This window comes from Camelus bactrianus, chromosome 3, assembly GCF_048773025.1.
Source record: "Camelus bactrianus isolate YW-2024 breed Bactrian camel chromosome 3, ASM4877302v1, whole genome shotgun sequence".
Lineage (NCBI taxonomy): Eukaryota > Metazoa > Chordata > Mammalia > Artiodactyla > Camelidae > Camelus > Camelus bactrianus.
Genome location: NC_133541.1, coordinates 71224569 through 71368747, shown reverse-complemented (window position 1 = coordinate 71368747; position 144179 = coordinate 71224569). Strand labels below are relative to the sequence as shown.

Sequence of the window (144179 nt, the reverse complement as noted above, 5' to 3'; positions counted from 1 at the left end):
CCAAAAAAAGAGATCAGAAATGTACTTAAAGATCTACTATTGCAAAATCAGCAGGCCTCTGTGCTTATAAGGCTGAGTTCTGTTTATAGTGAAAAATGACCCTGCTGACAGCTAGTTTGTGAGGGTGGAACTGGGAACTGAAACAGAAACCATAACTTTTCAAAGGATACTGGACCATGCCTTGCAAAACAGGTGGGTTGTACTGAACCAAACCATGACATCCATCACAGACTTAGACTAGCAGTTTTTTCAACCCACACATTTCAAGCACGATCACAGACAAACTGACTGAATATTAACTCCTCAGGAATTCTCTAAAGAGGAGATCACTGACTGCTCCAGCAATTCCATACTGTACAACCTGTGGCCAGTCCTGCCAGGACCATCCTACTTCTGACTCCAGGCTCCCAAACTCTATGAGTCTTTCCTAACTCCCTCTTTTTGAATGCCTGTTTGTCCACGGCGTGCATATAGAGAGGCAATACAAAGCTATGTGAAATGTATAGTTCCTGCAACAGGGTTTAGCAGAGGGGTTCTCCACCCTGACTGCATGTTAGAAATATCTGGGAAGTTTTTAAAATTCCTGATGCTTGGATCACACCCGACACCAATTAAATCAGAATCTCTGAGGATGCAACTCAGGCATCAGTATTTTTCAAAGCTCTCGAGATGATTATAGTGCGTGGTCATAACCTAGAACCACTACTTCAGAAATAAACTGAGTTACCTACATTAGTGTGTCACTTAGGGAAACAATATAGTATTCCAGACTGGGTAAAACAAACAAACCAAAAACCCCAAAGAAACAGTTAAAATAGTACCTCTTAGATTTATTTGTTAAAGGGGCTATTTCTGTGTGGTGGTGCTGAATGTTACACTAACACATTTGAAACCATCCTAGTACTCAATATTATATTTAATGCCCCACTAGTTCTATATTTGCTCTTGTTTTTCTGCCAGAAATACTTGGTTAATGTTGAGCTTAAAATTTTGTGATATTTCTAATACATGAAACATCTATATTGATTAAGCATATTGAATAATCAGTGTTTATTAAAGAATAGAATTTCTGATTAATTTGACAAGATTTTCAGCTTATATTATTAGAATGCCCTTCTGATTATCACTGCGTTATTTTTCATTAGAACTTGTGTTGTCTTTAACCAATTGATAATTTAGTGATATTTATCAGTATCCATTTGGTTAAGCTTGGGCTTTTGTGTTAGATTTGTTTGAATTACGGCTAGTTATGTGTTCTTAGTAAATTAAGTACTTCTCTTGCCAATGTAAAAAATTAATAAACAGAAACCTCAATTAAATAGAATCAGGAGACCAGAAGAGGGATCTCATGCCCTGTGATGATAGCAGAACCCAACAGCAAGAAGCCAGATTCCTCTTCTCTCCTGGCAAGGACTCAGCCGATGGAAAGCCATGGATTTTTTGTTTACTATGGCCTTCCCAACTCTCTTTTCCTCTCTATGAAAGGCTTTTCCTTCCTTTGTGCACGCAGGGATTTGCATGTAGCTCGCCACAGTTGCAAGATGGATTTATTATCAGCAGATAATAAATCCATCTTTGCTGGAGAAATATTTGGCAGCCTTTTTGTTTCAGATCAATCCCTTCTTTCCTTTATGTCTTTGAAGTTGGGATAATATGTGTGCCTAATTCACAGAGTATAGGATTAAATGATAAAGTACATGAAACGTGCTTTGCCCAGTACCTGACAAAGCACTAAGTAATAACTATTATTTAATTTTAATATTATGTACATTGGTATGATTAGGAGTAAGCTCTTGATATGAATGAATATTTTTTACATATTTTGAATAACTAGAATGTATCCAACTTTGGGCCATAAGGCATATGTAGATTTCTTATTTCTTCCTCTTTGTGTGAAGCAGATCTTATTATCCCAGCTTTATAAATGAAACTCTGATGACAAGGGAGATTAACTATGCATATTATTTTATTCCAGTGAGCACATTTATTGATACTTAGTAACAACCACCTTAATAATGAGTCCCCACAAACCCTTGCCTCTCATATTAATTTAAATAGTAGAAAATAGTCGTGTATTGCACTGTGTGGAATATTTTGTGTGTGTGTGTAGTTCTTTTTGTGATTATTTAATCTTGGCACTTGGGACAATAAAAGTCCAGCAAGTGTGAGACTCTCTACGAGTACTGTTAAAGGTTTTCTTATCCCTTTGGAAAACAGAAAGGGATGTGGGGATGTTCAGAATTCAGAAAACGGGCACCTTGTACACAATAGACTGAGGTAACCCTATAATGGCCAGAATGACCTAATCAGAGAAATACTTTGATTTCTAATCTTAGCATCCTTTTTTCCGAAGGAAAGTAATCCAAATCGACCAATAATAATTAGACCTGCTTGCTCCTTTAACTGAATCATAAATGAAAAAAGAGAAATAACAGTCCCTTTGTACTCCGGCTCCTCTCTCTCTTTCTACTTTGTCTGCCTTAGAGGAGAATAACCCTCACAGGCAGGCCTGTGTTAATTAACAGGAGCTATGAGACAGGGTGTGCAAGGAAGCACTACAGGGGTCTAGAGGTGGGTAGCTATGGAGAATATTTTACTTGCTCTAATGATGCTTTGAGGCCCTACTTGTATGCCAGTAGCTTGTTCTCTGTAAAAACAAGATAAATCATTAGTACGGAAGCCCAACATACACCTGTTTTTGCTTAAAAGGTTCATAAACATAGTATTCATCACTATCCCTTCTACCCTGAGGAAGAATATCCAGATGGTGAAATTCATTCTCCGGTAACCAGAGTTGTGACTACTTTCTGCCATTTTTCTTTTTTGTTTTATCCACAATACCACAAATAATAAGTCTCTTTCCTTTATTGGTGCTTAGTACTTGACATTAAGAGTTCTTAATCTGGTTGGAACTTGATCTTGTATAATTCTTCAGTTAGTCCATGCCTTAATCTGAGATCTTCTTAAAAACAGAGCCTGAATAAAAGGGTGCGTGTGCCAGTGGTTATTTGGGGGGCTGACCCGACAGCACCCGTGAGGGAAGGTCAAACAGGGAGGCGGGAGAAGCCAAGACAAAGGTAAGTTACTGAGATGGTCACTGCTGTAGGTAACAGGGCTCCACCCTTCTGAGGTGGGTGTGGAACACTCAGAACATCCTCCCTGAGGGTGCACCGGAGGACGCATTTGCCGTTAGTTCTCATCCCCCACTGAGTGAGGCTTACCCAGTGTTATTACTCCCGAATTGGCCTTGTGTGTGTGGAATGGAATCCTGCACTTGCTCTGTGAGTCATTTTGAATCAGTCACATTTCACTTTACGTATTCTAAAAGGGAAAAAGTATGTGCTTCATAGCAAGGATCTGAGTGTTAGCACTACTGTCAGAAAAACATTTGGTACAAATTCCCTGGAAGGTATTAAGTCATATGGAAGAGGTGTTTTGCAATCACATCACATAACTTTAAAAACAATGATCAAAATTATTTCTGGTGAACCATACAGCAATCTTTTTGTTAAACAAGGCAAGCATTATATATATTTTATGAGTAAGGACTTTGAGACAGAGACTATATGATTTAACTAAAATCTCTTACCTGGTAGGGGGCAATACTAGTTTTCTGCCTCTTCTTCTAAGTATTTAATTTCTTTCCTTAATTTTTAACAAATATTAAAACAGCTAAGTCGGTCTTCAATTTGCAAATTATAACTTACCTACAAATACAACTTGTGGATCATAGCTCAGTTACAGTGGACTAATTAACATGTTTGCTCACTGAGCTTGTTGAGTAGCTCATTCTCTATCATTGACTTTACTGCTAGAAACTGGACAAGGCCCTGCCAAGTCATTTTCCCATGTCAGAGTTCACTGTGAAAGGACCAGTTTAATTATCTCCACTGCCTTCTAGCCCTTAATTAAATTAGTGATTCCTGCAGTCTTCCTTAAATAAAGTTCTTAGGAAGCAGTTTGGGACAAATGATTCAGATTAAGTATTCACATCTGGATGTTAATTTTTTAAATGCCTAAGTAACTGAAAAAAAGTATACAAAAATAGCTTATAATTCAAAGAGTCAGAGACAGAGTTCTATAAACTTCATTAATCCAGAATTCACCATATAACAGGAATGCTGTTCGTGACCACAATAAATTTATAAAGATTATTCTTTGCATTTGTTTATTTAATGGAAAGTGTACTGCAGCTCTACATACCAGCTTAAAAAGTAGCAGCACGTTCCCTTTCAGATGTTCGTCGTGCTCAGCATGTGCCCAGCACTGCTCTAAGTTTCTTACGTATACTAACACACTTAATTTTCATAATAAACTTAAGAGATAGGAACAGTTATTAGACCCATTTTATAGAAGAAGAAACTGAAGCACAAACTGGTTAGGTGGCTTGCTCAAAGTCATACAGCTGGTAAGTGGCAGAACCTTGTTGTAAACCCTTATGGCCAGGCTCTAAGGTCTGTCCTTTAATTGCCTTGCTTGTTTCCTGACATGATTCCTCAAAGAAAAAATTAGAATTTGAGTTTACTAAGCACAGGCAATGCTAATTAGGGATAAGGATTTTTGCTTGTTGATTCTTCCAAGACCCGATTAAGTAAACATATATAGTAGAATGTTTCATTGAAATGTTCAAGAGATATGAAATGAACTACCACAGATAAAATGTGCAAAGATGCCTGTGTTTATTCTATTTTGTCTCTTCAGTTGTCAGAATTTTCATATTCCAGATCACCTGTATTCTGTTTTGGTGGCTAGAGTCAGAAGTTCAATTAAATTCATTTAAGAAGAAAATGAAATGTGCTGACACATATAGCTGATAGTCCTAATGGGTAGTGCTGGTTTAGGACTGACTATCCAGGACATCTTTTTCTTTCTCCATCTCTTGGCTCTGCTTTCCTCTATATTGGGTTCAGTCAGGCTTTCTATATGTGGCATCAGTTCTGACCCTGGAAACACCAGAGTTACATCATCTTTAGAGCTTCAATCTTAGAGGGAGAGATCCTTTCATCCACAGTTTATATTAATTGTCAGAAAGGAACTGATTGGCTCTGCTTGGGTCAAGAGTCTGCTCTTGGACTAATTGTTAATTCCAGAGACATGTGGTGCTTGGTTGGGCAACCTGGGCTGCTTGTGATTGATATATTTTTAGAATCACATCAAATAGGTGAAAAGCAATTCCCAAAGAAAAAGGCATTCAGTTACCAAAAAAGAAAAAGCAATCTGTGTCACTGGTAAGTCATGATTGCTTGAGATTACAATATCTTCAGGTCCCTTCAAGATACTTCATGGCAATGGCAATCATAATAAACTTTGCTGGACCCGGGTTTCTTATTTCCCCAGAGAGCAAGATACTGAAGATGAATTGTAGAGACTTGGTTCAGTATTTACCATCTCCATTCAAAGGTCAACATAACATGTTTTTATTACTTATGATGGGTCCTAAATTGCTTCTGGTGATCTATGAAAGTAAGCCATTTAACTTAAAATTAAAATATTATAATTTATTGCAGCACATGAAACATGCCAAGTGACATGTGTGAGCTCACCCCTCTTCTTTTCTTGTCTCATTTGTCACTATTGGTTTAGACTCACTTATATTCCAGTCATGGAAAAGTATTGGAAATTGTCCCCAGATGTGCTCTCCTTTTATACACTGACATGCTTCTGTATGTGTTGCTCTCTTTCCTGCCTGTTACTTTTGATTCTGAGGGAATCTACCCAGTCCATAGCCCTTACAGCCTTGCCTTGCTCTAACTCCTATTCCTGTTCTGTCCTCCAACGCTCCAGCAATAGCTTTTTAGGCCAGGAAGGATGCATGTCTCAGTACAGAAACCTCTGTATGGGAGAGGTATCAATGTTATCCTTAAATTACATTTGAGGAAAAAGGCATTGAAACGTTACATGGAGCTGGTGTATGATGGAATTAAGATTCAGGTTGATTAATGTCCAAAACCTAGTTTTTAAATCACTCAATTGTATTAACTCTTATTCCAGGATGCTTATTAAATGAATGGATTAATGATTATTGAGAATCAGCCCTAATATTATGCCATGACTGAATGAAAAAATGAGTTAAAATTTAAAAGAAACAAAAAACAAAATGATTTTGCTCAAAAAGGAGGCAGAGAAGGCAGCCCTTTCACATTTCATTAGTGTAATGTCTTGGTCAAAGGCTTTAGAGTAACATGAGGATGCTTTTGTAGAGCAAGATGTATGTTTCTGGGAAAATTTTTTGATCTATCTGAATCATAGCATTTGATTGAAACACACACACGTCACCTTTCCAGTATGTCCTGTTAATTCAATATATATATTTAATATTTAATTTTTTCCTTGAGGCGAGAGTCAAATGTATGTTAACCTACATGCATTTATTTTTTTCTTTCACAAAATGTCACTTATGTTTGTCTTTTGACATTTTAAGAGTAAAGTCTTCTCACAGTGCTACTGAATCGGTGTCTGCTTTGGTTAGAAATTCAGCTGTGCTTAGTGAGGTATGACACACAGCTGAAAACTGGCAGTATGTGGTTACTTTTGCCTCAGTAGCACCAACTTTCCAATCAAACACTTGAAATGGGTTGGATAATAATTAAAATTCTAATGAGCAAAAGTAAAGAAGTGATGATGGTTCATGCAAAAAGCAAAATAAAACAAAATCCATGTAACCCTTAAAAGCAATCATATAGTCTCTGCAGGAGCAGAATTTTTGTCCAAAAGTTAATAACCTTTGTACTCCAAATAGCAGAACTGTCACCATATACAATATCCAGGAAAACCTCTTCCCATGCTCATTTAACAGTTATCTTTATGAAATTCCAGATTTAATTTCCTCATTTAAAAGATCATTATTCATCCCAGTTTGTTGACTTCTCCCTAGATAATGCTGGATGTTCCTGTTTTTGTCTGAACTTTGCAGATTACCTGATGAATCTTTCACTGTCATTTCAAATATATTATTCACTACTAAGAGCTTCATTACCTTTCCTTTATTCTTTAAATAAGTCACTCTCTATTTTTGCCTCTTCACATTATATTGATATGTGAGATAAATTGCAAATAAGTAGTCACAGAAGAATAATTTTATTTAGGTACTTTTTTCATCATTTTCATTAAATACTTACTATCTGGTTTTGAGATTCATGCTTCTAAACTCTTAGTTTGTTAAAACACCTCAACATTTAAGTTCTCTTCAATCTGTTCACTTCACATAAGATAAGAAGATGTGAGAGAGACCCATGGAAAATTGTCTCCCAATATTCAGAGCTCTTTTTCCACTAAGTTCTCCCATGAACCCCCATCTGGCTAATCTACCCCACTGCAAGTATGTGCTAGTACTGGCTGTCTGCACTATACTCACACGTGTATTTCTGCTTCAGTGCACTCACACTCCTCTCCCCGTAGCACCACAGGTTTGTCCAGGGAACCATAGCAGCAGGTGATAACTCCAAGAATTGTATTTAAGGTTGAATTTTATTCTCCCCACCACCAAATTCATATGTTGAGGTCCTAACCCCCAGTACTTCAGAATATTACCTTATTGGAAATAGAGCTGTTGCAGGGGTAATTAATTAAGATGAGGTCCTACTGCAGTAGGGTTGGCCTCTAATCCAGTGACTGGAGCCCTTGTATATAAACATGGGAAATTTGGACACAAACATACACAAATGGAGAACACATGTGAAAATGAACACAGATTGGGTGAGGCTTGTGATTATGAACAAACAACTTCTCCTACAGCCTCAGAGGGAACCCACTCTGCTGACATCTTGATCTCAGAGTTCGAGTCTCCAGAACTGTGAGACAATATGTTTCTGTTGCCTAAGTCACCCAGCTTGTTACAGTGGCCCTTGAAAACGAATAGAGAGACCCACACACACTTTTGGAAGACTTGATCCTAATGCACACTGACACTTGATGGGACTCTTAAAGCCATTCTGCAACCTGAGCTCATATCAACCCCCCTGACTTACAGTGTTACCATTTGTCAAATCCCCCAAACTCAGCAGAGCCTGTACCTACAACCTAACAGAAAGAAAGAAATATCACTAATCTCAGATGGCATTTTAATGCTAGAATTTTCATGCTAAAGCAATTCCTCAGATGTGAACTATTAATTTTACTGATATGTCTCTCCTGAACTCCTGACCAAGTTTCCTTTGCTCTCAGCTCTTGTAAAACTCAATCTGTGACAGTTCTGCCCATGGTCTTCCTTCCCTGCCTTTGGTCTGGTGGACTGTTTCTAAACCTTGCCTTAGTCATAACGTCATCCCTGTTTATAGGGAGAGAGATAGCCCCTAGTGATCCGCACATGAAGAAAACTATGCACAGCAGGGAACTGACAAGGTGGTTTTCTCTTCACAACAGAACAGTGATTACTAGTACCTGGGTTCACGTGTGCCATACCCTGTGTGTCCAACTTAAATAACTTGAACGAGAAGTTCCTTGCCATTAGAATATCAATGACAGAATCTTACATATACTGAGTTCCAACTTTTTGTGTTATGTACTGCATGAGGCACTTTGCCTGTAGATTTCTAGTTGATCCTAATAATGACCACCATTGTCACCATTTACTGAGTACCTACAGTGTGTTTGCACTGAAGTAGGTTTTAATACATTTAATTTTTTTTTATGGAAGTATAGTCAGTTACAATGTATCAATTTCTGGTGTACAGCACAATGTCCCAGTCATGCATATATATATATACATATATTCATTTTCGTGTTCTTTTTCATTAAAGGTTATTACAAGATATTGAATATAGTTCCCTGTGCTATACAGAACAAATTTGTTTTTTATATATTTTTTATATAGTGGTTAACATTTGCAAATCTCAAATTCCCAAATTTAGACCTTCCCACCCGTTTTCCCCCAGTAACCGTAAGATTGTTTACTATGTCTGAGAGTCTGTTTCTGTTTTGTAGATGAGTTCATAGTGTCCTCTTTTTCCTTTCTTTTTTTTTTTTTTTTTAACATTCCACATATGAGTGATATCATATGATATTTTTCTTTTTCTTTCTGGCTTGTTTCACTTAGATTGACGATCTCCAGGTCTGTCCATGTTACTGCATATGGCATTATTTTATTTTTTTTAAATCATGGAGTAGTATTCCATTGTATAAATATACCACAACTATTTAGGTTGCTTCTGTGTCTAGGATTGTAAATAGTGCTGCTATGAGCATTGGGGTGCATGTATCTTTTCGAATTAGAGTTCCCTCCTGATATATGCCCAGAAGTGGGATTGCTGGATCATATAGTTAGTCTATTTTTAGTCTTTTGAGGAATCTCCATACTGTTTTCCATAATGGTTGCACCAAACTACATTCCCACCAGCAGTGTAAGTGGGTTCCCTTTTCTCCACATCCCCTCCAGAATTTATCATTTGTGGACTTCTGAATGATGGCCATTCTGACTGGTATGAGGTGATACCTCATTGTAATTCTGATTTGCATTTCTCTCATAATTAGTGATATTGAGCATTTTTTCATGTGCCTATTGGCCGTTTATATGTCTTCATTGGAGAATTGCTTGTTCAGGTCTTCCGCCCATTTTTTGATTGGGTTGTTTGTTATTAAGTTGTATAAGCTGTTTATATATTCTGGAAATTAAACCTTTGTTAGTCGCATCATTTGCAAATATTTTCTCCCATTCCGTAGGTTGTTTTGTTTTGCTTATGGTTTCCTTTGCTGTGCTAAAGCTTGTAAGTTTAATTCGGTCCCATGTGTTTATTTTTGCTTTTACTTCTATTGCCTGGGTAGGCTGCCCTAGGAGAACATTGCTGAGATTTATGTCAGAGAATGTTTTGCTTATGTTTTCTTCTAGGAGATTTATAGTGTCTTGTCTTATATTTATGTCTTTGATCCATTTTGAGTTTATTTTTGTGTACAGTGGGAGGGAGTGTTCTAACTTTTTGATTTACATGCTACTGTCCAGTTTTCCCAACACCACTTGTTGAAGGGACTGTCTTTTCTCCATTGTATATTCTTGCCTCCTTTGTTGAAGATTAATTGACCAAAAGTCTGTGGCCTTATTTCTGGGCTCTCTATTCTGTTCCATTGATCCATATGTCTGTTTTTATGCCAGTACCATGCTGTTTTGATTACTGTAGCTCTGTAGTATTGTCTGAAGTCTGGGAGGATTATTCCTCCAGCTTTGTTCTTTTTCTTCAATATTGCTTTGGCAATTCTGGGTCTTTTGTTATTCCAAATAAATTTTAAGATTATTTGTTCTAGTTCTGTGAAAAATGTCATGGGAATTAGATAGGGATTGCATTAAATCTGTAGATTGTCTTGGGCATTTTGGCCATTTAAAAAATACTGACTCTTCCAATCCAAGAGCATAGGATATCTTTCTATTTATTTAAGTCATCTTTAATTTCCTTAATCAATATATAAGTCTTTCACCAACTTGATCAGATTTATTTAAAAGGGATTGTTTCTTTACTTTCTTTTTCTGATATTTTACTGTTAGTATAAAGAAATGCAACTGATTTCTGTATGTTAATCTTGTATCCTGCTACCTTGCCAAATTCTTTTATCAGCTCTAGTAGTTTTTGTATGGAGCTTTTAGGGTTTTCTATATGTAGTATCATGTCACCCACATTTAGTGACAATTTTACCTCTTCTCTTCCAATTTGGATCCCTTATATTTCTTTTTCTTGCCTGATTGCTGTGGCTACGACTTCCAAAACTATGTTGAATAGAAGTGGTGAGAGTGGACAACCTTGTCTTGTCCCAGATTTTAATGGGAAGGCTTTCAGTTTTTTACTGTTGAATATTATACTGGCTGTCGGTTTGTCATAAATAGCTTTTATTATGTTGAGATATGTTCCTTCTATACCCACTTTGGTAAGAGTTTTTATCAAAAATGGGTGTTGAATTTTATCAGATGCTTTTTCTGCATCTATTAGATGATCATGTGATTTTTGTCCTTTTGTTGATGTGGTGTATTACATTGATTGATTTGTGTATGTTGAACCATCCTTGTTAATACACTTAATTCTAATTCATTTCCAGTGCAAGTCAGTCAGTCATATTTTAGATAAGGAAACAGGTTCAGAGATGTTAAATATTTACAGTGGCAAAGCGGGAATTTTGACTGACAAGATTAATATTCTGACAATTTAGAACAAAGTAATAAACATGAAAACATGACCCTCTCCCCTCAAAAAAAGAAATTTAATGGGCAATAGAAGTCTCTACTTAATTGTCTATGGTTAAAGAGATTTATTGCCCTATTGGACACGCTAGTGACCAATAGTATCTCAAATCTGAAAGTAACAGAATAATGAGCATGATTCTCTCTATGTATAATGTGCTGAGCTAATAATGAGCCTGTTTCCCCTCTTCAGTTTCAAAATGTCTTATTTGTTCCCTCACTCTCTCCCCAAGATGGGCATGGTCATGGTCTGTCAGGAAGAGACAATGTTTAGGAAGTACTTCTCAATATGTGGCTCATACCATTATTGTACTTTTTTATTTTTCATTATCTTTGACAATTGAGTCTTTACTGGAACTCTGAGAGCTGATTTCTACCAAAAAAAATTTGCAATAGCCTGTAGAATTACTATTGAAATGCAACAGACTATGGCTAAAGCTACTGACTTTGAGACTGTGGAAAATGGAGTTTCCCAAAGCTCATAAGGCTGATATTACTTGCGGTAAGATGATTTCCCCAGGGATGCTGTTTTGCTGTGGAATACCCTAGATTTATGGCACAGTTCCAGGCAAGGTTCTTGGATTCTTCCTACAGACACCCTCTTATAAATTCATGAATCAACGCAGATTCAGAAATTAATGGAAGCACAAACCTGAAGATGACAGTTGACAGTCAGCTTGTCTTTTACTGTCATGCAGAAAAAAATAAATTACTCTCAGTGGGAACTTTGTTTCATTTACTGCTCAAATATTCAATTCTAAGGGTTCATGACACTTTAAATGGATTCTTTCTGAAGTAGTCCATAAAAAATGTATTGGGAGATTGTTAAGAAAAATCAATAAATAAGAGCAAATATAAATATAAGTAAAATGATCATTTCTCATTTGAAAAAAAAAATGACAAGAAGCCAATCTACTCCTTTTCTTGTAAGCAAAAGAGAAAAAAAAACTTGCAAGATTTACAATAACATTGATTCAGGGATTCATATCTCCCAAAGACACTAAATGCACCTTTTCTTATTTTTGCTCTTGAGATAATGGAACAAATGTGATTTAAAAACAAGAACTAGAAAAGAGAAATGCTGATTTGTGTCCATGTTTTTCTTTCTGACAGCTTCTTCCTTTATCAGCAGAGAGGAAGAGTGAAAGAGAGATTTTAGCAAGTAGAAAAACTGTAAGTTCTAAAAATTATTATCAAAAAGTAATACTAGAAAACAGATACAATTAAACCAAATGACATAATACTCCTTCTGGTATAAGTTTCTGTGAATTAAATAAATATTAAATGAAATACATAATATTAGACATTTAGAACAAATAATCTTTGAGATCATTAGAAATTTCCTTTATTTTCACTTAACATTAACTTTTCCTTCCTAATTTTTTTTCTGGTATGTAGCTTTAAAGCAAAATTTTGTATGTATGTATTTATTTGTATTTACTGTATGTATAAGAGGTATAAAAGATAGTGTCTAAAAAATGTGGGTTTTAGAGACAACTTCAGTGTGAATCCTGGTTTGCCAGTTAGTAAGTTTGTGACCTTGATCGAATGATGCTACATCTTTTTGTCCAAATATTTTCATGTATAAAATGATTCGTAATAGCAGCTGCTTCATGATGTTGTTCTAAGTATAAAATGAGCTGATATGGCAACCTAAACCTGGTCCGTGAACACTTCAAAGAGTGTGGACAGTTTTAAAGGAACCACTTTCCAGATCCTGAATTCAGCAATACTTTGCCCAAGAACTTGTGGCTGGAGAAGGTGTCATGTTAGAACTGTCATGCCTGTTTTCTGTTCTCTTTTCACAACTCTTCCTTAACACATTCCAAAATAAGTATACCTCTTACCCATCCAGAATATTACTTTGCTGCTTTCACTTAGTGTATAAATCCTCCAGTACCAAATAAAGTGACTATATGAAAGTGTTGTTAGTGTTCAGACAGTGAGTGACACTAAGGAGTGAAATTATGTTTTTTTGAAAGTCTGGTGATTTCTAGTTCTTTGCTTTCAGCAAAATTGAAGAAAGACCTAGTTGAGTTTTCAACTGATAGATCATTAGAAATAATTAAGGATGATAAGAACAGAGGGTTCTTCCTTCTGCCTCTGTGAACAAGCTTCTTAGCTTGTTATGTGTCCCTGGTCACAATTTTTAAAAATATTTTAAATCAATAGACATTATTTGCATATATATATTTGTGTGTGTGTGTGTGTGTGTGTGTGTGTGTGTGTGTGTGTGTGTCATTTTTCAGAATATAAAGATTCCAAGGGGTTTTTTGGAAAACACAAATGTATATCTATTGAGTTGGGGGTAGTAGATATCAAACTGCTTTATGACCTAGCCTCAGAAGGCAGAAGGCATCACTCTGTCATAGCCACAGCACATTCATATTCAAGGGGAAGATACATACATCCCAATTCTTGATGGAGAGCTGTAAATATCACATTGTGATAGAGCTTGTTGGGTAGTGTATATTTTTGCAATCATCATTTTGCAAAATACAAAATACCTCATATTATGAAGGGGAAAATTCTACAATTTTAAAGTTGCAAACAGGTTTTTTGTTGTTGTTGTTGTTCTTTAAAAAGAGAAACTTGAATTTACCTTTGAGGTCAGCTACCTCGTTTGTTTTAGGGAAGAAACCTGAACAGTTTAATAGGGTTTTTCCTATGGTGAGCCAATATCTCATTTTGAAGTGAAGGAATATGATATAGTGAGGAGTGAAAATACTCTGCATTATAAATAAGTTTTTCCTACTTAGAAATGGAACCACGTCTTTGAAGTTTGTTTCCTTTCAGAATGAAAACCTCCCCATTTTCTCCTTTGCTGGAGTCCTTGGGAAGTCCTGGTTAAACTCTGGGCAGGACCGTCACGCTGAAGGACACTCATGTCAGGAGCTGAATCTAATGTGGCAGGAGGCTGGGGAGAGGTGTCCACCAGCGGTTGCATTGGGATGGATTGAACAGGGGATTCTAAGTAGTGGTTATACATATGTCCAGTTTTGAAAGTTCTTCTTTGAAAATTCTGTCTTCTGATATCCAAAGACATCAGTAAAATTTTGGTTTATGTTACATTACATTGGGTTTCTTTTTTTTTTTCCTTTGTGGAATTAAGGAATGGGTTTGTGTTAGGATGAACAACTTGTCCCAATTTGCTCAGGTTTCCTGATTTAATACTGAAGTCCTGTGTCCTAGGAAACCCCTCAGATCCAGGCAAATAGGGTGGTTGGTCCCTCCAGTTGGAGTCTACACTTGAAATTACTTGTTGAGAGTGAAAGGTAACAGCTTGGAGAAAGCTAGTTTCAGGCTGGTTAGTGACAACAGTCTGAAGAGGTGTGCCATGTTTTCTTTATTTGAATCAGGTAGCAATTCAGGTATCTAGCAAATGTTAAGAAAAACTATCCAAATCTTACAACTAGGTACAAGAGGTTACAAGGTATCTTTTCACTGTCACGCTAAGTATTGTCTAGCTGGTCCACAGAGGTGTTATATGATTCTCTAGAAGTGACTATCTTTGTTTGACTAGCTATTTAATAATGGTTAGGATATTTCATATCGCTATAGAAATTGTTACTAACTTGTAGAAGCTGATGCACATGATTATTTTCTGATAGCAATACAAATGAATTTTGTTCAAGAGATGAAATGATTTCTGTCCTGTAAAAAAGATGAACCCCAGAAGTTGCAGTTTTCTTGCCCTGCAAGATATTGACTAGTTTTGTATGTATGTATGTATTTATTTATTTATTTATTTATTTGTATTGAAGTATAGTTGATTTATAATGTGTTAGTTGCTGGTGTGATTCAGTTATACATATATATATATATTCTTTTTCATATTCTTTTCTATTATAGGTTATTACAAATATCAAATATAGTTTCTTGTGCTATGCAGTTGGACCTTGTTGTTTATCTATTTTGTATATAGTAGTTTGTATCTGCTAATCCCAAACTCCTAATTTATATCCTCCTCCCCCTTTGGTAGCCATAAGTTTGTTTTCTATGTCTGTGAATCTGTTTCTGTTTTGGTTTATTTGTATCATTTTTTTAGATTCCACATGTAAGTGATATCATATGATGTTTGTCTTTCTCTGACTTCACTTAGTATGATCATCTCCAGGTTCATCCAACTAGTTTTGTGTTTAAATTAGCATTCTTAATTTAGTATCTTTTCTTTAAGCCCCTATAAATCCTCTGATTTTTTCCAATTCTTTTTGAACTGGTCTCACCATCTTGCTGGTTCCCTCATTAACAAGGTAAATAAATATTTGACATTGCTGACTTTATTTGGGTAAGTGATCATTTTACCTTTTTGAAATCATACTTTGACATTAGAAATTTGTAGGGTGTATTAATATTCCTTAGAAACATCCTAGAAATTCATGGAGGGAGTGAAGTCTGAGTTTTCTACATTCTCTCTCTGCATTATAATACTCATGAACTATGAATATGATGAAGAGACTGGGTGTTCCTACAGTGAAGAAGTCTTTCTGTTCCTCCTTCAGCTTCCCTGCTGATGCAGGAAAAACAGGTGTGAGGAGGGCCCTGTCCCAGGCTTTGGTTGAGCCCCTGGGATGTGCTCCGCCAAGTGTGGGTCCTTGGCTTCGTGCAGAAAAGAATTCAAGTGTAAAGGTATATTTATTGAGAGAGATACATTGAAAGGCAAGAGAAAGGCCATGAGGTGTGGGGTTGAGTGTTCAGACTAAAGGTAGGTACACACTCCATAGACAGAATGCGGGCCGTCTCAGAAGAGGGAGAGAGAGGGGGCAGCAGCAGCTGTGAGGCACCCTGTTGCCAGTTTTTATGGGCTCAGTGGCTTCATATGCTAATGAGAGGAAGGACCAGTCTAAGTAGCCTGGGGAAGGGGCTGGGATTCCCAGGAACTTGGTCATTTCCCACTCAGACCTTTTGTGGCCAGCCTTGGGACGGCCATGGTGCCTGTGGGCATGTTATTCACCATGTTAATGTATTACAATGGGCGTATAATGAAGCTCAAGATCTGCTGGAAGTCAAATCTCCCACCATCTTGAGCCTCAAGGCCTACTGGGGGTTGAATCTTCCACCATTTTGATGTTAATTGCTGTAGCATTCCTTGAATGGCTGTGCCCTGCCCCCTTGCTGTCTCATTGCCAGTCCCCTGGGCCTTCTTCCTTCTCCCCTGTCTGCAGAGTCCTCTTAGCCAATGGATTCTATGAATGTGGTTCTTCAGAGCGTTCAAACTATAACTTCTACAAGTCAAATCTTTCTCTTCCCAAGGTGGACCACTTCTTAATGCTTAATGATACCACATTGTGATCCCCTAAGAGTCTCTGTTGCTTTCCCCAGTCTCACTGAAGATGCCTTTTTAGGAGAAAGTTGGAGATGGAATCAGAATCAGAATCAGAATCAAACTATACATACACACATACATGTATATGTGCATATGGTATAATATACGCTGTCAGGGCTCTCAGAGGAAAACAGAAACCAGAGACCACTCTACAACTTTTGTAAGAAGTTAATACCATGAATCGGTTAAATAGGTGTTGGAAAGACGGAAAACAAACAGGGGACACTGAGGCACTCCAGAGATTAGCAACAGCAGGGAGCTGCTCCAGCCTGGAGGGAGACAAGGAGAATGTGTGTTTGAAGCTCAGGGGTGGTGTTAAATGGAAGAAATGGAATCCATGGGGAAGAAGCAGCTGTTGGCAGAGAAACTGCTAAGGCAGAGAGAGGAGAGAAATATCATGGTTTCTTCCTTCTTCCCACCTTCCTACTGGCCACATCAAAAGAGAGCAGTGGATTGCAAAGCCTGGGAAGAGCAGCCTGCAGGACCAGCCCTCTGGGGAGGGGGAGAGTGAGAGGAAATGCATTGTTTAATGGGAAAGGTCAGTAAATGTTAAATTTCTGTTCCTTCCAGTTTTCAGTTTCATCAGCCTTCAGGTTCTTTATCTGACTACTAGGAGATGTAATGAAAAGTGCTTTTATAATATATTCTAAGACCTTGAATCAGGTCAAAAACTTACTAAGAATACAAAGATCTGTCCTGATCTGAATTTCTTGAAAATAACCTGTATTTGAGGACAGTCAACTTGGTCAAACTAATTAAACACTCACACTCTCTCAGATCCTGCATTTAGTTCAGTGCTTTTTTTTTTTTTAGTAACTCTGTATTTGCTTGGCCTCCCAAAGATCTTCTTCCTCTTTTTATGACTCATCCCTGAATCCCGCAGAAAAAGAGGCCTTTTACCATTGGGTCCACACCCTCTAATTCAATTATTGTCCTGTTTCATACATACACATGCAAAGTACTGGGTTTTGTGGTGGTAATAATCACACCCTCTTTTTGCCTTTGAGTTCTGAATACATTAAAAAAGATACAAAAGTGCAGTAAGGAGCAAAATATCAGCTGTACTGCTGGAAAAGCTACACTGCAGAGCACAGATGGAACTTGAAAGTGAACTGTACTTCTCATTTCTTCCCGCTGAACCGAGCTACCATGTGGTCATAGGTAGAGAGAACAGGTAGCTGCAGCCCAGGGTCCCGCGTGCTCCGTGTCATTTCTCTGCTTTCACCAGTTTGACAAGTCAGCCGTTCTTCTTGGGGGATAGTCAAGTAATGAGGTGAAGGGAATGAACAAAAGTAATCCTCAGTGTTTCTTTCTGAGGAATACAGGAGAAGGCCTTTCTTTTGCAGAAATGAGAAGAATGGTAATAGATGTTTTCCCCAGTCGAATTACTACCTGCATAAAATGTCAATCAATCCACTAAAATCTAATTTTGGGTCAGTTTAGCCCCATTGGTTACCAATTAGTATGTAGTCAATTTCTGCCTTAAAATTGTATGCATCAGGTATTCCTGATTAAAAGAATTTTAAAATCCTAATGAAAAGAGTTAAAATTTTTTCTTTAAATTTTTTTTGCTTTAAAACTCAAGTTTTGCAAATATTTGTGCCATGTTATTAAAGTTAGCATGGTATAAACAAAAGTATACTGGCATACACTGAATATAATCAGTAGCTCCAACTCTCATGGAAAGCATGATTAGGAACATTAAATCATTTTGTAGTTGAAAGTAATTGAAAACATTTCCCTGAAAGAAAGGTAAGTAAAAAAAATATAACAAGCGTGTCAAGTCTATTTTAAATGTCAAAATCCATTTTTTAAATTGAATATAAAGTGAAAGTATATGCCCACTAGATGGCAGCAAATTAAATCTTTTAAAGCTATATTTGCTAAACTAGAAGGGAAAGGAAGTCCCTGCTGACAGGTGTGTAGTGAGGGGCGAAGTAGGAATTTAGGCAGAAACCATGATGTGTAAAATGCACTGGCAAATCAGATAAATTCTGTCAACCAAATTCTATAGTCTGTGATTACAGATTATCTATACTGGTCTCCTAAAATCACATTATTTTAACACCAGTTCCTTTGGACCCATATTTTCTAAGAAAATGTCAGACTTTTTTTTTTTTTATTTGATTGAAGTACAGTCAGTTGCAGTGTGTCCATTTCTGGTGTACAGCCCAATGTCCCAGTCATGCATAGACACAATATCACAGACTTCTCATCACAGTCCTCTGAGTTCTAAAAATACAATCATTGACTGTGACACAGATTGGCCCAATTTACAAATTTTGCCCAATGTTTGCCAAGACCAACCATGACTAACTCTAGCACTCCAAACCCTTTCAGTATCTTTCCTACCTCCCTCCTTTTGGTATTCAAGCTCTCTTGCTGCAATTAGAATTATACAGGTGTTTCTAGTGGTACTGGCTGATGAGGTTTATTATATTAATGAGACATGCTATTGTCATTGTCACATTTACTAAGGAATTATTTTCAAAGTTGTCATAATATTGAAATAGATTTATTTCAGTAGTTTAAATCAAATGTTGTCAACAGTGAAGAAGCAAACCGTTAAATACTCAAATACACTCTCATCCAAACTTCACACAAGCTCCTCTGAGGACTCTTTTCAACTAGTCTAAGCCAGTCTTGGTAGAAAATGCTGCTAAGTCATCATCCCCCACCCTTGATATCTGATCTCATCAAGTTCCTTTTCCCCACCATTGTTATGTAAGTCCTTGGTCTGCTTTTAGCAAGAATCCTGTTAGCAAGATACCCTTGATGTCTCCTTGGTAATTTTCTATCCACCGACACCCTTAATCTACTATTTGGCTAGAAATTCCCACTTGCCTTTGTTGTATTTGGAGTTGAGCGCGATTTCTCACCTCTACTGCAATAGTCTTGAATAAAGCTTTCCTTATTATTTTAACAATTGTGGGAATAATTTGATAATTCATGTTTATTTCTTCATGTTTTACTTATTTTCAAAACTTTAACATATGATCTAACAATTCTTTTGAATGGGTTTAAACCTACATTATTTTTAAAGCACATTATTTCTAACAGGCATACTTTTTAATTTAATTTTTTATTGAGTTATAGTCAGTTTACAACATTGTGTCAATTTCTGGTGTACAGCACTCTAACAGGCATACATTTTTAAAGATCTTCTTCACCATCTATCTTCTCATTCAGCTGTGTGTTACTTCATTTATCAGCCTCCTAGTATCTTTAGTATCTTCAACCCCAATCCACTCAATCATCTTGAATTCCTAGGCTTTACTAGCGAATGAAATAAAATAACTAATAAAAATAACTTCCTGTTTATTTTACCATCACACATTTTGAATTAAAGTTCTAACTTATAGAGGGCTACACATGGTAGGCACTTTTTAATATAAAGGTTCATGATTCTAATATGTTGATAAGTAATTATCTTTGAGTATCTATAATATGCCAAGAACTGTGTTAGACAGTATTACTACATTACTTTTAATATTCACAATAATCTCTTAAATAGGATATTATCCTTATTTCACAAATGAGGAACTAAGGATCAGAATGTTTAAAAGACTTCCCCCAAATCACATATCTAAGCAGAACTAGCTCAAAAGTCTGTTTTATTCACTATACGTAATGCTTCCTACATGCCACTCACTTTTATTTTTTTCTGGGTTTAAAAATTTATTCAGCATTTCATTTATCTGGCAATTAGATTTCTAATCTCAATAAACTAAGGAGACTCATAGGAAGCCAAAAAATAAAGTAAAATAAAAAACCTGTAACCACTGAGTGTTTATAGCACCCACAATTTTAATATATTTAGCAGTACTTTTGGTGTAGAATCTGCAGATCTTGTATTTTGTGTAGAATGTGTAATAAGTTTGATTACATAATTATGAGGGGTAGCATATTAGAAACTGTAACAGAAAGTCACTACTCTCAACCAGAGAGGAAGCAAGAATCATTCACCAAGGCAGCTAAACAAACAAAGGCAATTTACTAAGGGAGCAAACAGTTCCGCATCCCTTAATAGTTGAGGTCATCCCTGTATAAAACTACGCTACAGTAATTTGTATCATCATGTTTACCTGCTGTTGACTCATTTGGCAAAGAGTTACATGAGTCACTCTTAACAGATTACTTTAGAGAGCAGTTCTTCCTATATACATGTTTAGAGGTTTTAGCTGAAATAAATATTATATGGAGGATATTTAACAGCACCTCATAAACATTCATGGTTTAATTCAATCTGGTCTCTTAGAATATCCTAAGCTCTTAGATTGCTAAATTTATCAGAGACTACTTTAGTTGGTATATCTCAATGCCTATATTGGAATTTTATGCAATAGTCACTTGTTAACTTCTAGAAAACATGCAAATGGGTTTTACTATCCATTCTTTTATAGATTCACAAATAGTTTTTTCACATTTAGTATTTCCAAAATTGGGGTATGTTTTATAACTCTTATATAAATTTTCTATGAGTTGCTGTTTTAAATCAGTGATCTGTCTTTCCAGAAAATATTCTACATATGAAGATGCTCATTTCAGTATTGGAGCAAAAATTGGAAACAGGCCAATTTCATCCTTGTGGGAGTGGCTAAATAAGTTATATTAAATTCATACAATGGAATTCTATGTTAATATTGTACCACCATATGAAGAGAATCAACATGGATTGTTGAGTGTGGTGTTCACTAAGGTTAAACGTGCAAGGCAAGAAACAAAGAGCCACTATTTTTCCTTAAATAGTGAGGATACAATTCTTGTAACTGGACAGTAGTACCCTCTATTAGGTAATAAAAACCTTGTGTTTAGACATTTCTCCACTTGAATAAGTGCTGAGATTTAAAAAGACACAACCAAGTAATTTAGCTTGGCTTTTAAAAACAAATTTATTGTAAAAATGGAAAAAAACTGATTTTATAGTAAATTACAAATGATACAGGACAGAAAAGCAACAGTTACATAGTTAATAGTTAAAATAAATAATAATTAAAATAATAATTAAAATTAAAAAATAATTGTTAGTTCTGTGATCTAAATAAATTTTGGCCCCAAAATAACTTACAGGCATAACTGTTTAGAACTGAAAAGGAACCTTGGTAATTGCACTCTTCATTACAGTAGCCGCCAGCCACATGTGCCTATTGAGCACTTGAAATGTGGCTAGTTCAAACTGAGATGTGCTGTAAGTGTAATATACACACTAAATACTGAACACTTAGTAGGGATAAAAGATGTAAAATACCTCATTAATAGTTAATGATTTTAAAATATTGCATATTTCATACATATTTGGTTAAAGAAAATATATTATTCAAATTAATTCTGCCTGTTTCTTTTTGTTTTTTTATGGTGGGTACTAGAAGAATTTTGCTTACATATGTGCTGACATTTTATTTCTATTGGACAGCACTGCTCTATAACTTGTTCCTTAGAGACTTAAAAACTTCAAAGGTCTCATTTCTGGCTAAAACTAAAAATAAGTTAGTGAAGAATCATTTATTACTTCTTTTTGACACTCCTTCGGAGTTAAAACAATTTTTGTGATCAGAACAGCAACCACAAAAAGCCATGGGCAGAACTTCCCCTAGGACCTCATCTTTCCCTCAGGATTCAATTATGCTAATGCTAGATGTGGTTGCCCTGACCATCTGCACATGCTGTCTCACACAGGGAAGAGGACATACCATTTTATGACTATCACCTACTGCTTCCAGTAGTGATTTCCAGAGTTAGATTCTTAAGAAGCTACATCATTTTACTTTCTCCATGCCTATTTTAAACATCACTGGGTATTTAAAATATGACTACATGATCATACAGTTGTTTCCTTGCAAGAAGGATTACTTAAATGACCCAGGAAGCAAGTCAAAGGTCAATAAATCAGAATGAAAGGGAGGGAGACCATATCTGTCAATTCCCTTGATAAGGCACTAATGCTACCCAAGTAAGCAGTACAGATGAAAATCTAGAAATATGCAGATATTAAACAGTAAAATGTTATTTGTAGAATCGTAGTTGGAAGTCTAATATTTCTAGCTACAAATAGTTCTTATAAAATCTTCTGTTCATGAAATCTTCTTTGTTTTCTGCAGTTTTCCAAGGGTAAATCAATTCAATGATAGTATTTCTCTGACTTTATCTTCACCCCAATAATATGCTCAACTATGCTCCTTTAAAGATTTCCCTATTACCATTAATTTCCATAGGTTGTAGTCATTGGCTTCACAGAGCAATCTGCCTTTTAATTAGTGAATGAGTTAATTAATTAATAATCAAATATTAATTCAATTCTTCATAGTGCTAAGCACTGTAAGATGCTTTCATTCTGCAGGAGAAATATATATACAGATACAATGAGATGCTTGTTTTAATGGAGATTTGTATGGTCAAAGTGAAAATGTAGGATGAAGTCTTTGGGAATCACAATGAACTGAGCAGAGTGGGAACATGAAGATCAAAGTTATGGTGAAGTCAGTCAGAAGACAGTAGCCAGAGCATGACGAGTCTTGCACATTTTATCCTGAAAATCGTGGGTTTCAAAATAGTTTTGAACTGTAGAATCCTTTATTCCAGTAAAATATTGCATAGAGTCTCAGCGGGTTAAAAAAAAGTAAATGGATTGCAATACTGGAAACCCTCTTCTATCACTGGGTCTGAAGTGTCCCCAGAAGTAAGAAAGAGGAAGAAATTAAGGATGACTACCACGACTTTAATTGAGTGGATGTTGGTGCCATTTACAGAGTCAAGGAATACAAAAACATTGGCCTTATATTCTTCTTTTCTCCATCTCTAGAGTTATTGTTGGCTGCCAAAGCTCCATAAAAGTATTTTGAAGCTACAAATTCTTGAACACTATTATGCTCCAGTGTGATCTGATTCCAAATATGAAGTCTGTCTGGCTCAAACTTAGGTTGGGGCATAATATTGCTCTTATTCTTGTATCCACATCATATTCCAAGAGGCAACTCCAAAAAGGAGTAGTAGTCTTTCCTCTCTTTGGTGTTATACTATTATAGAGCTTCCCCGTGCCTTAGAATTACATGAAAAACCCCTTTAGTTTTGCTTGCATTCCTCTCTCACTAGGACACAATGCTATTTGGTGGGGGTGAGGGAGAAGAGGCCAGGGCATGATCTGAGTAACAGACCTACAGCCTGTCTCAAAATCCTCCCTGCTCTCTGACCTTGAGTCATTTTCCTTAGATTGATTAGCATGAAATTTTTCCAGGAGCCTTCTTTATTGCTTTAATGAAAAGATAACTTAGTGAGATCTTCAAATGGAGCTTCCCAGAGGTACTCAGATCACAGAGAGAATACACCTTAGATTGTAGTTGGTATATCTGTGACAGCTGAATACTATGAAAGAGTTAAACTTAGAAATGGCTTTTATTTTCAGTATTATATGGTAGAATGAACATGAGCTTTGAAATTTGAACAGGATGTTTCAACCCTGGCACTACTGACAATTAGGGCTGGATAATTGTTGTGGGAACTATTCATCTGCACTGTCAGATGTTTAGCAGCATCCTACCCCTCACCCTGAGTTGTGACAAACAACAATGTCTCTAGACATTGCCAAATGACCCCCGGAGGCGTAAAATCGCCCCTTGTCAAGAACCCCCTTGAATTAGATCAGATGTAGAACTCCCAGCTCCCTCCTTATCCATGTGTTATTTTAAGCAAAGGACCTAACTTTCCTGAGCCAGTATATCTGAAAAACTGAGTGAAATGCTAAATACCTCATATGGTGATTGACAGAGAGTAGGCACACAACAAACTGCAGTTCTCTTTTTTGCTTCCTCCTCCTTTTCAATTTTGAAAATCCAACAAGATATCCTAGAATCTAGAAATGGAAATGTATCCTAGCAAAGCAGTTTACCTCCTAAGGTCTTAGTGTGGTGAAGAACCAGACTTTATTTTAAACTAGAGGTAAGTCCAGGCAGTAAACATTAGAGAAAAGAACTGTAGTTATTTTGTTAACATTTAAAAAAAATTTAAATAACTGAAAATTTTTATTTTAAAATTTATTTTTAAATTAAAATTTATATATTTTGTAGTTTTAATTCATTTTCATTTGAACTGTCACCTCTGATTTTCACAACAATCATATGAAATAAGTAGGGTAGGGAGAATCCTTATTTTATAAATAAAGATTCTTGGGTTAAGAGAGTTGAAGTGATTCGTCAAAGACATAACGTTAATAAGTAAGAAAGGTGGATTTTGACCTCGGTCTCTGATTCCAGAAGTAGTACATTTTCCATTTATAATAACTACCTTCTACTAGAATAAGTATGTGATTTGAATACGGTGTTGGATATTTAGTTGAGGTACATATTATCTTTTTTATATTAAATTAAAGAGCCTTTCAGTTCTATAGCACTTCACAATTTTCAGAAGCTTTACACACACAATTCCATATAACCCCATATAACCCCCTTTTCCCCTATCCGTATATTGCCCCTCCCCACTTCCCTTTCCCACTGGTAACCAGCTTCTATTGAATAGTTCTTCTTGGAATATTTTAGACTTTGGTAGCCCAGATTATAGGGTTCATATTTACCATACAAAGCACAGGAATCAAGACCACAGAAGAGGGAAACAAGTTTGTACTGTGGTATGGGTCATAAGTAAATGTTATCCTTGAGATCTTCATCCTCTTTTTCTTAACAGGGATTTCTGCATCTATACCATATTTCAGAGTGTGCTACGGGGGTGGCCACATTCTTGCATCAGTGGTTTTCAAACTTGGCAGCACATTGGAATCACTGATGTAGTTTTAAAAATAATGATTCCTAAATAAACAACCCAATCCAAAAATGGGCAGAAGACCTAAACAAGCAATTCTCCAAGGAAGACATACAAATGATCAAAAAGCACATGAAAAAATGCTCAATATCACTAATTATCAGAGAAATGCAAATCAAAACTACAATGAGGTATCACCTCACACCAGTCAGAATGGCCGTCATTCAAAAATCCACAAATGACAAATGCTGGAGAGGCTGTGGAGAAAGGGGAACCCTCCTACACTGCTGGTGGGAATGCAGTTTGGTGCAGCCACTATGGAAAACAGTGTGGAGATCCCTCAAAAGACTAGGAATAGACTTACCATATGACCCAGGAATCCCACTCCTGGGCTTGTATCCAGAAGGAAATCTGCTTCAGGATGACACCTGCACCCCAATGTTCATAGCAGCACTATTTACAATAGCCAAAACATGGAAACAGCCTAAATGTCCATCAACAGGTGACTGGATAAAGAAGTGGTATATTTATACAATGGAATACTACTCAGCCATAAAAACCGACAACATAATGCCATTTGCAGCAACATGGATGCTCCTGGAGAATGTCATTCTAAGTGAAGTAAGCCAGAAAGAGAAAGAAAAATACCATATGAGATCACTCATATGTGGAATCTAAAAAACGAAAACAAAAACAAACAAACAAACAAAAACAAAGCGTGAATAAAGGACAGAAATAGACTCAACAGACAGAGAATACAGACTTGTGGTTACCAGGGGGGTGGAGGGTGGGAAGGGATAGACTGGGATTTCAAAATTGTAGAATAGACTACACTGCATAGCACAGGGAAATATACACAAAATGTTATGATAACTCACAGAGAAAAAAATGTGACAATGAGTGTTTATATGTCCATGAATAACTGAAAAATTGTGCTGAACACTGGAATTTGACACAACATTGTAAAATGATTATAAATCAATAAAAAATGTTAAAAAAAATAATGATTCCTGAGTCTCACAACTAGTTTCTGAATTAATTGGCCTGGAATGTGACCTGAGCATGAGATCCACATGCTTCCTAAGTATTTCTAATGAGAAGTCAAGGTTATGGATCTCTGGTTTAGCTGGTGATGTGGAGGAGACTGTAGAATTGATAGAAATTTGCTGAGCGCACAAGGACCCAACCAATTATAAGTCAATAAAACATTGAGTGTGTCGTAAAGGTCCATCAAGAATTATCCCTTCAGATACATGTGATAGATCAAAGAAGGATGGAATTAAGAACCAAACTGGCAGTCAGTGTCATACCAGGACTGTCTGTCAGTGAGCTCCCATTTAGGATTTGCTTTGTACAGGTTTTTTCAGGTAGTGACCATTTCTAACCTAACATTGGCTATGTTATTATTACTTTCAGAGGAAACAGGTGAAGGAAAGAAAAGAATAGAAAATACAGTACTGAAGGAACTTGAAGAGAAGAGTTAACTCTTAACTACTCAAAATAATTCAATATTAAAATGCATCTGATGGCCTCATAACAAAAATTATGTTTTATTAAACATCTATCCTGCAACTACACTGTGCTAGAAACCTTTCTTGCCATCATAGAACCTACATTATTTCCATAAAACTTTAGGACCTCGTTTTGTCTTCACAGCTGTCTTTTGTACTAACTAATGCATCAACAGTTATCCCCAAAACATTAAATTTCCTTTCAGCACAGGTGTAAGAAAGCCTGCAGTTAACTGGTTTGTTTCCACTAGATGTTTAACGAAAGTCTGTTTATCTGTCATGAACAACACGGATAAAACTTGAATTGAGAGACAATGAAGTCGAAGTGAATAGTAATACTTTAATAAATTATGCAAAGAAAACACTGGTGAATTGAAAAACAAGGGTATGCCACCTAAATACAGTTAATTTAGTTGTCTGAACCTAAACCTGAAGACGGAATTGTGTCTAGAGCACATACTGTGTTGGAATAGTTTTAAGTCTGCAGAACCTCAGTTAGTTTGTTGAAACTTTTGATTAAGAAACCCTTAGGAGAAAGAAAAATATTGTAGGCCTGTGTTTTTCATTTAGAAGATTGCTACAAGTATTAAAAAATTAATTTATAATGTGTTGTTTTTGAGAATTTTTCAGTTATATATAGGTGTGTATGTTTCAGTCATAGACACATATGTATATATACACACACATACACATTATGGTTGTGTATATATGTGCACTGAGTTGCAGTGTAAAACATACTTTTTATTGTAGGTTGTAGTTAAAAAAATTTAACATACTGCACTAGCAAAAGTTAGGTGCTGTTCTAGTGCCATTGTTTTCTGCAAGAACAGAATTTTATTGAATTACGATAGTAGAATCTTGACATATAAACAAATTCATTCCATACTCATTTATCCTTATAGTTTTGAAATATTATTAGTATAACTGTGAGAACTCAGATTTATTTTCTTAAGGAATATTATGAACACATATAGAAACAGTAATACCTTGTTTTTATTATTCAGTCTTTCTTGCAGTTACTATATTGTTGTTCCCTCTTCTGTGTTCTAGAAGAGTTCGTGTAGATTTTGTACTATTTCTTTTTTTCCCAGTTTTATTGAGATATAATTGACATATAGCACTGCGTTAATTTTAGGTGTACAGCATAATGATTTGGTATATGTATATACTGCACAATGATTATCAGTGTAAGTTGTCAACACTCATAGAGTTTATCCCCTCATATACTTACAATTTTTTTATTGTGATGAGAACTTTAAAGATTTGCTCTGTTAATCTCACAGAGAGAATTCTCTGGGCGCTCTTTTATAAAGACACTTATCCTATTCACATGTTGCCAACTGTCTCAATACTGTCTCCTTTTTCTTTTCGGTACAAAATTCAATCCAGGAAAACACGTCACATTTAGTTGTCATGTTTTAGACTTCTTAAATCTGCAGCAGTTCCTCATTTTTTCCCGTTTCTTATGTCCATGTAAGTTTTTTTACCCCTCATGGACCATAAAGTTTTATTTATTTTTAAAATTTTTTTTCTTTTTTTTTTTAACATTTTTTTATTGATTTATAATCATTTTACAATGTTGTGTCAAATTCCAGTGTACAGCACAATTTTTCAGTTATACATGAAAGTATATATATATTCATTGTCACATTTTTTTCTCTCTGAGCTACCGTAAGATCTTGTGTATATTTCCTGTGCTATACAGTATAATCTTGTTTATCTATTTTACAATTTTGAAATCCTGTCTATCCCTTCCTACCCTCCACCCCCTTGGCAACCACAAGTTTGTATTCTATGTCTATGAGTCTATTTGTTTTGTATTTATGCTTTGTTTTTTTGCTGTCCATGTAAGTTTTAACGTATATGGGTCCTTCATTCTGTATGTTGAACTTCAATATGGGTTTTTTTAATCATTCCTTATAACCAGACTCAAGCGGTGCCTGCCTGCCTCCCTCTCTCCCTCTCCCTCTCCCCACAGATCTGCAGATTGTCTTTTCATTTTCTTGTGTCTTCTTGAAGTGTTCACTTTTGTTGAAGTCCAATTTATTAATTTTTAATCGTTCATTCTTTTTGTTTTCTATCAAAGAAAGTATTGCTTAACTCAGTGTCATTAAGATTTTCTTTGTTGTCTTTTAGAAGTTTTATGGTTTAGCTCTTATGTTTACATCTCTGACCCATTTTGAATGGATTTTTTTTGTGTATGGAAAGGGTCAAGATTCATTTTTTCCATATAGAAACTTTATTCTAGCATGATTTATCGAACAGACTGTCTTTTAACATATTGCATTACCTTGGCACTTTTGCTGAAATTCTGATCTCTCTCTGAGTCTATTTCTAGCTTCTCTATCCTGTTCTGTTGACCTAATATGTCTAATTGATGCAAATACTGTATTGCATTGATTACTCTGGTTTTATTGTATGTTTTGGAATCAGATATTTTTCTGACTTTGTTCTTTTTGAAGGTTGTTTTGGCTATTCTAGATACTTTGCCTTTCCACATTAATTTTAGAATCAATTTGTTGAATTCTGTTAAAAAAAAGCTTACTGGGATTTTAATTGGGGATTCTTTGATTCTATACGTTTGGAGAAAATTGACATTTTAACAATATTAAATGTTCTGATGCCTGACTATGATATATCTACTTACTTACCTAGGTCTTCTATCCTGCATGTTTGGTAAATTAACTTACTAGTTTTAGAAGTCTTGTGGCAGATTTCTTAGGATTTTTAACTACATAATCATGTGATCATGAATTAAGACATTTTTACTTCTTTCTTCCCAATCTGTATGCTTTTTATTTCTTTTTCTTGCTTTGTTGCACTCTCTGGGACATCCAGTACAATGCTGAAGAGAAGTTTTGAAAAGAGATGTTCATTTATTTTTCCTGTTTTTAGGTAGAAATCATTTAGCGTTTCACAATTAAATATGTTAACTGCAGATTTTCTGTAGATGACCTTTATCAGTTTGCAGATGTTTCCTTTTATTCTTAGTTGGTTAGGAATTTTCATCAGTGGTGTTGAATTTTATCAAGTGTTTTTTTCCATTAGCTATTGAGACCATCATATGTTTCTCTTTTATTTATTTTATTAACATTATATATTGTGTTTTTTGATTTTTGGATGTTTAACCAACCTTGCATTCTGGGGATAAACCTTTGTTATTGGCCTATTATCTTTTTTATATATTGCTGGATTCAATTTGCCGAAATTTTGCAAAGAATTTTTTTTAATGAGAAGGCTGGTCTATAGTTTACTTGGAATGCTTTTGTCTGTATTCAGTATCAGGTTATACTGGCCTCATTGATTAATTGGGATGTGTTCCTTTCTTCTTTTTTCTGAAAGAGTTTATGTAGGGTTGGATGCCAATACAAACTCTTTCAGAATCCATTTGTCAATTTATTGCCTCTGTGTATCAGTATCAGTATCAGTATCAGTTTATTGCCTTTTTGCTCCAAACTCATCCTTTTTGCCTGCTCTGTGAAAATGGACCTAAGCCCTTTAGATATTTTTCTTTGCCAGCTGTCACAATCTTTTTTAAATTTATTGAAGTATAGTCAGTTTACAATGTTGTGTCAATTTCTGGTGTACAGCATAACAGTTCAGTAATACATATACATATATATTTATCTTCATATTGTTTTTCATTATAGGTTACTATAAATTATTGAATATAGTACCCTGTGCTATACAGTATAAACATATTGTTTATTTATTTTCTATATAGTAGTTAGTATCTGCAAATCTCAAACTTTCAATTTATCCCTTCCCACCTTCCCACCCTTTTCCCCCCTGGTAACCATAAGTTTGTTTTCTATATTCTGTGAGTCTGTTTCTGTTTTGTAAATAAGCTCATTTGTCTTTTTTTTAGATTCCACATGCAAGTGATATCATATGGTATTTTTCTTTTTCTGGCTTACTTCAATTAGAATGTCAATCTCCAGGTCCATCTGTGTTGCTGCAAATATTCTTTTTTATGGCTGAGTAGTATTCCACTGTATAAATTTACCACAACTTCTTTATCTAGTCATCTGTCGATGGACATTTAGGTTTTTTCCATGTCTTGGCTGCTAAGAACATTGGGGTGCATGTAGGTTAATAATTCTTTATATCAAACTTTTCCTGTTCAAATTACTATGTGGTTTCTCTCTTTTGATTGGATCAACACTTTTATGAAATTGATATCAACAGTAGCCCAGAAGATATATTTATAAAGAATGGAATTTTAGGATTGGTTTTATTATGCCTTTAATTTGAGCTCTTTGATCAGATCGGTAGTAGTTCTTGGCATGTAGTGGCATCATAATTAATCAAGCTAACACCTGTGCTTGGTTGGGATGACCTTTCAAATGAAGCACATACCTTGAAAGCCAAGTGGATGCTGTACTTTATGTTATGGTGGTAATGATGTCCATAAGGACTCTGGTGTTCAATGGAGTCTTTTGAGTGTCCTTAAGCCTGACCTGCAAGGGTGAAGTTTTGGGCAGCTCTGTCACCCATAACAATACTGATCAGTGACTGAGGCTGACCAGAATGCTTTCCACAGATGAGCTGGTGTCATTTATTATTTCAGCTAAAATCAGGGACAAATTTTGTACCACATTTTCTAATTGGGTCACTCTCAGAGTAATGGAGATATCTGCCCTCAGGGTGCATATAAATAACGTGTCAGTAATCCCTCTGGAAAGCTCCCCTTAGTAACCAAGAGTAACTTCATTTAAGAGATTTCTGCAGTCTTCTGAGGGCTGTGTGATCTACTGATGGTGTTTCTTTAAAGATTTGAAGATCTCTTAAGACCACCCCGTGGCTTTAATATACCACTTCCAGTTGATGAGTAAGGCTTGCCAAATGGTTAGTTGTGAATCTGTTTTGGTTCATCTTAAATGAGAATGTCAGTTCACAAAATCGCGAAGTCTCTGCAGGACGGGCTTTGCTTGTGACAAGAGGTCAGTAGTAAGCTAAGAGTTGCTCTTCAGATACAGCTGTTTCTGGGAGTCAGTGAGTCCTGTACAACCGAGGATGCTTCTGAGCAGAGGTTGCCTTCCTTTTCCAAAGACTCTGGCAGAAAAAATCATCAGTCATGGAGACTTGTAGCTCAAATAGGTCATTAGGTGTGTGGTACCTCAGAGTAGGGAGCATACCACAGCATGCTGATTAACTTCCAGTGTAGGTCTGTGGGTTATACTCACTGTAGGTTACCTGATACAAGAGACTAAAGAGAATGCCCAAATGCGTCATCTGCTGTTTCCAATACTCAAGAAGCCGAAGAGATGCTAGGCTGGCTTTCGGATGAGGGGAAGGGAAACAATTTTCCCTTAACTTCCAGAGTGATGGACCGTTATGAATCTGTCTGCACAGTCCTCCCAAAACCTGATAAGCAGTCTTTTTTTGTTAGGTTTCATGAGTCAACTTTGCTGATGATGGTGTGATAACACCAAAGTCAGAGCCACTGAGTCTTAGGCTTCTGATCCTATGGCCAACTGAATATTATGTATCATTGAAAGCTTTGGGCATTATAGGGTAGTGGTAGTCACAGTAAATCCTGACCTGCTCCCTTGTAGTAAATGAAAGAGGAATTTAGGTACCCGTGAGGGAATGCTGCAAAAATATATTTGTGGCTTTGTAGCATGAATGAAAATTTGTCTTTTTCTTTGGGTACTAATGGGATGCAAAAGAAGACATTGGCAATGTCCAAGTTAGCATATCAAGTGTCATCGGTCTGTGTCAAAAATTTGTTACATCACAATATATGGAAAGTCCAGGGCTATGGGAACAATTAAATTCAATTGGTGGTTAATCCGCTATAAACCTCAAGCCTTTGATAATTTTTTTCACTAGCCGTAAGGTCTGTGGAATTGAGGTACTGCATTTCTTACCACTCCTTCTTCATTTAAGTGCATAATCAAAGTTGGGACTTTCCCTTTTCCTCCTGGGATTCTGTGTTGTTTCTGCTGGACCGTACACAAGGAGATAGGGAGATAGTTTGGGTAGCAGTTTATGTGTTCCACTATCACTTTGGGGTTAATAGTATAGTAATTTAGTTTCTAAAATATTTTCTGTATAATAAGGCTTCTTTAATCATAAATGTATCCATTTGTTCTTAGTTTATTATATCTATACCTTAGTATAAACAACCAGAAGCTTTTAAAAACAATTTTACTTCTCTACATTCCTTAACAATTATCACTTACATACTCCTACCAACAAGTAGATCATTTTTGTCTTGTTATAGATCCAACAATTTCTACTGCCTTCAAACTACTGGTCCAGTTATAGTCCCTAAGAAAAATGCAGTGATTGTAAATTCTCCATGAAAACACTGTAGGTTGGGGTCAGAATAATTTTTATCCTAAAATCAAACTTATATATTTACTCATCATCACCATAAACATATCATTTAAAATTATCTAAGAGTTTACTTCTTGATGGGATTGTTAATAACTGGAAACATAACTGTGTTTTTGAAAAACCCTTATTTCTGTAGGTATTAAGAAAACACTAGTAGATTTCATCTTTTTAGAATGGTATGCATGTTGTTTAGTTGACACACATCAAAGTTTTTGTTAATTTCTGAATGAAAAATGTAAGAGAAAGTATTTAAAACAGAGATACTAAATACTGATTTTGTGAACTCAGTGTATCTCCAAAGATTTCAAATTGTGAAATTTTCAGTGACTGAAAAATTAGTTTCAAAATGCAATATATATGTTATTTATCAAGATATTGAGAGAAATAACTGAAAATATAATTGTTTTGGTAGCAGCCTTAGCTTCAGAAGACCTCAAATCCAGAGGAACAGTTAGTTGTGTGCTGCCTGAGGGAAATGTCTATTTACTCACAGAGACAGCATCTCCTTAGCAACATGGTTGCTTTCAGCTAAAAGTGAGTGAACAGTCTTAAAATTAAAAAAAAAAATAAATAAACAAACAAAAAGCCACTCTAAAGGCATTAGACCTGGGTTCTCAGAACTAACAGATTTAATGAAATTATCAGAGCCCTCATCCCCATGACTTTCTGATTCCAGTCAAACACTACCCATCACCAGATTTCTAATCTCAGTGAGTGCGGACACTCTGTTTATAACTGCTCAAGGTGAAAAACCTAGACATACTACTCATTTTTTTTTTCTATTTCCCACCATATTTTTCCAATCCATGATACATTTTTTGTAACACTAACTCCAAATATATCTTGGATAAGTTGATTTCTCTCTTTCTTCATTACAATCCCCAGAATCCAACTTAACGTAAGTCTAACTTAGACTTCAGCAAAAGCCTCCTTTTTCTTTTCCTCCACATTTATCTTCTATAAATATTTCTCCCTCCAGCAGCAGAGTTATCTTTTAAATGTAAGACAGAAAATATCTACCCTCTGCTTAAAATTCTCTGATGGCAAAACTCTGCAAGATCTAAAGACAGTCATATCTAAAATATCATCACCTTATTCTACTCTCTCCCATTCAAGAATGCATCAGCCTCACTGGCATCCTTTCTGAGGTAGGAAACCGAGCATTTGCCGTTTCTTATGCTCCCTCCTCCACTAAGAATCTGTCCTTATCTGCTGGATCAGGATCCACCATAAAAAAATTATGCTCTAATTTTTCTCAGTTTAAAAAGCTAACTTAAACCCTGCACGCTGAGCTAGCTATAGAATGATTTTTCTGCTCATTAGAGCCGCACTTAGAATTTTCTACATTCTTGACTCCATTTATCATATGTCTTTCAGTCTTGAATTCAGTCTAATCCTGTTTCCTTACCCCACCAATATTTTTAATCAATTTCTTGAATCAGGGATCCTAATAGAGTCATGATGCAGACTTGAAAGCAGGTTTCTGCTGTTTTAAGAAAGCCTGAAGTACAGAGTACATTACCCTCAGCAAAATCAATTTGTTCTTTGGATATAAATACTTTAAAATATCAGATTCAGTGTCTTTGGCAATGAAAATGTTTAGAAGTACTAGTCTAAGTTAGTGACTTCTCAAACGTGCAAGCAATGTAAAATATAGTCTCTGTGCTCATAAGTGTTTTATTTCAGCTTATCAAACCACTTGTATGAGCTTGAAGATAAAAAGACTGTCTCTCCTAGCTGAATATAATATTAATGCATATTTTATATGACAGAATGGGCTTTACATTAAGTATTGTCTTTTTGCACTAAGTAGTGTCTCCTGAATTCTGTAAAGCAGCTCCTTCGTTCACTTGTTTTTGTCAGTTAATCATTATTATTCATGTGAAATTCTGAATATACTTGTTGACACATACTTAAATCAAAAAAGGAACAATTCAATGTAATAACAGATTGCAAAAAGTCCATACCAAATAGTCTCAGAATCACACAGGTCACACCCAAGGCCAGAGAACGTTGTTTGTCAGGTATAATCCTGCAAGCAAATAGCAACATCATCAAAACAGTATTATTAGCTGTAGAGGATGTTTGCTAGTTTCAGGGTCAACTTTTCTCCTGTGCATCAGTTAGACTAAGAATCCTTAGCTAGTTGACAGGGTTCAGTCTGGTTGCATTAAAGAACTACAGCTTTTCCCATTTCTCTATATCCTGCCCCTTGCCAACCAAACCCAAAGTTTCTTGCTCTTCACAGGGAATAATCACTTATGGCCCCAACCCTCTCCCCCAGCCTTTGCTGAAAAAAAAAAACCTTAGCACTACGTTTCACACTTGTCATTCTTCATTCTGAGGTGCACATCCATTGTTTCAGATCTATTCCTTTTGCCTCTTGAGATTCACTCTCTACCTTTTCTACCTGGTTCTCTGGCCCTGGGAGGCTGACCTAAATGGACTATAGCAATAGCTCTTGTCTCTGGCTTCTGACTGACTTCTGCCAACGGGGTGCTCCAGAGAGAGGAAAGAAAGTCAAGTCAATGTCTTCATTCTCAGGCTCCTTTCCTGCAGAATTACGTCAGGCTAACTGGGTCCCTAGGCAAAGTAGACCCCTCTGCAGGTCTCTCTCCTTCCTATCCCCGTCTCCCTTTGGGTGTGGGATAGTAACAGACCTGAAGTATTGCAGTATGCCTCGAGATTCCTTATACCCTGCCCACTTGTTAAATAGCCACTTTATTCAACCTTACTTGAACTGTCCTAAATTGAGGGTACCATTTCTTTCCTGTTGGACCTCTGACTCTTACCCTCAGTATTCAAGAGCTAAAATAAATAAAAAATAACTTTCTCAAATATAAAGAATGAAGATCTCTGTATTTCATATTGGTCAAATCAAATATTTGTTTTAAAAGGAAAAATCATGAATAACATCACATATTAATGGTTTGGAAAATAAACTAAAATACAATAAAAAACAACCTTTGAACATTTTAGAAAGTAAAAAATAAAAGCTACATTTTAATTGGATATTTTAAATAGACTCTATGCTTAACATTTGTTTTCTTTCTCTGGAACTTGACTAATAAATATGACCAATATTTTCATCAAAAATGACTCAATTTATTAAAATGTAGCATATATACAGTATTTTATGACTATTTTGTGAAAAGTGAGATAATTCCATCTCTATCAACCTGCTAAAAATATATATTCTTTCCTCAAGTGTTTACTACTAGGAAAATGAAAACAAATTTACTAATTCTTAACTGATAATGTTTTTAAATAAAAAGTAATTTAACTTTTATTATAAGCAGATTCACTAAAGACACATAAAAGAAGTAAAGTATCACATTTTAGAACCACACTTCAGTATGAAGTTTTTGGTATAAAGTGGAAATGTGGGTCATGTGCTTAACTGTAATTGAATGTTCTGTTTCACTTAGCATAAGCAATTTTCTTACATGTAATATGATATTGGTGCTCTCTGAAGCATAACAAAGAGCTAACAATAATTCATAAGTATAATCATTAAGAAATATTTATGTATCATCAGTTTGATTATAACCTTCTTTCTAGGTGATATACAAAAGAAGATGAAAAGATTAATTGATTTTCCAAATCAATTAAATGAACAGCAAAACAATAAATAATAGGTATAAAAAACAAAATTTTAAAGAAAAATTTTACTATGCTTTTAACAATGAAGTGAATTTTTTTTGTACTTTGTGTAAGGAGTAAGGTTATGATTTGATGGTTTAAGAATTTCATAAACAAAACATTTTTTAGTACTCTTCCAAAATGGAAAAGGCAGCTTCTAATATCTCCTATGACTTCTAGCTTTATGTTTTCAGTGCATATCTTTCTTAAGTTCTGGGCTTAAGTTCCTATCCTGCATAAAAGCTGCTCTTCCCCTAGTGCCCCCGGTCACAGTAAGTGGAATCATCATCCATGCAGTTTTCAAGCCTAAAACCTGGAAAGCGTCATCCTTGAAAGAGGACCCTTTTCCTCATTCACCACATTCAATCATAAAATGCTGTGACTTAAAAAAAAATTTTTTCGTATCCTTTTCTCTGATTTTATTCATCCCTAATTCTACTGGCCTATTCCAAGCTTGTGTGTTTTGCCTGAAGAAAATGTGACAACTTCCTAACTTATCTCCCAACAAGTATTCTTATCCCTTCAGTCCACTCTCCACCTAGAGCCAAAGTGATTTTTTTAAGGTAAAATTCTGATTATTTCACTGCCCCATTAGGATCCTTCAATGGCTTCCCACTGTTCTTAGGATAAAATCTAGAACTGTAAAAAAAAAAAAAAAAAAAAAAAGTTACAAGGTCAGCCTGATCTCATCAGCCTCATCGCATGCCACCTCATAACTTTTGCCTATGACATTGTTTAGCACAGCTCTTATAATTAGCTCTTATAAAGCTATTTCTTCAACTCAGAGTGTCTGCATATGTTGTTCCCGCTGTGTGAAAGTCTCATCCCCCAACCTTTACAGCTCAGCGTAAATACGATTTCTTCACGGTTACCCTCTCTGAATCCCCAGACGAACTTAGATTGAACCATAATTTTCTCATTGCATTTTCTACAAGTTTCCTTACAGTAAGTTTTAATATTACAATTGAATACTTATTAGTGAAACTACTTTTTTTATTTGCCCTCTATCTTGGCCTGCCCTCCAAGGTCCATCAGGGCAGCAAGGGCCTGGTCACTTCTGTTCCTTTTTTATTTCACCTTTTTTTCCTTAAAGTGCTCACCCACCTTCTTATTTAAATCCATGGTAACTATCACAAGAGAGAATACATAAACACGTTAAAATAATGAAGGATGGAACGGAAAGAATTTAAGAACTAGCTTTTCTTAATGAGCATCTTGATGGAGAGATAGAGATAAATCATACCTTCCTCCTTAGACTTAAGCCTCACACAGCTTCAGAACTCGTCAACTTTCTCCAGAGGATAAAGAATGTTGTCACTCTTAGCCCCATGTGATCACCAGAAATTCTGCCAGTTTGCTTGCCCCCTAGTAGTGACCCTCCATCTAGACCTAGTCCATGTTGTTACCTATATAATATGTGGTTGTATATATAGATAGCCTTACGAATGTAAATATATCAGTAGGCAGGATATCTGCAATAAGGTCTGCAAGAAGTACAAGTGCTGGCATAAAGGGCAAACATATATGCAATTTTTTTAGATATTAAAGATACCCTTTTCATCAGAGTTGCACCATTTTGTCATCTTACAAGCAATATATGAAAGTATTCTGTTTCTACACTGCCACATAAGCAATTTTATTATCAGGATTTTATTCCTGTCAACTAGGTACATAAATATTATCACAGTTACATTGTTTAATACACTGTGTCTATTTTTGGTTGTTTCAGGCAGCAAGATAAATCTGGTCCCTGTTACTTCATCCTGGGTAGGGGAGGATGTTTTCCAGAATATCTTGTGTCATGGGATATTCACATGTCTACTTGTTGGCTTACAAATATCATAAAAATTTCTTACATCACTTGGAATTTTAAATTGGAAAGTTTCCCTAGAACTGTCAAATAATCAGGTAACCTAATACTATTTTTCTTATCCTTTTTATACGACTACTCAAAGTGCTATTTGAAAAGTGTAAATACAGTAAATTGCCCATTTTTTGTGGAATGGATAAAAGGGAATGAGGTTACTTTTAATACAACTACTTAGAGCATTATGAAATAATATTTAGGACTAAAGTAAACTTGTAACTGCTAAATATTCTTGATAGTTATTACATACTGGACAATGCTATAGTGTCATCTACTTCTACAAATCAATAAATACTACCCTGGAATAGTATCTAAATTCATCATGAATCTCAGTGCATGCCCTAGGAATCCTTTCAGTAAGTGAAATTTACCTGCACATCTCTCTTTTAGATCATTGAAGTTTTCTAAGGGAGCCCTCTAAGAGACAGGCCCCACAAGACTTCATGGAATGGCTCTTTGCTTTTTTCCTGCTAGACCAAGGGAACTATTATGAGTCTTTGGTCTCCTCAGCCTCTAGCATGATATATAACAAAAATTAAGTGCTGAATGTGAGGACGAATGAAAGAATAATAAGTGGAGGGAAAGAAAGCATTCCACAACTAGGCAACTAGCTGTTTAAAAAAAATAAACAAGTTTATACTAAGGTATTGAAGAGTTAACGTGCTTATGATTATTAAGCAAATACTTATATTTTAGCAGGATTTTTCTGGAACTACAATGTTTATCAGAAAGGACATGTGGAATTTCAGACAGCAAAGCAGGATATATGAAGGAGCAACAGGACCTTGGAGCAATTCCTCGAATTATATTCCACCTATTCGTCAACTCCAGGGCTATTTCTGAGGGGAGTACAAGGTAATTAATTTTAACAAGACATGTAAGTACTAAGGGATCTGCTACAGTCCCATTACAGTGTAACATTTATTTCTATACATGTATATTACACATACATATTTCATACATGTGAAATGAATGAATACTGTGTAAGCTTATTTTGGTATCAAAGCACTTTCACTAGAATAGAGAAGGAAAACTGAGCAAAAGAAAAAAGAAAGGAGTTGTGTTGCCAGGAAGAGTAAGCTATAGATAAGAGTCAAGAGAAAGCAAATTTTGTGTAATAGGTAGACATCAATATTTAAGGGAGGTGTCCACAAAGATCTGTCATACACTGAATAAGTCTTAGAAAAGACACAAAGAAAACATACCTTTCCTACCACAATTCTTAGCCCTAGTTTAATGAAATCAAAATACAACTAATTCTTGAATAAGATGGCTTAAAGTAAAGTGCTAAAGAAAGGCATGATATGTATCGTAAAGCACTGCAGAGAGATCTAATAATATTTGGCCCAGAAGAGGAATGGCCCAGGAGAGGGCAGGCCCAGGAGAGGGCAGAGCAGCACCAGGTGAGGGCAGGTCCAGGAGAATGCAAACGCAGGAGAGGGCGGAACAGGGTGAAGGTAGACCCAGGTGAGGGCAGGCCCAGGTGAGGGCAGGACAAGGTGAGGGCAGGCCCAGGAGAGGGCAGGACCATGTGAGAGCATGCCCAGGAGAGGTCATACCCAGGAGAGGGTAGGCCCAGGTGCAAGCAGGATCAGGATAGGGCAAAACCAAGAGAGGGCAGGCGCACGTGTGGCAGGCCCAAGTGAGTGCAGGCTCAGGTCAGTGCAACCCCAGGAGAGTTTAGGCCCAGGTAAGGGCAGGCCCAGGAGAGAGCAGGACTAGGTGAGGGCAGGCCAAGGTGAGGGCAGGCCCAGGAGAGGGCAGGACCAGGTGAGGGCAGGCCCAGCAGAGGGCAGGACTAGGTGAGGGCAGGCCAAGGTGAGGGCAGGCCCAGGAGAGGGCCTGCCCTGACCTGGTCCTGCACTCTCGTGGGCCTGATCTCTTGTTCCTGCCTTACCCTGGGCCTGCCCTAACATTGTCCTGACTTCTCCTGGGTCTGCCCTCTCCTGGGCCTGTGCTCACATGAGCCTGCCCTCTTCTAGTCCTGCCCCCTCCTGGACCTGCCTTCACCTGGACCTGCCCTCTACTGGTTCTGCCCTCTCTTGGGACTACCCTCACTGGGTCCTGCTCTCTCCTGGGCCTGCCCTCTCCTGGTCCTGTGCTCTCATGGGCCTGACAGTTCCTGGTCCTGCCCTCTCCTGGGCCTGACCTCACCTGTCCCGCCCTCACCTGGTCCTGCCTGCTCCTGGGCCTGCCCTCTCCTGGTCCTGCCATCTCTGGTCCTGCCCTCTCATCCTCTGATGCTAGTGAATCAAACCATCTAATGGATACTTTCCATTAGAGTTACTGTGGCGTTCCCTGTCTGTGTGAGCAGTTACCAGAATCCAGCAGTACTAGCTTCCCCACCCCTCCTCCTCCCCCACGTGGGAGCAAAGAATTATACAGCCCTGGAAGTTCTCCCAGGCCAACTGTCAGCCGGGCCAACTGTCAACCTCCCCACGGGACGTCTGCCTCTGCCCAAGGAGAAACGTTCCCTCTGGAGGTCTGGGTTGCGGATGCCCCGTTGGCCCCCACGCCCGAGCCTCGCAGGCTTTTCGGTTGGAGCTCGAAGAGCAGGCCGCTCTGCGCCAGTGGGAGCCGCGCCCGCGCCCCGCCCGCCCTGCGCGGACCGACGTGAGCCATGACCCCGCCCCAGCCGGCCCGGGGAGCGCCATGCAGGAAAACCTAGCGGAAGTGGAGCCCAAGGCCTCGCAGGCTGAGCCTGCCGAGGTCCACAAGCCCTTGCAGGCCAGGGAAGCTGGGGAAGAAAACACAGGCTTGAGGACCGTTCCAGCCAGCCAGGCAGAATTACAAGAAAAGGAAAGCAACCTGTCTCACACCTCGCCCTCCAGTACCAAGAAGGTACAAGAACAACAGAAAGAGAGTTTGGAGGGGCTTTGCGGCTTAGGCTGTGTGGTTATTCCCCGCTGTCCGTGTTTTAACAACGTCAGCTTCTTCCTAGTTTTTTTCTGCATCTTGGTCATCTCTCAAGGTAAGCCTGAGGTGGGGGCTGGGTAGAGGAGAGGCTTTGTTGGGGGCGAAGGGGGGCGCCAGGGGTCTGCCTACGTGGGGGAGGGGGGAAGGGGCTAGGTGTGTGTGTGGAGAACCGTGTGGGGGCCCGGCTTGATGTCGCTGCACTCCCCAGCGTTGTCGAGGTATGTCCGGAATCAAAGCAGGTTAAACGGCCGCTCCCTTGGGTATGGGCTCCGGTCACAGCTTCACCTCATCAGGCACCTGACTGAGGCAATCCCACCTCACAGTGTGAGTGAAAGGGGCCTGGCCTCCAGATAGCCAGATGCAGAGAGCGTACTGTTGAGTCATTTAACCTGTGTTTGGTCACCAACCCTGAGACATTCAGTCACTCAAGGCTGAATCAGCTGGGGGATTAAAAAAGTTGAAAACAGTGTCTGTGACCACCAGGTTGTTTCTGCTTCTGCCCAGAACTTTGAGACACACTGGCCAAGGTACTTCCTGCCTGGATCTTGTTTCCTTATGTGTGAGCTGAGGAGGTGGAGTGGGACCTCAGTCTATATCAGAGAACCCAACTAGAAGGTGTACCTTTGCCCACAGTTTGAAGAAGAATGTGAATTCGAATGCTTTTAAAGGCGGGGGCGTATATTCTTTACTTGGCCACAGCCCTCACCAGTCCTATTAAACCTAGATTCTTTACAAACCGGTTTACACTAATGGTACTGGAGTTTGCCAGACATGATCTCTTTCTGCTCTAAATTTCTTTGTCTAAATAACTTAAGTAAAAAGGCTATATGTAATAAGAACTATATGAGAGGAACAAATAAATGGTCATTATTTGACTTGAGAAATCATCAAAGAAGTTTCTTTGAGAAAGAAGCTTTTGAATCGTGCCTTGATAAGTGGGTACAGTGATAACTGGGAATGTAGTTGCATGTTTATTGAATAAGGAAATGAAAAACATTGAGATACAGGAAAGCCCTTTTTCAGAATGGTTAGTGATGAGTTTGGCTTGGATAAGAGTTTCACCTAACCACCGAAAACGGCAATTAAATTTATTTTATTCATTGTGTCTCCCCAGGACCTAATATAGTGACTGAGGCAGAAAAGACAATAAATTTGTATTAAATACATAAATGAGTAAAAAAAAAAAAAAGGAAAAGACAAATTGTGGCCACATTATGAAGGTCTTTAAATACCAGACTGAGTTTTGACGGGATACTAAAAGGCGTTTACTTACCATTAATGTACTAGGTTAGTAAGTCAGGTGCTTTACAGGCATTGTCCCCTTACTAGGTGGGTGGGTAATGTGGAGCCAGTAAAGGTTTTTAATAAGCAGTTGCAGTGAATGGTTTTTAGCTCCCCTACTTGTTAACTGACTTCATACAGATCATTAGCACAGTTTGGGTATAATATTGAGTCTTACTTTCATAAATATGGTATATCGCTTCACTTATCTATTTATCAAATAATCTATTTATTGTTTATTGTTACATTTTAAACAGTTTTGAAACAATTTCAAAAGCACTGAATGGGTTCAAAAGTAATACAAAGAATTCCTGCCTCCCTTTCACCCAGATTCTCCAGTTGTTTATACTTTACCACATTTGTTCCTTCACCTTTTCTGTCCTATACATATAGACTTTTTCAGACATGGGGGCCCATTACTGCTCAATACTCTAGTGTGTATCTTCCCAAAGTGAGGACACTCTCCTACATAATCAGCCCGCCCAGTCAGGAATCCCAGTGTGACACTGCCATCACTTTATGATTGGTGGCCCCACTCACATGTTGCCAACTGTCTCAGCATTGTCTCCTTTTCCTTTTCGGTACAAAATTCAGTCCAGGAACACACGTCACATTTAGTTGTCTTGTTTTAGACTTCTTTAATCTGCAGCAGTTCCTCATTTTTTCCCACTTCTTATGTCCATGTAAGTTTTAACGTATATGGGTCCTTCATTCTGTATGTTGAACTTCAATATGGGTTTTTTTTAATCATTTCTTATGACCAGACTCAGGCGGTGCCTGCCTGCCTCCCTCTCTCCCTCTCCCCACAGATCTGCCTTTTCTTGTCTTTCCATTTTCTTGTGTCTTCTTGAAGTGTTCTTTTGTTGAAGTCCAGTTTATTAATTTTTAATTGTTCATTCTTTTTGTTTTCTATCAAAGAAAGTATTGCTTAACTCAGTGTCATTAAGATTTTCTTTGTTGTCTTTTAGAAGTTTTATGGTTTAGCTCTTATGTTTACATCTCTGACCCATTTTGAATGGATTTTTTTGTGTATGGAAAGGGTCAAGATTCATTTTTTCCATATAGAAACTATTCTAGCATGATATATCAAACAGACTGTCTTTTAACACATTGCATTACCTTGGCACTTTTGCTGAAATTCTGATCTCTCTCTGAGTCTATTTCTAGCTTCTCTATCCTGTTCTGTTGACCTAATATGTCTAATTGATGCAAATACTGTATTGCATTGATTACTCTGGTTTTATTGTATGTTTTGGAATCAGATATTTTTCTGACTTTGTTCTTTTTGAAGGTTGTTTTGGCTATTCTAGATACTTTGCCTTTCCACATTAATTTTAGAATCAATTTGTTGAATTCTGTTAAAAAAAAGCTTACTGGGATTTTAATTGGGGATTCTTTGATTCTATACGTTTGGAGAAAATTGACATTTTAACAATATTAAATGTTCTGATGCCTGACTATGATATATCTACTTACTTACTTAGGTCTTCTATCCTGCAAGTTTGGTAAATTAACTTACTAGTTTTAGAAGTCTTGTGGCAGATTTCTTAGGATTTTTAACTACATGATCATGTAATCTTGAATTAGGACATTTTTACTTCTTTCTTCCCAATCTGTATGCTTTTTATTTCTTTTTCTTGCTTTGTTGCACTCTCTGGGACATCCAGTACAATGCTGAAGAGAAGTTTTGAAAAGAGATGTTCATTTATTTTTCCTGTTTTTAGGTAGAAATCATTTAGCGTTTCACAATTAAATATGTTAACTGCAGATTTTCTGTAGATGACCTTTATCAGTTTGCAGATGTTTCCTTTTATTCTTAGTTGGTTAGGAATTTTCATCAGTGGTGTTGAATTTTATCAAGTGTTTTTTTCCATTAGCTATTGAGACCATCATATGTTTCTCTTTTATTTATTTTATTAACATTATATATTGTGTTTTTTGATTTTTGGATGTTTAACCAACCTTGCATTCTGGGGATAAACCTTTGTTATTGGCCTATTATCTTTTTTATATATTGCTGGATTCAATTTGCCGAAATTTTGCAAAGAATTTTTTTTAATGAGAAGGCTGGTCTATAGTTTACTTGGAATGCTTTTGTCTGTATTCAGTATCAGGTTGTACTGGCCTCATTGATTAATTGGGATGTGTTCCTTTCTTCTTTTTTCTGAAAGAGTTTATGTAGGGTTGGATGCCAATACAAACTCTTTCAGAATCCATTTGTCAATTTATTGCCTCTGTGTATCAGTATCAGTATCAGTATCAGTTTATTGCCTTTTTGCTCCAAACTCATCCTTTTTGCCTGCTCTGTGAAAATGGACCTAAGCCCTTTAGATATTTTTCTTTGCCAGCTGTCACAATCTTTTTTAAATTTATTGAAGTATAGTCAGTTTACAATGTTGTGTCAATTTCTGGTGTACAGCATAACAGTTCAGTAATACATATACATATATATTTATCTTCATATTGTTTTTCATTATAGGTTACTATAAATTATTGAATATAGTACCCTGTGCTATACAGTATAAACATATTGTTTATTTATTTTCTATATAGTAGTTAGTATCTGCAAATCTCAAACTTTCAATTTATCCCTTCCCACCTTCCCACCCTTTTCCCCCCTGGTAACCATAAGTTTGTTTTCTATATTCTGTGAGTCTGTTTCTGTTTTGTAAATAAGCTCATTTGTCTTTTTTTTAGATTCCACATGCAAGTGATATCATATGGTATTTTTCTTTTTCTGGCTTACTTCAATTAGAATGTCAATCTCCAGGTCCATCTGTGTTGCTGCAAATATTCTTTTTTATGGCTGAGTAGTATTCCACTGTATAAATTTACCACAACTTCTTTATCTAGTCATCTGTCGATGGACATTTAGGTTTTTTCCATGTCTTGGCTGCTAAGAACATTGGGGTGCATGTAGGTTAATAATTCTTTATATCAAACTTTTCCTGTTCAAATTACTATGTGGTTTCTCTCTTTTGATTGGATCAACACTTTTATGAAATTGATATCAACAGTAGCCCAGAAGATATATTTATAAAGAATGGAATTTTAGGATTGGTTTTATTATGCCTTTAATTTGAGCTCTTTGATCAGATCGGTAGTAGTTCTTGGCATGTAGTGGCATCATAATTAATCAAGCTAACACCTGTGCTTGGTTGGGATGACCTTTCAAATGAAGCACATACCTTGAAAGCCAAGTGGATGCTGTACTTTATGTTATGGTGGTAATGATGTCCATAAGGACTCTGGTGTTCAATGGAGTCTTTTGTGTCTCCTTAAGCAGTTATGAAGAGAAAATGACAAACTTTGATTTGTTAACTCTCAGCTCAGGTCATGGTCTGAGTATTCAAGGGCTCCTATCAAAGCCCTAAAAGAAACTGCCATTTATTTTAACCATACAGCAGATATTTCTGGAAATCAAACACAAAATGTAAATGTTTGGACTCATGGTAACTCTATTTTTAGTTTTTTAAGGAACTTCCATACTGGTCTCCATAGTGGCTGCACCAAATTACATTCCCACCAACAGTGTAGGAGGGTTCCTTTTTCTCCACACTTTCTCCAGCATTTATTTGTAGACTTTGAAGATTGCCATTATCACTGGTGTGAGGTGATACTTCATTGGAGTGTTGATTTGCATTTCTCTGATAATTAGAGATATTGAGCATCTTTTCATGTGCGCATTGGCCACGTGGATGTCTTCATTGGAGAAATATCTATTTAGATATTTTGCCCATTTTTGATGGGTTGTATGTTCTTTTTGATATTGAGCTGTATGAGCTGTGTGTATATTTTACAAATTAATCCCTTGTCAGTCACACCATTTGCAAATATTTTCTCCCATTCTGTATATTGTCTTTTCATTTTGTTTATGGCTGCCTTTGTTGTGCAAAAGCTTTTAAGTTTAATTAGGTCCCATTTGGGTTTTTTTGTTTTTATTTCCATTACTCTAAAAGATAGATCCAAAAAAATATTTCTGTGATTTATGTCAAAGAATGTTCTGCCTATGTTTTCCTCTAGTATCCTTAGAGTATCTGGTCTTACATTTAGGTCTTTAATCTGTTTTGAGTTTATTTTTATGTATGATATTAGAGAATGTTATAATTTCATTCCTTTACATTTCATTCCTGTCCAGTTTTCCCAGCACTACTTATTGAAGAGACTGTCTTTAGTCCATCATATTTCTTGCCTCCTTTGTTGTAGATTAATTGACCATAAGTGTGTGGGTTTATTTCTGGGCTTTCTATCCTATTCCATTGATCTATATGTCTGTTTTTATTCCAGTACCATAGTGTTTTGATTATTGTGGCTTTGTAGTATAGCCTAAAGTCAGGAAGCGTGATTTCTCCAGCTCTGTTCTTTTTTTCTCAAGAAAAAACTAAAAATAGAGTTATGATATGATCCATCAATCCCACTTCTGGGTATATATCTGGGGAAAAAAACCCTTAATTCAAAAAGATACATGCACCCCAATGTTCACGGTAGCACTATTTACAATAGCCAAGACACGGAGCCACCTAAATCTCCACTGACAGATGAAGGGATAAAGAAGATGCAGTGTGTATATAAAATGGAATATTAGCCAGGGAAAGGAATGAAATAACGCCATTTGCAGCAACATGGATGGACCTAGAGATTACCATATTAAATGAAGTAAATCAGATAAGAGAAGTCGAATATCATATGTTATTGCTTATGTGTGGAATCTAAAAAAATGAAGCAAATGAACTTATTTACAAAATAGAAATGAACTCACAGACAGAAAAGAAATTCATGGTTACCAAAGGGGAAAGAGTGGGGGAGGGATAGGTTAGGAGTTTGGGATTAACATATACACACTCCTATATATAAAATCGATCACCAAAAATGGCTTACTCTATATCACTGGGAACTATATTTAATATCTTATAATTACCTATAATGGAAAATAATCTGAAAAAGAAGATATATATGTGTGTGTGTGTATATATATATATATACACACACACACATAATTGAATCACTTTGCTGTACACTTGAAACTAACACAACATTGTAAATCAACTATACATCAATTAAAAAATAAAAGGAGCAAAATATATAAATGTATGGACTAATGAATTATAATGACAAATTAAAAATTTTGTCAGGTTTGCTCTGTGTCTTCCCTTCTTTTATTTATCCAAGATGGGTTGTTAATTTTTCAGTCTGAACAGTTTTGTTACATGTTAGGAAATAGGTGACTTCTAAGTTCCTTACATGTGGAAATAGAAATGTCTGTAAGTTTTTGTGTGGGTACTTATTTTCATTTCTCTGAAGTTTATACCTAGGAGTTGTATTGCTGGGTCATACTGTAACTCTAATTAAATTTGTAAGTATTTTGTAGGTTCTCCATATAGGTACTTCATCAGATTGAAGAAGTTGACTTTTATTCGTAGTTCATTGAGTGTTTTTGTTATGGAAAGATACTGGATTTTATTAAATGCTTTTTCTGCATTTTGATGTTTATGTGGCTTTTGTTCTTATATTAGTATACTGAATTACAATGACTCATTTTCATATAATAGAATGAAATTAAGGAGGTCTGTGGCTTTACACACTTAAATTTGGTGAAACACTCAAAATAATCATAATTGGGGACAACTTACTTGAATTTTTTCTTATAAAGTATTTGTCAAAGAAAGATTCTCTGAATGAAGTATTTTAGCCAAAATACATCAGTACAAAAATAAAACTGAAGACATTATTTAGTAGTGTTTTCTCTAAGTTTATTAGATACTTACATACTTGTAGAGAGTGTTTTCTCAATTAAAATACTATGATCTGCAGTGAAGAGTCATTTGGAGACCTTAACAACTTTAGATTTATTAACTGCTATATTGCTGATCCCTAAGACCTCACTCAGACTGAATGATTCACTAGAAGGACTTGGAAGAAGGTGTTACGTTCATGGTTATGATTTATTACAGTGAAAAGATGCAGATTGAAATTAGCAATGGGAAAAGGCACACGAGACAAAGTCCAGAAGAAACCAGGCCAAGCTTCTGTGTGTCTTGAAGTCAGGCCTTTTTTGAGCACTCAGGCCTGCTGAGACAATTCTTTACTGCAAAACTATAAAAAGCAACTTTAATGAATTGCAGTTAATTTTATAAGAACAAATAAGATCATATTAAAAATATATTCTTCAGAAGAAAAATGAATAACGTTTCATTAGAGGTAAGTATGGTAAGAGGTTGGTTAAACTGTATGGGTGTATAGCAGGTATAATACTCCTTCATTTTGTAAATATCATCATATATTATACAAAGATATTTGAAAAGTTTTTGACTGAAATTTTAGCTTTATCAGTGTAATAAAACTAATTTGTCTATAAATTATAAAAATCGTATTTTTTATGTAGTATTCCATACCAGGCTTTGAACTAGGAAAAATACAAGCAAATCATCCCTCAGAGATGGGAATCTGGAATTGGTTTTCTGACCTCATTAAGCTTGAAAACAATGAAAAAAGCAATGTTTGTGCCTGTGGAAAATGGTACACTGGAAATTAATGGCATGTAGTGACAAAAGAGTTATTTAAAATGTTGCCTGGTATAAAGGTCTTATTAGAGGCAAGACTTGGGAGACTAGTAGCTTCTGCAATTGACTCCTGTGGTGGAACTTTTGACCACAAAGATTGTGGTCAATGCTTCTCATTGTCCTGAACAATTTACAGGAAGAAAATGAGAAATTTAGGACATAATTAGAAAATGTATGAGCTTCTCTGATGGTTCTGTGAGAGTCTTACCACTTTTAGCCACATACTACATATTTGGAACAGTACCAACTCTAATTCACAGTTGTAAAATTACAACATAAGTTAAATTCATAAATTCACAAGATCACTTATCTGAGAGTTGGGGCATTGATTGGAGAGGAGTGGAACCTTGAGAAATGGGACAAAGGCATTTGAGTGGAATTCAGTAAATCTGACAACCATAAATCCTAAAATTCTAAACCTCATTTTCCAATAGGAGCAGCTACTTTTCCTTTGTCTGAAAAAAAAGCAATTCCTTGTTTGGAGCCACTGAATTTGCTTCTTCTGAGTTAAGGGAATGAGGATTGCCCCCATGGCTGACTTTACCACTCCTTATTGCTAGACTCATACTGGAATTAGATGCCAGCCTCTCCCAGAATGACTAACAAAAAATCTGTCCTGGAGATAATATCTTATCTTATACACCAAAAATTTGCCTGTGACTTCAGCATTGTCTTTAGGGACCAATTGGTATGGTGTGTGCAGAGCTACATGTTCTCAAATGAAGGAAAAATTTCTTCATTTACACCTCCCATTACTAAGAAAGAACATAATTTTTTATGAACTTGTGGTTTTTTTGAAGGCAAAAGTATGCTGTAGTATAATTCTATATATAGCATTAAAGCCCTGAAAAACAGAGGGAAAAGGAAATCCTCCCACTGGGCAAGACTAATATTAAAGAGTTGATATTGCCTAGATACTATGCTGCCATTGCTTACTGGTTTGGCTGTTTGATAACTAGGAAAGGGTTGGGTAAGTATTAGGTCTCTCTGAATAGGCAAAGTTATCCTATGTGAATGTTCACCAAAGAAATCTATTGCAGAGGAACTTCTCAGTAACAAGGTAGACAGATAATCATTTTGTGATTTTTTTAACTTTTTTTCATTGAGTTATAGTCATTTTATAATGTGTCAAATTCCAATGTAAAGCACAACTTTTCAGTTATGCATGAACATATATTCATTGTCACATTTTTTTTTTTTTTTGCTGTGAGCTACCACAAGATCTTGTATATATATCCCTGTGTTATACAGTATAATCTTGTTTATCTATTCTGCATATGTCTGCCAGTATCTACAAATTTTGAAATCCCGGTCTGTCCCTTCCCACCCCCTGCTCCCTTGGCAACCACAAGTTTGTATTCTATGTCTATGAGTCTGTTTCTGTTTTGTATTTGTTCTTTTTTTTTTTTAGATTCCACATATGAGCAATCTCATATAGTATTTTTCTTTCTCTTTCTGGCTTACTTCACTTAGAATGACAGTCTCCAGGGACATTTATGTTGCTGCAAATGGTGTTATGTTGTCATTTTATGGCTGTATAGTATTCCACTGTATAAATATACTACATCTTCTTTATCCAGTCATCAGTTGATGGACATTTAGGCTGTTTCCATGTCTTGCCTATTGTAAATAATGCTCCTATGAACATTGGGGTGCAGGTGTCTTTTTGAAGTAGAGTTCCTTCTGGATATATGCCCAGGAGCGGGATTCCTGGGTCATATGATAAGTCTGTTCCTAGTCTTTTCAGGAATCTCCACACTGTTTTCCACAGTGGCTGCACCAAACTGCATTCCCACCAGCAGTGTAGGAGGATTCCCTTTTCTCTACAGCCTCTCCAGTATTTGTTATTTGTGGACTTTTGAATGATGGCCATTCTAACTGGTGTCATTGTAGTTTTGATTTGCATTTCTCTGATAATTAGTGATATTGAGCATTTTTTCATGTGCCTGTTGATCATTTGTATGTCTTCCTTGGAGAATTGCTTGTTTAGGTCTTCTGCCCATTTTTGGATTGGGTTGTTTGTTTTTTTCTTATTAATTCATATGAGCTGCTTATATATTCTGGAGATCAAGCTTTTGTCGGTTTCATCATTTGCAAAAGTTTTCTCCCATTCAGTAGGTTATCATTTTGTTTTACTTATGGTTTCCTTTGCTGTGCAGAAGCTTGTAAGTTTAATTAGGTCACATTTGTTTATTCTTGCTTTTATTTCTTTTGTGTGGGTAGACTGCCCTAGGAGAACATTTTTGAGATGTATGTGACATAATGTTTTGCTTATATTTTCTTCTGGGATGTTATTGTATCTTGTCTTATGTTTAAGTCTTTGATCCATTTTGAGTTTATTTTTGTGTATGGTGTAAGGGAGTGTTCTAATTTCATTGATTTACATGCTGCTGTCCAGTTTTTCCAACACCATTTGCTGAAGAGACTGTCTTTATTCCATTGTATATTTTTGCCTCTTTTGTCGAAGATTAGTTGACCAAAAGTTTGTGGGTTCATTTCTGGGCTCTCTATTCTGTTCCATTGGTCCATACGTATGTTTTTGTACCAATACCATGCTGTCTTGATTACTACTGTAGCTCTGTAGTATTGTCTGAAGTCTGGGAGAGTTATTCCTCCAGCCTCTTTCTTTTTCTTCAGTAATGTTTTGGCAATTCTAGGTCTTTTGTGGTTCCATATAAATTTTATTATGATTTGTTCTAGTTCTGTGAAATATGTCCTGGATAATTTGATAGAGATTGCATTAAATCTGTAGATTACCTTGTGCAGTATGACCATTTTAACAGTACTGATTCTTCCATTCCAGGAGCACAGGATATCTTTCCATTTTTTAAAGTCTTCTTTAATTTCCTTCATCAATGATTTATAGTTTTCCGTGTATAAGTCTTTCACCTCGTTGGTTAGATCATCTTGTGATTATTAATCAGCCTCTTTCCTTTGCCATTGTTTGTCTTGTTCAATGGACTTGTATTTATAGTGACAATTGCATCAAGGATGAAGTTGTAGGAGAACTGAATGCAAGGATTTATCTTCACCAGCACTGATCTGGCTATTGCATTTCTGAGTACCTGAATGGCCAGTGGGAAAATTGCAATACAATCCAGGAAATAACTCCATCCTCTAATGAAACCAACCAGCTACCTGGAGGCAGGTTGATTATGTTATCTACTTCTATTACAGAGTGGGAGATAATCTCTTCTCACTGAAATAGATATTTATTGTAGATCTAGGTTCTTTTATCACCATGGTTCTGCCAGAACAACTGTAATTGGACTTAATAAATGCCTTATACACCATCCTGATCATTTTGCTTTTAATGAAGGAACTCATTTTACAGCAAAAGAAGTACATCAGAAAGTTCATATTCATGGAATTCACTGGTCTTACTACATAGCTCAGTAACCAGAAACTCTTGGCCTTACTGGTAATTATAATGTCCTATTGAAGACTCAGATGAGGCTTCAGCTAGGAGACAACAATCAAAAGTTTGGGCACTGTTCTGTAGGGTGGAGGCATATGCTTTATGATTGCAACCTATGTATGTTATCTGAGATAAAGGGGAAGAAGAGAGGGTGAATAATGGAATAAGGAAGTTAATAAATATTGACTGTGGTCTCATAACCACTTAGAAGAATAACTAGCAGCTGGCATTTTTCTTGTTTGTTTTATGTGTACACACACACAAACATATACATTTTGTGTGTGTGTGTATTTCAGTTTTTAATTTTTTCTCTTTCCCTTACTATTTTATAGTGCTGTGGAAGATAACTGTACAAATTTGGTTATATAATATTCCTGAATTAGAAGGGGAGTTAATACCCTAACCCCAGAGATAGACACATGACAAATGATACTCTACATTGTTTAAGGATGAATACATTGTCAAAAAAAAGTGTTAAAATGGTTTAGAAATTGTAAACTTCAGATGTAGGGTATGGGTTATGGAGTGAGAAAGAAGAATGCATTTGAGAAGTACATGTTGGGCTTCAACTTTTTCAACATTTTATTTCCTATTCTAGATGGGAGATAAGATTAGATTGTTATTTATTCTTTTTTATTGAAGTATAGTTGATTTACACTGTTGTGCTAGTTTCTGATGTACAGCATAGTGATTCGGTCATACATATATACACACATACTCTTTTTCATTATAAGTTATGATAATATATTGAATATAGTTCCCTGTGCTATACATTAGGACCTTGTTTATCTATTTTATATGTAGTAGTTTGTATCTGCTAATCCCAAACTCATAATTTATCCCTCTTTATCCCTCCCCCGACCTTCTTCTTTGGTAAGCATAAGTTTGTTTTCTATATCTGTGAGTCCATTTCTGTTTTGTAAATAAGGTCATTTGTTTCATTTTTTTTTTAGATTCCACATGTGATATCATGTGATATTTTGATATTTATCTTTCTCTGTCTGACTTACTTCACTTAGTATGATAATCTCTAGGTCCATCCTTGTTGCTGCAAATGGCATTACTTCATTATTTTTAATGGCTGAGTAGTATGTATATACACACCCCACATATTCTTTATCCAGTCATCCGTCAATTAACGTTTAGGTTGCTTCCATGTCTTGGCTGTTGTAAATAGTGCTGCTGTGAACATTGGGGTGCATGTATGTTTTCAAATTGGAGTTTTCTCCAGATATATGCCCAGGAGTGGGATTGCTGAATTATGGTAAGTCTATTTTTAGTTTTTTAAGTAATCTCCAAACTATTTTCCATGGGGGCTGTACCAAATTACATTCCTACCAACAACATAGAAGGGTTCCATTTTCTCCACACCCTCTCTAGCATTTTTCGTTTGTGGACTTTTTAAAGATGGCCATTCTGACTAGTGTAAGGTGATACCTCATTGTAGTTTTGATTTGCATTTCTCTAATAATTAGCGATATTGCGCATTTTTTCTTGTGCCTATTGGCCATCTGTATGTCTTCCTTGGAGAAGTGTCTGTTCAGGCCTTCTGCCCTTTTTTGATTGGGTTGTTTGATTTTTTGTTATTGAGTTGTATGAGCTGTTTGTATATTTTGAAAGTTAAGCCCTTTTGATTGCATCATTTGAAAATATTTTCTCCCAGTCTTTTCATTTTGTGTGTAGTTTCCTTTGCTGTGCAACAGGCTATACATTTTAACTGAAACATAATACATTAAAATATAGGATCAGTACAGTGAGATGATTAAAAAGAGCATATTTTTCAGTAAATTACTCATAAATATAATTTTAAATTAATTAAAAAATTCAAGTAGCAAATATTTCATAGAGATTAAGACCTATTAGTGTTTTAGAAAAGGAATTATGTGCTTATAGATCTCAAACATTCAGAATAACGTAAAATAAACTTAAATCGTTGTAAATTGTTCATTTTTTAATGATTTACTTTGTCTTTGTAAAAATAATTTTATGCATATTATTGCTTTCTTCTTTTCTTTTCACATTTTAGGTATTGTGTTTGGTCTTGTAAATCTGAGCAGCAACAGTTTTCAGGATAATCATCTGACAACCATTGGGAGTCTTGTGTTGTCATTGAGTTACGATATTTCATTTTGCCTGGTAGTTGTGTTTATAGCATACTGCGGAGGGAAAGGAAACATACCAAGATGGATTGCAGTTTCTTCCTTTTTAGTAGGATTTGGATCACTTTTATTTGCTTTTCCATACCTTAGTGGTAGAAATTATCAAATGAATGTAGTAACTGAAGGTAAGATTTTAAAAGCTACTATTGATACATCAAATCATTATTAGCTTAAACCATTGGCTCTAGAAACTTAAAATAGACTGATACTTATCTGTCTGTATACTCATTCATCTATGTCTATTTATATGATCAAATTTATTAAGCTGATTAATGGTAGCTCCCTAATAGCACACATGCCATTCTCTCATCTTACTGTGATCATCTACCTATTCATCTAAGAGATGGGCCTAGGAAGAAGAAATAATATTTTGGGATAGTTATTTTGTGAAATTGCTTTTCTTTTTATCAATTTTCATATATATTATAAATATTTTGAGTGCTTTGGTAATTCCTTATGTCTTCCACAAGATAATTTAATTGATCCCTTTATTTGACCTGAACACACATATTCACAAGTACAAAAGACAAACAAAAACAAACTTACACACATACAAAAAAGTCACAATTTTTCTAGCTACTTCTGTCATTTCAAAATGGGTGCTGCACTTTGACATAGGACTTTTAATCTAAAAAGATTGGTGGTTTCTTTGCTTTCTTCATTTTTTTTCAATTTATTCCACAATTTTTTACTATTCCCAGTAGGTAAAGGCTATTTGAAGTTTCATAGCACTGTTTCTGACACTTTTGTGATGGGTACTTTCTTGTTGTATATAGGTTTATAAAAATATGGGAATGCATTTACTTATTTTGAAAACTTTAAACTGGGCTTTAGCAAGACATGATGGAAAAAGAATAAGGATGTCTCGTGTGTGTGTATGTGTGGAAGCATGCTTATGATGTTTAAAAGTGTGTTTGTAATGTGTGTTTATGCTTTGTATTTACAACAAAAATTAAAATATTTCACATTAAGTTCAATAATTTATGTAATATAACTAAACTATGTATTACATATTTCATATGATAAATATATAACATGATACATATCATATAGACTTATGAAGTAATTAATATTTACTTATATTCATAATATATTTATAAACTATAAATATGTAGAATAAGTATATTTATTAATTTGTAAAACATATTTGTGATGTATTTATTATATTTATAGAATGGACTGCTAATTGAATTAGAAGTTGGCTTATGGAAGGATAGGAATGGAGAATACTTTACTCCTATTCTTCCCTTAACCCTGTTCCAGCCAGAAAGGGTGAAAAGTTAGAATCACTGCTTGAGTCATTAAAAATGCTGCTTGATGAGTAATGGGAGTACTCCTTTCTTTGTGTCTTCTTTATATTATCTAGATTCTATATATTTTATTTTCTGCTTGTGATTAGAAATCTGCAGTTCATTTGACAACACCTATTCAGTGTATTTACTGGGAACCCTCTACTTGGGAATAGAAGGTTAGAAATGAAGTAAATAGTTTTTGCAAGTAGAAGTGCTCATTTCATACACCTAACTATGCAGCTATTTTACTTATTTTCTTTAAAAGTTTAGTTCTTACATAACTAAATTTCTACTTTGTGTCCATACTCAGTTTATGTAAGTTTTTTTTTGAATTTCTATATTTTCTTCCTGTATCCCTTTTTTTTTTTGAGATCCTTCTCTTACTGTTTTCTGCTATCTTTCCTATTCTGTTCTCTATGTTCCTAGTTACCTGCTAGCCTCGTCTCCCCATGTGACTTGTTTGACCCTCTATGGAACAGCCTATTTACCACCACCTCCCACTCCATTTTTCTGTCCACTCTACCCCATCACAGTTTTTTGTACTCAGCTCGTGTGCCTCAGCTAACATGTAGAAATCATACTCTACCAAATCCTTGAGAAGTTAAAACTAATTTTCTCCACTAGTTTATGAAAACAGTTCTGTCACTCTCTGATCTTTAGTTTCTGGATCTTGACATATATTTGAACACCCAGCATATCCATGGTTGAAGTGATATGAAAGAGAGCAGGAGTTTACAGGTGTTAAGATAACAGTGAGAGAAGAAAGGAGATGAAGGGAACATTGGTATAGTGAAAAGTAGCATGATCAATGGATTATAGGTCTTGGTGGGTTTTAAGGATTGTTGAAATTGGGTTATTAGGCGAAGTTAACCCAAAAGATAAATATAGTTTGAGTGTAGGCAGCTTGAAATTGCAATTAAGAAAGGTTTGTAGTTACTGTTTCTGAAAGTTTAAGTCAGTAGCTTAGGTCAGTGGAGTACAAGTACATGGAAGGAGAGGAGTTCAAGGAACTAAGAGGATAGGGTGTTGGAAATGTCACATTGATATTGCTATCATCCCAAGTTAATATGTCTATGTAAAACTGAATCATCAATGTTTTGAATCACAATTCTGGAGACTTCTTCCTATTTGATATGGAATCAAGTATCGTTCCGTATGGATACAGAGTCAGCTGAAAATTTCTATTGGTGTCCTATTTTGCAATCTATACCTTTACCAGTTTTCCACAATAATATTTTAAGAGCATTTGTTAAATTCCAATTAAAATAGATACAGTCAGAATGATCTAATAGCATTGCCTGGATCTATCAATCTGATAACAAATACAATTCCAACAAACATTTATTTACTATTGTTCTACAGCCATGTGAATTTTTTTTAAAAAGCTGTGAAATAGACTGTCACCTAAAGGAATTTAAAATCTAGTATATAACCATATGACAAGTAGAGAGAAGTTTTTATTGTATAATGGCTTGTCCTTATGAACTTATATTCTAGAAGTCAGTGGGTCTAAAATGGGAAACTGGTAACAGAAAGTTAATGTGAAAATTGCAGAAGAAATGGATCTAGAACTAAACTCAGAAGGTAATCTTTAATAATTCAGATATTAAAACATCGGAAATACTTTTACCCCAGGGTCAAAACTCAGGGGTACCAGATGCCAAATTTAAGAGGCATATGTGTGTGTGTATGTGTATGTATACCTGTGTACACATAAGTGTGTGATAAGCGTATAATCATGCATACACATTTATATTTGGTTTATAGTATGTGCATCTTTCCTTGTATTCCGGCAAATGTTCTTTTATCATTGCTTTTTGTCTTAAAACATGATGATTGATTATAGAACTACTACATTCAATATAAATGAAATGTTAACTAAAATAAAAACATAATGTTGGAAATAGCTTGTAAAAGGTAAAGCACATCATAAAAGATACTGTATGTTTGTCATGTGTTTAACTTTTGACTCATTTAACAAAATATAATTAACTTTTCAAAAGATATTTGCAAAGAAGTGAAGATTGTCAATGATTGCAAGAAAACTTCATTATCATTCCTATCAAAAGACATGATTTTCTTCATCCTTGGGCAGAGTGTGCAGGGAATAGCAGGAGTACCTCTTCGTGTCCTTGGAGTAGTCTTTATTTATAACAGCGTTGCCGCATACTCAGCTGGTATTTATCTAGGCAAGTTTTTTCCCCTTCTCGTATGATTTATATATATTTTCATCATATCAAACTGTATAGGCTGCAGTTCATTTTTCTAGGGAAAAAAATCTCAAGTTACCAGATTAAGTTGCTTGAGTAGATTGTATGTTTATGTATGTTTAAACTTCGGGAATGTAGTGGGATGTTGCTGCCATCATGTCAAAAAGGGGCAAAAACATTGTTTTATGCCCCTTTAGAGCCAGATTCTATGTGGTGCTGAAATAATCATTACTGCACTAAGCTCTTTACGTACATTAGCTTACTTAATCATTCTGGGGAGGTTTGATATTTTTGAAGTTAGTGAAAACATAATCTTGTTCATTCTATCAAAGAAGGGAGTGATATGCTATTTAATTAATTAACAACAGTGTAGTATCCTCTGTTTACAGTGTTTTATGCTAGAGTATCATACAGTAAGTAACCCTAGGGTATATCTCAGAATAATAAGTGCCTCTTTATATTACACTAGCTTCTTGTCCTGATAAATCTCCTGTTTATACAGGTTTATCTAACCATCACTTTTGAAAAAACAATTTTAAAGTTGTTTTTACATGCTTATTGTGAAGGTGAGTGAAAAGTAAATAGCATTTTTGCATCAAAATAATCATTTTTCCACCATAGGTAAGGAAAGTCATATCAATAAAGTAGATGACATTCATATTTATGTTTGCTTTTAGAAAAAAAAATTTGCAGTGATTCATTAGTGTTGGCTCATGGTGGCAACAAATGTGATTGTTTTACTTTTGGTTCTACTGAATGGCAATTAAAACACACATCTGTACACTGCAGAGAGTAGCTTGCTTCATTGCCACCTCTTGCCTCCTTGACAACTGAGGTGAAGGATGCAAAGGCAATATCTATGTTAAAGTATTGTTTTGCTTTAGCGCTACGATTTAAAGTGAAATAGGATCTGTTGAATTTATATGAATATAAATATATTTATATCACATTAATATGTAGATTAAATAAGTATACTGAATTATGAAGTTAACTGTATTTCTCTAATACATGCACTGAGTAATATGTATAATGATTAATTTTATGTGTCAGCTTGGCTGGTTATGGCAACCAGTTGTTTGGTCAAACACCATTGTAGATGTTTCTATGATATTGTTTAGATGTGACTAATATTTATTATCACTAGACTTTGAGTCAAGCAGTTTAACTCTTCATAATATGGGTGAGACTCATCCAATCGATGGAAGCCTTTCAGGACAGACTGAGGTTTCCCAAAGAAGCAATTCTGTCTCCAAAGTGCAATTTAGAAACTACCTGAGTTTTCCCATTCTGCTAGCCTGCCCTGTGGATGTAAGACTGTAACATTAATTCTTATGTGAATTTCCAGCCTGCCAGCCTACCCTACAAATTTGGACTTGCTAGCCCTACAGTTTCATTAGCCACTTCCTAAAAATATCAGTCAATCAATCTCTGTCTCTGTCTCTCTCTGTCTCTGTCTCTCTCTGTCTCTCTCGATATCCTACTGGTTCTGTTTCTTTGGAGACTAATAGAGTATGGTATGAACCTTTCAGAGGTGATCCATTTCAGCGAGGTAGTCTTTATATTTTTACAACAAAGCTGGCTTATGTAATTGTTTGATGTCCAGTATTCATTTCATAGGCATTGTGGAAGCTTCAGGAATCCTCGGATATGCTTTGGGTCGTGCGATAGGAGCACTCTTAATTAAGACCTCTGAGAATAGTTCTTTTGAGGAAAGGTAAGCTGTTTTTGCCTTTTTTTGTTTACACTCTATATATTTATTGGCTAGATAGTGTAGCTTGTGAATACATATATTGTAACAGACATTTTAAAGAGAAATATATGTAAATGTGATGGATATGCATATATATGTACATATAAATACATCTAAATATGCATTTTTATCTTTGCTGGTTGAAATATAACTTCAAAAACTACTTCTAATGACCACCTTACTACTAATTCTATATCTAGCTTTTTAAAAAATTGTGGTAAAAAAAACATAGTAAAAAATGTACCATCCTAACCATTTTTAAGTGTGTAATACAGGTAGTATTAACTATATGCGTATTGTTATGTGACAGATCTTTAGAATTTTTTCATCTTGCAGAGTTGAAACTCTGTATCCATTGTGCAACAGCTCCCCATTTTGCCCTTCCTCAGCCCTTGGCAACCACTGTTCTGCTTCCTATATTTAAGAGTTTGACTATTTTTCAGCACCATTTATTGAAGAGACTGTCCTTTCTCCATTTTGTAATTAGATTTATTTGTTTATTTATTTTTTTAAACAGAGGTACTGGGAGTTGAACCCAGGACCTTGTGCATGCTAGGCATGCACTCTACCACTGAGCTATACCCTCCCCCCTTTAATGGGAGTAGGTAATTAGATTTATTTGTTTATTTATTTTTTTAAACAGAGGTACTGGGTCCATTTTGTATTCTTACCATCCTTCTGAAAGAGCATTTGTCCATATTTATGAGAGTTTGTTTCTGGACTCTTTCTTGTCTTCTATTGGTCTATGTTGCTGTCTTTATACCAACCAGTACCATACTGTTTTGAGTACAGTAGCTTTGTGCTATATTTTGAAATCAGGAGGTGTGAAGCTTCTGGCTTTTTTTTTTTCTTTCTCAGGATTGTTTTGGCTATTTGGAGTCTAGTCAGATTCCATATGAAATTTTAGGATTTTTAAAATTTCTGCAAAAAAACTTCTGCTGAGACTTTGATAGGAATTACATTGAATCTGTAGATTGCTTTGGGCATTAAGGGAATTTAATAATAGAAAGTCTTCAAATCCATGAGCATGGATATTTTTCCATTAATTTGTAGCTTCTTTAATTCTATTAGCAATGTTCTGGAGTTTTCACTGTTTAAATAAGTCTTCCACCTTGGATGCTGTTCAGTGTGTATAGAAACACATTTGATTTTTGTGTTGATTTTGTATCCTGCCACTTTGCTGAATTATTAGTTCTAACAGATTTTTTTTTTTTTTTTGGAGTCTTTAGCATTTTCTAAGTATAAGATCATGTAGTCTGCAAACAAAAGTAAGTTTACCTCTTTCTTTCCAATATGGATGCCTTTTATTTCTTTTTCTTGCCTGTTTGTTCTGACTAGAATTTCCAGTACTATGTTGAATAGAAGTGGTAAGAATAGTTAGGCATCCTTGCCTTGTTCCAGATCTTAGAGGAGTGCAGGATTACCAGGGGACTTCTCATATATGGCTTTTTATTATGTTGGGGTAGTTTCCTTCTATTTTCAGTTTGTTGAGTGTTTTTATAATGAAAGGGTGTTAAACTTCATTGAATGCTTTTTCTGCATCAATTGAGATAACCTTGTGGTTTTGCCCTTCATTATGTTAATGTGGTATATCACAATAATTGATTTTCCTATATTGAACCATTATTGTTGTATTCCAGAATATATCTATCTTGGTCATGATATGATTCTCTTAATATGTTGTTGAATTTGGTTTCCTAGTATTTTGTTGATGATTTTTACATCCCAATGATTTTAGTGTATGGTTTTCTTTTCTTGTAGTATCTTTGTCTGATTTTTTGTTTTTAGGGTAATGCTGACCTCATGGAATGAGTTTGGAAGTATTCCCTCCTCTTAATTTTTTTGGAAAAGTTTGAGAAGGATTAGTATTAATTCTTCTTAAAGAGTTTGGTCGTATTCTCCACTGAAGCCATCTGGGCTTGGGATTTTCTTTGTAGTGAGGTTTTTTTGAGTTTTGGGTTTTTTGTTTGTTCTTATTGAAACAAAACACTGTTTACAAAAGTCTGTTTACAATATTGAGTTAATTTCTGGTGTACAGCATAGTGATTCAGTTTTACACACACACACACACACACACACACACACACACACACACACACACATACACACATTACATTTCATATTCTTTTTCATTATAGGCTATTACAAGATATTGAACATAGTTCCCTGTGCTATACAGTAGAACTTTGTTGTTTATCTTTTTTATGGATAGTAGTATCTGCAAATCCCAAGCTCCCAGTTTATTCTTCCACCCTCCTCTTTTCCCACTGATAACCCTAAGTTTGTTTTCTACGCCTGTGAGTCTGTTCCTGTTTTGTAAAAAGTTCATTTGTGTCACTTTTTTTTAGATTCCACATATAAATAATATCATATGGTATTTTTCTTTCTCTTTCTGGCTTAATTCACTTAATGTGACAATCCCCAGGTCCATCCATGTTGCTGCAAATGGTGTTACTTTATTCTTCTTTATGACTGAGTAATATGTGTGTTTGTGTGTGTATATATATTATATATATATAAACATTATTAATATTATATAAATTATATAATATATATTATGTGTGTGTATGTGTGTGTATATATACACATTATAATTTCTTTATCCAATCATCTGTTGATGGACTGTTAGGTTGTTTCCACATCTTGGCTCTTGTAAATAGTGCTACTGTAAGCATTGGGGTGCATGTGTCTTTTCAAATTAGAGCTTCATCTGATTGTATGCCCAGGAGTGGGATTGCTGGATCATAGAGTAAGTCTATTTTCAGTTTTTTTTTAATGGAATCCCCATACTGTCTTTTATGACAATTGCACCAAACTACTTTGTTGAAAGGTTTTTTAAGTGCTGATTTAATTTCCTTACTGGTTATATGTCTGCTCAAATATTTTATTCTTTCATGATTCAGTCTTCGTAGCTTATACTTTCTAGAAATTTATCCACTTATCTAATTTGTTGGCATAAAATTGTTCATAGTAGTCTCTTGTGATTCTTTTTATTTCTGTGGCATCAGTTGTAATATCTCCTCTTTCATTTCTGATTTTTGTTATTTGAGTCTTTTTTTTTTTTCTTATTCTAGCTAAGGGTTTGTCAATTTTGTTGATTTAAAAAAAAACTCTTAAAAAAAACCTCTTAGTTTTATTGATTTTCCCTGTGGTTTTTCTATTCTATATTTTATTCTTTTCTAATCTTCATTTCATTCTTTATCCTACGTAAATATGTATTTTAAAGTTATGTTTAATTATTTACTGAAGTGGTACTATAAGTGACTTCCTGCCTTTTCCAGTTGTCTCATTAAGATGATGGAGTTAATGAAGGAGGTATAATCTACCACTACAAGAAAATAGGGAGATCCACTCTCCATTTCTGAAACTCTGGTTTTATATAAATGGAGAACTAATTGAAACTGAGATACAGAAGCCAGCTAGCTCCTCTTATTTATTATCAAACTGCCAACTAATTCCTTAATTATTTATTGCTATGGATACTGTATGGACATTCTCCTGCTAGCTTCCCTACCAGCTCATCTGGGCTCTTACCTGGCCAGAGTGAAGTGTTGGTAGCTATCACACAAATATAATAAAGAGGGGCAGATAAGGTGTCAGAAGGTATCAGGGAATAAGCTGTATGTTGGATATATTTAGTTTGACTCTCTAAATCCATTTCTGTCTTTCTAAAACCTTCTATTCTCTTCTCTTCCCCAGGGGGCTATATTGAGAGCCTCAACATAATCTCTTTAACTCTGGATTTCAGTTGGATTTGGCCAGTGAGAAGCACTGGCAGATGAGAGGGCAGGAGCGTATTAAGGCTAGGGTATTTATGCTCCTAGTTCCTTTTCTGCGAGAGGTGTACCCAGATTGGCTGTATCCCTATTCTGAAGATCATGGCTGCTTTCAGGCTTCCATTACCATTTATTAAGCATTGTTTTAGTTGACATTCAGGCCTGTGGTAACAGCTTGTTATTGTAGCTAGCCCCAGAATTTTGTGCTGTACCTTGTTATTTCCCTAAACCCTGCCCACATCACTGGAAATAGTTTTCTTGTCACTATCTCTTTAAATTATCTAATATGAATGTATTAAGTTTCCTATCAGTATCCCAACTGATTCTAAAAATAGTATCAGAAGTAGCTTTAGGATTCGAGAACTAGGTTGTGTATTTGTATGCCCAGATAACCTCCTTCCTGGGAGTAAGTTAGTAAAATGATCACAAGTTGTAGATGGGATTAAGTCCAGGGGAGGGCCAGACTGGGAAATTACGTATTCATAGCATTTAATCAATTTGAGGGACAGAAGTTATTGTAAGACTTCTGGGTCGTTTGGCTTCTTTAAACAATATTGGAGAATATTCTCAGGGAAAAGGAACACATTTAATCGTATTAATATTAAGGTTTCTTATTGAGATGAGAAAGGAGATGGCCACTATATTATAGCTCCACTCACCAGTGGCCTTGGATACAGGAAATCATTCTAGTGAGTAGAACTTCAGGCTGGTTGACCACTTAGCATAGAAGGAGAGATGGCCTCAGGTATAAATTTATACTAATTTATGGTTGGGTAGCCAGGAGCTTAGAATAAGATTAGAAAATAGGAAATCAAAAGAAAATGTGAGTGAACCTCTTAGAATGGGCACATGTAAAAGGTGTGTACTTTGGAAGAAGCTGTTTAATCAGCTGGACAAAATGACCCTCCTGTTAATGTCAGGTCAGCCTCTCTCCTTTCTAACCATCCCAATTCTTCCTCAGTAAGCTCATGTAAAAAGTGGCCTTGGTGACATGAGTGTAGTAACTTGGACTTCTTCACAGTAGGAAAGTCTGTCAACAAAAGTATTTACTAGGATATGAGTATTACTACTGCTGAGTATCTAATTCATCAATAGTAGAGGTCAACCCTGAGTCCGTGATATAGCACATTCATTGGGAGACAAGCTACCATCCGGTTTATTACTTTGTCCTTAGGTTGCCCCTCTTTTAATTTGTCTTTATACGAAAAGATACATATCCTAGGCAAGAATTTTTCTTCTGTACTATCTTAGTCCATTTGGACAGCTATACAAAAACAGAAATTTATTTCTTGTAGTTCTGTATGCTGAGAAGTTCAAGATCAAGGTGCTGGCAAATTCAGTGTCTTGGGAGATTCTGCTTCCTGGTTCATAGACATAGCCATCTTCTCCCTGTGTTCCCACATGGCTAAAGGGGCAAGAAGTTCCTCTGGGTCATTAATCACATTCATGCAGACTATCTATCCTCATGATCTAATAATCTCCCAAAGGCCCCACTTGCTAATACCATCACATTAGAGGGTAGGATCTTAACATATGAATTTGCAGGAGACAAACATATTCAGTTCATAACATCTGCCTACCATGTTTATGCTAGCATCACTATTCAAAGACTTAGATGCCATATTCATCCCTGTGGTATCTCATACAGTATTGTCTTTGACTAGAGACCATATGATAAGACAAAGGAAGTGTGTCAGCATGATAATTACAGAATTCACTGGTAGTACTTTGTGCCCCATTATCCAGAAATGACTGGCTTGATACAATGGTATCATGGCTTGGTGCCTATATAGTTTTTTTGGTGGAGTAGTTAGGGTTTTCTGTATATACTACCATGTCATCTTCAAACAGAGACAGTTTTACTTATTCCTTTCTTATTTGGATGCCTTTTATTCCTTTTTTTTTGCCAAACTGCTCTGGCTAGTACTTCCAGTGTTATGTTGAATAAAGGTAAGGATGTTAGGTATACTTGTCTTATCCTTGATTTTAGAAGAAAAATTTTCAGCTTTTCACTGTTGAGTCTGATGTTAGCTATGGGTTTGTCATATACAGCCTTTTTATGTTCCCTTTATATGCAATCTGTTGAAAGTTTTAATCATGAGTGGTTGCTGAATTTTGTTAAATGCTTTTCCTGCATCAATTGACATGATCATATGCTTTTTATTCATTTTGTCAATGTGGTATATCACAATGATTGATTTGCAGATGTTGAACCATCCTTGCACCCTTGGAATAAATCCCACTTGATCATGGTATATGATCATTTTAATGTACTGTTGAATTCAGTTTGCTAATATTTTGTTGAGAATTTTTGCATCTATGTTAATCAGGGATATTGGCCTGTAATTTTCTTTACTTGCATTGATTTTTCTGAATTTGGTTGTACATTTAAACTTAACATTCAATTTTAGTTTACTTTTGTATATAATGAGGCATGGGACACATTTCTGTTTTTTCCTGAAAGAGATATTTGATTGTACTGATGATGTTTGTGGATCTTCCATGATTTTTTAAAATTAATTTCATTTGTACAGATACTCAACATTGTTTTTATCATAAATTAAAATTTCCTTTTTACATAGGTTTTCTTCTTGTCTCTGTATCTCTAATCTGTTCCTTGATATATTTTTCTACTCCTATGCCAAAAATATAAGGTTTCAATAATTAAAGCTTTCTTGTATTATTTTCTGTGTGTTTGGAATAGTCTCCACTTATACATCAAAAACCAGGTGCTATTTTTGCAAAATTATTCTTCTAGATACATTTGGTAATTTCAGTTATAATTAAAACATTTTGATTTGTAAATCTTGAATTTATGTGTCCAATTGAGAATAATTGCATACTAATAATCAGAACTCAGGCATGCTTATAGTTGGAATACATAGGTGAGTTAAAAAGAAAAAAAAATTTCTAAAAGATGAAAAAAATTGTAATTTTACAAATTCTTTAAAAGAGAGGGGAAAAAAGGACATTTTCTGAATATTATAATCAATAAGGAAACACATAGCCTTAGTGATTGATAGTCTGGAATTGAATCTCCCTGGGTAGAGCATATTCACATATATGTGCCTAATGGATAATTAAAATCAAGATCGTAACCCTGTGTCATTGCAAGTTGGAATGTGGATCCCTGAATAATGTACCAATGGACAAAAAGTTGTCCCATCAATGAATAAAGCTGAGAATATTCTCCATATTCTATGCAAAATGAGACCTATATGCAAGCTGCTTATCAGATTCTGTTGGCAGTAGTTCTCTGTTGGCAGTAGAGCACCTCCAAAACTGTGGTTCCTGTGGATGTGGACATTTTCCCACAATGGCTGGTTAGACAAGATCTTAAATGTGTGTGGACCTGAAGATAATGGCAGCTGTGTAGTAATCAGCTTTCCTAAATCTCCTTCCTAAATGAAACAAAATAACTTCACAACTGTGAAAATCCCCTGTAAAATCATGGCCTTAGCATTATTGAACACAAAGAATGTTGAAACTGCAAAATAACTGTGAGTAAAAAGGGAGAAACCAACAAATGGCAGCAGAGGATCCTTTACATTCCCATCTCATGTGGCTCAATGCAAAGCTTTGTGGTTTGCAAAGGTAGACCAAGAAAGACCACAGGGAAGATAGAAGGCCAAGGCTATCAAAGGGTGATTAGGTATGATCACTAGAAGGGTAATGAAACTAGAAATAAACCACAGAAAAACAAATGAGAAAGAAATGACTTGGTGACTAAACAACATGGATGGTACTAAAAGGCAGTGGGTCGATGATGAACTCATAGAAGAAATTATAAAATACTCTGAGACAAACAACAATGAAAACACAACCACACAAAATCTATAGGATGCAGCAAAAGCAGTCCTAAGAGGGAAGTTCATAGCAATACAGGCCTTCCTCAAAAAACAAGAACAATCTCAAATAAACAACCTAACCTACTACCTAAAAGAATTAGAAAAAGAAGAACAAACAAAACCAAAAGTCAGCAGAAGGAAAGAAATAACAAAGATCAGGGGCAGGGGAAATAAATAAAATAGAGATTAAAAAAAGTAGAAAAATCAATCAAACAGCTGGTTTTCTGGAAGAGTAATAAACAAAATTGACAAACCTCTGAGAATTCAGAGAAGGCACTATAGGAAAAAGATTTCAAAGTATATGTGATTTAAAGGTTCAGATGCCCAGATAAAATATTAGTTGTGTAACTTAAAGGGCCAGGCTTGCCCTAAAGAACTGGGTGCAGGATTTTAAGGGCCAGGGATGATTTCAAAAAAGGATGAGATTTAGTGGGATACTCTTGTAAATGCATAGCTCTGTTGGAGAAAAAAAGTTAAAGAGGGAAAAAGAATTACTCTTCACTTGAGTGGACAGGTAAAAAGACGTTGAAAGGAAAAATTTTAGTATCCTGCAGGACGAGAACCACATAATTGGAGGACTTACAACCACTCAATCCCAGCAAAACAAGCAATAACAGGGACAAATTAACAGAAAATGTTTTTTTTGTCTCTCTCTCTCTGTCTCTCTCTAATTATGGCTTTGTTTGTAATAAAGTATACAAAGTTGAAAGTTTTTATTTCCTTTATTAAAGCATTGAAGACTGTGATGCCAGTGAACACTGGCTGTGGACTTGGTGGAGCCAGTTTGTTATTATCTCAGTTATTGCATGGTCTACATTAATACCATTGTCACGCTTTCCACAAAGTATACGAGGTGACTATAGAAATATAATTCATTAAATTAGAGGACAGTAGATTGCTTACTTCCATCCTGGTCCCCAATTTTCAGAGTATGGCTACTATATTCTTTCTGTCTACATTTCTTTCTGTTGTGAACATACAGTGACATGTGCTAGTATTATTTGAACAAATAAAGCTGCGTGCAGCCAAGTATTCTTTTATATGTACCAGACTTTAATTAGTACAGATTTTGCCTCTTGTCATTCCTCTTTAAAAATGCTTTATGTCTAGAATTCAGAAATTATTTAAAGAAAGAGGCATATTCAAATTTTTTAATTTAATATTATTTAATACATGTATTACCCCATAGAAATGTATGATAAAATAATAACTATTAGAATTCTTTTGGAAACACTAAAATATACATGTTAACATCAGAGAAATCAAATACTCTCCTAATGGTAGTACACTTTGTTGACATAAAATATTTTTAGTAATAGCAAAGGTTTGATTTAATAATATCAAATGCTTTTATATTTTTGGGCTATGCTGTCAAGTACTGTAGTCACTTGCTGCATGTAGCTATTTAAGTTTTAAATTGAAAAATCCATTTACTCATAGGAGTTATATGTCAAGTATTTAATAGCCACATATGGCTGATAGTTATGGGGCAGATATGGACATTTTTCTTTATCATACAATATTCTCTAGGACAGCACTGTTTTAGAAGAATATGCATTTTACTTAGATTGACTTTGGCTTGTTCAAAAATAGCTCACTTGCCTTTCCAAGACAAACTGCCTGTATTGTGATATGTACGTATGTTTATTATATGTTTTAGTTATTTGAACATGTCATAAGATTCTTTTACTTGTTAACATACAGGTACAGCCAGGATAAAACCCGAGAAACAAAAGCCTCATTTGCTGGATGAAAATCAAACAAAAGATCAGGAATTTGTACCTAGTCTCAAGGACTTATTTGCTACTGCTGTGGTAAAGTAAAATGTTTTACATAAACAAGCCAATTAAATTGACATGTACAATTTTCTAATAGTGGATTTAATAAAATAACTATAAAATGTTCAACTTAAATCTAAGTGGGACTCATGAAGTTTTGATTAACATTTTATAGATAATGGAAAATAAGACGCATTGTGCCTAAGTGGCATTGCTAAGAGCTTGGTTAGTGTCAAAGGCTGGTACTTAGTATTTTTTCTTCTATTGCTCTTAATTTTACCTTCATATTATGTTGTATTTTTTCCCAGAATAAATAAGTAAGACATTTAATGAAATGAGAAACAAAAATTAACATTGTCTTTTTGTTACATTTAAATGACTTAGACAAGAACTCTTGAAGTTAACAAATAATTCTTACAAACATCTTATTTTAAGGAAATTATCTCATCTCAGTATCAAATGGAGAACTATTTGTTTACTTGGGTGAGAAACAAGGCTTACAATACAGACTTCGTGGGGTTAAAAAAAAACACTTCTGAATAGTGATTCTGTATTCAATTTGTTTTCTCTTCTACTACTCATAACTTCATTCTTTATGTTGCCTGAAGAATTGTATTTCTCATGTGTAGATTTTATCAAGTCATTTTCCAGAGTACTTCACAGATAAATCTCACACTGTTTCAGTGTGTGGGACTTTGAAAACTTCCCAGTAGCGTCAACTGAATTTTCCTACCTCATCTCAGAATTTTATCCCTGTCTCCCCCCATTCTAGCCGCTTGCTCTTTCCTGGACATACTGGATATTTTTATAATTCTGTACCTTTGTAGATACAAATCTCTCTCCTTCAAATGTTCTTCTCTCTCTTCTCCATTTGAAAGAAACTCTTTGTCAAATCTTACATTCCTAGGCAAAATGAGTTTCTCCCTACTTAATGCTTTCATAGATGTTTGTTGAAAATATAAATGTATATACTGGATGTGTATATAAATATATATATATATAGTACTTTTATTATACTAGTTTAATTCATCTTAAAATGAATAGATTTGTTGTATAAAATCAGAAATTTTGTTTACTTGTTTTCCTTCACACAAGGGTTTAGTTTTTATCAAATTATGAACTCTTCCTAGTAATAAATTATATTTCATTCAGATTTTTAAAATTTTAACTTTTACAAAATTATTACATGTATATATTTTAATTATACAGGAATAAATTAGGCATAACTTCAGAAAATTTAAACATGATATTTTAAAAGATTATTGCCAGGCAAAAAACAAAAACAAGTCAATTCTAATATTTCTTTCTTGGAAATAGAGTTCTTTGATTACTATTGTTAGGCTACAGAATAATATAATGTTTGGTTAATAATCTTAGATTTCTGACTGACACTTGTCTGGATGGGTAACTCAAAGATATTTTAATCCTTTTAAAAGTTTAGTAGAAGAGACTTCTAGAATGTCAGGGTGAGGAGCTTAGAATATCTTTAGCTCCAAAAAGCAGTAGTTGAAGCTGACAAAATTGTCAACAGTCATTTCAAAACTCTGGAAATCAGGACTACACTTTGAAAATTACTGATCTACTTTATTAGAGGTCTTTCTACTTACCCTAATTCTGAAAGCACTATTGCAGAGCAGGTTCTGCGTATGTCATTGGCTTCACATTTACTGTCTTGCAGAAGATAATGAAAACCGTAAATCACCTTGTGATATTCCTAACACATTGCCACAAAGCAACGAAGAGCAAAACAATAGTCAAAATGAAGTTGCCTGCTAAAGATAGGTTTCTGTTAAGCCCTGTCGGTGAAATTAATGTAGCGCTTGTCTTCCCTGAGAGTAAAAGGTCAGCCAGTGTTGTCTGCTAGGTTGGTGTTTACTTATGAGTCAGTTAAGCAATGAAGATTACAAAGGAATTCATGTAAGAAAGAGTGGAGTTTTACAGTGGGTAATGGTTATAATCCCTCATCAGGTAGGGGCTGGAGAGGCTGTGACTTTCTGGGAATGAGCACAACGTAGAACTAAATGGGAGTTTATGCTTCCCTCGTGGTAGATCTCCTAGGCAGAGAGATTTCCCTCATTAGGATCTATTACTTTCACCTAAGCCCAAAAGGTTGCATACTAGAGACTGATCGGTAGCATCCTATTCTTGGTAAATAGTCTTAGAGAGAACCAGCTATAGCCTTCTCTTTGTGCTCCATGGTATACCCAAGGGTTAACAAGGCTAATGGTGAATCAGGTCTTTCCTTATCCATAGGTTCTAATCTGTTAGCAAGCCTAACTGCTAGGACTACCCAGTGGAGACGGCATTTACTACTGTTGAGACCTTGTGCAAATGTCTGTATTTCTTTGTTTCTAAGCCGCACATTTTCCCCTTCACATTTTAACATCTTTGAAATTGGGTTGGATTTTAAATTGACAGAGTGTTGAAATAATTGTAAGTCAGAACATAATTGTGACATAGTTAGATATTGCTTAAGTATAGCAAAGTTGATCATTGGCTGTTCTTATTATCATTACTTCAGTGGTGCTGTCCATATTGAGAGAAACTGTTTAACTCTTCAAAGAGATAATGCAATATTTAAACATTGGATTGTAAAGTTATTGTATATGTACAAAGACAGAAACAGCAACAGGATATAATTTTGATTCCAGTAAAGCAAGTACTTGCTGTTGGAAGAATGATCACTAGTTCACATTTTCTTGCAAAATAACATCCAATAGTTTTATGGGACTTAAGTATAGAATTCCACAATTAGAGACAGCTGTATTGTTCGTTTTTTTGAGATATCTGCAAAAGGATTGCCTACTGTCACTGTCTTTGGCACAACATACCAAGTTGTACAGCTGAGCAGGAAAAATTGGCAACTCCTTCTTAATAGATATATTTAAAAAGCTGGTGAGACTGATATCTGCATAGCATAGGACTTTCCTTTAGGCATTGTACCATAATGTGAGTGGCAGTGATTTTTTTTTTCCCTTGAAGTACATAAAATAATGGCATCTCTTAAAATTGATGGCATTTTAGATGCAATGAAATATGGTATTTCAACCTTTCTGAGCCTCTCTTTCTACAGCCAAGAAATTGGTACAATAATGTTAACTTCCTTCTTGTTGATGTGGCATATCATGTTGATTAATTTGCATATGTTGAACCATCCTTGTGTCCCTGGGATGAACCCAACTTGATCATGGTGTATAATCTTTTTAATATGTTTTTGGATTCTGTTTGCTAATATTTTGTTGAAGATCTTTGCATCTATATTCTCAACGATACTGACCTATAGCTTTCTTTTCTGGTAGTGTCTTTATCTGGCTTTAGTATCAGAGTGATGATGGCTTCATAGAATGAGTTTGGGAGTATTCCCTCCTCTTCAATCTTTCGGAATAGTTTGGGGAGAATCGGTATGAGTTCTTCATTGTATGATAGAATTCTCAGTGAAGCCATTAGGTCCTGGACTTTTGTTTGCAGGGATTTTTTTTTTTTATTGCTGATTCTATTTTACTTCTAGTGATTGTTCTGTTCAAATGATTTATTTCTTCTTGATTCAGTTTTGATGGAATGTATGTTTGTAGAAATTTGTCCATTTCTTCTGGGTTGTCCAATTTATTGCCGTATGGTTAGTTGTTCATTGTATTCTCTTAAGATATTTTGTATTTCTGTGGTATTGATTATATCTCCCTTTTCATTTCTTATTCTGTTTATTTGTTTCCTCTCTCTTTTCTTCTTGGTGAGCATGGCTAGAGGTTTGTCAATTTTGTTTATTACTCTTCCAGAAAACCAGCTGTTTGATTGATTTTTCTACTTTTTTTAATCTCTATTTTATTTATTTCCCCTGCCCCTGATCTTTGTTATTTCTTTCCTTCTGCTGACTTTTGGTTTTGTTTGTTCTTCTTTTTTAATTCTTTTAGGTAGTAGGTTAGGTTGTTTATTTGAGATTGTTCTTGTTTTTTGAGGAAGGCCTGTATTGCTATGAACTTCCCTCTTAGGACTGCTTTTGCTGCATCCTATAGATTTTGTGTGGTTGTGTTTTCATTGTTGTTTGTCTCAGAGTATTTTATAATTTCTTCTATGAGTTCATCATTGACCTACTGCCTTTTAGTACCATCCATGTTGTTTAGTCACCAAGTCATTTCTTTCTCATTTGTTTTTCTGTGGTTTATTGCTAGTTTCATGACAAAGTGGTCAGAAAAGATGCTTGAAATAATTTCTATCCTTTTAAATTTGTTGAGGCTTCTTTTGTGCCCAAGTATGTGGTCTATCCTAGAGAATGTTCCACGAGCACTTGAAAAGAATGTATATTCTGTTTTAGGGGGATGTGATGTCCTAAAAATATCAACCAAGTCCAGCTGTTCTGTTGTGTCATTTAGTATCTGTGTTTCCTTACTGATTTTCTGTCTGGAAAACCTGTCCATTGATGTTAGAGGGGTGTTGAAGTCTCCTACTTTTATTGTATTCCCATCAGTTTTTCCCTTTTTGTCTGTTAGTATTTGTTTTTTATATTTAGGTGCTCCTATATTGGGTGCATGTATGTTAATGAGTGTAATATCCACATCTCATACTGCTCCTTTGATCATTATATAGTGTCCTCCTTTTTCTTTCTTTATGGCCTTTGTTTTAAAGTCTGTTTTGTCTGATATGAGCATTGCTACTCCCACTTTCTTGCCATTTCCATCTTGCATTTCCATTTTCCAGCCATAATTTCATCAAATACATTTTCGACCCCTTTATCCCTCTCTTCTCTTCTGGGACCCCTATCATGCAAATGATAGTTTGCTATAAATAATAACTATAAATAATTGAGGAACTGCTTTAACAAAGCTACTCAAGAACGTCATGAAAAAAATTAAAACTCTATAACTGTATTAAAGGAGACTAGGATAGTTTGAAAGATATACTCTATTAATGGATAAAATGACAGCTTTCATATATGTGATTTCTCTCTCAATCTATGAATTCAATGAAATGTAATCAATACTAGGGCAAGAATTTTATTTTTTTAGTAAATGACAAGTTGATTCTTAAATAATTCTTATAACAGAATGATGGCATGAATAGGTAAAACAAAGAGTGTTGATCCTAGTACACATTAAGACAGGCTACAAAGCCATAGTAGTAAAAACAAGGTATTTCCTCAGCACAGATAAATAGGCCAGTGGAATAGAATAGAGAACTCAGCAACAAATTTATATATAGTATATAGATATGTAAACTTGCTTTGTGATAGAAGAGGCACTGCAAGGATAATTGTTCACTAGATGTGATGGCAAACTTGGTGTTCTATATGATAAAATGAAGTTGGGTCCCTACTTGATATTATGCAGAAAGGTGATTTCTAGGTTAATAAAATGTGATTTGAAAAAATGACACAGTTAATGTTTAAACTGAAGGAAATGCCTTGTGACATAGAGGTTGGAAAAGATTAGGCAAGATTGCTATAGTGTGAAATATGAACTTATAATTTATGGATTACATTATATTAAGTCAAAGATTTCAATGAAGAAAGGTACAGACTGTTAAAAGATGAGTGACAAATATCTAAATTCCATAAATACCATAAGAGATTAATCTTTAGAATAAACAAGGAATTCTTGGAAAATCTACATAAGAATTTCAGGAATCCTAATAGAAGTATGAATAGGCAGTTCATACACATGAAAGAATGCTAAATAGCTAACAATTACATGAAGAAATGCTCAGTTATATTTGAAATTGGAAAAATATAAAATAAAGCATTGTAATACTACACATTCATCAGCATGGCAAAATTTTGTAAGTCAGCTAATATTAAAGTGTTTGTGATTATGTGGGTGTACCAGTTATACAAGTAGGTATATCTATTCCTCTTAACAAAATAAAATAATTCGTATATAACTTATTTCTATTTCAGATTCTCATCAAGAGTCCTATGTTTGTGTGCCTATCTCTGGCCAGAGCTTCAGAATCTTTAGTTATTATTGGAACATCTGCACTTTTGCCCGTATATATAGAAAGTCAGTTTATGTTAACACCCAGTGACGCAACTACACTTTCAAGTAGGTGTTTTTGCTCATTGTACTCATAGTGAAATTTTTATGTCAAGTTTTCTCATATGTATTTATGGAAATATTTCAAATAGGCAGAAAGTAGGAGTGGTGGTATTTGCTCAAATGTTAAATACCTAAATATTGTCCACTGAAATTTTAAAAATATGAGCGCTTTGCCATCATTGCATCGATAGTTTTTAATATGTAAAACCTTTAAGACATCTGCGCCTGTCCCTTATCCCATTTCTCTTCCTCTCTCCCCATGGGTAACAACTCTTCTAAAGCTAGAGTGCGTTCTTTATATATTTTTTACTTCTTATGTGCCTATGTACGTACAATTTCTAAAATTCATCATTTTGTGTACTCTTGCATTACTTTCGTGTGAAATTATGTTCATCAGATTCATGTTGCTCTGTATTTAGTGCATTTTAATAGTGCTGTGGGACTCTATTTTATGAATAGACTACTGTTTATTTATCCATAATAATATTAGTGGACATGAAGTTGCCTCTAACTTTCTCACCTTTCCAGACAATGCAATAACAAATAGATTTGCGCATATCTACTTGTGCACATTTGTAGAATGGATCTGTGTTTGGACATTGAAGGGGAATTGCTTGTGTGTACATTAGTTTTACTACATATTGAGAAATTGGCTCTCCAAAAGAAGTTTCAAATGAAATTAATTGTTTTAAGGTTCTAGCATTAATGGGAAGGTGGTAGATGTGATCGTTTATTATTGTGCTGTAAAAAGTCAAGGATGTGTGTGGTAACTTTGAGTTAACCAGTGAAAGAATAGTAAGAAGAGTAGTGAAAGAGTGTGTTAATGTGAAATTTTGATTAATAATTTTAAAAAACAAGAAAGGAAAGAAGGAACATAAAATATGTGGGCCAAATAAACAAATATTAAGATGTGCAAAAACATTTACTACCAGCCTTTTATTGAACAGATTTTGTGATAGAGGGCACACCATTGTGAGACTGGAAATAGTCCAAAAGCCAAAAACATGACAGTTTCAAGGGCCATAATGACGGATTTTTTTCCATGAGTATACCACACTGTTTACCACTCTGATAAATCTGATTAACAGATACGGGGACTAAATTCATTTAACTTGTTTCATATAGTATTTAATTATGGCTAATATCAATAAGACTCTAAACAACAAGATAAAGCCACAGTATTGGCTTCAGTTCTACTGGCTAAGTCCTGGACCCAGCCAGCTGAACAAATTTCTTGGCCCTCAGGGTCTACCTTAAGAATAATGGCTTTCTCTTTAAGTTTCGGTATTGACCTTTCCACTTAGCCTGAGATAGTCAATCCAAGTATAAAAGAATGCATTAGCAATTGCATATATTCTACCCTGGCCTGCAAGGGTGAAGTTTTGGGCAGCTCTGTCACCCATAACAATACTGATCAGTGACTGAGGCTGACCAGAATGCTTTCCACAGATGAGCTGGTGTCATTTATTATTTCAGCTAAAATCAGGGACAAATTTTGTACCACATTTTCTAATTGGGTCACTCTCAGAGTAATGGAGATATCTGCCCTCAGGGTGCATATAAATAACGTGTCAGTAATCCCTCTGGAAAGCTCCCCTTAGTAACCAAGAGTAACTTCATTTAAGAGATTTCTGCAGTCTTCTGAGGGCTGTGTGATCTACTGATGGTGTTTCTTTAAAGATTTGAAGATCTCTTAAGACCACCCCGTGGCTTTAATATACCACTTCCAGTTGATGAGTAAGGCTTGCCAAATGGTTAGTTGTGAATCTGTTTTGGTTCATCTTAAATGAGAATGTCAGTTCACAAAATCGCGAAGTCTCTGCAGGACGGGCTTTGCTTGTGACAAGAGGTCAGTAGTAAGCTAAGAGTTGCTCTTCAGATACAGCTGTTTCTGGGAGTCAGTGAGTCCTGTACAACCGAGGATGCTTCTGAGCAGAGGTTGCCTTCCTTTTCCAAAGACTCTGGCAGAAAAAACCATCAGTCATGGAGACTTGTAGCTCAAATAGGTCATTAGGTGTGTGGTACCTCAGAGTAGGGAGCATACCACAGCATGCTGATTAACTTCCAGTGTAGGTCTGTGGGTTATACTCACTGTAGGTTACCTGATACAAGAGACTAAAGAGAATGCCCAAATGCGTCATCTGCTGTTTCCAATACTCAAGAAGCCGAAGAGATGCTAGGCTGGCTTTCGGATGAGGGGAAGGGAAACAATTTTCCCTTAACTTCCAGAGTGATGGACCGTTATGAATCTGTCTGCACAGTCCTCCCAAAACCTGATAAGCAGTCTTTTTTTGTTAGGTTTCATGAGTCAACTTTGCTGATGATGGTGTGATAACACCAAAGTCAGAGCCACTGAGTCTTAGGCTTCTGATCCTATGGCCAACTGAATATTATGTATCATTGAAAGCTTTGGGCATTATAGGGTAGTGGTAGTCACAGTAAATCCTGACCTGCTCCCTTGTAGTAAATGAAAGAGGAATTTAGGTACCCGTGAGGGAATGCTGCAAAAGTATATTTGTGGCTTTGTAGCATGAATGAAAATTTGTCTTTTTCTTTGGGTACTAATGGGATGCAAAAGAAGACATTGGCAATGTCCAAGTTAGCATATCAAGTGCCATTGGTCTGTGTCAAAAATTTAGTTACATCACAATGTATGGAAAATCCACGGCTATGGGAACAATTAAATTCAGTTGGTGGTTAATCCGCTATAAACCTCAAGCCTTTGATAATTTTTTTCACTAGCCGTAAGGTCTGTGGAATTGAGATACTGCGTTTCTTACCACTCCTTCTTCATTTAAGTGCATAATCAAAATTGGGACTTTCCCTTTTCCTCCTGGGATTCTATGTTGTTTCTGCTGGACTGTACACAAGGAGATAGGGAGATAGTTTGGGTAGCAGTTTATGTGTTCCACTATCACTTTGGGAGTTTAGGGGCATAAACAGTACAAGCTTGCAAAATATGGTTATCAATTCTGTATTTTGAAATTGGAGCCACAGCACTAGTAAAAGGAGCCACAGCAAAAGTGCTCTAAAGGGAGACACTATCTCATTTATCCAAGACTGTTCACTATACAAATATTCTTAAAAAGATAGAACAAGAAGCGGTCAGTGTTTCTGCTTGCAGGATGTACAGCACAGAGGGTAATGGAGAATTATTGCCCAATAAATAGAGCAGTAATTATATTACATATAAATAAAGATAAATCTTGACCTCTACCTCTCTATTGACATAGATACCAATTCTAGATGGATTGCAGATCTAAATGTGAATGGTAAAACAATAAAGCTTTTTAGAAGAAAGCATAGGAAAATATTTTCATGGCCTTGGAGAAGACAAAGATTTATTAAACAATATATATTACATAACTGTAAAGAAAAAAAAATGTGGTATTACATTAAATTTAAGGACTTCTATTCATCAAATGTCACGCTAAGGAGTAAAGATGCATGCAAAACAGTCTTTTCAATAGAAATATTCTACAAAGTATTTGTGTCCAGAATACAGAAAAAAATCTGACAATAATAAAAATGCAGATAATCTAATAAAAATGGACAAAAGAATTGAGCAGGCATTATATACAAGATGATTCCAGTTGGCCAGTGTTTATGTGAAAATGTGCTCACCTTCAGCGATTCTCGGTGAAATGCATGTTAAATCTCAGTGCGATACCATTACTTGTTCACCAGAATTGCTAAAATGAAAGATACATGTTGGCATGGACATGAAGCAATTTACCTTTTATCCTCTGCTGGTGAGAGTGTAAATTGGCTTGTCATTTCATAAATATCTTTGGCAGTATCATAAAAAATCTGAACCTATCCATGTCCCCTGAACCAGGAATTCCACTCATAGTTATATACCCATCATAAGTTCCTCTCTTAATGTATCCAGCATAAATGCATATGCTTCCAAAAGGACATGTATATGAATTTTTGAAGTAGCAGTGCAATTGGCAACATTACAGTGAATAAGTTGTAGTATATGTGTATACTATAGAATGCTGTTCCTCAGTGAGAAGGCATGATCTATTTTATACAAAAATATGGGTGAATTTTTCAAACATCATGTCCAATAAAAGAAGTGATAATGTATATATATACTTAATGATCCATATTAGATGAAATCCCGTAAGGGCACAAAGGAGCCTCTGGCCTCCTGATAATGTTTGATTTTTCACCCAGGTGGTGGTTGCATAGTTATGTTCACTTTGAAAATTTGTCAATATGTATAATTGTGATTTGTGCATTTTTCTGTACACCAGTAAAATATTTACATAGAAAGTTGATTGGAAGTTCTGTGCTTTGCAGTTGATTTTCAGCTGTTTTTTTTTTCCTTTTAGGGTGGTCTTTCAAGGACACAGCTATTTAATTGTTGAACTCCCAGTATCCAGTATTTTCTTATTGCCTAGCATAATGAAACTGACAGCCAGTATTTTCTTAGCTGCGTTGGGTTCTCAGTTTTCTGCTTTACAGATGTTCTTGATTTTCCCAACTAGTTGTTGAGTTCAACTGGATAAACCTAGAGTCTTCTTCTGGGTCAGTGATACTGTGTTGTGGGTGGGGAACATTGTATTTAGACTGCCATCCAGTCCTCTTGTTTTTTTAAGTCTACTCACTCTTGCTTTCTGTCATACCTGCTGCCCTTAGTTTCTAAGATTGTGAAGTAAAATGTGGTTTACTTCTTCTTGACTTCCTTACCTGCAGCCTTATTGTTCACCCTCTGAAATCTCCCAATTCACTTCCAGTTCCCACTGTTTCCTTAATAAATATTGCCCCTAATCTATTTGTACTTTTTTGCTTTCTAATGAATGAATTTGTCTATAAATGTCTACCTTCTCACAAGCACTCATATGTTTACTATGTGGCTGGACACTGTCCTAAGCACTTAAATATTAACTCATTTAATTTTCTTAACAACCTTATAATGTACATATCATTATTTATAGACTTTCTTTAGTAACATCTCATACATTTAGATATAATTTTTATTATTGTTCAGTTCTGAGCATTTTAAATTCTCATCATTATATTTTCACTTAAGCCATGCATTATTGGGAAGAGATTTTTAGTTTCTAAGTATTCTTATTTCTCTTTTTAAATAACTGATTGTTCAGATCAGTTAATACTTTTCCATATTTTTAATAGTGTTCTAAGCTATGCCTCTGTTTCTGAAAAAGCTGAGTTAAAACACTACTAATAGATCTTTAGTTGTTTTGAAATCTAGGCAGTGTTTACATAATTTATTTTGTACATTGTATGAGTTTACTGTGCTATCTTCATCTGTTTTACTACTTTCTAACTATATTTCTTCTCTTCCTCTTCTTCCTCATTTTCCTCCTTGTGCTTGCCTCTTTCTAATCCCTTATGCTTGATTGAAAAGAAAACTATGTCTCATAATTGCTGTTCTATTGATGTGAGATTGTTAATATTTCACATCCATTCACAGAACCTATGAGTGGCTTGGTTTCATTTTTGGTAGCAAAACTATGTGAATGCTTGTCACTGTGGGCATACTTCTTGCTATAAACCATAAATGCAGGCAGTTATCCAATAATAGCTCTCAGTAAGACACCTCTCATTTTAATGTTTTACATGGATTAAGTCCTGGGCTTTTCATAGAGCCATTACTACATAGGAGCAAAACTTCACCATCACTCTTCTAGAGTCCTTTAGGCCCATAGTTTCAGCCCCACTCACAAATTTGTATTTCTTATAAGGTTCAGGTTTGTTGTGGTATTTATCGTACTTCTAAGTTTTTTCTCTGTCTCTTGATTTTAATCTATGTTTGCTGTATGTTTAGAGCAGAGATAATTGCATCAGTGTATGAATTTTCTGTACTATATTTAGCTGATTATTTTTAACTGTGTTTTCTCTTCTTCTTTTCTTTTAGGATTTATTTTAATTCTAGGAGATGCAATTGGCCAGTTTCTGGGAGGTATCATCGTTTACACGATGCGAATGTCCTGTAAATGCCTTATGAGATTTGTGATGGTTACAGCTGTTGTATCACTTGTAGCATTTGCATTAATAATTTTTGTACACTGTGATCCAATACCGTTTGCTGGGTTCAATGAAGATTATGGTGGGTAAGTGTAACTTTGTACATTAGATTTTTTTTAAGTTATATTCAGTTTACAATGTTGTGTCAGTTTCCAGAGTACAGCACAATTTTTCACTTATACATGAACATTCATATATTCATTGTTGTATTCTTTTTCACTGTGAGCTACCACAAGATCTTGTATATATTTCCCTGTGTTATACAGTATAACCTTGTTTATCTATTCTACATATGCCTGTAAGTATCTACAAATTTCGATGTCCCTTCCCATCCCCTGCCCCCTTGGCAACCACAAGATTGTATTCTATGTCTATGAGTCTGTTTCTGTTCTATATTTAAGTTTTTTTTTTAATTTCACATATGAGTGATATCATAAGATACTTTGCTTTCTCCTTCTGGCTTACTTCACTTAGAATGACATTCTCCAGGGACATCTATGTTGCTGCAAATGATGTTATGTTGTCATTTTTTATGACTGAATAGTATTCCATTGTATAAATATACCACATCTTCTTTATCCAGTCATCTGTTGATGGATATTTAGGCTGTTTCCATGTCTTGGTTTTTGTAAATAGTGCTGCTATGAACATTGGGGTGCAGGTGTCTTTTTGAAGTAGGGTTCCTTCTGGATATATGTACATTAGATGTTTACATCCAAACCTAACAATTTATTTCTTAGTTAATAATTATTTATCCAATAACCCTCATATTTTATATCATTCTTGGAATTAATGAACATATAAAAGAAAGGGCAGAAATGTCATAATGATAGCTTGTGATATGACTACTTGCAGTCATATAGTCTAAAGAAAAAACACATTGAAATGAATCAGAACCTAGAAGTAGAATTCTGTATTAAAATGAGTAGCCACTGGAAGACCATACTAACTGTCTGTACACAGTCAGTCTTACCATTGTTCCTGAATTGGTATGTCTGCCTTATTATCAGAGAATGGAACTGAAAACATCTGAAAGTATGTATAAGTAATAGCTCCTCTAAGTTAAACATGCAAAAATTCAAAGAACTAGGCAGAGATTGTTGTTAAATAAGGGCAACATAATTGGAATTGGAAACCAAAGGACTAAGCAAGTAAAATAAGTAAAGAAAATAAGACTTCCACTTCAAGCTGCAATGGAGTAGCTTATGCAGAACAGTGCTCCCACTGAGAACACCTAGAAAAACTGAATGAAGTTTTAAAAGATTTCTTTTTAAGAGCATCAGACAGTTATTTAGGCAACTAGGAAGTTAAAGCCCAAATTCCTGGAGAAAGGCAAACCTTGAGAGGAGAAGCAACCTCTGCAGTTACTTTTTCCCTGAGGATATTTAGTATTCTTAGACATTGGCGAGAAGCTGAGAATTTTGGCAAAGGGTCTGAGAGGAAAAACAAAAAAAAACCACCTAGTAAGATGACAAAAAACTGGCACAACTTTTGACTGACCTATGAACCTAAAGAGACAAAAATTAGGGCATGGTGTGGGGCAGGATATTTCAGTAAGGAGAAAGGTAGACAAGTGAGATAATACTCTGTTGGGTTTTCACTCACTACATTTGCTGAATTATGAAGCTTAGAGGCTAAAATCAAGCAGAAATCTTGTAAAAAGCAGAGAAAAATTCCACCAGTATTGTGATGCTCTATAGATAAGAGTTCAAATTTAGAATGTGCTGCTGTGGAAGAACCATGGTAAACACCAGATGTTCTCAACTGATATTTCTGTAAGGTTAAGACCTAACAGTGAGGGCTTCCCTAAAGTGCTATAACTCAGACAGGAGTTAATCTGTTCTCTAAGTGGATTAATTTGGTCAGCCAGCACTCTATCTAGCAGCCGAAAGACAGACTCAGCCCTCTCAAAGAAGGATAATACTGTACAAAGCTGTAAAATGTTATTGACAAGGTTCTTACATATATATATATGGGTAGGCCAAGGACATGGCCAAAAACCATGAGATGAAACAGATGATAGAATAGACCCATAGGGGATCCAGATATTGCATTAAACAAATAAGAATGTTAAAATGGTAGTTATATGTGCAGTAATACAAATGATTGTGAATTTCTCATCAGAAAACCTAGTTTCTGGTGTAAAATTGTGTGTAGGGGGAGAAGAGGCATATGGTCAATTATTATGTAGATCCAGAACTGTTATAAAAAATAAATTCTAGTAAAAAAGGATATACAACAGACAGTACAAGTTTTGTAAAGCCTAAATATTTACTATTTGGCCCCTTATAGAAGATATTTATTGATCCCTAATCTAAACCTACCTATTTGAAGGCAGCAATTGTCAGATTGTATAAAAAAGTAAACCCCAACTAAATACAGTCTATATGAATCCTACAATAAAAAATGATTTCGGTAGTTTAAAAGTTAAAAAGATGAAAAGAATTATACAAACACTAAATAAAAGAAAGCTAAAATATTAATATCAGACTTAAGAACCAAGAAAATTACAGGGATAAAGAGACATAGAATTATAAAATGGTCAATTTACTAAGAATAAACAAAATTCTATTTATGTATGCAGCTAACAGAGCCTCAAGATTTAAGAGGGAAAAATATACAACTGGAAGAAAAGAAGATAAATCCAAAAATATACTTGGAAACTTTATCACTACCCTCTCAAGGGAGAATAAAGAAGTACTGAATAACACAACCAACTTGAACTAATTTTATTGTTTATGGAACACTCCAGTCAACAACAGCAGAATACCTATTCTTTTTTAGTACAAATGGAATATTCACCAAAATAGACCATACTATTGGGTCATAAAACAGACCTCAGAAGTTTAAAAGAACTGTAACTATACAGAGTGTTTCCTACCACAACATAATCAAGCTATAGTCAAAACAGAAAGATAATGAGACAATCTCCAAACACTTGGAACTAAATGGCACACTTCTTAAAAAGTCTGTGTGTAAAAAAGGAAGTCTGAAGGGAAATTAAAAGAAAATACATTACACTGACCTGAATGAAAATGAAACTACTATATATCACAATTGTGAGACAAAACTAAAACAGTATTTAGAAGGAAATTTATAGTACTAAATACATACAATAGAAAATAGGAAAATCTCAAATCAGTAATCTGAGCTCCCATCTCAAGAATTTAAGAGCAAAATAAACCTAAAAGAAGCTGAAGGAAGCAAATAATAAAGATACAGGTAAAAATCAATTAAACAAAAACCTAATTCTTTGAGAGATCAATAAAATTGACACATTTCTAGCAATATTAACAAAGAAAAAAAGCATAGAACACACCAGTTACCATTATCAGGAATCAAATAGGCAATAACTATCCCCACATAAACTTAAATTGTAATGAGGGACTACCACAAATAACCCCACACACATAAATTTGACAGGTAATTTGGACTAATCCTTGAAAACCATGCTGAAAAAACTCACCCAATATGAAAAAGATAATTCACTTAGTTATAAAAGAAACTGTTTTCTTGTTTCCTGAGGTAGGCTTGTATTACCATAAACTTTCATCTTAGAATTACTTTTGCTGTGTCCCACTGATTTGGATCGTGTTTTCGTTTTCATTTGTGTCCAAGTGTTTTATGATTTCTTCTTTGATTTCTTTGGTGATCCTTTGGTAGTTTAGTAGCATATTGTTGAGCCTCCATGTGTTTTTGTTTTTTGCAGTTTTTTTTCTTGTAGTTCATTTCTAATGTCATATAGTGTTGTGGTCAGAAAAGGTGCTTGATACAATTTCAGTTTTCTTTAATTTGCCAAGGCTTGTTTTGTCACCTAGCACGTGATCTATCCTGGAGAATATCACACGTGCACTTGATAAAATGTGTATTCTGTGGCTTTTGGATGAGATGTTCTGAATATATATCCATTAAGTCCAGCTGGCCTAATGTGTCATTTAAGGCCAGTGTTTCCTTTTTATTTTCTCTCTGGATGATCTGTCCATTGATGTAAGTGGAATGTTAAAGTCCCCTACTATTATTGTATTATTGTGACTTCTCCTTTTATGTCTGTTAATATTTGCTTTATTTATTTATGTTCTCCTATGTTGGGTGTGTATATATTTATAATTGTTATATGTTCTTGGGTTGATCCTTTGATCATTATGTAATATACTTCTTTGTCTCCTGTAACATTTTTTGTTTTCAAGTCTATTGTATCTGATATAAGTATTGCTACCCCAGCTTTCTTTTCATTTCCATTTGCATGGAATACCTTTTCCCATCCCCTCACTTTCAGTTTGTTTTTGTGTCCTTTCAGCCACTCTATGTCTTTTGATGGGAGCATTTAATCCATTTACATTTGAAGTAATTATTGATAGGTATGTACTCATTGCCATTTTGTTAATTGTTTTGGGGTTGTTTTGGTAGGTTCTTTTTGTTTCTTTCTTCTTCCTTTGTGATTTGATGACAATCTTTAGTATCAACAACTATGCACCAATAATATGGGCAACTAGAATAAATGGACAAATTCCTAGAAATACACAATCTCCCAAGGCTATACCAAGAAGAAATAGAAAATATGAACAGACCAATCAGTAGTGAAAGTGAATCAATAAAAAAAAACAAAAACAAAAAAAACTCCCAACAAAAAAGTTCAGGACCAAATGGCTTCACAGATGAATTCTACCAAACATTTAAAGAATTAATACATATCCTTCTCAAACTATTCAAAAAAATGGATTAAAGACCTAAATGTAAGATGTGAAACCATAAACTTCTATAAGAAAACATAGGCAGTATGCTGTATGACATTGGTCTTAGTAATTTTTTGGATGTCTCCTCAGTTAAGAGAAACAAAAACAAAAATAAACAAATGGGACTACATCAGAACTGGAAAGCTTTTACTCAGTAAAGGGAAGCATCAACAAAGCAAAAAGGCTGCTTAATGAATGTGAAAAGATATTTGCAAACAATATATCTGGTAAGGGGTTAATATCCAGAACATACAAAGAACACGTACAAATCAACATCAAAAACAAACATCCCTATTAAAAATGGGCAGAGGATTTGAGTAGACATTTTTCAGAAAAAGAACATATGGATGGCCAACAGACACATGAAAAAATGTTTAACATCACTAATCATCAAGGAAATGCAAATAAAAACCACAATGAGATATCACCTCACATTGGACAGAATGGCTATCATCGAAAAGACAACAAATAACAAGTGTTGGCAGTGATGTAGAGAAAAGAGAATGCTCATGCATTGTTGGTGGCAATGTAAATTGTTGCAGCCCCAGAGCAATTGAGATTGCTCCAAAAATTAAAATTAGAATTTCCACTTTATCCAGAGTTTCCACTCTTGGGTATTTATCAGAAAAGAAGACAAATACTAATTAGAAAAGAACCATGCACCCTATGTTTATTGCAGCATTATTTACAATAGTCAAGATATGGAAGCAACCCAAGTGCCCATCAACAGATGAATGGATAAAAAAGATGTAGTATATATACAGTGGAATATTACTCAGCCATAAATAAATGAAATCTTGCTATTTGCAACAACATGGATGGAACTAGAGGGTAATGTGCTAAGTGAACTATTTCAGACAAAGACAAATACTGTATGTTTTCACTTATATGTGGGCTCTAAGAAACAAATGAACAAACATAACAAAACAGAAACAGTTCTAGATACAGAGAATAAACAAGTGGTTGCCAGAAAGAAAGGAGTTGGGGGAGGAAAGAAATAAGGAAGGAGTTTTGGAGTTTTTTAAGAGGTACAGACTTTCAGTTGCAAAATAAATGTCATGAGTATGAAATGCATAGTGTGGGGAAAATAGACAATAACTATGAATTATATTTGTATGGTGGCATATTGTAACTAGATTTACTGTAGTGATCAGTTTGAAATATATAGAAATACCAAATCACTATGCTGTGTAAGAGAAACTAACATAGTGTTATAGGTCAATTATACTTCAAAAACAAGCAGACTCATAGGAAAAGATAACAGATTTTTGGTTATCAAAGGTGAGGGGTTGGGGAAGTGGGAATTGAATGAATGCAGTTAAAGACTCAGTATTTTTAAGATGTTAATCCTCCCCAAATTGATGTATGTATTCAGTGTAATCACAGTAAAAATCCCAGCAAGCTTTCGTTTTTAGATACTGGAAAAATAACTTTTAAATTCATATAGTTATGCAGAGGACCTAGGAAAACCACAAACAATTCTAAAGAAGAAATGAAGGACTAGCATCATTTGATTTCAAGACTTACTGTCAATCTACAATAATCAAGAAAATAGTATTGGTGTAAATATGGACAAATAAGTCAGTGGAACAGAATAGAGATTTTAAAAATAATCCTACATATATATATATGGATAATTGATTTTTCACAGAATGCATATGCAGTTTAGCAGAGAACAGATAATCATTTTAACAAATGATGCTGAAACAATTAGATATCTATATGTAAACAAATAAACTTTGATCTATATCTTATACCATGTAAAATACTTAACTCAGAATGGATTGTAGATATAATTGTGAAATATAAAATTCCAAAAATATAAGGAAAACTTTTGCAAACTTGTGTTCAGCAAAGATTTCTTAGATATGACACCAAACATATGATCTATAAAGAAATATATTGATAAATTGAACTTCATCAAATGAAAAATGTCTTTCTTTGAAAGATCCTGTTAAGGTAATGCAGAAACAAGCCTTAGACTTGAGAAGATATTTGAAAATCATAAATCTAACAAAGGACTTTTAAAGAATTCTAGGACATATGAAGAACTCTCAATGCTTTATAATAAGAAATCCACAAAAATGGGCAAAAGATTTGAATAAATAATTAACCAAATCATATACACAGATGGTAAGTAAGCACCTTAAAAGATGTCCAACATCAGTCAATAGGGAAATGTATATTAAAAACCACAATGGGGAAACTACTATATTCCTGTTAGAACGTCTAAAGTTAAAAAGACTGACTGTTCCAAGTGCTGACAAGGAATATGGAAAGCAACTGAAATCTTAAACACTGCTGGTGAGAATGTAAAATAGCACAACCACTTTGGAAAACTGTTTGACAGTTTCTTAAAAAGTTAAATGAACATCTACCCATATGATTCAAACATTCTGCTCCTCAATATTTACCCAAGAGACATGGAAGCATGTGAGCATACAAAGGTCATATAAAGATAAGCTGCATAAAAGAAGCCAGGCAAAGAAAGTACACATAGTATATGATTCCACATCATAAAATGCAATGAAGTTCAAACCAATGAATAGTGACAGAAAGTAGATCAACAGATGCTGGGGGCAGAGGAATGACAAAGGGGCACGAGGGAACTTTTGGGGGTGATGATTGTGTTCGTTAACAAAAATTGTGATGGTTTCACAAGTGTATGCAAATTGTACACTTTAAATGTGTACAGCTTACTGTATGTGAGTTGTACCTAAATAAAGCTGTTAAAATTATTTCAATAATCATATTTTATGGATTTCATTGATATCTTGATGTATACATTAATAAGTATAATACAGTGGTATTATAATTACATTCAATCTCTTCTTTTACAGAACAGGGCACTTGGGCAACCTGACAGCTCCTTGCAATTCTCATTGTAAATGCTCATCTTCATTTTATTCTTCTACATGTGGAAGAGATGATATTGTATATTTTTCTCCTTGCTTTGCAGGTTGTACACATTCTAAAACATTAAAGGATAGCAAGGTAATTATTTTTTATTATGCTTCTTCGTCTCTACTAAGATGTGCAACTTATAGATGGTGTTCACATTTTACTCCTAGCTCTGTATAAAATCTTTTTTCCCTTTACTTATATTTTGAAAACAAGAGAAGAACATATGCTTTATGTGGCCACAATACATAGGACTTATAAGAATTGGAAGTGGAAAAGATTAAATTATATTAAAACAGTAATTAAAATCACATTAAAATATGTCTCCATATATTACATTATTCCAATTTTATGATTTTAAAGCAGTGGGTGACTATAGTGTACCTCTTGCCATAGCAAAGTTGAAAGAAGCAGTCTAAGAGAATACTTTGTCTTCTTCTTATGTAGCTTATCTTAGTTCTATCCTGTCAGCAGCACCCGATCCACCAAAATCTTAAACCACAGTCTTTCCCACACCAGTGGGTTGACAGCACTATCTTCTGGTCACCTTTCACTCAGTTTTTTGTCCTGAGGAATTCAAAATATCCACACTGTACCTTCTTGCTATCTTTCTATTTCTGCCCCACATTAACTCACATGTGGAAATCAGTGCCTTTATTGTGTGCCAGAGATTACCATACAAATAAGACCCTGAAAGCATATGAGAAAGATATAATGTGCTCTCCAGAAAGGTAAGAGAAGGAAGATTTATATGGCAACGATACAAATGACTTAAAATTGAATATATGTTATTCCTGTTTGTCCTTTGGCATTTTCATGATTTGAGACTCATTTTAAATTCCCCTATTTGCTCATTTTTTGGGGCCATTACCATCAAAATCCCTAATTTCTCTGGGCCTTTGATCAATCTCCAGACAGATTTTCTAATTTTTCATGCAGAGCAGTTGACCATTCTGCTACTTGTTTGACTCGAGGGTAATGTTTTTACATCCAAAGTAGCGCAAATGAGCTTTTAGTTAAACAATGGACTGTAACTTCAGCTTCTCCCTTGAGGTGACACGGAAGTAGAGATCCAGGCTTTAAAAATTCTGTTTCCCTCTCCTCTCTCTGTCTAGTCTTTGTGAGGGGGAGAGAGCAGTGAAGATGTATACTTCCTGACCCATAGTCATTATACTACCTCCCTTAGTAGGCAATAAAGTACTGTGTTAGTTACGTAGCCAGGAAAACAGTATTATTTTCCCTGTTACACACAGATCATTTTAATATAAGATATTAGCATATCTGTCCAAGTTTAGTTCCTCTTTGTCATGTTTTCACTGGCCTACAATTTAATAATACATCTTCAGCCTTTTATTGAATATTAATATAAAAAGGATTACATATCTTTAAAAAATCTTTCTTACTAAATGTTCAGAATTATTCTTTTAAATTTGAAATGATTATTTTATGTAAATTTTAAAATTTTATATATTTTAAATGACTTATTTACTTTTAAATATATTTAAAATCTTCAAAATACATTACTGTGGAAAGCTTTAAATGGAATTAGAAAAGAATGTGAGCTCCTATATGTCAATTACCCATCTTCAACAATTTATTTACTTATGAAAAATCTCATTATACTCACACTAAGTTGTTCTCCATTCTACTTTGACAAGTAAATGATTTTTTAAATGTTCACATTGTCTGCCACCACAGTATAAAGCAAAACTGATTGACCTTGGTGTTTTAATCCCATGGGATATTCAAGAGCTGAAAAGGCCATCCACTGTATAGTGCCAATCCCCCTTTCTTTTTCTGGGGGTATCCCTTTTAGGAATTTGTTTCTATGTCATAAAAATCTTCATACTTTTCTTACATTTATCTAATGAATAATTAATTTACAGTGAATAAAGAAATAATCCACAACATAGTGACTCAAACTGTGTGATAACATTTGATGCTGAATAAAAATTGAAAGAATAAAGAGTATTTTTGACAAAAATTAGATTTGTTAGGAATTACCCAGGACGGTTAGGTAAAGAAATAATGGCTTTGAAGGAAAATTGAGAATAGCAGAAGCTACTATTACTACAATTGATACAGATGAAACTAATTAATAGAGAATATATACATTAAATTCAAATAGGAAATAATTGATACCAATAAAAATAATTTTAACAAAATGAAAATTAAATAAGAGAAATACCATACACAAAAAACGATTAAGTATCTAAATTGTGCTAATGGAATTCCCTCTGTAAAATATTTTTTCAGTAAAAATATGTAGTTTAAAATAATTCTTATTAAATGGTCATATTCAAAACATGATCAAGGACAAAATGTGTTAGAATTGAGCACTTTCCAGTTACACCTACGCAAAAGTTTACAAGAGGAGTGGGGGGAGACACTACCTCTGTAGAATTCTAAGTTTTTTTTGAAAAATCGCACTTTACTAACAGTGAAAAACAGGTACCTGCTCTTCATAGTGATAACAGTTGATAAAATAGCAGAAGCAGGGTGTCTTTCAGAGACTGCTGTAGTCCAGCAGGAGCCTCATTCTCATTATCTATAGAGAGGGAAGTCAATCTCGTCCAAAGCATTAAGGATAAAAAGGCTTCAGAGTCTTTCAGTTGAAGCATTTTTAGACTATTTTAACTTCATTTCCTGACCTCCCACTTCTGTGTTACATTTGTCATATATTTTATTTCTCCATACATTTTAAATGGTATACTATTATTACTGTTGTTTTGTACAGTTGGTATGCACTTGTATTTCCCCGTTTCCTTGCATTTCCATGCTTTCACACAAGATTATTTTCTTTCTTCCTGAAGAACCATATTTCACCTTCTCTTCTGAAAAGAAAAACTGTTTCACTTGGTACAGAATTTTATATTGGCAATGATTCCCACCCCCTGACCCTGCCCTGGCATTTGAAAGATGCCATTATATTGTCTTATGTCTCTGGCTGTTTGGCTATTTTTCGGATTTTTCTCTTAGTTTTTGATTTTCAGCCATTTTGCTTTGATGTGCCTAGATGTGATTTTCATTATATTTATTTTGCTAGAATTTCATGGAAGATCTTTAGTCTGTGGGTTTATGGCTATCAGTTGGAGAATTCTCAGCTATTATTTCTTCCTCACTCTCTCCTCTCTTTTTTTGGAGTTGGGGAGGGCACCATGTATTAATGTACTGTTGCTGAGTAACAGATTATCACAATCTTAGTGTCTTTAAGTAATAGTCATTTATTAGCTCACAGGTTGGAAATTCAGATATGGCATTACAGGGTCCTCTTCTCAGAGTCTCACAGGGTAAAATCAGAATATTGGCTGAACTGCATTCCTTTCCAGAGGCACTAGGTAAAAACCTACCTCCAAGATCATTCAGATTATTGGCCAAATTTGGTTCCTTTGGGCTGTAAAAAATGAAGCCCCTGTTTCCTTGCTAGCTGCCTGCTGAAGGCCAATTTTAACTCTTAGAGGCCACCCCCATTCTTTGCTACATGACTCCATCTATCTTCAAAGCCAGTAGCAGAGGATCTCCCTTGTCACAAGTTTTGAAATCTATGACCTCAGGGGAATCCTGGTTCCTTTTATGTATCACCCAATTAGGTGAAGTTTACTCTCTCTTTCTTAAAGTCAGCTTTGCCATATAACATAACTTAGTAAGGGGTTTAAAATCCATCAACTCACGGTTGTACGAATTACGCAGATTAATCAAATGGTGGGGGGAATCTTAGGTGCCATCTTAGAATTCTGCCTAACACAGACCACAACTGTGTCCCATAACCTTCTGTTCTTTTCTTTGTTTTTCAGCTCCTGTCATCTATTTGCTTAGATGTGCATATTTTCTATTGTCCTTTCTTCCAGTTACTATTTCTCTATTATGCTTTGCCTGCTCTGCTGTTATACCCAAAAACTGTGGTTCTAAGTTTATTCATTATGTTTTTCACTTCTAACATTTATGTTTTTGTAGAATGCAAATACCTGGTGAATTTCCATATCAATTAAAGATATTTTATCCATTTATTTTTTTGGAAAATACTAATGATAGCTATTTTAAAGTTCTTGCTTATATTTGTTCTTCTAATTTTAAGTCAATTATTCTTGTCATTTTGCATGCCTTGTAATGATATGAAATCCTGAACACTGTATATGAAAAATGTATCCTAATATAATTATATGGTTGTCTGTTTCTCTCTTTAGTTTGGCTTCATGTAATTTCAGACTCTGATATTATGTGCATACACATTAATAATTGTCACATCTTCTTGAAGAATTGTTCCTTTTATCTTTATAAAATGTCCCTTTCCATCTTTGATAATACTCTTTGTTTTGAAGTCTGTTTTATATATTAGTCACTCTAACTTCTCTTGCTGTTTCCATGTTATATCTTAGTTCTATCATTTTATTTTCCAACTGTGTGTCTTTAGGTTTAAAATGTCTCCTGTAGCCTGCTCATAATATGGTTTTGCATTTTCTTCAATTCTATTCATGTCTGTCTTTTAATTAGAGTTTTTAGACTGCTGACATTTATTGTAATTATTGATATGATGGATTTAGATCTATCTTCCTTTTCATTATTTGAATTGGACATATTTTACTATTTCATTTTAATATAACTTTTGGCATTTGGGGTTTTTCTCTTTGAATATAATTCTTCAGTTCTTCAGCCTTTGTGATTCTCCCATCTGTTCACTAAACCTTTTTCATATTTTCACTTTACCCCTTAGTCAGCTTAGGTTCTATGGCTTGCAACTATTTGTTGTACTGGTTATATTTTGTCGGACCTCCAGATACACTTTTTACCTTTCTCTACCCTCCTCATTGACCCAGGATACTGAACTATAAGATGAAGCTTTTTTGCCCTCTGGCTTCTGGCTGGATTATGATGATAAGGAGTCTTAGTAGAAAATCAGAAGGATGGGGGAAAAAAGTGAAGTCACAGTGTTTATTTTCTTGGTTCCCTTTCTGAGCCATGGACTGACTGCCTCCCTTGACTGCAAGTCTTAGTTTCTTTCTGGGAAACTCTCTCCATATGACCTAATCCTTCTGGTAACCATTCCTACCCTCGAACCCTTCAACAAATCCTTTAAAATTTACTTTCACAATAAATACTAGATCTGTCGTCATCGTTTTCTCTGATGCCACCCTGGCCCCAATTACCATTGTCTTGCATTTTATTTGAATAGCTTTTTAACTGTTTTCTCTGCTTTCACAGTTCAGTAGTCTCAATATGGCAGCTAGAATGATCTTTTAAAATATGCCGTTTTATACATAGATCCCCTCAATGGTTTCAAATTACTAAGAATAAAAACCAAAGTTCTTAAATTGCTCTTGCAGTTTATACAGAAACCTACCAGTTTCTGTATAAACCCTTCCTCCATTACTCTGATTTTATTTTCTCTCAGTTCCCTTCATGTTCAGTCTAATCCAACCACGTTTTTCTCCTTGCTTTTCCTTGAACTTGTCAAGCAAGCTCCAGTCACAAGGCCTTTTAATTTCTTTTTTTTTAATCTGAAATATATTTCCTGCAGGTAACTGCATGGTTTACTCCCTTACATTCTTCAGATTTCTGCTCAAATATCACTGCATCATTAAGGCATTCTCTGATCATACTAAACTCATGCTTATAATTTCTGTGCTTTTCGCATACTTATTTTTTTCTCCATAGTATTTGTCGCCCCATGTGCTCCATTATATGTTTTGTTTTGTTTCTTTAACTGCCAATCTCATACAAGTAGAAAGTTTTCTAGATGAGGGCAGGAATTTCCATTGTGTTGTTCATTATTTTTTCCCAGTACCTAGAATGATGTTTGGCATATAGGCATTATTTAAAAATATGGTGGAATGAATGAATTCTTATTTGGATATTTCTGTTTTGTCTAACATATCTAGTAACCACTTAACTTCCCCATACAACTGACATGATTTTTGAACCATCATTTTCCAAATCACTCCAATTTAAGCCATCTTTGTATCATCTTATTCCTTCACTAGTAATCTAGTTTAATGTTTCTATTTATTTGTTATTATTATTTAATTTAGAATCTTTTCGATAGATTAATAAACTGCTAGCTCGTCTCTGTATCTTCAACTCTATTTTGTTCTTCTTAGAAAACATTACCTATTTATCTCCCTTGAATTACCAGTCCTAAACAACAACCCCAAGTTTTCAGTGGTTCCCATTAGGGGCTGTATTCTGACATTCATTGACTTTAGACACTTTTGCCTTTGTAAGCCCCTTCCTTCACTTAAAAAAAAAAAAAAGAAGAAAGAAAGGAAGAGAGGGAGGGAAAAAGAGAGAGAGGACTTAATGTACAACTGCATTGGTATAAAGACAAATATAATTCAGCTGGATGCATTATAATATATCCATTATTATGATATTTATTTTTCTCTGATTTTAAAAGATACTATAATTAAAACATTTTATATGGCCCTGAAAGTATTGTGAGCCCTAGGCACACTGTAACTACTCTGTCTAATAGGTAACAACCCTGTCATCATTACATACAAAACAAAATCTTGTCCTTTCAGCATGGTTCTAAAACTGTCTACAGTTGGGTAACTTTCCATATTTCAAATCCCAGCTAAAATTCCATTCTATTCATTATATTTTCCTCATTTGCCCCCAAACCATAAATCTCTCCAACAATTATTTGTACAATTAAATGTAGATTTTTTGGGTGAAATTTCTTAAATTAATAGAACTATAATTACATATAAACACATAATTCTTTGTTAGATAAAATACCTTGGATTTCTTTGCCATTAGTAAATCATGTAAGTATATATTTATAAATTATGAATGGCAAATTTAATGTAAGGATATTTACTAATAAACTGACTAGTCTCCCTGCAGTTATTGATTTTATTTTTATTTTATAATTGTAAGATCTTTTGCCTTATGATTGTATTTCTAAAAGATTGTTTCCTATCTTCATTTTCATAGACATATTACAATTGTTCTTGCATTAAAGACGGAATACCAACACTAGATAATCAAGGTGATTTTATTGACGCTAGACGTGGGAACTGTGATGCAAAGTGCTATGAATTACCTTTGTTCGCTGCTTTTATCTTTTCTGCGCTTGTATTTTCTGGTCTTTCTGATATACCAAACATCCTGACCATCCTTTGGTGTGTATATATTATTCATAATCATTATTCATTTAAAGCATATAAAAGGCAATTTTAGGAAGATTTTATTGTAGTAAATGATTTACTTTTTTGTTTCAAGATAGAAACTGCTAGAAGGGAAAGTTGTTACATTCTCAAAATTCATGTATATGCTTAACCCTCTGTTTTAACTAATTCATTTGCATAAAGTATGTAGATAACACATTTAGTTTAATTTAAAACTAGATTTATTTAATATACCTGGAAAATTCACAAATACAGGAGAAACCTTAATTATAACACAGATGGGATTATAATGTTGATTCATTGGTTACAGATATTTATTGACTATTCTTTTTTAGCCAATTTGACTATGAGAAAACATCAGTATCATCAACAAAGGAACAAAACCTTTAGAATTTTGGAATTTCAAAACATAAGTTTACTACTATTCTAAATCAAACCAACATTTGTTATTCATTTGTTCTTCCTGAATATATGAAACATATTTAATATTTATTTTTATCTTAGTAGCAGAATAATTGGTCATTGTTTTCTAATTGTTTTTTTTCAAAAGGCTGACATAAACCTTTAGGTCATGAGAAACAATTTGTTGTTCCCTAGGAAACCAGACTAGAAAACACAAATAAATAAATGCAAAAAAATCTGAATTGGCCATATACGGTCTCTGTCTTCAATGACCTTGCAGTTTAGATAGGAGACAAAACTGGGACTTATCAGTAGAGTGAATCAGCTTTTTCGTTTATTCGCCTGTGTCTGGTACTGAGACTACAAAGACCAATCAGATATGGACCTTGCCTTTAAGTTGCTTAGAGTTTAATACGGGGAGAAAAACATACGAAAGGAGTACAGTTAGTACTTAGAAATGCCATGATTAAACTGTACAGACTGATGTGGGATCAAAGTGGAGAAAATGGCCTTTTTTATCTGGGATGATTTGGAAATGCTTATAGACAGTGTGGCACTTGAATTGACTCATGAAGATAAGTGATTTCTCATAATGCAAGCAGACTGGGGACAAGTTCTTAACAGGAAAAATGAGCAGGGAAAGTAGAGGCAAAAATGTGTGAAAAGTCTTGGTAAGGAGTTTATTATGACATGAGTAGCATGATTGTTAGTTAAACAGAGAGAGTTGAGCTTGGTAAGGGCTTGATCATAGGAGGCTTTCTTTGCCATATTAACATGAATGATGTTATCCTGTGTACGTCTGGAAGCCACTGAAAAGAGTAAACCTTGGGAGTAAAAATGATCGAATATGCATTTTAGATAGAGTACTTTGAAGATACTGTAGAAGATGAAGCTGAGGGGGAGAATTTGAGAAAAAAGTAAGCACTTAGGAGACCATTTAGAATTTATCTCTAGAGATAGGATAGAATATATTTGAGAAAAATTTAGTTTGGATAAAAGGGAAAGTTTATTAGTTTGATGTTGCTGGTACAAAATATGGAAAAATTTAGAATCATGTCTGGCTATCCAGTCTGGGGAACTAAAGACACCTTTTAACTGCAGTCCAGCTCAAGAAATGGATAATTATAAATATTCCAAAATACTTTACTCCCTTCAGGTTACCACGCTCCTGACATCTACAATGAATAGGTTAATTTTTTCTGTATTTAAACTTTATGAGTACCCAGGAAGACACAGCACATAGTCATTTGTATCTGCATTGTGTTACACAGCAACGTGCTTTTGAGCATCCATATGGTTGCATATAACAGAAATTCATTTTAATTGCTCACTAGCAGTGCTATCCAACCAGATTTTCTAAAATGATGAAAATATTTTATAACTGATGTACAGTGTAGCCTCCAGCCACATGTGCATTTTGTGTATTTGAAATTCAGTGAGTGTGAATGAGGCACTGCAGTTTTAATTTTATTTAGTTTTAATTGACTTCAATTTGAGTAGGCGCATATGGATAATAGTTACCATATTATAGAGCATAGTTTTACAGCAGTCCATTATATGAATATACTAAAATTTGTTCATTTGTTCTACACTTAATGTTTCCAGTTTAGGGCTATTACGATTACTGTTTCTATGAGCATTCTAGTACTTGTCTTTTGGAGAACATATGAATACGTTTCTACTAAGTACATATATAAACAGAAGAATTTCTGGGTCATAGCGTAAATGTATATTGAGCTTTTCAATATCTTTTAGAAGTATTTGCACAAGTTCATTCTTCTACTAGTCTTATTGTTTTTAAACTTGAACAATTTTAATAGGCATGTGATGTTTCATTGTAGTTTTAATTTCCTTATTTAGAAGACATGTTATTGAACATATTTTCCTTTGTTCATTAGCCTTATGAATGTACAGTTTTGTCAAATGTCTGTTCAGTTCTTTTGTCTATTTTTACATTAGGTTGTCTGTCTTTTTTAATCACTGATTTGCAGGAGTTCTTTATATATATTTCTTAATGACAAAGATGAGTTGTATTTATATTTTCCAGCAATAAAAATTTGACAAGTATGATTTTTTAAAGGCTATTTGTTACAGCTTCAAAAAGCATGAAGTATTTCATAATATATTTATTTATTTATTTATTTAATATATATTCTTTATACACTCCAAATGTGGGAGGTCATTTGTCATATATTTTCATGAAAAATATCTTCAACTCTGTGACTTGCCTTTTCACTCTGATAATGGCATCTTTTGAGTGAAATAAAATTTTAATTTTAATGTCCCTTCCAAGAGATCTTTGCCTAATCAAAATTATGAGTACATTTCCTATGTGATTTTAATAAAAGATTATAAGGTCAGCAGTTCAGCTGGAAATGATTTTTTTTTTTTTTTGTATAAAGTAGGGACCCAGATTAATCCTTTTTTTATATGAATACTAGTTGACTTACCACCATTTATTTAAAGGCTATCTTTTCCTCACAGTATTGCACCAGCAGACTCTCTCTATATAGGTCTATTTTTACATGCTGTTCTGTTCCATTAGTTTCTTTTTGTATCCTTGCACCAACATTACACTGTCTTAATTGCTATATATTTATTGTGAACATTTGTATCAATCTTTGTTGTAAGTCCATCTTTGAGATTATCTTTGTCATTCTTAGCCCTTTGTATTTCCAGGTGATTAAAATCGCCTAGTCATTATCCATAAAAGACATTCGGAGATTTTGATCGGAATGCCTTTCAGTTGATTTGGGAGCATTGCTATAACTTACCAGATTATCTCTTGATTAATTAGTGAAGTATAATTCCTTCATTGGTTTAAATCTTTATTTGTTTCCTCCAATAATGTTTCATAGTTTTTATTTTCAGAGTGGAGGTCTTATACCTCCTTCATTAGTTTCATTCCTAGATAACTGATGTTTTTGATGTTTAGTATAGCATAGTATAATATAGTTTACTGCTAGTATGAAGGAAAAGTAATTCATTCTTGTGCTTTGACCTTATTTTTGAGAGAGAGTTGGTAGATAGTTGGTGATTACTTCATATTTTCTAATAATTAGTTGGTAGATCTTTCCAGAATTTCTATGAAATGTGGAACAAATTTCACCACAGCAGAGCTGCAAAGAAATAATGGTTTTATTTCGGATCTCAGAATTCCAATTCAGGGGATACTGATTTCAGCAAGCATTTAAAATGTGTTCCAAGGAGAAGAGAAAAGTCAAGGATTTATAAAAGAAAAACAAAAGCAAAAACAAAAACAAAAAACACAAGCTTGCAAAAATTGTTTCAAAAGAATTATGATCATTGCTGGCAAACTGAAGCTGTTTTTATTTTTACGTGATTGGTTGCTAGAGGCTACACTAGAGGGAGGTAAAAGTTCATTACTGTGACAGATTGCAGGTTTCCTTGTAGGGTCCTTGGATTATTTATGTTTTGGTCCAACTCGAAAGTTCATGGGTCCTGCTAGTGAGGGCATACATGAGCCCTGCTTCCTTAATTGCCTCCAGGCTCCATTTTAAATAGCTCTCTTAGCGATAATGGCTACATTTTGAAGTTCCTCTTTCCACGGTATGTAATTGTTATCTGCAAATAATGATTTTTATTTCTTCTTTGCCAACCCTTATATCATTTTCCCCCACTGATTAAACTGTCATGTACAATGCTAAATAGAAGTATTGGGAGTATCCTTGTTTTTTATGCTCATCGGGATGAAGGTTTTTGGTATTTCATTGTTAGATAAATTTACTGTAAATTTCACCCTTAAGTGTGGTATTGGTACCATCTATCAGAATAAGCCAGTTTACTTCCACTTGTAGTTCACTAAAACTTTTTTAATTACTAAATTTTGAAAATTTTCAAATGCATTTGATACATCTATTGAGATGATCACAGTATGATATTACTTTATTCTGGGAATAAATTGGATTTGGTCAGTTGGTGGATTTATTTTGCTGATATTTTGTTTAGAATTTTTGCATCTGTGTTAATGAATAAGGTTGCCTTATAATTTTCTCTTCTTGGTAATATGCTTGTTAGGTTTTGGCAACAGTGTTATTCTGGCCTCGTAAAACGAGCTAAGAAGTATTTTGTCTTTTCCTAATATCTGGACTATTTTATGGATGTATGGTATTTTTTTTAAAATTGAATCTTTGGAATAAATCACTTATGTCACCTGGGCCTGAAATTTCTTTGTGAGAATGTTTTAAATTCAAAAATGAATGCCTTTGTGTGTGTGTGTGTGTGTGTGTGTGTGTGTGTGTGACTAATCTTTCTGCCTTTATCTTTATAATTTCTATCATTTAACTTTTATGTTTATAATATTTTTATTTTATTCACATATATATTCTACCCATTGGTGTATGTGCCATTTCCATCCAGATATAAATTTAGCTGCATCCTGTAACTCTTGATATATATTTTTCTTATATTTTTAATTTAAATATGCCTTTCAATGTATTTTTTAATTTGAACCATGTGTTATTTAGAAGTGTATAGTTTAATTTCTAAATATTTGGAAGTTTTCTTGATATATTTTTGTTAGTTACCTTAGTATTGAGTCCACTGTGTTCAGAGAATGTATAAGGATTCTTTCCTTGAAAATTTCTTTAGACTTAAAAAAGATCTGAAATCTTTGTTACTGTGTTTTTCTATTCTTTTATTTCTATCATTTTTGCTATGTATATTTTGAGGCTGTATTAACTGAAAACAAATTTAGTTTTATTTATTTATTTTTTAATTGAAGTATAGTTGATTTACAATGTTGTGTTAATTTCTGGTGTATAGCATAGTGATTCAGTTATACATATGTGTATTCTTTTTCATATTCTTTTTCATTTTAGGCTAATACAAGATATTGAATATAGTTCCCTATGCTATACAGTAGGACTTTGTTGTTAATCTGTTTTGTATATAGTAGTATGTATCTGATAATCTCAAACTCCTAATTTATCCCTCTCTCCTTTTCCCCTTTGGTAACCGTGAGTTGGTTTTCTGTGTCTGTGACTCAGATTCTGTTTTGTAAATGAGTTCATTTGTCTCATTTTTTTTTAGATTCCACATAAAAGTGGTATCATACGATATTTACCTTTCTCTGTGTGACTTCTCTTGTATGAAAATCTCTAGATCCAGCCATCTTGCTGCAAATGGCTTATTTCATTCTTTTTTATGTCTGAGGTAGTATTCCAGTGTATAAATATATTATTTCTTCTTTATCCATTCATCTGTTAGTGGAAGCTTGTTTCCATGTCTTGGCTATTGTAAAATAGTATTGCTGTGAACATTCAGGTGCATGTATCTTTTTGGATTCGAGTTTTCTCTGGATATATTCCCAGGAGTGGGATTGCTGGATCAATATGGTAACTCTATTTTTAGTTTTTAAAGAAATCTTCATACTATTTTCCATAGTGGCTGCACCAAACTACATTTCCACCAACCGTGTAGGAGAGTTCCTTTTTCTCCATACCCTCTCCAGCATTCATCATTTGTAGATTTTTTAATGATGGTCATTCTGACTGGTGTGGGATGATACCTCATTGTATTTTGATTTGCATTTCTCTGATCATTAGCAATACTCAGCATCTTTTCACATGCCTATTGGCCATCTCTGTGTCTTCTTTGGAAAAATATATGTTTAGGTCTTCTGCCCATTTTTGATTGCGTTGTATTTTGTTATTGTTATTGAGTTGTATGAGCTGCTTGTATATTGTAGAAATTAAGCACTTGTCAGGTGCATCATTTGCACATATTTTCTTCTATTCAGTAGGTTATCTTTTCATTTTGTTTATAGTTTCGTTCCCTTATAAGTTTAACTATTTGGGGTTTTTTTTGCTTTTATTTCTATTGCTTTGGTAGACTGACCTAGGAGAACATTGCTAAGATTTATGTCAGAGAATGTTTTGCCTGTATTCTCTTAAGAGATTTATGGTGTCTTGTCTTATGTTTAAGTCTTTAAGCCAATTTAAGTTTATTTTTGAATATGGTGTGAGGGAGTGTCATAACTTCATTGATATACATGCAGCTGTCCAGCTTTCCCAACAGCACTGGCAAAGAGACCATCTTCTCTCCACTGTATTTTGCCTCCTTTGTTGAAGATGAATTGATCATAGGAGTGTGGGTTTATTTCTAGGGTCTCTGTTCTGTTCCATTGATCATATGTCTGTTTTGTGCCAATAACACACTGTTTTGATTACTGTAGCTTTGTAGTATTGTCTGAAGTCTGGGAGGGTTATGTCTCCTGCTTCACTCTTTTTCTGCAGTACTGCTTTGACATTTATGGGTCTTTTGTGATTCCATATAAATTTTAAATTATTTGTTCTAGTTCTGTGAAAAATGTAGGTAATTTTATAGAGATCCCATTAAATGTATAGCTTGCTTTGAGTACTATGGCCATTTTAACAATATTAATTCTTCCAGTCCAAGAGCATGGGCTATCTTTCCATTTCTTTAAATCATCTTTAATTGCCTTTACCAGTGTTTTGTAGCTCTCAGCATATAAATCTTTAACCTCCTTGTAAGGGTTATTCCTAAGTTTTTCAGTTTTTTGGATATCATTTTCAGAGATTTTTTTAACTTCTATTTTCTGATATTTCATTGTTAGTGTAAAGAAATGCAACAGATGTTTGTATGTTAATCTTGCTACCTAGCTGAATTCTTTTATTAGCTCTAGTAGTTTTTGTGTGAAGTCTTTAGGGTTTTCTATATATTGTATCATGCCATCCTCATATAGTGACAGTTTTACCTCTTCCTTTCCAATTTGGATCCCTTTGATTTCTTTTTCTTGTCTGAATCCCATGGCTAGGACTTCCAATATTATGTTGAATAGAAGTGGTGAGAGTGGGCATCTTTGTTTTGTTCCAGATTTTAGTGGGAAGGCTTTTAGTGGGAAGGCTTTTAGCTTTTCTCCAGTAAGTATGATGTTAGGTGTGGGTTTGTCATAAACAGCTTTTATTATGTTGAGATATGTTCCCTCTGCACCTACTTTGATAAGAGTTTTTATCATGAATCGATGTTGAATTTTATCAAATGCTTTTTCTGCATCTGTTGAGATAATTATGTGGGTTTTGTCCTTTCTTTTGTTGGTGTGGTGTATCACATTGATTGATTTACACATGTTGATCCATCCTGCCGACCCTGGGATGAATCCAACTTGATCATAGTGTATGATCTGTTTTAAATGTTGTTGTATTCAATCTGCTAATATTCATTGAAAATTTTTGCATCTATATTCATAAAAGATATGGGCCTATAATTTTCTTTTTTGGTAGTACTTTTCTCTGCTTTTGGTATCAGGGTTATGATGGCTTCATAGAATGACTTTGGGAGTGTTCTCTCCTCTTCAGTCTTTTGGAAGAATTTGAGAAGGATTGGTATGAGTTCTTTGTATGTTTGGTAGAATTCCCCAGTGAATCCATCTGGTCCTGGGCTTTTGTTTGCAGGAAGGTTTATTGTTTTTGTTTTTGTTTTTGTTTTTGTTTTTGTTTTTGTTTTTGTGATTGTACTTCACTTTTAGTGATCAGTCTGTTCAAATTATCTATTTCTTCTTGATTCAGTTTTGGTGGACAGTATGTTTCTAGAAACTTGTCCATTTTTTTTCTAGGTTGTACAATTTGTTGGCATATAATTATTTATAGTATTCATATAAAAACAAATTTAGAATTGCCTTAACTTCCCACTTTATTGACCCCTTTATCCTTGTGAAACACTCTTCTTTATCTCTAATGACTTTTTGTCTTAGAGCTACTTTTCTTCTGATTTAATATTGCTTCATCAGCTGTATTTTATTAGCATTTGTGAAAGTATAGTTTTCTTTCCTTTTACTTTCAATCCTTCTCTGACTATACATATTTAAGGTATACCTAGTAAGACATAAATAGTTGAATTAAGAAAAAAAGCCAGTCTGACAACTTAGTTTTTAAGTTGGAATATTAAATTAAAAATAATTGCTAATATGTTTGGGTTTTCAACAATCACTTTATTATTTTTTTACTTATTCCTTTTGTTCCTTTCTTTACTTCTCTTGAATTGATCAAGTTATTTCTAATTTTTAATAATTTCTATCTATTATTATGCTAAGTATGTATTTTTTTTCTTCTTATAGTAGTCACCTTAGAAAGGAAGGTATTTGAAACTATGACTCAAAATCTACAAGTCAGGAGGGAAAGACTGATACATTTTACTCCATAAAATTAAAAATAATAAAGTCAAATTCAAGCAATGATGAATATATGCAACTCATATCCTATACAAAGATTTACTCCTCTACTAAGTAAAGCTCTTCTAAGATTAATAACCCAATAGAAAAGTGTGAAAGCATCAAAGAAAACAAAAAACAAATACAAATATGAAAGAATGTTCAGCCACATCTATAAGGGTCATAGAAATTAAAATTTTAGTGTGATAATATTTCTGTACCTAGTTGACAGGAATAAAATCTTGATAATAAAATTGCTTGTGTGTCTGTGTAGAAACAGAATACTTTCATATATTGTTTGTAAGATGACAAAATGGTGCAACTCTGATGAAAAGAGAATCTTTAATATCTAAAAAAATTGCAGATACCTTTGCCCTTTATGCCAGTACTTCTACTTCTTGCAGACCTTATTGCAGATGTCCTGCCTACTGATATATTTACATTCATAAGGCTATCTATGTATACAACCACGTATAATATAGGTAACATATGTAATATATATATTGTATATATTACATATATGAAACAAAAAACACTAGGAAAACAGTAAGTGTGAAGGAGCAACAGACAGGTTAAATAGATGACTGCATTTCTGCACATTGTAATATAATTCAAGTGAGAAAAATGAATAGAGTGGAGCTCTGTGTTCACATAGATGATCTTAAAAAAAATCAGGTAGAGAGCAGTGAATTTAGTTTGCTACTTTCTTTGAAGGAACAAGAGAACATAGAAGTATGCATTTATAGTCATTTGTATTTGCCTAAAGAAACACTGGAGGTATAAACAAGAAAGTAATTAAAATGATAACCTAAAGGGTAGGGTAGAATGCGGGTAGATGAGATCACGGATATAAGCAAGCAAGTCTCTCCAGCATGTGGTCTTTGTATATCTTTCCAAAGAATATGATTATATTACATATTCAAAAAATAAAGCTTAATTTTTTTAAACTATAATGAAAGTCAAAGCCAAAGACATAAATTCTGAAAACATTATCAAATGATAATGTCATGGAAGTGGGGTAGGATGGAGTAGTCTGCAGTAGGCCAATACTCCTACAGAGGATAACTAGAAAAGCAGGGTTAAATGATAAAAATCATGTATTTAAAGGCACAAACTGGCAGAGGACTAACGGGATTAAAGTTCCAAAGAGAGCAGAAGCTTTTAAAGATGAATTGGGGATCTAAAGCTGACCCTGACATTCTTCCCAATCCTTGGTGAGGGGCAGATGCTGACAACATGGACTAGGTCTAGATGGAGGGTCACTACTAGGGGGCAAGCAAACTGGCAGAATTTCTGGTGATCACATGGGGCTAAGAGTGACAACATTCTTTATCCTCTGGAGAAATTTGACGAATTCTGAAGCTGTGTGAGGCTTAAGTCTAAGGAGGAAGGTATTATAATTTATATCTCTCCATCAAGATGCTCGTTAAGAAAAGCAAGTTCTTAAATTCTTTCCGTTCCGTCCTTCATTATTTTGACTTGTTTATGGATTTAAACAAGAAGGTGGGTGAGCACTTTAAGGAAAAAAAGGTGAAATAAAAAAGGAAAAGAAGTGACCAGGCCCCTGCTGCCCCTGCTGCCCTGATGGACCTTGGAGGGCAGGCCAAGATAGAGGGCAAATAAAAAAAGTAGTTTCACTAATAAGTATTCAATTGTAATATTAAAACTTACTGTAAGGAAACTGTAGAAAATGCAATGAGAAAATTATGGTTCAATCTAAGTTCGTCTGGGGATTCAGAGAGGGTAACCGTGAAGAAATCGTATTTAAGCTGAGCTGTAAAGGTTGGGGGATGAGACTTTCACACAGCGGGAACAACATATGCAGACACTCTGAGTTGAAGAAATAGCTTTATAAGAGCTAATTATAAGAGCTGTGCTAAACAATGTCATAGGCAAAAGTTATGAGGTGGCATGCGATGAGGCTGATGAGATCAGGCTGACCTTGTAACTTTTTTTTTTTTTTTTTTTTTTTTACAGTTCTAGATTTTATCCTAAGAACAGTGGGAAGCCATTGAAGGATCCTAATGGGGCAGTGAAATAATCAGAATTTTACCTTAAAAAAATCACTTTGGCTCTAGGTGGAGAGTGGACTGAAGGGATAAGAATACTTGTTGGGAGATAAGTTAGGAAGTTGTCACATTTTCTTCAGGCAAAACACACAAGCTTGGAATAGGCCAGTAGAATTAGGGATGAATAAAATCAGAGAAAAGGATACGAAAAAATTTTTTTTTAAGTCACAGCATTTTATGATTGAATGTGGTGAATGAGGAAAAGGGTCCTCTTTCAAGGATGACGCTTTCCAGGTTTTAGGCTTGAAAACTGCATGGATGATGATTCCACTTACTGTGACCGGGGGCACTAGGGGAAGAGCAGCTTTTATGCAGGATAGGAACTTAAGCCCAGAACTTAAGAAAGATATGCACTGAAAACATAAAGCTAGAAGTCATAGGAGATATTAGAAGCTGCCTTTTCCATTTTGGAAGAGTACTAAAAAATGTTTTGTTTATGAAATTCTTAAACCATCAAATCATAACCTTACTCCTTACACAAAGTACAAAAAAAATTCACTTCATTGTTAAAAGCATAGTAAAATTTTTCTTTAAAATTTTGTTTTTTATACCTATTATTTATTGTTTTGCTGTTCATTTAATTGATTTGGAAAATCAATTAATCTTTTCATCTTCTTTTGTATATCACCTAGAAAGAAGGTTATAATCAAACTGATGATACATAAATATTTCTTAATGATTATACTTATGAATTATTGTTAGCTCTTTGTTATGCTTCAGAGAGCACCAATATCATATTACATGTAAGAAAATTGCTTATGCTAAGTGAAACAGAACATTCAATTACAGTTAAGCACATGACCCACATTTCCACTTTATACCAAAAACTTCATACTGAAGTGTGGTTCTAAAATGTGATACTTTACTTCTTTTATGTGTCTTTAGTGAATCTGCTTATAATAAAAGTTAAATTACTTTTTATTTAAAAACATTATCAGTTAAGAATTAGTAAATTTGTTTTCATTTTCCTAGTAGTAAACACTTGAGGAAAGAATATATATTTTTAGCAGGTTGATAGAGATGGAATTATCTCACTTTTCACAAAATAGTCATAAAATACTGTATATATGCTACATTTTAATAAATTGAGTCATTTTTGATGAAAATATTGGTCATATTTATTAGTCAAGTTCCAGAGAAAGAAAACAAATGTTAAGCATAGAGTCTATTTAAAATATCCAATTAAAATGTAGCTTTTATTTTTTACTTTCTAAAATGTTCAAAGGTTGTTTTTTATTGTATTTTAGTTTATTTTCCAAACCATTAATATGTGATGTTATTCATGATTTTTCCTTTTAAAACAAATATTTGATTTGACCAATATGAAATACAGAGATCTTCATTCTTTATATTTGAGAAAGTTATTTTTTATTTATTTTAGCTCTTGAATACTGAGGGTAAGAGTCAGAGGTCCAACAGGAAAGAAATGGTACCCTCAATTTAGGACAGTTCAAGTAAGGTTGAATAAAGTGGCTATTTAACAAGTGGGCAGGGTATAAGGAATCTCGAGGCATACTGCAATACTTCAGGTCTGTTACTATCCCACACCCAAAGGGAGACGGGGATAGGAAGGAGAGAGACCTGCAGAGGGGTCTACTTTGCCTAGGGACCCAGTTAGCCTGACGTAACTCTGCAGGAAGGGAGCCTGAGAATGAAGACATTGACTTGACTTTCTTTCCTCACTCTGGAGCACCCCGTTGGCAGAAGTCAGTCAGAAGCCAGAGACAAGAGCTATTGCTATAGTCCATTTAGGTCAGCCTCCCAGGGCCAGAGAACCAGGTAGAAAAGGTAGAGAGTGAATCTCAAGAGGCAAAAGGAATAGATCTGAAACAATGGATGTGCACCTCAGAATGAAGAATGACAAGTGTGAAACGTAGTGCTAAGGTTTTTTTTTTTCAGCAAAGGCTGGGGGAGAGGGTTGGGGCCATAAGTGATTATTCCCTGTGAAGAGCAAGAAACTTTGGGTTTGGTTGGCAAGGGGCAGGATATAGAGAAATGGGAAAAGCTGTAGTTCTTTAATGCAACCAGATTGAACCCTGTCAACTAGCTAAGGATTCTTAGTCTAACTGATGCACAGGAGAAAAGTTGACCCTGAAACTAGCAAACATCCTCTACAGCTAATAATACTGTTTTGATGATGTTGCTATTTGCTTGCAGGATTATACCTGACAAACAACGTTCTCTGGCCTTGGGTGTGACCTGTGTGATTCTGAGACTATTTGGTATGGACTTTTTGCAATCTTTTATTACATTGAATTGTTCCTTTTTTGATTTAAGTATGTGTCAACAAGTATATTCAGAATTTCACATGAATAATAATGATTAACTGACAAAAACAAGTGAACGAAGGAGCTGCTTTACAGAATTCAGGAGACACTACTTAGTGCAAAAAGACAATACTTAATGTAAAGCCCATTCTGTCATATAAAATATGCATTAATATTATATTCAGCTAGGAGAGACAGTCTTTTTATCTTCAAGCTCATACAAGTGGTTTGATAAGCTGAAATAAAACACTTATGAGCACAGAGACTATATTTTACATTGCTTGCACGTTTGAGAAGTCACTAACTTAGACTAGTACTTCTAAACATTTTCATTGCCAAAGACACTGAATCTGATATTTTAAAGTATTTATATCCAAAGAACAAATTGATTTTGCTGAGGGTAATGTACTCTGTACTTCAGGCTTTCTTAAAACAGCAGAAACCTGCTTTCAAGTCTGCATCATGACTCTATTAGGATCCCTGATTCAAGAAATTGATTAAAAATATTGGTGGGGTAAGGAAACAGGATTAGACTGAATTCAAGACTGAAAGACATATGATAAATGGAGTCAAGAATGTAGAAAATTCTAAGTGCGGCTCTAATGAGCAGAAAAATCATTCTATAGCTAGCTCAGCGTGCAGGGTTTAAGTTAGCTTTTTAAACTGAGAAAAATTAGAGCATAATTTTTTTATGGTGGATCCTGATCCAGCAGATAAGGACAGATTCTTAGTGGAGGAGGGAGCATAAGAAACGGCAAATGCTCGGTTTCCTACCTCAGAAAGGATGCCAGTGAGGCTGATGCGTTCTTGAATGGGAGAGAGTAGAATAAGGTGATGATATTTTAGATATGACTGTCTTTAGATCTTGCAGAGTTTTGCCATCAGAGAATTTTAAGCAGAGGGTAGATATTTTCTGTCTTACATTTAAAAGATAACCCTGCTGCTGGAGGGAGAAATATTTATAGAAGATAAATGTGGAGGAAAAGAAAAAGGAGGCTTTTGCTGAAGTCTAAGTTAGACTTACGTTAAGTTGGATTCTGGGGATTGTAATGAAGAAAGAGAGAAATCAACTTATCCAAGATATATTTGGAGTTAGTGTTACAAAAAATGTATCATGGATTGGAAAAATATGGTGGGAAATAGAAAAAAAAATGAGTAGTATGTCTAGGTTTTTCACCTTGAGCAGTTATAAACAGAGTGCCCGCACTCACTGAGATTAGAAATCTGGTGATGGGTAGTGTTTGACTGGAATCAGAAAGTCATGGGCATGAGGGCTCTGATAATTTCATTGAATCTGTTAGTTCTGAGAACCCAGGTCTAATGCCTTTAGAGTGGCTTTTTGTTTGTTTATTTATTTATTTTTTTTAATTTTAAGACTGTTCACTCACTTTTAGCTGAAAGCAACCATGTTGCTAAGGAGATGCTGTCTCTGTGAGTAAATAGACATTTCCCTCAGGCAGCACACAACTGTTCCTCTGGATTTGAGGTCTTCTGAAGCTAAGGCTGCTACCAAAACAATTATATTTTCAGTTATTTCTCTCAATATCTTGATAAATAACATATATATTGCATTTTGAAACTAATTTTTCAGTCACTGAAAATTTCACAATTTGAAATCTTTGGAGATACACTGAGTTCACAAAATCACTATTTAGTATCTCTGTTTTAAATACTTTCTGTTACATTTTTCATTCAGAAATTAACAAAAACTTTGATGTGTGTCAACTAAACAACATGCATACCATTCTAAAAAGATGAAATCTACTAGTGTTTTCTTAATACCTACAGAAATAAGGGTTTTTCAAAAACACAGTTATGTTTCCAGTTATTAATAATCCTATCAATAAGTAAACTTAGATAATTTTAAATGATATGTTTATGGTGATGATGACTAAATATATAAGTTTGATTTTAGAATAAAAATTATTCTGACCCCAACCTATAGTGTTTTCATGGAGAATTTACAATCACTGCATTTTTTCATAGGGACTATACCTGGACGAATAGTTTTTAAAATATTAAGAGACAATTCTTGTATCTTTGGGGATGCTGAGCACCGTGGAGGCAGTACAAATTGTTGGATCTATAACAAGACAAAAATGATGTACTTATTGGTAGGAGCATGTAAGTGATAACTGTTAAGGAATGTAGAGAAGTAAAATTGTTTTTAAAAGTTTCTGGTTGTTTATACTAAGGTATAGATATAATAAACTAAGAATAAATGGATGCATTTTTGTTTAAAGAAGCCTTATCATACAGAAAATATTTTAGAAACTAAATTACTATAGAATGTATATAAATATTTGAGACACGGTTATTTTATGTTATTCCTGAATAAAGGGTGATAACTAGCAGAATTTCAGTTTGGGAAGGAATTTTGCCTATATCCATAAACAACCAAGTTGCTGGACCTTGTGCCCTTCCCATTTCTGAAGTAAGATTGGATAGTTAAAAAAAAGTTTTTACACCACTAAGAACTATCAAAATACTCCTATCCCACTTAAATGTAAATTTCACATTGTCTTTTATTCTCAGTGATTTAACAGTGCTGGACACATTGCAAACGTTCAATATGTGTTAAATAATTAAGAGATACAGGGAATTGGGACGCTTCGTTGATAAGGTGAAGGTGCTGGGCAACTCTAGGTATGCTTGTATTACTTTGGAAAGTTCACTAGATCTTGGATCTTAGTTTATTCACCTGTGAAGTGAAAATGTTGGACTACATAATTTCTGAAGTCTTAATCAGCATTAACACTCAGTGGTTTTATAGTACAGATACTATTGGTGGGCTAAATATTTTTAAATATTTACATGTTTTGTGATTTTACTGAGTTCTGTAATTCAAAGAAACACATAATGATAGACTCCCATATTTAACAGTAACAAATATCTGTTTGATAAACAGTATACAGAAGTGCCTTTTAATCCAGAAGTCAGTTGTCCAATGAGCTTAGTCTACACTGAACACTGAGTAAAGTAACATTTAAAAAAAATTAGAAAGTCAAAAATGGCAGTTAAGAAGTCAAAATTAATTTCTCAGAGATAATTCAACAAAACTAGACAATATTCTTAAAGAAGTCCTCTTAAACACTGTTGAGATATAACTAATATGCTTAAGTATTTTCAAACACAGCATAGAATTGAGAAAATTGATGAATTACTAGACAGGAGATCTAGGATGCTAGGGAGCTACTAAAAGGAGATAATGATAATAAAGAACATCAGGAATTACAGTCAGAAAGGGCAAACACAGGAAACTGCAATAGGATATGCATTTGGGGCAATTTAGTGTAAACCAGTATATTTTAAATTTTATCCCATGAGTCATTTGAATCAGAATCGTTTGAAGTGCTTCATAAAGTATAAGTTCTAAGGTCCTGGTTTAGAACACCAAGAATTAGTGGTAGGATCTCTTCAGCAAATGGTGTTGGGAAAACTAGGCAGCAGCATGTAAATCAGTGAAGCTAGAACACTCTGTCACCCCATACACAAAAATAAACTCAAGATGGATCAAAGACTTAAACATAAGACAAGATACAATAAACCTCCTAGAAGAAAATATAGGCAAAGCATCTCACATACATCTCAGAAATGTTCTCCTAGGACAGTCTACCCACACAATAGAAATAAAAGCAAGAATAAACAGATGGAACCTAATTAAACTTACAAGCTTCTACACAGCAAAGGAAACCATAAGTAAAACAAAATGATAACCTACAGAATGGGAGAAAATTTTTGCAAATGATGAAACTGATAAAAGCTTGATCTCCAGAATATATAAGCAGCACATATGATTTAATAAGAAAAAAACAAAGAACCCAATCCAAAAATGGGCAGAAGACCTAAACAAGCAGTTCTCCAAGGAAGAAATACAAATGATCAATAGGTACATGAAACAATGCTCAATATCACTAATTATCAGAGAAATGCAAATCAAAACTACAATGAGGTATCACCTCACACCAGTGAGAATGGCCATCATTCAAAAGTCCACAAATAACAAATGCTGGAGAGGCTGTGGAGAAAAGGGAACCCTCCTACACTGCTGGTGGAAATGCAGGTTGGTGCAGCCACTGTGGAAAACAGTGTGGAGATTCCTCAAAAGACTAGGAATAGACTTACCATATGACCCAGGAATCCCGCTCCTGGGCATCTATCCAGAAGGAACTCTACTTCAAAAAGACACCTGCACCCCAATGTTCATAGCAGCATTATTTACAATAGCCAAGACATGGAAACAGCCTAAATGTCCATCAACAGATGACTGGATAAAGAAGATGTAGTATATTTATACAATGGAATACTACTCAGCCATAAAAACGACAACATAACGCCATTTGCAGCAACATAGATGTCCCTGGAGAATGTCATTCTAAGTGAAGTAAGCCAGAAAGAGAAAGAAAAATACCATATGAGATTGCTCATATGTGGAATCTAAAAAAAAAAAACAAAAACATAAATAAAAAACAGAAACAGACTCATAGACATAGAATCTGGTTGCCAAGGGGGCAGGGGGTGGGAAGGAACAGACTGGGAGTTCAAAATTTGTAGATACTGACAGGTATATGCAGAATAGATAAACAAGATTATACTGTATTGCACAGGGAAATATATACAAGATCTTGTGATAGCTCAGAGCAAAAAAAAATGTGACAATGAATATATGTATGTTCATGTGTAACTGAAAAATTGTGCTCTACACTGGAATTTGACACAACATTGTAAAATGACTATAACTCAATAAAAAAAAAGTAAATAAATAAAATGGGAAAAGGCTTTAAAAAAAAGAATTAGTGGTAGGAATGCATTGTTTTAATGAAGCACCTCAAATTATGTTCATCACAGTGAACTTTGAAGGCAGCTATGTGAGAGATCCAAGAGCTGTACTGTCCTACATTGTAGACAATAACCGCATAGAGCTATTTAAATTTCATTACATTAAATGCAATTAAAAATTCAGTTCCTCAGTAACCAATAACCTAATTTTACTTGTTTAATGGTCACATTTGACTATTCTAATGGATGGACAGTGTAGATGTAGGAACAGTGCCTTTGTCACAGAAAGTCCTGTGCACACTACTACTCCAGAGCGAGGCATATTCAACAGGGATCTATGAACTGTAGGAGCCCACACTGAACTTCAGTATGTTTTTGAAATCATAAAATTCTGTCTATAACAGTAGTTTGTCCTTTTAAAAAATTTCTGAGTATTATTTCATTTTATAGAATATTCTATAGTTGATTCATGCTGTTATTAATGGACATTTGAGTTGTCTGCAGTGTTTGGCTGTTATAAATAAATATTTGAAATACTATTGTGTCATTACAAATGGCATAGACTCATTAATGTTTCCTGTTTTAACCCTTGAAATCACTACAAGTGATTTTGTCAGATAATTAATATATTGTTGCAGTAAAATATTTTTACTTTAATTAACAGAGTCGTTTGCATCCAAAGTTTGAGTACTTTTATGTATTGTCTGTAATAAGTTTAGTTTATGAAACTTGAAAAATGAAAATGAATCCAAAAAGTAACACAATCGATTAATTTTCAAAAATAGTTCTGTTGGTATGTGGAAAATGATGAATATTTCAGAAAAAGTAATGCTGCTTTAGTAACTTAAAAAGCTTCCAGTTCCCGCTGATTATTAAGTTTTGAAAGTAGAAACGTATTTTTATGTTTTAGAATTAATACCTCCTGTGAAGTGGTAACACACTCTGCATTTTTCTTGGGCTATATGTTTAAGAAATCTAAAAGGTTTTGTAAATTTTTTTTTAATTTCCTTTAACTTGATAAAAAGTTCATGACATTAATTACATTCTACAGTTGGAAAATTGGTGTCTTTAGAGATGATATATACTTACCTTTTCTTTGATAAATGACTTTCCACAAACATTTTTACTCTAAATAAATGGACACATCTGAGGTTGTATTTTCTCCTAATCCAGGGTTTACTTGCAAAGCAATTACTATCTTCTGCACTGCCATTGCAGTTCACCTATATAAATACTTACAAAAGAAAAATAGTGACGTCCTGCATACAGTTGTGAAGAATCGAAAAGTAAAAAAGAAGGAAAGAACTGATTTATAACTGGATCATCATTGTGTAAGAATTACATATTGTCAATCTATCAATGGGACATTATTAAATAATAAACATTAATAAAATGTAAAATAATTATAGCTACATGTTTAGTAATTGAATATAATTCATATGATCCTATAAGCTTTATTATATTTTGAGTACAAATATAATAATATCATCTCTATTTTGTATTTTTAAAAGATAAAGATATACATTTAATACTTTGAAAGAAGAAGATGAAGTGGAATTGGGAAAATGCACATAGGTTAATTCTGATTGCAATGATATATATTAGTTATTGATCTTGGTTATGTAGTATTACTTAGGTTTCACGTAGTTTATTCTTGTGTCTTTTCATTTGGTCTGTGGAGGTTTATTTCTCAATATTTTTTCAAAATAAAGTTAGGTGTGCCAATCCAGTTCATGTAATAAAAATTTGTATTTAAGGCCATATTTATTCTCCAGAAGAAGACTATTCTAAAACCATTTAAAATTAACATTTATCTTTTATTTGATGATGGAGAGGTTTCCTCAGAAAATTTCTTTGGTCAGTTGGCCAGTTTGCATTACATATTTTCATGCTCCTTTAATTTTAGTGGACAGAAATTCAATATGATCATATACATCTCTTGTTACCTTGACTCGAATTTTATTGAAGAGACTACCTGGTACCTAAATTGATATCCATTTTGTGCTTTATGTTTTATTTTATGATTAATCATAATTTTTCACTTGAAGAAATATTCAAATTTGAATGCAGAAAGTGTGTGAACCATCTGTGGAATTTTTCTTAAGTTGAAATGTATGTCTATAGAAAATTGTTGATATAATTGTTTCATACATGATTGTATATCTATCCAAATCATACACCAATTTTCCAAATACCAAGATAAAAATCAGATTCTTATGAAGCAAAAACTTCTCTACAATGTTTCTTTTGTTCTCTTGGGAGAAGGAACAATTGACAAAATTTCCCCTTTGTTAACTCACATTAGTCAATGACCCTGTGTGTAAGGGCAGGCATTGCCCTGTTCATGATCTTGGCTGGCAGAAGGAAATGTGAAGCAAGGAGTATTCATGTCTTACTATATGTTTTTTGTCCTTAACTTCAACATATATTTATGAAAATTTATAAACTAGTCTTTATTTGAAACTCAACTTGACAGCTTGATTTTTCTCCATTTGAACCAGCAGGATGGTGGAATATATGAGGATCAGAGTGTAAAACCAGGAGTTTTTCCTTTAAAGATTCTACAAGGTCTGTTGGTGTGCCCTACATTCAGAAAAGGAATATCACACATGATATTTACCAAAGTAGCCACGTGTATCTGTGGTGATCTGTATTTTCAAAATAAAGTGCATTCTTGTAAAGCATTTCTCATATGTTTTTAATGTTCATAGGACTTTAAACATCAATGTACAATATAGATTTTTCTAGAATTGAAGATTAATAATTTTAGGTTATTTATATTTTCTTAATATTCCACTGTCTAAAATTATTATTTGAAAATTTATGTAACTGGAAAGTAAGGTAAGACAAAAACATTTAAATCCATTTTGAAGGTGCTTATAGTATGTGTCTGTGTATATGCATCAATATCTATGTATTTTTCAGAAAACAAACCAGCAAAGGTATAATAAAAATTATAATAATTTGGAGAGTAGTCTTAAGACTTAAATTTGAATATAACATTCTGCTACGACAGAACATGTGTTTCTGTGTCACTAACTAGTTCATAGAAGATTGATAGAGAAACAATACAATTATAGCCCAGACATCACATTGCTTAACGCCAATTTAGTAGCTTTTAAAACAGTCAGTGGAAGCTTTCTCACTATTAAAGAGAAGAACTTAGCAATAAACGAAGTCTTAAGGAAAAAACAGCTAAAAATCCTGTCAAAGTACCTTCCTTTGGAGTTAGCTTTGACTGATTTAACACTATCTAGAATCTTTATAATTTCTACAGTGTTAATGTATCCAGTAAGCTGCAAGTACAGATGGAGAAGCTGCAAAAACATTGTTAAATATTAGATTTTTAATTTTTGATGGATGTGTTCTCTTTTGAGAATTCATGCCCTCAAGGAGCTACATCTCAAAGGAGAGAGGTGAGTCCCAGCATTTAAACCTGCAGAAGATTTAATGTGATGCTTGGTAAAAATGCTGTGGAGATTTAGCTGTGCTAGGATTTATTAAGATTGTGATTGTTTTTGTTAGGACAGTGGTTACAAAGTTGCATAGGTTTTTGAATGGTTTACTTCTACAATATTTTTTCCATAAGCCTAGTTATTTCTGGCGCTTGATTTTGCCTAAAGGGACATTTTAAAAGAAAGCATACTTAGTATTACAAGCAGAAATGCTTATGCTATAGAATTGGTGAGAGTTTATTTGTGCTCTTCAAATTGCGTTTTCTCCAAAGTCTTAAAATAATAACTACAAATATCCTAGTTCCTCAATCTTTTTCTTTTCTGGATTCTCACTTATATTGGATTGAAGTTTTCCTGCTTTTAACATTGAGCATTTAATCTTACATATATAACCTCAAAAAGTATTGTTTTGATTTATTAATAGCATATTTCCCCTTTCAGCACTAAGAGGTTACTCTCCTTTTTCCCTTTTTAAGATATAATTGACATGCAGCACTGTATAAGGTGTGTAGCATAATGCCTTGAGTTACATATATTGTGAAGTGATTATTACCACAATAAGTTTAGTTGATATTTGTCATCTAATATAGATGAGAAAGGAAGAAAGAGAGAAATAAAGAGAGACAAAAAAAAGGAAGGTAGGAAGAAAGAAAAAGAAAATCAATGTTTTTTCCTTGTGACGAGAACCCTTAGGATCTTCTCTCTTAACTTTCAAATATACTCTACAGCAGTGTTACTATAGTCATCATATTGTACATCTCATCCCCAGTACTTATTTATCTTATAACTGAAAGTTTGTGTATTTGACCACCTTCATTGAATTCCCCCACCCTCAACCCCTGCCCCTGATCAACACGAATCTGATCTTTTTTCTATGAGTTCATTTTGTTTCATTTGTTTTAAATCCCACATATAAGTGGTAACATTAAGTGTTTGTCTTTCTATGTCTGACCTATTTCACTTAAGCATAATACCCTCTAGGTCTTTTCATGTTGTTGCAAATGGCAGAATTTCATTTTTTAGGATTGAGTAATACTTCATGGTGTGTGTGTGTGTGTGTGTGTGTACACACATCTTCTTTACTCATTTACTGTTGCAAACCTAGGTTGCTTTCCATATCTTGGCTATTGTAAATAATACTGCTGTGAACATTGGGGTGCAGTTATCTTTTCAAAGTAGTATTTTTGTTTTCTTTGGATATATACCAAAAAGTGGATTTACTGGATTATGTGTTCTATTTTTAGTTCTTTTAGTTTTGTTTTGTTTTTTTTTTTTTTTAGAAATCTCCATACTGTTTTGGGTATTGGCTACACCAAGTTACATTCCTACCAACAGTGTAGGAAGGTTCCCTTTTCTCCACACCTTCCCCAGCATTTATCGTTTGTGGACTTTTGAATGATGGCCATTCTGATTGGTGTGAGGTGATTCCTCATTGTGGTTTTGATTTGCATTTCTCTGGTAATTAACGATATTGAGCACTTTTTCATGTGCTGGCTTATATATTTTGATACAGAGTGTTACCATTTATTAATATGTGGAAAGTAGGTGGAGTAGAGGATTTAGAATAAAAGATGTTTGGTTTTAGATATATTAAGCTTGAAGTACTAACGAGGCAGCTAACTGCCTTTTGGCGATTGAAAACACAGATCCAAAGCTGAAGAGAGAGATCTCAACTAAAGCCATAATTGGAGATCATCAATATAAAAATTATTATTAGATCTATGGAAAAAAGATAAATTTTCCCAAGAAAAAAAAAGCCTACTACAAACAAATTTTGAAGACTGTGATGTGTAAGAAATGGCTAGAGCAAGAGACTGAGAAGAAGAAAGAAAAAAACCAGGGGTGAAATCAATACAGTAAAATGCAAGGTAAGAGTAGATGAAGATGATGAGCATAGTCACAATTGTCACATGTTGCTGAGAAGTCAGAGGAAATAAGCAATGAATGTTCCTACTGGATTTAGCAACAGAATTTGTTGGAAACTGGAATGAAAGAAATTTCAAAGGAATTGTAGGGGCAGAAGTGAAATGCAGTAGATTAAGGAATGTATTGGAGATGAGTAATTGGACACATTAAATGTAAACAACTTCTTCCCTAAGTATGGGTGTGAACAGAAGATATAAGCCAGTAGTTGGCTGGAATGCTAAGATTTGTCAAGGGTGGTAGATGGGGTGTTTGCTATTAGTGTTGTGATGGGTGGCTTGTGTATATGTTCAAAGGCTGGTAAGAAGGAGCAAGTAGAAGGAGACTGTGGTCTTAAGAGCAAGAATATAATTAATAGAGTAGATTACTCAGAGCTAGATTACTCAGAAGAGGAGAGGATGGATTTCTAAACACAGGAAGAAGGATTAGCTACAGTAAAAAGAAAAGGCTTCCTTTGCAACAGAGGCCACAAAGGAAAGGATGGATGCAACTTCAGGTAATTTTGTAGGTGTAGTGGCTGCAACTTGAGAGAATTCCTCAAACCACGTGATCTTCTGAATGTGTCTCTTTGTCCTTACATTCCCTAATCTTTGCAATGTGCGTTCTGTTATGTATTCAGCATGATACCTCTCTAACTGGTCTCTTGGCCTTTTTTTCATCTAACCCACTCTCTTCCCTGCTGTGAAAGGAATCTTTCTAAAATGCCAATTTGATTAGGTTACACAATGAGTTGTAAGTGTTTACCTACCTGGCTCTTTTCTAGATTATGAGCCTTTGAATTGAAGTATTGTGTTGTTCATTACTCTGTTCCACTTTTTTATGGAATGAATGCCTAGTGACTTTATCTTTAATGCCATTGGCACCAAAGTCTTTGTTTTTAATAGAGATTGTCGGGTGATAGATTGCTAAATACTTGTATAAAATCTTCTGTGGGACTTAGAGAATTCATAGTTAAGATCTTAAGGGCTTTCTTCATAGTTAAGATCTTAAGGGCTTTCTTCAAAGCCACTTCCCAACTTGCTCCAGCCCTCCTTCACTTGGATGTCTTCTATTGAAAAACCCATTTTATCAAAGTTTGTTCAATTGTAGGTTGAATTCTTTCCCCTCCAAAAGATATTCTAAAGTCCTAACCCTTAGCACCTGTAACTGGGACATTTGGAAATAGAATCTTTGAAGATGAAGTCAAGTTAAAATGAGATTGTACTGGAATAGTGTGGGCCCTAATCTGATGACTGGCGTCCGTATAAGAAGAGGGGAATTTGTACATAGAACGCTAGGGGAGAACACCATACGAAGAGTAAGCCAGAGCCTGGTGTGATACCTCTATAAACCAGAGAGTACTGAGGGTCGTAGCTGGGAGAGGAAAGGAAGTGTTCTTTCCTAGAGCCTTTAGAAGAAGCATAGCCCTGCTGATAGCTTGAATTTGGACTTCCAGCCTCCGGAACTGTGAGAGTCTAAATTTATGTTGTTTTAAGCCACCTAGTTTGGGTTACTTTGTTATCCCAGCCCAAGAAAATGAACTCTTTCTCTCTTTCTATGTATTATTTTTTTCTTTCCCTGCTTAAATTTATTTCAAGAATCTTAAGAAAATTCCAACTAGATAAATATTCTCACTTCTTTAATGAAAGTTTTTCAACTCTCATCCATCCATGAAGCTACTTTTTCTAACTACCATGTACAATGCATAGAACAACACTGCCCTAACTTTATTATCTTTAGAAGAAAAGAAAAATGCCTTTGCTTTTTAATTTCCTCTTTCCTCTATGACTTGTTTTCTTTTTAATGTCACTGTTGTTGTCTGACTAAGAAGAAAAATTCTAAATGACATTAATCTGTTTAAGTTTCTATGAAATAACATTTAGGCAACAACAGTGACTAAGTAGGTGTTAGGAAAGTTTTGCCTCCAGACATGGACCTCTGCCACCAGACATAAGAAGTCTCACAGGAGAAAAGTCTCCATGCTAAATGATTTCGGGAAGATCACACACAAAAAATAAAAACTAAAATGTTCCAACTCTAAAGCTGCCTCGCTACTAACAAGAGAGTTACTTGGGATTTTGTTTTCGAAATAACACAGGTATACCTCTTTTACTCTCTACTGAACCTGGAGAAAACAATGAGGCACGTTAGCATTCTTTTAAACATACTTTATCACCAAAGTCAGCAAAAATATAACCTCTTTTCTGTAGTAAACATTTAGGATGTAGCAGAGCAAACAAATCTAATTTTTAAACCAATTGCAATGGGTACATTTATCTCAATTTATGTAAAAGTATTTCAAAAGAGTATGTAAATTGAACTTTTGCATCATGAGCTGACAGATGAAAGTACTTCTAGTCATAATTAGTCATATTTATGTCACAAGTAGCCATATAATATGCCCAAGGCAACTGAAGTAATAAAAATTAATGCAAGATAGAATTTGTTTTTCACTTATTACAAAATACTGCAACAAGTTAATTTCTCTTACTTTTTTATCTGAGACAGATTTTTTTATATACAGTGATGAATTATCTTAAGTGGTTACTGTCATATACTATTTTTAGTATGTAGTTCTGCTTTGTGTAGGCAGGTCCAGACCCAGGGATTACCAGTATTACTTAGGAAAATTAGCTTGTTGTTTTTTTTAGCTTAGGGAAAAGGAGGGAGACAAAGAGTTAGGCAAGAATGCTAGCGTTAATTTCTCGTGCAAAAGCAGGAAGCTATGGGACTCACTTCTGACTCATATAATTTTCCCCTGCATAAATCACAGGGAATTCAGTTTACTGAAAAGTCGTGGGTAGGGCAGAAGAGGAAAGATGAGGGTTATGCCATTAAATCTCTGTGGTCTAAATTGTCACTTGCCATCAGGAAAGACAATGGATAGGACTGCTTTACCTGTTACTAATGTGCTGGTACATCCTTGTTCTTTGCTTGCAGATGTGTAGCTGACAAACAGCATTCTTTAGCCCTGGATATAAAATTTTTATTTATTTGATTATTAGTATAATTGTTTGACAACTCCTTTTTTTTTGGGTTTTTTTTTTAACATTTCAGTGTAGCTCTGTGTATATTAAGAAACACATTTGAAATAAGATGTAAATTTTAAAAATATCTGTGCTTAGGAAATAGCTTTTTAGAATTTAGAAAAGATTTTTCACTCTTTGAAGAAAAGATACAATGTAGTTTTCCCACATTGTAATGAAAATCCATCCTAAAATAATCTGTAAATGCAAGTCATGGACATGTAGTATATTTGATGAGAGAGTGTGCTTACTTAACTTCTTATATAAGCAGAGCTTTCAACAGTCCCCTTTCTTGAAGATTCAAATACTAAGTAACCCAGAATGGTAGTTTCAAACCATCTTACTAACAAATTGTTTTTAATTTTTATCTTCCTCCTCTTGGGTGCTGTTATTTCAAAAGATTTTTGTCCAACAAACAAGATTTCATTTATTTTGTAAAACTCGTATGCAGTTTTTTGAGGGGTAAATATGCTGTTTTCTCTTTTTTGTCCACCTTTATTGAGGTATAATTAACATACAGTTTTGTGTAAGATGTATGACATAATGACTTGATATATGTATATATTGCACCACTGTTACCACAATAACTTATCATATCCATCACCTCACATAGTTACAATTTTCTTTGTATGTCGTGAGAAGTTTGATATATACTCTCTTAGCATCTTCCAAATATACAATATGGTAGTGTTAATGATCACCATGCTGTAAATTACATCTCTAAACTTACTTATAACTGCAAGTTTGTACCCTTTGATCACTTTCATCCATTTCCCTCCCATCCCACCCCCATCTCTAACAACCATCATTCTGTTCTCTGCTTCTATGAAATTGACTATTTTAGATTCTATTTTGGATAAGTGAGATCATACAGTGTTTGTCTTCCTCTGTCTGACTTTTTTCATTTGGTATACTTCCCTCAAGATTTCACCCATGTTGTCGCAAATACACAAATGACAGGGTTTCCTTCTTTCGATAGTTGAATAATATTCTATAATAATATGAATTTATATATATATATATATATATATATATATATATATATATATATAATCAAATATATAAAATCAAAAATATATATGTATATATCACATTTTTCTCCCATTTGTTTATGCACTCATCTGTTGACACACATGTAGGTTGTTTCCCTGTCTTGGCTATTGTAAATGATGATGTAGTGAACGTGGAAATGCAGGTATTTCTTGGAGGTAGTGATTTCATTTTCTTCAGATAAATACCCAGAAGTAGGATTGCTGATCATATGGTAATTCTATTTTTAATTTTTTGAGGAGCCTCTGTACTGTTTTTCATAGTAGCTGGACTGATTTATATTCCAACCAACAGTGCACAAAGGCTTCCTTTTCTTGACATTGTCACCAACATTTGCTATCCCTTATCTTTTTGATAATAACCATTTTAACAGGCTTCATGTAATAGCTCATTGTGGTTTTAATTTGCATTTCCCTAATAGAGAATGTCGAGCACCTTTTGATGTACCTGTTGGCCATTTGAGCAGCTTTGGGGAAAATGTCTGTTTAGATCTCTTGCCCACTTTTTAATTGGATTGTTTGATTTTTTTTGTTGTTGTTGTTCTTGAGTTGTGTGAGTTCCTTATGTATTTTGCATACTAATCTCTCAATAGATGTAAGGTTTGCACATATTTCCTCCCATTTTGCAAGATGTCTTTCCAGTTTGTTACTGCTGCTTTTGCTGTGCAGAAGTGTTTTGTTTGATGTTGTACTTGTTTATTTTGCTTTTGCTGCTTGTGCTTTTGGTGTCATACCAATAAAATCGTTGCCAAGATCAATGTCAAAGGCGTTTTCCCCATGTTTTCTTCTGAGAGTTTTATGGTTTCAGGTTTTATATTTGTCTTTAATCCATTTTGAGTTCATTTTTGTGAGTGATGTAAGATAGGGGTCTAGTTTCCTTCTGTCCTATGTGGCTGTCTAGTTTTACCAGCACCACTGACTGAAGAGACTCTCCTTTTCTCATTGAGTATTCTTGGCTCCCCTGTCGAATATTAGTTGACGATATATGCATGGGTTTATTTGGGGGCTTTTGGTTCTGTTTCATTGGGCTGTGTATCTGTTTTTATGCCAGTACCATACTGTCTTGATTGCTATAGATGTGTAATACAGTTTGAAATCAGGAAGTACGATGTCTCCAGATTTTTCTGAAATACTATAAGTATCTTTGGTTTCTCCATTATTGTGTATGAAAGACCAAAATGAGGCACTGCTGACCTAAATAATTGCTCCCCTCCCCCCACCCTGTAAATATATGAATGTGATTTTTCTTACATACATGGAAGATGTCTCTCTCTTTGTATGAAGCATGGAGAACCCGCATGGGAGCAGTGAGTATGCTGCTCTTTCACGGGAGTGAGTAAAGAGGGAGAAATGTACTTCAGTAATTCTACTTTAAAAAATAAAATTTACTTCCTCTCAGAAAAAAATGTTTATCTTATCATTAGGCACAACTGGAATCCTATTATTTCTCCTATAATTCAGATGGACTGAGGTTTAACACACTTTTATTATACAGCCTAAGAATTTAAATATTCTTGGGTATTCTTCTGAAATATTTCTGGATTTTCAAACATAAGTGGAATCACTCAGAGCGCTTATAAATTTCCTGTTCTTTTGTGGCCTTCAGTATCAAAAGCAAAAACAGAGCTAAAACAACAGAGCTAGTATCTGGGGATGCTGTAGTCAGATACCACAGTGAACATGGTCGTTTACGTTAGAACACTTTGAGGTGAGTTTGCATCAATTATTGTGGGCATGCTCCTGAGACCCTCCTCTCATCCTCATTATGATTGGTGGCTTATATTGTAGAAATAAGTCACCCCTTCAGAGTTTGAACTATTATCTGTCTTATAAAGCATAAACTAAAATGTTAGATTCATAATTTACATGTACCATGTATTATGTTGAGGTTTTTTTTTTATTATTATTATTAGAAGAATGATAGGACCGGCTAAAAGTTTGTTGACATACTTTATCCTATGATGTATCTGTTGAACGAAAGAAAAAAGCACATTGTGAAAGTTGTGAGTTAAGTTTTATTCAGGGACCTTACTGAGGAGGCCAGGGAAGCAGCTTCTCAGATAGTTCTGAGGAACTGCTTCAAAGAGGTGAGGGAGGATCCAGAATACATATGAATCTTTTGCTAGGAAAAAAGCACGCAGTCAAACAAACGTCACAATATTACTGCTGATCACAAAGAATAGATATCTCAAGTTTATGATTTTAGTGCTTTTCTATGTATGGGAAGATGAAAGAATCTGGGATCATTGAAATATTTCCTTAGATTCCTTAGAGCTATCTAGGAGCCTGTGTATCTAAAACACAGAATGCTCCCTGTTTTTCTCCATCCTGAATTCCTGTCAGGGTGCACTATCCGTGGGCAGCTGCAGTGGCTGATGTTTGATCCTTGTAGAAATGGAATGGCAGGCAACACTTCTTTCTTGACTTATTTTTCACATATTTTACCATGAGGGTAATGTGATTCAAATTTTAAATTAGCAATCTTCAGCAATCAGTGATAGATTTATTCATATTCATAGATAAAAATTTCTCCTTAGAAATAGGTGTTTCAGAGGCAACATGGAAAAATATACTGTGACTGATTTTAGTTTAATAATATGACTTTTAATTCTGGCCCTAATGGAATTGCCTGGCCAGTGAGTCAGATATTTTAGGGCCACTTTTTTGCAGCCCTCACCCCTGGCCTGTTGCTGCCACTGTTGGAAACCTCTCATGATGTAGCAGGTATAATTGTAATCACACACTGGAGGGATGTGAGTATAATGTGCTTTACTATTTTCTCTAATCTGTTTCTATACCTAGAGGCTATAAAATGTGCCATTTCAGACAATACTGGGGATTCAGAATACTTACCTAGAGCCCAAAATGACCCATAATTTTCAGATTATTCTTTTTGCCATTGATAGCCAGAAGCCCGCAGTTGATCTTGAGGATGACTAGCTCGGTGCCAGTCAGGGCTAAAGACTGGGAGTGAGATGTCTGCCTGGGCCGGGAATCTCCGTGCTCAGCTCCTCCTGGTTCTCTAGGGGTCCTGGGGCTTTCAGCTTCTCTAGATGAACTGTGCAGCCACTCCCCTCCGAGGTGCGGCCACGTTTTATCCAGCGCTGCTCAGAGAGGCGGTAGATAGAGTGTAGGCCCTGATCTTTGTGTGGCCCAGCAGCCTCCATCCTCCCATGCATTCTGAAAGCATCTCCTCCCTCTCTCCCACCTCTTTGAGCTTGTTCAGGCTTTAGTAGAATTCCTCAGGGAACTGACACTTTCTTGAGTTTAAAAGCCAAGAAAGCAGGCTAGTTACTACTACTTTTGCTTCTATAATACCACCTTTCTCTCAGAAAGTGGGCATAAAGAGCATGGTTACATGAATAAGGAGAAAGGAAAACTACAGAACTGACAAATTAATCTCACAGTCAATTTCATTTTCATTGTTCTTTAATATTATGATTAAACCGGTTTGAGTTGTTGACTATGGGGATAACTTGGACTTTCACAAAATCAAAGTTCTTAAGCGACTTTAACACAATAACTCCACAGAAAAACAGACCTAGCATGAATTTTTTATAGATTCCCTAATTCCCAAATAGCCATTATTCCTAAATGAGACTCCACATACCTATGAAACTAACAGGGTAGTGGGTTCTCCTACCACCTGTGATAATCTCTTCTAGTACTTAATGACTTACTATCTAAAATATATTGTTCATACAGTATCATTTATGGAGCACCTACTACGTGTTGATGAAAGCTCCATTAGCAATCAAGAAGAGAAAAGGGAATGCTATTCAAACCTAACAGGATTATAACCTAGGAGACACTTTCAGAAAGTTCTAAGTACTGTTCCACGAGTTATATACATTTTCAAGACAAAGGATTGTACATCAAAATGACATATTGGTATTTTACATGAAGTTCACCAAGGATGCATAGGCCAGGTAAGCATGTACAGAGCAAATAGCAAGTCACCATGACCTTCCACAGAGTTGGGAAAGAATGCTACTCTTTTAAGTAGTTACATCGCTAGTTTCAGAAGAAGGGGGAAAAGAAGATTTTTATGGTCCAGCAGGCACTCCCATCTTTGAAAAGGTGTGGTTAACATGTAATGCAGATGCATGCTGCACATTCAGGAGGGAGAGGGGAAGCCCAAATGGACACAGAGGAAGAATTTTATGTTTAAATTTTCTTGTCCTGCCTTAAAATATAAATTTTCTTTCATCATATGTGTCAAGCATTTTTCCAAATAGTAGGGATATATTAGTGAACAAAATAGATACAAATCCCTGCTCTCATCGTGCTCATATTCTAGTGCATAATGATTTTAAATGACAGGCTTAGTGGAATGAAGCTGTAAACACATGCCTGTACTTAAACTTAATTAACAAAATATTATCCCAATTTGTAGACAACCAACTGACTATTAGCATATAAATATATTTTTCATAGGTACTATTCCTGGACCATTTATTTTTTGTCTAGCAGCAGACACTTCTTGTGTCCTGTGACATACTGAGAGTTATGAAAGTGAATATTGTTGATTTTATGACAACATAAAAATGTCCTACGTAATGACAGAAATAAGTAAGCTTTGACTTTTTTTATAATTATAGATTAAACAACTTGCTTACAAAACTAGGCACCAAGTAGATAGTAAGGTAGTTGTTTAGTAATTGAGAAAGAGTTCCATAGATAAGAAGGAAATAGTTAAGAAAAATTTAGAACTATATAATATTGCTTATTACATTGCATTTACAAAATACATGTTTTTGATTTATTATAAATAATAGCTTTTTCTCATTTGGCAGTATCTTGTCTGTGGAAATATTTAACTAACATACAGTAGAACAAATAAAATTAGTTCTGTATGATGTATTCCACGTGATAATATAGCACAAAAAAAGAGAATGGAGCCAGTTTGGAACAAAGAAATAACGCCAGACAGTAACTGGAATCCATAGGAAGAAATGAAGAATATCAGAAAAGGTATGTATATAGGTTAATAAAAAAAGAAAACCTTCATATATGTGTGTATATTTTCTCCTTTGTTCTCTTAATTTCTATAAGATTTTATAAGCAATACTTTTAATACTATGTTGCTGGGTTTATAGCATATATAAGCACAAGTGAGGGAGTATGGAACAGATCTATATTGAAACAAAGTTTCCATATTTTACTGAAATTAAATTAATGTTGATCTGAAGTGGCATTTGAGCAGAGATTTAAATAAAACGAGATATGAGGCATAGGACTATCGGAGCAGAGTGTTTCAGACAATTTGCAGGAAAGATGCAAGGCAAATGTGTTGGGTTTATTGAGGAAACCAAGAAGGTTGGAGTGGAGTCTACAATGGAGGGAAACTCATTACTCAGTCACTTCAACACATTCACATTTTTATATACACTGTGTGATCCTTAATAACTATTATATTAGTTAAATTCATTATTTTTTATATATGCTAAGGGATAAAGAAAATGTCAAAAAAAAAAAAAAAAGGCACAGAAAATGGTAATAATAGGTAATTGAGGAGTCCAGCTCCAGGCCAAAATCCTATGTGTGATCTTTTAAGCCCAACCATTTGTAATTACAAAGGCTCTACCTGGAAGATCTCATGGAAGAAAACTGCCCTCTCCTCAGCAGATCTGGTATCAGTCTGGAGGGAGTTACATTCAAGGATTCTGCTCCTCCCTTGCCCAGTCATGCTCTTAATATGCATGTTTTTTTCAGTCCTAGCCCAAATACCTCAGTTTGGAGACATTTTTATCAGGAGCACTTGGCCAAGGCTTCTCTCAGGTGCCTCTGCTGAGACCACATTATTGGAAAGCCTCGAGGATATTTTTCTTCATTCTGACTCAGTATTCAGAACTTTCCCCCTTGCACCCATCTCTCCCTCTCCACCAAACACCTGGGTTCATAAAAGGGCCGGAGCCCTTTGCTAGGGGTCTCCTCAACAATGAGAATTCTGAAGTCTGTGCTGATCCGCCTGACCCTTGCCTGGTGCTATTCTGTGGGAAGAATGGAACCCTGGGGGAGCCAGTGCTTTCTCATGTTTAGCCTCTTACTTATACCATCACTGATTAAAGTCTTTACTCTTACTTCTGTTTTAATCAGCTACTCAGTCAGTCACCTGGCAGGTTAGCTGTCTCCAATTTAGCTTCACTCCTGAGAGAAATGTCTTTCTCTTAAATTAATGTCACCTAGTCATGGTACCTGATTAGATTCCCATTCTTTACACTAAGAATTACATATGCTCAAATATGGTTTCAGACATTACACTCTTTGCCCGCAGGAGAGGCACAAGTGCAGAATCAAATTCCATAAGCAGTGAGATCAACTATGTTATGCACTGTGAACAAAAGCTGGAGTAAGGCAGAGGCAAAATGGAAGTCAGAATTTGATGGCTAATTCAAAATATTATTATATTAATGCTATGGTCTAAATGTTTGTGTCCCTCCCAAATTTGTATGTTGAAATCCTAATTTCTAAGGTGATGTTAATAGGAAGTAGGGCCTTTGGAAGGTGCTTATGTTATGAAAAGTGGAGCCCTCATGACTGGGATTAGTGCCCTTATAAAGAGTCCACAGAGCTCCCTCGCCCTTTCTACCCTGTGAGGGAACAAGAGAAGTCTGCAACAAAGAAGAGGGCCCTCACCTGACCATGCTGGCACCCTAATCTTAAATTCCAGAACTATTGTTTATAAGTGATCCAGTCTGTGATATTTGTTATAACAGCCCCAATGGACTAAGACAATTAACAACTAACTTTAACCCAGAGATCTGAATCCAGAAAGTTAGACAGGAGTTTGAACTGGAAAAGAATAGGTGACAGGAACAAGACAGCCATCTAGTAGAGGGGTTCTAAAAATCTTTTGTCACCTCTTAAGAAGTAAGGATGTCCTTGGAGTATCAGGCACACAAGAATTAGGAGACAGTGGCTACTTGACTCAGGACAACTACTAAATACATATAAGTTAATCTATGAACTAACAGAAAACATCTCATCCAACTGGGTGCAAAGCCAGGACCCCATTTCCTCTGAGTGCAACTTCACTACAGAGAACATAGGATGTATATGATCATTAAATGAAACAGAGAATGAGGTCTATAACAAGAACAGTCCAATTAGGGGTGTATTTTTCTCACAAAATGGAAATCCTCACCACTGCTTTTCAACATCGTACTGGAAGTACTAGTTAATACAATAATACAGGAAAATGAAATTAAAAGTTTATAGACTAGGAGAGAAGAAATAAAACTGTCTTTGTTTGCAGATGACATGATGAACTATGTAGAAAATCCAAAAGAATAAAAAACTGGAACTAATAAGCAATTATAGTAAGGTTACAAGGTACAAGCTTAATATACAAACATCAATTGCTTTCCTGTATGCCAACAATGAACAAGTGGAATTTGAAATTAAAAACACAGTACCATTTACATTAACACCCAAAAGTGAAATCCTATGGTATAAGGCTAACGGAATATGTACAATGTCTATATAAGGAAAATTACAAAACTCTGATGAAATAATAAAGAAGAACTAAATAAATAGATTTATGCTCCTGGCTAGGAAGACAAAATATTTTCTAGATGTCAGTTTTTCCCAACTTGATCCTTAGATTCCATGCAATCCCAATCAAAATTCCATCAGTTATTTTACGGGTGTGACAAACTGATTCTAAAGTTTATATGGAGACCCCAAAGTGTCGGAATAGCCAACAAAATATTGAAGGAGAAGAATGTTGAAAGTTGGAGGACTGATGCTACCAGACTTCAAGACTTAGTATAAAGCTGTATTAATGAAGACATTGTGGTATTGGTGAAAGAATAGACAAAGATCAAAAAAAACAAGAATACAGAACCCAGAAATAGATCTAAATGTATATAGTCAACTGATCTGTGATAAAGGAGCAAATGCAACCCAAGGAAGCAAAGATAATCTCTTTAACTAATGATGTTGGGACAACTCCACATGTTAAAAAAATGAATTTAGACACAGATTTTATATACTTCACAACAATTACCCAAAATGAATCATAAACCTAAATATAAAATGCAAAACTACAAAACTCATGTATGATAACATAGGAGAAAACCTAGATAACCTGAAGATGGTGATGGCTCATTAGATTAATTGTCAAAGGCATGATCCATGAAAGAGATAACTGATAAGCTGGATTAATTAAAATCAAAAACTTCTGCTCTGCAAAAGACAATCTAAAGATAAGCCACAGACTGGAAGAAAATATTCGGGGAAGACACATCTAGTAAAAGACTGCTGTCCAAAATATGAGAACTCTTAAAACTGAACAATAAGAAAATGACCTGATTTTAAAATAAGCCAAAGACCTTAACATATTTCATCAAGGAAAATATATAATTGGCAAGTAAGTATATGAAAAAATGCTCCACATCATATGTCATCAAGAAAATGCAAACCAAAACAACAATGAAATACCACGATACACCTATTAGAATGGCCAGAATCTGGAACACTGTCAACACCACGTCCTGGAGAGAATGTGGAACAACAGGAATTCTCATTTATTGCTGATGGGAATATTGAATGGTACAGCCAATTTGGAAGACAGTTTGGCAGTTTCTTACAAAACTAACCATACTCTTACCCTGAGACCCAGCAATCAGGCTCCTTGGTATTTACCCAAAGGAGTTAAAAACTTCTATCCACACAAAAAAAACCTGCACACATATTTATAGCAGATTTATTCATAATTGCTAAAATTGGCAATTTTTAGCATAATTTGCTTTGGAAGCAAACAAGATGTCCTTCAGTAGGCGAATGGATAAATAAACTGTGGTGTATCCAGACAATCGAGTATTATTCAGCACTAAAAAGAAATGAGCTATCAAGCCATGAAAAGACAGGGGGCTAACTTAAATTCATATTACTAAGTGAAAGAAGCCAATCTGAAAAGGCTAAATATTGTCTGATTCCAAATACATAACATTTTGGAAAAGGCAAAAAACTATGGCGACAGTAAAAAGATCAATAGTTGCCAGGGATTAAGAGGGAGGGAAAGAGAAGGATGTATAGGCAGAGCACAGATAATTCTAAGGGCAATGAAACTACTCTGTATGATACTATAATGGTATATACATGTCATTATAAACTTGTCCAAACCCTTAGAATGTACAATATCACGAGCAAACTGTAAGGTAAATGATGGATGTTAAGTGATAATGATTTTTCAGTGCAGTTTCATCAGTTGCAGTCAATTCTGGTGGGTGATGTTGAAAATGTTCAATATTTTTCCTTTCACTTTCATATTTTCATATAATATTTCTTTCATTCAGCAATATTTTAATCTATTTTTTATTAATGTACTTATTAATACTTTTTGCTTCTAAAAGCACTGGAAGCAACAGGGAGCATTTATTTTAAGGAGAAATAAATTATAGGACTACCTAGGAAAACAGGATTTACTTGTTTCAGAAACTGATACTGAACGCCATATGGCAATGTTATTACTGAATTAATTTCTCTTCTTCCTTGTTTCTAAGACTAAAAGGAAAACATACTGTGTTACTTCGTTCCTATGAATTGATAAAAGGGAAGATTTATAGTTTTTAAATGTGAATTTTATGTAAAAGTCATTGCATAACATAATAATTATCTTTAAAAGCAGTTATAACAAAACTGCACAAACGTTTTTCATATCCTACTGCAACAGGCAGAAAAATGGCCCCTCAAAAATGTCCATGTCCTTATCTCTGGGACCTGTGACTATGTTATCCTATGTGACAAAGGAGAATTAGGGTTGCAGAGGGAATTAAGGTTCTAATCAGCTGACCTTAAAATAGACTATCCTGGATTATCCGGTTAAATGTAATCATGAGAATCCTGAAAGGTGAGAGAGGGAAGCAGAAGAGCCCATGTCAGAATGACGAGATATGAGAAAAAGTGCCCACTTCTTGCTTCGAAGACAGAAGAAGAGAAGGGGCCAGGAGCCAAGGAATGCCACCACCTAGACTTGAATCCAGTGAGACCAATTTTGGATTTCTGATCTTCACAACTGTAAGGTAATAAATCTGTGCTGATTTGAGTCACTGGTTTGTAGTAATTTGTTAAAGCAGCATAGCAAACTAGTATGTCTATCATATTAGTCCTCAAAACCTTATAGGAATGACACTGTCACAGAGATAATATTTATCACATACTCTGTTCCCTCCCCTCACTTACATTTTCCAGTCCCCTTGAAGTTAGATGTTAGTCATTCTGGCCAATGAAACGGTTCACTTTTAGATCAGATTCTTTTCTACTGCTGTGTCTGTATGGTTTAGATGGAAAACTACAAGATGGTAGCTTCTGAGTCAACCTGGGCCCCCGAGTGTCTATGTATTGCATAGAAGACACTCTCCCATCTTCACTGAACATGAAGTGGAGCTAGAAATAAAGTTTTTATTATGTTAAGTCACCACAGTTTAAGTGGTAAGTTGTTACTGCAATGTGACATAGTTTGTCCTTAAAAAAAATACAGATACCAAATATAACTTAGCAAAGATATTTCTGTCAGCAACTAAGTTTCTCTAATTTCTAGAATTCTGGCTTAAAGACAGAGCTTACAGAATTTAGAAGACTTCATGGCTAACATTGCCCTTAGACTGTTACGTCTCATCTATACTTTCAGCACACAAGATTTCCAATTCTCAATTGTGCTCCCTGGCTAGTGTCTGAAATGAAGACTGTATCTTATTGAAAAGAGCCATATGTTCTTTACTGATAATGGTCAGTAGCAGAATAAGATGCACTTACAGAAATTAAAGAGGTGGTTTTATTTTTGGTTAGAGGTAATCCCACCTTCTCATGGAGGTGCCTGGGGCAGAGGCTACAGTAAGGTCTGGCAAGGAGTCAGCATTGTTCTCCGAGAACTTTGAGCCTCTCATAGCCGAATAATACTTCTGTGGTGGTTCAGGGTTACTTGAGAACTAAAAGTTATGGCTTTATCTTAGTCTAGAGGTTTTTAAAGGCAAGTTATTGCAATTGACCTAGTCAATTTTAGAAGAACTTTAGTGTAAATCTGTTGTATAAATTAACCAGAGATGTTCCCTAGGTTGTTTAATACTTCACAGCAGACTGGGTCCCGTTAGGTCAAAGATCACCGGTGCCAAACTAAAATTTACACATCAATTGTTTTCAACATACCCTAAATAAACAGATTTTTATCCATTTTGAGCTTGCTTGCTATGCCCCAAATCTGCTAGCCATGGATAAAATGAACCCTATGGCTATAAAATACTGAGAGCTGCTGCTGCCCTTTGGAGGCCACTGACCCAGACTTCCTGATGGACTCCTGAGTGACAGCACTTAGACATGTAAGCTCCCTCTCTGAGCCTCCTGTCCTCTGGGAGTTCCCTTGCCCCTCTCCCCTCTTCTAGATAGTCTTCACATCCCTTCCCCTGTGCTTAAGCTTCCAAATGCTGTCACGCTGTGGGGGACTTTCCCCCAAGTAAACCTGTCAAAGTGTGCTGAAATAAGGCTCATGGAACTACTGCCACCTCATGGTCATACCTTTTCCCTCGATCAGCCCTGAAGCCCTTCAGACTCACTACAGAATCTTATAGAATGTCTGACTTTTGTCTATCATTGCTGGGCCAACTAAATGTTAATAGTCAAAAATACCTCCAAGTAACTGAGAGAATTCACTAGTTAAATGGGATTACATATTATCCATTTGGATTATGGTGAGTAATCACCTGCAAAAACTCGTAGTTTTACTTTGACATTGTTAGATGTTAAAATTTAAATTCATTTGGCAATAGGTTCAGATGCTTTGTAAAACTTTATTTTGATTTAGACTAATTTCATTAACAGCAATATAACTGCTACTGTAAGGGACTTTGTGAGCAAATTATAATGCTGTGACTTTGATAGACCAGGGTTTGAATTACAATTTTCTCACTTAATTATGTAAATTTGGGCAAGTTATCTAACTACTTTAAGCCACTTTCCTCATTGAAAAACATAGGAATAATAATTGTATAGAACAATGGGTCTTAGTTATCTATTACTATATAAGAAACTAATCTAAAATTTAATGGCTTAACATGACATTTATCATCCAGTTTCTGTGGATCAGGAATTTGGAGGCAGTTTACCTGGCTTCTGTGGCTCCAGGTCTCACAGGGCTGGGAATCAATGTGTCAACTATAGTCCTCTCAAGTCTTACATGGAGAAGAATCTTCTTCTGAGTTCAATCATGAGATAATCTTACAGTTGTTGGTAGGATTCCGTTTCTCAAGGGATGTTGGAACAAGGGCCTCAGCGACTCCATTGGCATTTGACCATAAGCCACCCTCAGTTCTTTGCCATGTGGGCCTTTCCCTGTGGCTTACATCATGGAACTTGCTTTATCAGGGCAGCAAGCAGGAAGAGCCCAAGAGTAAGTACAAGTCAGATGGAAGTCATAGTCTTCTATAGCCAAATCTTGGAATTGACATATCACTTAAAAGAAAAAAAAAACTCAAGTACAGTTTTATCCAGATTTCACAGTTTTTCCACCCAGGATCCTATTCAAGATGTCACAGTACATTTAGTTGTCATGTCTCCTTAGTCTCTTTGATATGTAATAATTTCTCAGTCTTTCCTTGTGTTTCATGATCTTGACATTTTTTACAAGAACTGGTAGTTATTTTGTTGAATGCCCCTCAATTTGGATTAGTTGATATTTTATCATGGTTTTGTTGAGGTTTTGCATTATGAAAAGGATAACACAGAAGTAATTTGTTCTTTCCATTGTATCATATCATGGATACATGACATCAGTATACATTGTCAGTGTCATTAAATTTGATAATTTGGAAGGTTGTATGCATCAGGATTCACTTCAGTGAAGTTACTATTTTTTTTATCAACCCACCACCACCACTTGTGACATACTCTGTTTATTAGAGACAAGTCACTAGGACCAGCCAGTACACACAAGGGAAGGAGATGACATAATGGCATAAATATCAGGAGGTAGGGTTCACTGGGAGTCATTTCAGAAGTTGCCCATCACACTATGAAAGGTAAGGTAAGAATATAGAAAGTAAGTGTATAGTAGGTAAGGTAAGGCTACAATAACGTCATACATGAAGGACTTAGCATGTTACTATCCAAATAAATGGTAGCTATCCTAATGATAATTATAATGATAACTATTCTGTGGCTCTCTTTCAGATTGATTCATTCAACAAATGTTTATTAAACCTTTATCATGCTAAAACTGTAAATATGAAACTATTCTGGTTTAGAAGAGAGATAATAATAAATAGGTAAGGAAAATGTTTGTGAATTGTGATGAATGATACAAGGAGAGCAATCAGGGCAAAGTGATTTTGTGTGTGTGTGTGTGTGTGTGTTAGATTATTTCAATCAAGCCAGAAAAAGCCTACTTGAGATGACACTTACGCTAAGATTGAATTTTGAGAAAACATCAGCTTTACAAGATCCTGGAAAGTAATATTTTGGGAAGAGATTAGCAAGTTCAAGGACAACGAGGCAGAGAAGATTTGCCATGTGAAGGACATAGGAGAAACTTATGAATAAAGTATACTGAGCAAGGGGTAAAATACTATCAGTTAATGTTGAAGAGATAGGCAGGGGCTAAAGTCTCCAGAACCTTGTAGGCCATGGGAGGGATGTTATTTTATCCTAAGTATGATGGAAAGCATTGGCGTGTTTTATGACAGGTAATGATAGGATCTTATTTTAATAAATTTTTGTCTAATTGCAAATTATAGAAAACTTGCAAGAACGATGCAAGAAAGTTCTGTGTATGTGAGTGAAAATTATGACAATGCCAGCTCTCTGTAAGCAAATCTATTATCAAAACATTTAAAATGGTATACTGGCCTTTAGTTTTCTAGGATTCAAAAGAAGACTTTTCCATACCTACCATATGATGACCAGGGATCATAATCAGACCACTTTCTCTTTACGTATTCAGATAATAATTCATACATTTTTGGTGACTACTGAAATTATCTCTACTGTTTAAGTTTGGGACAACCATGAAATCACACCTGCTGACTAGTGGGAAACTATTTTTCAGATCAGCCTCTGCTGTCTGGTGTCATTGCAAGTATCCCCTGGGCAATTTTATTTTATTGCTTGAATTTCACCTTAGGATTTTTGCCTTTACTCTTGACTTTTTCATTTTGGCAATGAAATGTAGGTACAAGTTTCTGAACCATGGACATTATAAAGGAATATGTAATTGACCCAAACTTTTGACACCAACAATGATGCTTGAATATTAGGACACTTACATGAGAGTACCTAACTGGTTTGCGCCTGCAGTATCTTCATACTCAGAGCATGCCATACTTACTGATTTATTACAGTCCCTTCAGAAAGTGTTGCATGGCATTCATCTGAGATACCTTTTATGTTCAGGTCCATTATTTGGGAAAGTATTTGTTGGTGTACAATTGTTTGTGCTTTAGTGTTTTATGACTCATACCACGCCATGAATGACCCAAAGACTAGGTAATATCATCACCTGATTTCTTTCTTGTTCTCTTCCCACCCACGTATCAGAATTCAATCTGTCTTTCTTTGCTAACCTGTACTTTGAATGCCTTAGACATAAATAGAAAGCAAGAGTCAGGGTAAACAGTACGTGAGAAGTCCAAGACATTTATTGTCTATTCAGTTAAGGAGTGCTAAGAAAGTCAACAAACATCTTAGCCAGTGAGCTCATGAATGGTTCTGGTTAGAATAGAACACAGTCCATTTATTTGTCTGGCCAAGGCCTGGAAGTAAACACAAGGTTGTTAGCTATGGGAATAGGATTAGGGGAAGGAATAATAGTTGTCTAGGAGAAGGACACCAGAATTCTAACTATGGCTCTGACACTAAATGGATGTTAGACAAAATAAATTTTAATCAAGTTTATATTTTATGAAACTAATGGGTTACAGAGCTTTTGCCTCATTAAATTTCAGATTTGGAAAAGTGTTCAGTGGTTGTCTAACCCCAATCTCTGTAGTTTGAATGCTTCCCACAATATCCCTAAAAACTGACCAGCTAGCTCCTCCAGTGAAAGAGAATTTATTATCTACTGAGGCAATCTATCTCATTTTGTATAGCTCTAATTCAGTGGGTCTTAAACTTTTTTGTCTCACAATCCATTTATACTGTTAGAACTTACTAAGCATCACAAAGAGCTATGACTATTGATAGAGATTAATAGATCTGCAATCCACTGACTTATTAGAAATTAAAATAAGGTATTTAAATAATTAGTTCATTAAAAATAACAATAATAATCCCATTAGGTATTAACAAACATTTTAAGTTTTTGATAATTACAAACTAGACATAGAAAGACGACTACTGCATGATCTCAATTATACGTGTAATTTTTTAAAAAGTTGAATTCATAGTGACAAAGAGTAGAATGCTGGCTACTAGGGACTGGAGGAGGTGGGAGGGGGAAAGAGGAGATGTTGGCTTTTTCAGTTTTAAGATGAATAAGTTCTGGAGACCTAATGTACAGCATAGTGACTACAGTTAATACTAATGCGCTGTACACTTGAAATTTGCTAAGAGAATAGACCTGAAGCGTTCTCATACCACACACACACACACACACGTACACGTACACACACACGCACAAAGGTGAGGTGATAGGTATGTTAGCTTGATTGTGGTAATCATTTCACAGTGTATACATATATTAAAATATGTTGTACACCCTAAGTATATAGAATTTTTATCTGTCAATCTTACCTCAATAAAGTTGAAACAATTATATTTTCAAAAATTATAGTGAGAAAAATAAAATGGTTTTTATCTTTTTTCAAATCTCTTTAATGTCTTGCTCTATAAGGGGTTCTAACATCTTCTTTTTTGTGATTTGACATGTCAAGTAGCCTCTGGAGAACTTCACCTTTCACTGGTAAGAAAATGAGAATCTAAAAGGCAAATAACATCCTAGTATTATTTTAAATAAAGTTGTGAACTTGCAGATTCCTTGATAAGATCTCAGATTGTCCCTGAGGTTCCTCAATCACATTTTGGGAACCATTGCTCCAATTATTTATAAAGGATTTTCTTTATTTTGAGCTCTCATTTTCCTTCTAAAGGTCCTTATACTAATCTCAAGAATCATAAAAAATAAGTATGATTTCTGTTTCAAATGATGCCCTCAAATATTTTATGACAACTCTCTTTTCACCCCTATATCGTTCCTTCAGGATAAACTTTCCTAGTTCTTTCAACTAATTATAATGTGAAAAAATTCAGATTTTCTTTCCATCTTAGTTATATTATCCTTAGGCCTGTGCCCATTAGTCAGTGGCTCTCCTGGTGCAACAATTAAGACTGAATACGATTATTTCAGGATAGTCTGAATGGTGCAGAGAGAAAATCTTAAATTAACCTGGATTTCATACTTCAGTTAATGTCTCAAATTCATACACATTCGATCCATATTTTAACTAGTTGATGTTCAGTCATATCTTTGTTATTTTGCCATTTTGATACAAGTTGGTTTTTAGAATTTTTTTAAACCCGTGTTATCTTGTTAGATATGGATCATGGTTTTAGTCTGTGGATCCTGATGCTGTTACACAAAGTACTTGTAATATTTGTGGCAGATACAATGCTGTATTTACCAAATTGTTTTATTTTCCTCCTGGGCATACAGCACAACTACATACTGTGCTCCCCCTGCATCTAGGCATAGGATCAGGTTTTTGTCAGTAAGATATAGGCAGAAGTGCCCTTAGATCTGTTTCGGTGCTGGCCAGAAACATGCAGTGTAAAGGATTGCACTCTCTCCCCAACTGACTTGCTGCAAGACAAGACCTCATAGAGAACTAGAAAGTGGGAGGAACTTGGATCCCTGAGTTCATCATTTGAAGGAGAACATTCCAGCACAGCCTCCTGAAAAGGAAAATCCACATTGAACCTTCCATGAGCCAGAAAGAAATTGTTATTTATTGCTTTAAGATCATGGAATTCTTTGATAGCCTACCCTAACAAATGTTCTCAGCCCCTATTAAAATTCTCTATATTGACATTAGTCTGTTATTCAGTTACTGTTTTGGTATAGTCACTCACTCAAAAAGGACTGTACTACCTCAGCAATGCAAAGAGTACTAACTGAACTGTCATTTACCCCACACTTAGTTATCATATCCTTATGAATATAAGATATTTTTTGGTAGACGCTACGGTGAAATTTCGATAAATGGTGAGTAATGCTGGCATCATAGAATAAGTTGGGATGTATTCCCTTATCTTTGATTTTTGAAAGGTTTGCCTAGAATTGGAATTAGTTCTCTCCTAAATGCTCAGTAGAATTCACCACCAAAGTCAGAGGGCCTGAGGTTTTCTTTGTGGGAAGATTCGAAACCACAAATGCAATTTCTTCAATAGACTTAGGCTTGTTTGGATGATCATCACTTCTTAAGAGTTCTTTTGTGATCTGACTTACCAGATTATGTTCATTTCATCCAAACTGTCAAACTTACAGGCATAAAGTTATTTATAACTATACCGTTAGTATCTGTAGAATCTGTAATATTATCACCTCTCTTGTTCCAGATATTGGCGATGTGTGCCTTTCCTCCGGTCAGTCTAGCTAGAGATTTATCAATTTTCTTTATCTTCTAAAAGAAGTCAGTTTGGGTTTTATTGAATTCTCTACTGTTTTCATGTTTTCTGTATCAATAATTTCCTCTCTGGTCTTTATTATTTCCTTTATTTGTTTACTTTGGGTTTAATTTGTTCTTTATTTTTCAGTTTCTTATGGTAGAATTTGAATTCATTTGAGAACTTTTTTTTAAATACAGGCGTATTATAAGCATTGCTTTAGTGTCATCCTGCAAATTCTGATTTTTTTTAATTTTCATTTAGTTCAAAACACTTTCTAATTTTCCTTTTGACTTTATTTTTGATCTCTGAGTTATTTGAGGTGTGTTACTTGGTTTTCACATATTTAGAGATTTTCCAGATATCTTTGTTAGTGATTTCTAATTTAATTCCATCGTGATCAGAAACATACTTTGTATGACTTGGATCCTTTAACAATTACTGACACTTTTCTCATGGCTCAGGATCTGGTCTATCTTGATAAATGTTCCATGTGCACTTTGAAAGACTGTAGACTACCACGATTGGAGGGAAGTTCTATAAGTGTCAGGTCAAGTTTGTTGATAGTGTTATTTGAGTCTGTTATACTCTTGATTTTTCTATTTATTTGTTCTACAAATTATTGAGAACAAGTATGAAAACCTCTGAGCATAACTGGATATGCCTTTTTTCCTTGCAGTTCTGTCACTTTTTGTTTCATGCTTTTAGACACTATTTTTAAGTGCATAATTGTTTGGGATTCTTAAATACTCTGGATGAACCTACCCCTTTATCACTAAGAAATAATCTTCTTTATCTCAGATGTCCTTTTTTTGAAGCCTATTTGGACTGTTATTAATGTAACCAGTCTAGCTTTTTTTTTATTAGTATAGACATATCATTTTCAATCTTCTACTTTTAGCCCATTAGCATTTATATTTAAACCGTGTTTCTTGTAGGCAGTATTTAATTGGTTCTTGCCTTTTGCATCAGACCTGATTATCTTTTCCTTTTAATTGTAATGTTTCCCTATTTATATTTAGTGTGATGATTAATATAGTTTGGTGTAAATCATCACCTTGTTACTTGTTTTCTTTTTTGTCTTACCCATTTTTATTACCTTTCTTCTCTTTTTCTGCCTCCTTTTGGATTAATTGAATATTTTTTATGATTCCACTTTTCTTTCTTGGCTTTTTTTTAAATTGTTGTTGCTGTTTTAGAGGCTGCTCTAGGGCTCATGGTATGTCACCATCATATTCTATTTTTGACATGTTATCACTTCACATACAAGCCATTTACAATAGCACTTCCATTTCTCTTTACCTGGCCTTTCCATTATTGTTGGCATACATTTTGCCTTTATATAACTTATGAATCCTACAATAATTCTTTATTTTTGCTCATACAATGAATTATCTTTTAATGAGACTGAAATAATTTTTAAAAATCATACATATTTCTCTGTGGGTCTTAAGCTCCATTTCCTCATTTTTGGTGCTCTTTATTGCTTTGTATGTCATTATTTCCACTTGGCATCACTCTTCTTTAGCCTGAAGGACTTCTATAACTTGTGCAGGCGCTCTGGGTGATGAATTATTTGTTTTTTGTTTTTTGTTTTTTTAATGTCTGAAAGCTTCTTTATTTCACCTTTATGTTGCCATGTCTGAATTGGCCACTGTCCCTCTATTTCATATGGTTTGTTCCCTGGACTAGTAAGGCGGGAAGCCCACTAAAAAGACCAGCAGGACCCCCAGGCCACTACTCTCCTGCCAGCACTATCTGGTTCCCTGATCAGGACGCTCTATCTCACTTTTTGCCTCTGAAACGGCTTACTTACCCCTAAAATTCTATTGGTTCCCTGAGCTCACTCCTGATTGGTTATTTCTCTCACTCCTGATTGGTCCATTTCCCTCACTCCTGATTGGTTATTTCTCTCCCTCCTGATTGGTCTATTTCTACAAAGCTTGTTCCTAGTTGGTCAACTTCTGTTATACTTTATTTGCATATGATGTTGCAAAGTGTAAATGGGCAGCCTATAAAGTCCTGTGTAAACCTACAGATGGGGTCCAGAGCTTGGAGTATTAACTCCTCTGGGCCCGCTGGCGTAATAAACCTGAGTTCTCCAACTCTCCGAGTGCTGCTTGGTCTCTCGCTGGGGTCCAGGTTGCTGTCACTACTGAGCTGTAACACCAAGCTATAACACTGAGCCGTAACATATTTTTCCACAACACTAGGATAGTTTCTTCATACACATGTGCTATCTGTATTCTGCTGAATACAAGAGGGGATCCTCTGCACATCAACTCTGTCCAGCTTTCTCCTCCCCAGTGCTCTGTCCTGCACATTCTAGCCATCTTGTACTTTCAGCTTTGTCTCCTCCATTCAGAGTCTGCTAGGTTTTCTATGGATCTCACATCCTGCCCCATTCTATCCACACCATCACTTGAAAACTCTCTCAAGGCAGTAAACTGTTCACCTTGTTTGCTTCCCATCTCTTAGAGATGATTGTCCTTCATTACCTGATATCCAGTGTCTTGAAAAATCTTTTTTCCTTCATATGTTTTTTCTCTTTTGTGTGTTTCAAGTCGAGGTTAAATCCAGCCTCTGTTACTTCATCCTGGTTGGAAGTGAAAGCCCCTTCATTGGCTGTTCTTTTAATGCCAGTTTTTTAAATATATATTTTTTTACATTTAAAAAAATTGTCTTTGTTTTAGCACTGCCTCATACGTTTTTACTTCTTACAGTCCTTCAGTACTATTTTCTTTTTCTAGTCCAGCAAAGTTTCATCTCCCCTGATAAGCTGGGGTATGGAGATCCTTGTCCCTCCTCTTCAGTCAGAGGAGACAGCTGACACTGTGAATTTTCTGATACTCATTTAAGCAATTCTCTATTTTCATATCTCTTTTGTAAAGCATAAAATCTTTGTCCTTGTCCTATAGGAGCAAGCTCTGAGAGTTTTCACAAGTTGTAAAGTAGAAATGTAAGAGGTTTTTTGTTTTTGTTTTTGTTTTGTTTTATCTATGTCTACTGCCTTGAACTCTGTTCATTAAAGCTCTTATTTGTATTTACAAGTAAATAATTTTGCTAATTAATAGT

General features: G+C 34.8%; 1 protein-coding gene across 1 annotated transcript; it reads left to right on the top strand.

Annotated features, from left to right (window-relative positions):
* The first annotated feature begins 40782 nt into the window (after window positions 1-40782).
* SLCO6A1 (solute carrier organic anion transporter family member 6A1) lies at window positions 40783-116920 on the top strand. The gene is made up of 13 exons (XM_074354909.1): window positions 40783-41568; window positions 54799-55056; window positions 58227-58412; window positions 60051-60147; window positions 68539-68660; window positions 69512-69621; window positions 75473-75617; window positions 81502-81697; window positions 89185-89338; window positions 96179-96366; window positions 109192-109256; window positions 111288-111425; window positions 115254-116920. Exons 1-13 carry the CDS (start codon window positions 41250-41252, stop codon window positions 115394-115396), a joined length of 2121 nt encoding a protein of 706 aa, XP_074211010.1. The 5' UTR covers window positions 40783-41249; the 3' UTR covers window positions 115397-116920.
* The last annotated feature ends 27259 nt before the right edge of the window (window positions 116921-144179 follow it).

Bases quoted from the DNA above. Each gene is read 5' to 3' on its own strand.
- SLCO6A1 (XM_074354909.1), top strand. From the start codon at position 41,250: ATGCAGGAAAACCTAGCGGAAGTGGAGCCCAAGGCCTCGCAGGCTGAG. The intron at 55,057-58,226 runs GTAAGATTTTAA...ACTTTTCAAAAG, and splicing joins AATGAATGTAGTAACTGAAG to ATATTTGCAAAGAAGTGAAG. The intron at 109,257-111,287 runs GTATGGACTTTT...ATTTTTTCATAG, and splicing joins TGTGATTCTGAGACTATTTG to GGACTATACCTGGACGAATA.